Source organism: Sphaerodactylus townsendi, linkage group LG05 (assembly GCF_021028975.2).
Source record: "Sphaerodactylus townsendi isolate TG3544 linkage group LG05, MPM_Stown_v2.3, whole genome shotgun sequence".
Lineage (NCBI taxonomy): Eukaryota > Metazoa > Chordata > Lepidosauria > Squamata > Sphaerodactylidae > Sphaerodactylus > Sphaerodactylus townsendi.
Genome location: NC_059429.1, coordinates 80,393,514 through 80,513,188, shown reverse-complemented (window position 1 = coordinate 80,513,188; position 119,675 = coordinate 80,393,514). Strand labels below are relative to the sequence as shown.

At 40.8% G+C, this 119,675-nt stretch overlaps 4 protein-coding genes and 1 long non-coding RNA gene across 8 annotated transcripts; 2 read left to right on the top strand and 3 right to left on the bottom strand.

Moving 5' to 3' along the window:
* Positions 1-6,877: 6,877 nt before the first annotated feature.
* ETV7 (ETS variant transcription factor 7) lies at positions 6,878-21,513 on the bottom strand. Its single transcript, XM_048498113.1, has 8 exons — positions 21,352-21,513; positions 19,015-19,144; positions 17,392-17,556; positions 14,863-14,982; positions 11,908-12,150; positions 9,810-9,952; positions 9,006-9,106; positions 6,878-7,445 (listed from the first exon to the last, which is right to left on the bottom strand). The coding sequence occupies exons 1-8, from the start codon at positions 21,355-21,357 to the stop codon at positions 7,328-7,330; spliced, it is 1,026 nt and encodes a 341-aa protein (XP_048354070.1). The 5' UTR covers positions 21,358-21,513; the 3' UTR covers positions 6,878-7,327.
* Positions 21,514-28,538: 7,025 nt separating this feature from the next.
* On the top strand, positions 28,539-46,483 carry KCTD20 (potassium channel tetramerization domain containing 20). Of its 3 annotated transcripts, none has more exons than XM_048497538.1 (9): positions 28,545-28,697; positions 29,420-29,524; positions 32,194-32,385; positions 34,365-34,539; positions 36,735-36,837; positions 37,287-37,407; positions 39,183-39,380; positions 42,052-42,162; positions 43,202-46,483. In XM_048497538.1, exons 3-9 carry the CDS (start codon positions 32,253-32,255, stop codon positions 43,486-43,488), a joined length of 1,128 nt encoding a protein of 375 aa, XP_048353495.1. In that variant the 5' UTR covers positions 28,545-28,697; positions 29,420-29,524; positions 32,194-32,252; the 3' UTR covers positions 43,489-46,483. The 3 variants fall into 3 exon arrangements, with proteins under 3 accessions (XP_048353496.1, XP_048353495.1, XP_048353494.1); XM_048497537.1 differs by having other exon boundaries at positions 34,362-34,539; XM_048497539.1 differs by lacking the exon at positions 29,420-29,524 and having other exon boundaries at positions 28,539-28,697; positions 34,362-34,539.
* A 6,731-nt stretch (positions 46,484-53,214) lies between these two features.
* STK38 (serine/threonine kinase 38) lies at positions 53,215-84,398 on the bottom strand. 2 transcript variants are annotated; one of them, XM_048497381.1, is made up of 14 exons: positions 84,214-84,398; positions 82,549-82,684; positions 77,695-77,746; positions 76,819-76,941; positions 75,895-75,978; positions 72,944-73,067; positions 65,553-65,707; positions 64,017-64,119; positions 62,464-62,525; positions 59,113-59,230; positions 58,760-58,883; positions 57,486-57,581; positions 57,147-57,241; positions 53,215-56,673 (listed from the first exon to the last, which is right to left on the bottom strand). In XM_048497381.1, exons 2-14 carry the CDS (start codon positions 82,677-82,679, stop codon positions 56,543-56,545), a joined length of 1,398 nt encoding a protein of 465 aa, XP_048353338.1. In that variant the 5' UTR covers positions 82,680-82,684; positions 84,214-84,398; the 3' UTR covers positions 53,215-56,542. The 2 variants fall into 2 exon arrangements, with proteins under 2 accessions (XP_048353338.1, XP_048353337.1); XM_048497380.1 differs by having other exon boundaries at positions 84,210-84,397.
* Positions 84,399-88,296: 3,898 nt separating this feature from the next.
* On the bottom strand, positions 88,297-90,475 carry LOC125433063. The gene is made up of 3 exons (XR_007244589.1): positions 90,390-90,475; positions 89,901-89,993; positions 88,297-88,413 (listed from the first exon to the last, which is right to left on the bottom strand). It is a non-coding gene; the product is annotated as an uncharacterized LOC125433063 (long non-coding RNA).
* Positions 90,476-101,332: 10,857 nt separating this feature from the next.
* Positions 101,333-107,286, top strand: SRSF3 (serine and arginine rich splicing factor 3). Its single transcript, XM_048497382.1, has 6 exons — positions 101,333-101,509; positions 102,206-102,413; positions 103,085-103,219; positions 105,139-105,177; positions 105,647-105,733; positions 105,952-107,286. Exons 2-6 carry the CDS (start codon positions 102,208-102,210, stop codon positions 105,977-105,979), a joined length of 495 nt encoding a protein of 164 aa, XP_048353339.1. The 5' UTR covers positions 101,333-101,509; positions 102,206-102,207; the 3' UTR covers positions 105,980-107,286.
* Positions 107,287-119,675: the final 12,389 nt, after the last annotated feature.

Below are 119,675 nucleotides of genomic sequence, written 5' to 3'. Positions count from 1 at the left end.
CAAATTGGAATGGAGATCTAAGTCCTTATATCCCAGTCAAACCATTGGAATGGTCTGGCTGTTTTGTTGCTACTGTGTCTTCCCTCCTATTATTGGGGAACAAGATTCCTCACAGCTGATTGTCTGAGATGTGTCAATTTCAGATCTAAGAAGCTAAACAGAGTCGGTGCTTGGATGGGTGACAACCAAGGAAGTCATTGCCAGGAAGGAGCTGGCAAACTACTACTGCTTCTCATCTGCCTTGAAAGTTCCTTGCTGGGTCACCATATGTAGGGTGCGACTTGATAGCACTTTATGCACAAATGCTTCAGTTAATTTTTTTAATCGCCTGAATCGCCTTAACCAAACCTTACATATTTTTGAGAACGGAACCCTAAGCTTGACATTTGTGTTTTTTAAAAATGCCAAAACTCTCACTTGTAGTTAATGTAATTAAACATAATTAGAATTTTTCTTGGAACCTGCTAAAATATTTTTAAATTTAAAAGCCAACAGGAACAACTCAAAATTCCACAAAACCACTCTTCCAAAAAATACAACACAGAAAGATCTTTAAAACAACTAAAGAAAGAACTGTAAAACCAGAAGAATGCAAAAAGACAAACATTTTAAAACAAGTTGAAAAATTGACCCAAGCACAAATCCTTTCAAAATTAGAACCTTTTAGAAACATAAAATGCAAAGCAGTTAAAAACTCCGCTTCTGCTCTGCTGAGCACAAGCTAAGTGATCCACAAATAGGCATGTGAGATTTTTGCATGCAGCTGTAGGCAAAGAACCTGCTGGCACATGAGAGGATTGTATTGCCATCCCCACATTAAAATTAGAATATGAATAAATAGTACCTTTGTGTAGGGTATATTGGCCTCTTTCTGAGTTCCCTTCCTTCTAAATTAGTGTGCAATGACAGATAAGGAGAATGCAGCGAGTCCCTCAAATCCAAGATGGTCCAGTGAGCATTCTCTGTCAAGGGCATTTTACCCAACCTGGCCTTAGCTGATAAAGGTTTCACTTGCCCCAGGAATAGTACCCCTGCCCAGAGTTGCATCCCTCTCCATGTGTCTTGTGACCTTTAAGGAAGTCCACTCCATAATTCAAGATCCAGTGCAAATAAATAAAATTCTAGGTCTTCATAGATCAGCTCTTGGATCCAAAGACAGTAGATCCACAAGCAGAAACAAAGTTATTATGTGTAATTCAGATGTGCACTCACTTCAGTTTATCAGTGAACAAGCTAGGTAAATCATTTGATGCATCCTCAAAGATCACCAGTCATCACTTGAGATCACCAGGCATGCAATTAGATGCAGATCTCTGGCCAATGATAGAAGTCAGAATGCTCTTGAAATGAAACCAACACATGTGACACCCTATACATGATAGTGACAAACCAAATCAAAATAAACAGGTAAGGAAAACAATTACAAGAAAAAGACTGAGGATTTCCCCTCATAGTTATGTGGCAGCATGACCTACTCAATTCCTGCTTACATCATCTTAAAATATCTGGAACCCAGTAATGCAAGTTTGTGTGTTGTTTTTGTATGACTGGGACAAGAAAAGCTTTGTTCTCCATTGAGCGAGGGAACATCTGGGTATTTGCTAATCCACCAATCAGGGAGGCAGGAATTTGCATAAATTTTTCCCAGGATTCCCTCTGTGCCTTGCTTCTCCTCCTCTCCTCAGTTTTGTTTCCTGCCTTAGGGAGTGCAGTCGCAGTGGCTTCACTGCCACTGATATTCTTCGATAACTGTTATTTAGCTTGCCAGCCATTGCTGGCGTTTAGAGGCGAGGGGCGCGTTTTTCAAAAGGCGCGCAAACGGCAACCGCCGGGCTCTCGCAAGCGGCTTTTCGCTCTGCCCGGCAATCCTCTCTTGCAGGCAAGCAGCGAGCGGCGGGAAAAAGAGCCGCCATGCCGCGAAAACGGGACACGGTTCTCTCCTCAGAGGAGGAGAGCGACGGAACCGTCTCCAGCCGCCGACCACCCGAGGAAACAGCCGGGGAAGGCGACAGCAGCCCTGAGAGGGGCCGCCTCCGCTTTCTCGACGGAGAATCGCGTACTGGCGAGCCGAAAAGAACGCTACTAAAAAGGAAGAGGCGCGTAAAATGGCCGCCGTTAGGCGCGACGGAGCAGGAGAAGCTCCAAACAGCCCATTGTGCCTTGGTGTCCCAGGCCAGGGCTCAGATGCTGCCTTAATATTACCAGAGGACCAGTCACAATCGCTGGCAGAGTCGCAGGCAGAGGGTAAGCTTTCCCTGAAGGATTTAAAATCCGAAATTTTTAGTTACGTTAAAGGGGCATTCCAACAAGAGAAAGCCACTATGAGGGAGGAAATGCTAGCCATGTACAGGGAGCAGCTTTGCCGTGAACCCTCGAGTCCTCCGCATAGTTCCAGGGCTTCCCCTCCACGCCACACCATCAGGGAAAATAAGAGAATGAACCCTGTTTGGCAGACAAAGGCAGCTCTCAAGAAGCCCAGGCTGAGCCCAGCCATTGGAGCAGATGATTCCTCCGATTCAGACTCACACAGCAGAGAGGAGGGGGAAGTCTTATCAGATACAGAGGATCTTGAGGAGATCCAGGTCACTGAACAGTCCTCTCGTTTTTTCAAAATTGAGGACTACCAATACCTATTATCCAAAGCGGTTTCTGCCCTACATTTAGGTGAAGCCAAGAGTGGTGAGGATGCATCCAAAAGAAAGCCGACCTCACTACACAAAGGGGATGGCCAATATTTTCCTTCCAACGCCCATTCAAAAAAGGTTTTCCCCTTTCCTGAATACTTTGAGACCCAGGTCACTAATGAATGGGATAAGCCAGCCGCAAATAGGCGATGCCCAAATTTCCTACGAAAGCTTTATGCACTACCATCCTATGCCAATGCCATTTTGCAAGTACCTATTATAGATGGCCCGGTGGCGGCTCTCCAGTCCACAGGGCCGGTTTCCAAAGATGGTAGGGGACAAATTAAGGATCTGCAAGATAGACGCGCAGACCAATTATGCCGAAGGTCTCATGAAGCGATGGCCATGGTAATCAGAGCGTCAGCCACAGCATCCATTGTGTGCAGAGCATCCATTGCATGGGGAAGAAAAGTATTAGAATTACTCCCAGAAAGTGAGACCAGATCCATAGAGGGGGTAAATAGGATGCTAAAGTCAGTGTGTTTTGCTTCAGACGCCACAATAGACTCAGTGACCTTTGCGGCACGAGCCATGGCATCTTCAGTTGCTGCACGCAGGCTCCTTTGGTTAAGAGCATGGCAAACAGATTGGAAATCCAAGGCTTTGGTATCTGAGTGCGCTTTTCAAGGGCATAAGCTCTTCGGAGATGAACTTAAGGAGTTCCTAATAGACCCCAAAGAAAAACCTAAACTTTTGCCTAAGTCCTTTCGCAGGTTCGACAAGAAATCAGGCTCCGGCAACAATTTTCGTCCCTACCAGGGACAGACATTTCAGCAGAGTTTCAGCCAGGCCAAAAGAGACTTCAGGCGCCCGTACTGGAACCAAGGCCGCCAGCAATTCAAGAAGGGCTTCATGCCCAGAAAGCAACAAGGAAATGACCGGTCCTTCCAAGACTCACGTAATAGCAAAGCCTGACGCCAACAGCGTAGCAGTGGGGGGCAGACTTCTAAGGTACCAACAGATTTGGAAGACATCCAAGGTAGATGCCTGGTCCCTAGAAATTGTTTCCTCAGGCTATGTAATAGAGTTTGCAGCCCTTCCCCCCAGTCGTTTCCTGCTGTCCCCTCTCTCCTTAAATCCGGAAAAAAGACTAAGAAAATTAGAAGCCATCTCTCACCTGCTACTAATCGAAGCAGTGGAACCTGTTCCACGGGAACAAAGGGAAAAAGGGGTGTACTCCATTCTATTCACAGTCCCCAAGAAAAACGGGGAATGGCGGCCCATTCTAGATTTAAAATACGTCAACCAATTTGTAAAATTAAAACACTTCAGAATGGAGACACTGAGATCCATAGCGGATTCCCTTCACCCCCAGGAGTTCCTCACGTCGGTAGACCTTTCAGAGGCATACCTTCATATCCCGATCTTCGAGGGGCATCGCAGATTCCTAAGATTCGGGATAGGGGAGGATCACTTCCAATTCAGGGCCCTCCCCTTCGGACTTTGTACCGCCCCCCGAGTGTTTTCAAAAGAAATTTATTGGCATAAGCTAGATGTTAGGAGGTCCTTGAAGGCCTTCCTCATTAGAACTCAGACTTTTAGACGATCAGAGTCTTTATTTGTTTCCATTGCCAATCACAACAAGGGGCAAAAGTTGTCTTCTCAAGCTATCAGTAAATGTCTCAGAGAGTGCATAGAAGAGGCATACAAAACCCAAAAGTTGCCGATTCCTGTAGGGATCACGGCGCATTCCGTACGTAATGCCTCCACGAATGCAGCCTTTAATAATAATGTCCCAGTCACAGAGATCTGTAGAGCGGCAACGTGGTCTTCTCTTTCAACATTTGTAAGACATTACAAGCTTAATATTTTCAGTGCGGCAGATGCAGACTATGGCCGCAGAGTGTTACAACATATTATTGGAGAGGATTTTGACCCCACCCTGTAAAAGATTGTGACACTGCTAGGGGAGGTCACCCAGATGTTCCCTCGCTCAATGGAGAACAGACATTGGTCTTACCTGTGAAGGTGATTTCTCCATTGAGCGATTGGGAACATCTGCCCCCCAAAAAATTGGTCAGACATCCTCTCATCAATTCTTTACAAGACTAGTTTCTTTTCCCAGTGTTTTTTATAATGTTGGTCACCTCTGGATTGACCCGCTGTTTTTCCTCTTCATTGGATTTTTCCTCATGATATATTATTGACATTGTGTTTGTTCAAGTTATTACAGTTAACTGTTCTGAATTTTCTGGAGTTTTTTATGCCATTTATTCAAATGGAGAACATGACCTCTACACTGTCATCACGTCTGTCACTACTGATGGGAGAATCCAAAACTGAGGAGAGGAGGAGAAGCAAGGCACAGAGGGAATCCTGGGAAAAATTTATGCAAATTCCTGCCTCCCTGATTGGTGGATTAGCAAATACCCAGATGTTCCCAATCGCTCAATGGAGAAATCACCTTCACAGGTAAGACCAATGTCTGTTTTCATTTGCAGGGCTGCTAAATCAATACCTTTCTTTTCCCTCACTCAACTTCCATTTCCCTTTAGTAAAAACTGAAGTAATCTTCCTGGCAAAAGCATTTAAGAAACATGAGAACCATTATCTTGATTTAGATCTGCATCAGCAGTTTACTATGAAAGTGCTGAAGTGGATTAAAAACAGCTTCTAAAGTCTACTTTAAGCTAATCTGAATATTGATATCGACACACTGGAAAGTTATTATTATTATTATTATTTATTCAATTTCTATACCGCCCGATCCCCAAAGGGTTTGTACAACATAGGCTGCAGCACTTTTGAGAGGTGACTCTTCTACTAAAAGATAACAAAATGGGAGGAAACTGACATCCTAATTAACTCACATAGGCCGCTCTCGCGACGTCTATAAACGATCGCCTGGGCGGTAAAAAACGCCAGCCCAGTTTAATGCCGCACGCGCTTTCACTGCTGCAACGCAGCAGCGGGCGACCTGAATGCGCTTCCCCAGGGCGCTGTCAGCTTCTAAACAACAAACAAACCCCTGGGTTGTTGTTAGAGGAAGCGCCTTCCCGGAGGTGCGGTGCGAACCAAGGCCACAAGATAATGCTGCTAGCCTTCCGTTCTATTATGATATCGCCAGTTGGATTCTCGCCTTCACACTGTCCTCCCACCTCCAGGGGTTGGAGGGCAGCGTGGGCGGGGCTCCGACGGCCAGCAGGCGACGACGAGGACATCGTGAGTAGAACGGAGGAGGGCGAAGAGGCGGCTCCGTGTGGAGCCGCCTCTCCTGCGGCGGCCTCCGCTTGGCCTGCTCGCGACGCTTGCGTCGCGAAGAGCTTCCACGCCAGCACTCTTGGCGGCGTGGGGGCGCAAGGAGGCCGTGCGGAAACGGCCATAGGTAGCTTTTGCAATTGTTTATATTGGATATCCTGTGCCTTTTCATTCTATCCTCCTTTTGCTCGTTTTAACTGGGCACAAAAGGTGTAGATGTATGTGGTGGTGGTTGCATAACTGCACAACTTGCTGTGACTGAAAAAATTTCTTAATCAAAACTGATCTCTCAGATGTGTAAACTCCTCAGTCACAAGGTGTGAGTGGGGAGCTGATTCATGAGACTGTCTTCTTGGACCAGAATGCCCCACATACATGTAATTTTTACACGGTCAAAATATCCCGGGGTGAGCATGGAAAATATCCCTGTGCAGCAGGGAATTCCGCACGGCTCCTGAAACTGCACAGGGTCTGCCTCAGTGTGCCCCCCCCCTCCCCGCAATATTTACCTTAGCCTGGGATTTTCAAAAATCACCAGTCTGGAGGTTCTTTTTAAAAATCCCAGTGTGATGCTGCTTGTGCCTGTGCCGTGCAAAAACCAACCAGGAACAGGACCGGTTTATTTTTCCTGCCCAGCCGGCTAATCTCCCTGCCTAAAGTTCATTCAAGCTGCCACTCAAAAACAGCAGCCAATCAGAACGCAGAATATTGGGGAAGCTCACAGGTAATTCCAGCTGCCACTCAAAAACAACAGCCAATCAGAAAAATCACTTGGTCTATTTTCCTCAGTACAAGCTTTATTTTAAATCAATTAGCAGACCTGTTCACTAGTTTTCTCCCTCTGATAGCAAAATCTTATTTTAAACCATTAAAAACACAGAACAATTTCTTCCATTCCCACAGCACATACACAAAAACACCAATCAAGGGCAGACCAAGTGTATTGTTCCTGCCCAGCCGGCTGATCTCCCACCCTCCCAGACCCAAGTGTATTGTTCCTGCTCAGTCGGCTGACGTCCGTTCAAGCTGCCAATCAAAAGCAACAGCCAATTGGAACACGGGACACTGGGCATGCTCAGAAATGCTTCCGAAGCAAATACAGAAATTCAGGTCATGTGGAGCAAACTGGAGCATTACCAACTCTGCTCCTGGGCAGAAGCAGGGAACCGCGCGTATAGAGAAACCAGGATAAAATAGCCCAGGTATATATGATCCCATCTCAACCCGGTGTAATTGTGCCGTGCAAAAAACGGCCATGAACTCACAAAGGAGCATTTTCAAAGCAGATGATCAGCGAGGAAGGAGACAGAAACCCTCTACTATCCATCTGAGCTATGGATACACTACAGCAGAGAGAAGCCCCGAGACATCTCTTTACTTCACTTTGTCATTTCAAGCCTTTGCACAACACAACTTCTTGGTGCCAACTATACCTAGAAAGGCTTCTAGGGTGAAATTTCTAAACCCTCTTCTTTCCAGTCCTCCCCTTCCTCTTCTTCATTGTCCAGCTGATCAAATTTACTGGACTTGTCAGATTTCACCTCTCCGGGAATTCTCAAATATCTGGAATTTAAAAAAGGCACAATGAGCCATTTGTGATCCAATGCTTGAATAGTCTGAAATAATGTGTCACTGGTGGGAAGAAGACATATATCTATACAAACTTAATAATTCTGCAATGCAGAGTACTGAATGAGAACAGCTAAATGACCAGTTACATTAAAAAATCCCAATGCTAAACTGGGACCAAACTGGTAAAATATATTCTGTATTTATTTTATTTATTCATATTTAAACTAAATTCAATTCTCAGTCTCTGGTTTGGCCGATATCATCTGAAAGCACTAAAAAGAAAATCAGAAAGGACCAAACGAGACTTATCACAATATTGAAGATTTGGGAACATCTAAAAAATTAATCTTGTCATTTTTTGCAGAACAAATAGTTCCATATGCTCAGTAAAACTCTCTCTCGGTGCTTATCTGAACATGGATGCCAAATTCAACCTTAGGATAAGACACTGGTTCTCTCTCAACTGTACATATTTGACATATTTCAGACCCAGTATCTTCACTTAACTCAGGTACATGAATATAAACACAAATTGAAACAGTTTATTTCAGCCCAGTTGCTCTGAAAAGAATTTTACACTGCTTCTGGACTTCTGAAAAACAGAAAGCACATCTGAAGCTTTTGATAATGCAGAGTTGGATGCCTGCGTACAACAAGGGATTATTTGTTTGTTTGTTTATTATTAGTTTTGCTATACCGCCCACCCCCGAAGGTGTACAACCAAAGATAAAACATATTAAACCCTAATAAGTAACAGTTTTAAAACAAACCAATCCAAAATTACAAGACACATAGATGGCAAACCACGGAACGTCAATTCTCCTGAGAGGAAGATCAGGCATTGTGTCAGTCAGTCAGGTGTTATAATATAAAGGATAGCTTGGCAGTGGCTGGCCCACACAAAAGCCCGGTGGAACAGCTCCTGGATCAGTATAGTAAATCCAAACATTATTAAATCAGATGATTTATTTACTTTATTTGTAGTTCACTTTCCTTGCTGAAATTCAAGGCAAATCACAATGTTATTAGACTGTATGATTTGTTTGGTTCATATGCTAGAGGAATCTTCCCTTCTGGATTCCTGATTGCTCCAAAAGAGTAATCCGTATTCTCTATTTGACTCCCAAGTCACTGGGGTCTAGAGAGGCCTCATACTTTTAATCCAAGTCATAACTTCAGGTTTTAGGAGGTTCACATATCCACTAAAGGTTCACATCTGACATGCTAAGGGAGAAGAAGGTTCAAATCCCCTCAAACCACCAGACTGGCTGTCTCTGATATCAGTTCCTGATTGCTATTCCTTGTCTTTTCCACCAAGGAAGGACCTCTGATTCAACCAACTAGATTTCAAAAAATCCCACCTTGCATTTGTTGTGTTTTTAGAACAGGTATGGGACTGGTATGTATCTGTTCCTGGAACTTCTCTCTGCTGCAGGTGAGCATGTGTCCACAGCTGAGACTCTTCTTCCATCCCTGTCTAAGAGTTCCCATTTGCTCTGCCAGCATGATCTTCCCTACCAATATTTCCCTGATCTCATCTTTTTTCCTCACCTGAATAAAAGTTTCTGTCCTGGTTCCTTTTTGATTATGTTGAGTTTATAGTAATGTCTCAGAGCTCTTGACATCTTCTCATATGTCATGTTCATGCGGTTCTGTTAAAGAACAAAATACACTGGAAATTTCCTCATGAATTTTTGAAATGGATTAGAATTCTCAATACATCTCCTAGATCCAGCATGATGACTAGTGAAATATTCCCCACACCATTCCCTCTTGGAGGGGTAGACAAGATTATCTTCTTCCTCCTGTCTGGAACCGTTGGTTTGTGCCATCAGACAAAATTACAATATCCATGGCTTTTTATATAACTTTTTGGAATTGAAAATTATTATTTGTGCAAATGGCCCTTTTATTGATTATTTCGGAACCTCAGTCTTTTATTCCTGCATTAATAAATATAATTAATACCTTTGGAGAGTTGTCTGGGTATTCAATTAATTGGACAAAATCTGAGTTGATACCATTGGGAGACAATATATCATGGAGTGTGTTTGCTCATGGACATTTACAGAGGTAACCAGATGTCAAATCCTGAAACACTGATTCCTAGAGATTATTTATTGATTTCTTAAATTTGTATCCCACCCTTCCCAACAGGGCTTAGGGCGGCAAACATCAGTATAAAAACAATTAAAACAGTACCATATGAAACCGGTGTGTACAACAACCACACCATTAAAAACTTGAAGCAACAAGACAGTAGAAGATGGCGATAAAAACCTAGAATAGGCACCCATGGAAGGTCACAATGTACCATTTTTACATAGGTTCAAGTGATCAGCTTTTTTTTGGTACCTTGTGATTTCCCCAGAGTCTGGCTAGTCCATGGGGGTCAACCACCCGAAATATCTTGGCTTCTTTATCTTCCCATTTGATATATGATTCATATCGGCTATCACAGAGGAGCTGGTAGACATAATCCCAGAGAAACCTGCAGTCTGAGATAGGAAAAGACATAGTGAGCACACCTGAGGAATGCATATACTGTGCAGTGACTGACGAAAGCAGGAACTGGCTCACATGATTCACATACACCCACAGAGTATAGAGCAGCCCTCATTACCATGCAGCACATGAGAAGCAACACATTCAACCTCATGGATTGGGGGCGGGGAAGGGAATTTGATGACATGACCATATGATTCCACATTTGCAGAGGTACCATGAATGTGAGAGCAATGCATTTACAGTAGAGAAAGTAATAGGAAAAATGCTTAACACTTTCTGCTTGCTGAGTACCCCCTCCTGCCTACCGATCCCCTCTACATTTTCCTTAAATGGCTCCCATGCTGGCTGGGGCTGATGGGATTTGTAGTCCATGAACATCTGGAGAGCCGCAGGTTACAGACCCCTGAACTAGAACCACTGAATCCTCCTGCTAAGACAAGAATGTTCCTCCAGAACATCAAGGCTTCTTCTATCAGAAAAGGATCATTGAATTCATCCTCCTTTCCATATTACCATATAGTTCCACTTTAATTATACTGACAATAACAGACAATAACTTTAAAAGGGGCTTGGACAGATTTATGGAGGAGAAGTCGATTTATGGATACCAATCTTGATCTTCTTTGATCTGAGATTGCAAATGCCTTAACAGTCCAGGTGCTCGGGAGCAACAGCCGCAGAAGGCCATTGCTTTCACATCCTGCATGTGAGCTCCCAATGGCACCTGGTGGGCCACTGCGAGTAGCAGAGCTGGACTAGATGGACTCTGGTCTGATCCAGCTGGCTTGTTCTTAGGTTCTTAGGTTCTTATGTTCTTACGTGGTACATGTTTCCACAAGGGACCTTTTACAAACTTCTGTGGGGAAAATAACCTTAGAATGGAATTCATGACTGAGTTTTTTTCCTGATCTAAAAATCAGTATGTGTGCTTTTGTACTTAGAAGACTAGAATACTGACATTTTCTGTGGACGTAAGTTCTGGATTCAGATAAGATCCAGGCAGCAGATGTGAGCTAATAACTTGCATTACACTCTCCAAACCATTTAGGAGAGAGTTGGTAAAGGGACAGCTTTATTGCTTGGTTACTCTATTTCATTTTAATAGGTATTTTTTATTTCATAGGTATATTATCTCACTGAGAAAGGTGGCCTTTGAATGAAGTAAATAAAATTCGGCTGCCTCAAGAGTTGGGCAGTCTCTTATGCTGTTCCAGCAAAGTACGAAGGTGGCAGCCACAGAGACGTGGAAGAGCCTCCTCCCACCTTTGCCTCCAGATTGGGCTCCAGAGGTAGAAGACTTAGAACCAGGGAAATGGAGGAAGGCGGGGCAAAAGGGGCTATTGTGATTATATCAAAAGCTTTTCAAAATGTAAAGCCTTAATCTCTGTCCTGCTCCCAGCAGCCATTCTTGGCCTCTTTCTTCCCCTCCTTACCCTAGCAATAATCAGAGGGAGACATATGTTCTGGAAGTATTGTCACACCCCAAACAATCAGGATGGGGGAGTGCTTCCTCAGGGTACTCGAAATCCTTTCTGATTGCAACTTGAGGGAGGGAGGGATGGACGGACGGACGGACAGACGGATGGATGGCCAGAAGGGCAAGGAAAGGATGAGGCAGTTGTACCACACCACCACTTTGTCATCCCAGTGCACCCAGCAACTGCTTGTACCATGAACTGACCCTAAGTGGGTAGAGTATCTGAGCTTAAGTCCATTATTCAAGTCTCTGCGCAGCCTTCAGCAGGCCATTCTCTCCCAGCCCCAGCCTTTTAACTGCTATTCGTGGAACAGCCCACTTCACAAAGCTGTTGCAAAGATTACTGCAAAACATCTGAACACTTATGAACAGCACCATATAAATGCCAAATACAATGTATTCACCATTCTTGTCAAACAGTCACATGTAACATAGATTATTATAGGGTCATCAGGAGACCATACTTACCTGCAATTTTACCACTGACTGGAACTGGTGATGACACAGGAAGAGGGTAGGCAACGTTTGTGCTGTCACTGACCTCTGTACTGCGATCTTGGTGTAAGAGATTAATTGCCCCAGGAGCATAGAATTTGCTGGTAGGTGATATGGATTGTTCTGCATTGCCTGGACGACTGGTTGTGACCAGCAAACATTCCATAGGCAGTGGATGGCCACTTCCTGCACAACTGTCTAACTTGCCCTTCAAGCCTGTGAGGAGACCAGTGCATCTAATATATTATCAATCAACTGAATGCCATGGAACAAATTACAAACAAGTAAACCTAGGATTCAAACCAACCACAGACTCATGTGGTGCAAACCAGCATAATTACCATGAGTTACATCCAGTAGATTAATTCCTGTAACGGCAGCATAAGGACCTTCCACTGAGGTAAGTGGGAAAAGAGAGAGATGTGGGGTAGACTTTTGTTGCTGTTGAAATGCCTTACTTTTCCATAGAAAATGTTTCATTTCCATAGATGTATTGTGTCATAAAATTAATGCCATTCCCCACACACTATTAGGCAAGCTTGGCAATTCCAGAGTTGCAATTAATATTATTTACCTAAGTTAGTGAAAAAGTATATCTATGGGTTTATAAACTGAGGGACAGAGAAAAAAATAAAACCACAAGTACATACAATAATCTGTATGAAAAATAAAGGTATAAATTCACTTGATTGTGCAGGTCAAATCAAAACTAGAGCTAAATTTCTTATTTATGCATTTCCTGTCATGAGGTGGAAGGGGTATTGTAATCATCAAGTTCACTATGGAACTAACATGGAACTAAGGGATGAGGTGCTCCAGTGACCTTCACAGATGAAAGTTAAATTATATTGAAAGAGATGAGTGGACAAGCATATCCACAGCACATTGAGCCCTTCGGGGATAGGCGGCCTATAAGTTTAATAAAATAAAATAAATAAATAAAATCATGCTATGAGTGAGTGCTGACATTAGGGTATCAATTATTTTCAGTGCCTTCAGGGGGAACTGGTTCTTAAAAAGGAGAAAGGTAAGAGAAATTTTGAGAAATGTAATTTTTTAGAAATATTATTCCAGTAAAATAATTTTCACATAAAGTATTCATTTATTAAAACATTTATACCCAATCTTGCCTGTTGGTTCAAGGAGGCTTACAGTAACTGTTGAAAACATTTTTAGTTAATACCAAAAATAAAATAGCTATTCCCCAGAGGCGTAGCTGGGGGAAATGGAGCCCAGGGCGGACTCTGAGTTTTCCACCCCCCCATGGGCCCCCACACCATGCCCCTGTGCCATGCCCCCCTACACACCACACACCTCCACTTACCTCCTGGGCCCAGCGTGCTGCCTTCCCTCTTCCTGTATTTTTATTTTCAAACAGTTGGTTTGGGGGAAAAAAGCCCCTAGCTGCCTCCCTCCCCACTCAGGGACTGACTGGGGAGCTACTGGGGGCAGGGCCACAGCCCAACTGGACTCCCGGGAAAGCCCCTGACTGCCTCCCTTGCTGACCCAGGGACCGGCTGGGGAGCTGCTGGGGGTGGAGCCACAGCCCAGCAGGACTCCCAGGGCTGGGGGAAAGCAATCTAACTCAGCAGCTTCATTATATTAAACTAGAGGGCCTGGCCACACGTTGTTGTGGCAATTGTCCTTCTCCTCACAGTCTGCAACCCACACAGATGTCCATGCAGGTCCAATGACCCCCAGAATAGCCTTTTGGGGTGGTCAAATGGAATCCCTCTTTCCCTTTTCAATGCACATCGTTATATGGTGCTGTCTTGTTTTTTTAGTATAAGGTAACCCTTCCCATTCCACAACGGAACTGTCCAGAGTGTGAATCCCGCTGTCCATGAGGCTGGTTGACACGCACAGTCCTGGCTTGGGTGAGGCAGAACTGGGGCAAGCAGGCTATCCCAGTCAGGCAGCAGAGGCAAGGTGGTGAGGCGCTCAGATCAAGGCCAGCTCCCTGGGTTCTTAAAGGGCCACGTGCAAAAGAAGCAGAGCCGGTAGTGTTGGTTCGCACCGACCCCGCGGATTTTCTTAGAAGAAAAAGGCAAACTTCAGCCCGCTTTTAGTGAAAGAGAGCTGTGGTGAATATGGGTGAGGAAGTGGGTAAGTGGTGGTTGGATGTGAGGGAGGGCAGAGTGAGGTGTGTGAGGATGAGATGGATGTATATTGTGTGGTAGCAGTGGGTGAGGCACAGAGAGTGAAAGCAACCTGCATGTGAGGGGGGGGGGGGCACCTGATGTCTCACACGGCAAAGTGTGTATGTGTTTCACTTCCACTCATATTACCTAACAGTATTACCTATTTACTGTTTTCACTGCTCATCTCTGCCCATCTGCACGAACATTCTAAGGGCATACCAACCCCTCAGGCCACAGACATGCTGCACGAACATTCTAAGGGTGACAGTTAAACACAGCCAGCTTCATGGCCTGGTGCGCCAGGAAAAAGATGTTTTACCTGGCTCAGGTATGGACTTTCGGTGATGTGAAGGTCCGATTACCTGCCCGCAACAGGGAGGGACGTCCTGTGAACATTTGGGGGCGATCCATCCAGCAGCTTCTGAGGGAGACCATCAGGGACAAACACACTGTTAGATTTTTATATAGATAGATAGCATGAGTGAGAGAATATAGCCCTGTGATACTCCACAAGACAAATTCTACCCAGTGGTCTAAAATACTGTATTTAAAAATAATGTTTAAACCATGATTGATTTTTTTTCTAACCAAATATTTCAGTTCAAGTATCTGTTGTTATTGAATCATAACATTAACATGGGGCTCTTCTTAAATTACATTTACTAAATATAAGTAAAAATAAAGATGCTCAATCAAATCATATTCTATTTAGGTCATCAGAGAATTTCCATATTAATTCTTTTCTCCAGAAAGGCCACACCACTGGAGCCAAGGCCATAGCACTCACCTTCTGAGGCACTCTGGGTCTGTGCATGGTCTGCGTCCCTTAAAGGAGAGTTAAAGAAAGGGCTGCAAACTAGTGTTCTCTGGGTCTTAATATATTGGAGTAACTCATACAAAACATCTCCTGTAGGGAAAGAAACAAAAAGACCAATTCCAAGTAACAGATATTTTAAAAAAAATTAGTATTAACTGTCTGCAACCTCTAACAAATGTGTGGACCACTGACACGCCTTTTGTGATGTTATTTCATTTTGAAATAAATTCTCGTCAACTTTTTCATCCAGTATGAGCAGCAGTGGCGTAGTGGCTAAGAGCAGGTGCACGCTGATCTGGAGGAACCGGGTTTGATTCCCAGCTCTGCCGCTCGAGTTGTGGAGGCTTATCTGGGGAATTCAGATTAGCCTGCGCACTCCCACACATGCCAGCTGGGTGACCTTGGGCTAGTCACAGCTTTCCGGAGCTCTCTCAGCCCCACTCACCTCACAGGGTGTTTGTTGTGAGGGGGGAAGGGAAAGGAGATTGTCAGCCCCTCCTACAGGAGAGAAAGGGGGGATATAAATCCAAACTCTTCTTCTTCTTCTTCTCTTCAGTAGGACTGAATTCAATGAGGAAATTCCAGCTGGTGCATACCCCCTATTCAGAATATCCATTTCTGCTCTCAAGTAAAAGGGAAACTGAAACCCCAGCCCTTATGCCCCTGGATATATTCAGGGTGGATTTAGTCATGCCCATGATGTTTTCATTTATGCACCCATCTAAGAATCACCAGAAAATGTACTAAAAAGGAGACTGTCACATTGTTCCCCTCCTCCAGAGAATCTGTTAGAATAGGTAATGATCCTACAACCTGCTTGGCATGGTTCAACCCATATGGAATCATCTATGGAAAGCAGTTTAGAAGAATAATTTATTTCTTGGCAGATGGGGAATTATAAGTACTGAAGGACCCATGATCTTTGAAATGCTCACTAGATGTTTCAGTGATTATGAGATTCCTAATGCATTCATTTTTCAGCCTTCCTCAGACATTTCAGAGCATTTCAACTGGAAATAACTTTTCAGTTTGGCCAGCTGGTGATGGTCCCTAAAAACCATAAGCAACCAATCACTCCTGGTTTAATGGCCACTGCCATTCAGAAATCCTATTCAAGGTATTCCAGTAGACATTCAGAAGAATCTAGTGTGTTCCAATGGCTAGCCAGTGTCATTGTTTTTAGAATGCCTCTACCTTCAACTAAATTTGTAGTGCTTTCTTCCCACAACCATGTGGGAAATGATTTGTCCAGACAAGTTCACTTTCCTCCCAACCCCAGGAAATACAAGTCCAAAATCCAATACCAAGTGCAGGGACTAGGGCACCTCCTGAGAATAAGCACAACACAGACCACATAAAGCACATTAGTGGTAATCTACTAACTTTCAGTACTATAGAACTCCTTTACAGCTTTTTGTCTCCTCAGTTTGCCTCAGATTATTTATTTCATTTAAGCACAGATTATCTATTTAATTTAGTGGTTTTTCTTTAAAATTTGCCTTTGGGAGCTAGGAAATGTTATCTGAGGATAGAAATGTAATATAATGTGCCACTGAAAGAAAAAATTATTTCAAAACATACTTTCACTGGTCCAAAATATAATGGCCAGGCAACTGTCAGTGGTTGGTTATGGGGATTACATTACCCCTGCAGCATACTGAAAGATTTTCATTGGTTACCCATCTGTTCTCAAGAACAATTCAAAGTGCTGGCTCTTACATTTAAGCCCCTAAATGACTAGGGGCCAAAGTACCTGAAGGACTATCTCCTTCCATGCTGTCCAACCCATTAGCTAAGAGCAAACTCAGCCTTCAGAGGTAAGACAGACAGGGACTACAGACAGTGAATTTTCAGTGGCAGCAACTCACTTTTGGAATGCCCTCCCCCTTGATGTTGACCCGGTGCCTACTTTACTTTCTTTTAGGAGCCAGGCTAAAATACATAATTTTAACAGGCCTGACTCATATAATCCAATGGTATGGATGCTTGGTGGGAGGAAAGTGCTGTCAAATCACAGTCAGTTTACAGTGACTCTGTAGGGCAGTGATGGCGAACCTTTTCAAGACCGAGTGCCCAAATTGCAACCCAAAACCCACTTATTTATCGCAAAGTGCCAACATGGCAATGTAACCTGAATACTGAGGTTTTAGTTTAGGAAAAAACGGTTGACTCCGAGGAGTGCGTTACTTAGGAGTAAGCTTGGTGGTAGTCAGTGGCTTTGTTTTGAAGCAACTATGCAACTCTTCCAACGGGTGGCAGGACAGTGGTGGTTGGTGGATGGAAGGGGGGAGGTCACAATAGACAACCGTTGCTGCCTCAGCTGCATGCCTGGTGGAACAGCTCTGTTTTGTGGGCCCTGAAGAACTATGCCATCACAATTTAACCTCACAATTAGTGCTTAGAGAAGCAAATGAAAGAACAGTTTTAAGTCGACACACTCTGACTGTCAGAATGAAATCCAGACTTGGAAATGCACATTTTAGTCGCAGCGCCTGTAACCTGAATTAGGAGCCCGGATTCTGAAATCTTCTTTGGTGAGAATACAAAGGGCTTTTCCATTCATTTCAAATTTACTTTCATCAGTTTTCTTGAGTGAATATTCCTTTTCTGCCCATCTTAACCAGTGAATCACATCATCCTTGCTCCACAGAGAGGGCTGGATTCCTGAAACCAAGCATGTGATATTTAAATTAAAATAAGAAGACAGTCTCTTCAATGCTGGAAAAGCACTGAAAGCAAAATATATGCCAGAAAGAAAGGAGGTAATTTCCATGAGCCCAGGTATTGATGTTTGTATTTCATATTTTACCGATAAACACCCAGGCTCAATTACATCCATCCCTGTCTGGAAGACAGTTCCCAGCTGCACTGCAAGATGTGCTGCTGACTTTTCTTTTATTACCTGTTTACCACCTACTTGATTATGAAGGCAACATATATCAAGCCTCTGCCCAACTGAAAAAGGCAAAAAAAGAAAGAAACTTGAATGCATTTCACCGCATTCCGTTTACAGAAAGTGGATCGGGGACTGAAGTCTCACTCCGGCCACTAGAAATTTTGCTCATCCCATCCAGCCTCCCCGCCCATGCCCTTGTTTCTAAAAATTTTACCAGACAGTGCCTGCCTGCTATACTTTTCCAAAGCTATTCATAAGAGCTAAAGCTATTCATAAGAACATGCATTCATAAGAGCTAAAAGAACAAATGTATACTTTAAAATGAAAGGTGAGAGTATTTATATGTTGACCCACCTTTTGATCAGTCTCCTGGGCGTTTTATAATATATTAGATGAGTACAAGAACTGAGGCTTCAGACAAAACACTCTTGGCTCCTTTCTCATGATGGAAAAGCTAAGAGATAAAGAGGACTGAGGGAGGAGGCTAGCATTAAAGCCTCTCCCTGGCCTTCTAGAGTTCCTGCTGCTGCTTTCCCTCCAAGGCCTGCAATCCACCTGTTATAAAGCATACTGTTATAAAGCATACTGCTAAAAGTTATTGACAGCTATTGTAGTGTAGAGCTTAGAGTGTCAGGCTAGGACCTGGGAGACCAAGGTTTGAATCCCCACTCAGCCATGGAAGCTCACTTGGCGACTAAACTCTAAACCTAGCCTATCTCCAAGGGGATTGTGAGGATAAAATGGAGAAGGGGAAATTATAGTATACCACTTTGGGTCCCCACCAAAGGAAAAAAATGGGGTGTAAACTATGTATTAATTGATTGTTTTAGTGATTGCGAGGATAAAATGGAAAAAGGGGAAATATTCCAAGACACTTTAGGTTCACAATAATGAAAAAAGTGGGATATGAATTATTTATTAATTGATTATTTTATTTACTTAATTTATGCTCCACCTATTTCCCCCAGTGAGGAATCGAAGTGGCTTACAATGATCTCCTCTCCTCCATTTTATCCTCACAACAATCCTGTAACATAGGATGACAGTATGTGACTGGCCTAAGGACTTGTATGTCTTGTTTTTTTATGGTTTATTATACATTTTCTACACAAATAAATATATACAATCAATTGATGCATAGTATTGTATAAACAGTTAAGCACTGATATTGAGGTACTAATTTATACCGATTTGTGCCCCCCTCAGATGATGCCTCTTGTACTCACTGAGATGGCCTGGTAATGTGCAGATTTGTCCCTCATAGAGTGGCTGTAATGATGTCACAGATGTGAGCTGCAGATGTTGGGGCAAAGTAGAAACTGTCACAGGACTTGAAGAACTGGCTACCACTTTGCCCTTCAGAAAAAAGAAAATAATACAGGACAGAATAATCTGGCTTTCCAAGGTGCAAGAATTAGATACTTTTAGGCACCATGGAGCCAATCAAAGGGGCGCGTGTGTGTATTTATATCTAAAACCGCACTAAAATTACCTAAAATCCTATGCCTGTTTATTCAGAAGTAAATCTCATTATTTTAGTCTCCAGTATGACTATTAAACTCCCGTAATGCTAATATAAGGTCCACCATGTTTTATCTCTCTATTCTCTTTCTTGCATGGGACATGAGTGTTTTGTTGGTGATATGCAGGGGTCTTTACTCAGAGGATTAATTAATAATAGCTTACACACTAAGGCCAAGGTGCCTGAAACTACCTCTGCCCTGGGCCTGAAGTCTACAGGACATTCTAAACCAGCACAGACAAAGGTCCTCAAGGTCATGGTCTGAAACATCTCCCCACCTCCAGCCCAACATCCAGCTTGATGAAGAATTTTGGAGAACTCACAAGTTCACACACTGTTTGAGCTTAATAAAAGTTATTACATAGCTTTTGAATTTATTTTGGGACAAACATGCCTATTTGGGACCCCCATTTGACTTACACTTCCTGCTTCAAAGTAAGCACTGCTCCTAGGAAATGTACTCTTAATGTTCTTCATTTAGGCCTGGGATTCCTAAGTGGTACTGCCCCCCTGGGGGCACTGGAAACATTAAGGGGCATAGTGAGAAATTTTGGACAATAGGGGGGCAGCTGGCAAAGGGATTCCTGGGCTAGCAAGCAGTTGAAAGGTTTGCATGTGTGTCCTCAAGGACCACTGGTTCCATGACCACTGGAACCAGGACCACTGGTTCCATGAATGATAAGATCAACGTACACAATTCATATATGCTCTATTTCTGATCTCACAATCTGAGCATAAATCCACCATGACTCAAAAGAGGTTGGACATAACTGTGTGGGCATATTTACAGTACACACATGACTTCATAAGGTTGGTGCAGTCTGACATTCCTGCTGGAGTGTTATGGAACTGCTTTGCTGTTATGGATACCACAGGAAACAAGCTTGTGCAGCACAAGGCCTGTGTTTACTCCAAGCATGAAACTCCAGGCTGTCAGCAGAAGGAATAGTCAAAGTCTCTTACCAAACTGATCTTCTGTCTCCCTTGGACAGAACATCTGTGCTGCAGCCTCCCCCTACTGTAGACAGCAGGCAGTTGCAGACAAGAATATACTGACAATTTATGGAGCCACTTCTGAATTGTTATCTAACAAGGAAAGCGTTCTTGGGATGCAAGGAGTGTGGACTAGAAATAAAATGTACCATGATAAGTATGGTCCAGTGCTAGCCCGATCTCATCAGATCTTGAAAACGAAGCAGGTCTGCTTTGACTAGTACTTGGATGGGATGGGAGACCATCAAAGAAGTCCAGGGTTGTTACACAGAGTCAGGCAATGGCAAACCATCTCAGTCTGCCTCTTGCCTTGAAAACACCATGAAGGGTCACCACAAGAAGGTTGTCACTTGATGGCACTTTACACATATACACACCCCAAGTAAGAAGACATGTCTGAGTAGCCTGGAAGATTAGCAGTGTTGTACTTAGGTCCGTTCAGTGCTCTATGAACAATGCTCCATTATTGGTCCAAGAGGATGGTAAGGAAGCATCCATGCCCCCTAGTTTTTCCTTGCACAAGGTAGGGTAGATTGTTAAACTTGCGAAAGCCTTTAAAGAATATTTTCGCAGGACATGGAAGAATGTCTTTTGTGAGGAGTTCAAAGTATCTATGGAGTTTTTATATCCCCCCTCCCTGAAATATTTTTTGTTGTTCAAAACACAACTCATTGAAGTACATTAGCAGCTGCATGGTATCTTTCTTCCTTGCTAAATGACTCTGGGGAATGCCAGATTGCGCACATTCTGGCAGAGGTTAGAGTCCGCCAGGCAGACCACGGTGACAGTATCTGGCAAAAAGGAGAAGTCGATCTGGGGTCACGAAGGAAGCAGCAGGGATTCGAACCCACGTATGGGTTGGGGATGCGGTGAGCCAGAGATAAAAAGGAAGAGCGCGAGTCTAGCGGGACGGTGTGTCTGAGTGAAGGGCGGTGTTTCCATATGAAACTGGACTGGACGGTTGGGCTGAAGTCTGAAGAGGATAAAAAAAACGCACAGGCGCGGGGGGGGGGTGCTAACTGTTCCAGGTGCTCCGCTCAGTTCTTACCTGCATGAAAGGTGGAGGTGGAGCCTCTGCTTCAGGGGGCTGGGAATTTCTGGATGCCACGCTCTCCTCCTCCGCACAAAGTTATCCTCTGGATCTGCTAGAAGGCAACTGCCGAGCAGCGTGGGCTCCGAGTCTGGCCTTCCAGGAAACGAAAATAAAAATGAAACTAGCCGGATCTGAGCGCGGCGGAGTTTGGACCGAAAAACAGCTGCAACCGCAAGGAGATCGCAGAGCCTCTTTTGCGAGGCGAGGCGAGGCGAGGCTGCCAAAGGGCAGCAGGAGTCGATCTCGACAGTGCGTTAATCTGGGTTACTGTAATTTGCAGGATCCTCCGACAAAAAGTCCATGTGACCGAAACAGTCTGAGCCGGATGAGCAAACCTTTGGGAGCTGTAATAAGCCGGCTATCTAAGTATGGGAAGATTGACCAACCCTTCATTCTCAACTGGGCTACCACAGTGCCCACTGCCCATGCACTTAGTAGAAAACCTGGGCACTATGAGCTAAGTCAGGGGTCCCCAAACTTTTTAAACAGGGGGCCAGCTCACTGTCCCTCAGACTGTTGGAGGGCCGGACTAAAAAAAACTATGAACAAATTCCTATGCACAAATGATTGTAAAATGTTTGATTTCACCTTTCAGCCTTTCTGTCATGGTCTATTTTTAGAACAGTGACCAAAGTATGTCAAGTACAGGGTGGGCTCCAAATATTGTTGGGGAGGCTGTGGAATACCTTCCCTTGTAAAAAAAAAAAAAAAGCAGCACTTTCCCAATGAAACATTCCATCTAACCCAGGATCAGGTATCTTCCTGGGTTCTTTCCTCCCTAGCAGCCAGCGAGCGATTCGCCAGCCTGGCTGATGCCAATGGGAGTGAGGCGGAACAGAAAGCCTGAGAGCAACACATGGAGTAGCTGAGAGGGAAGGGCGGAGCAGGCATTGCCACATGTAAGGTTTCCAACTCTGGGTCAGAAAATTCATGGAGATTTGGGGGTGCCATCATGTAACTGCAATCAACAGCCGTTGAGGCCGGTTCCTCCTCTCCCTCGAGCCCCCATTGCACATGAATGGAGCCATCACCGCCATGCCTGGCGGGCCGGATAAATGCCTTCAGGGGGCCACATTTGGCCCTCGGGCCGTAGTTTGGGGACCCCTGAGCTAAGTCAAAGGGGAGAGATGTGCACTGGAAAACACCATCCTTATGTTGAACTAGCACTGTCTGAGATGTCCCTCATAGATGAATACATTTAAAAAACATTTTAAATCCAAGACAACAAACCACATTTATTTTTAAGAATCCAAAAACCACTGATAACATGAGCATTTTGAACTTGGTGATGTGCAAAACCTTGTTTAATCTGTGAAGGTCAGGGACTGGTCTAGCAGTTTTTTTTTTCACTCATGTACCCTTGGCTACCCATTTCCATAAAATTGTACCTCCATATTAGTTAACATTACATAATTTTTGGCATACTCCTAAATACTCTGGCGCATACACCGGGGGGGAGGGGGGGTATGCACCCCCTGTTGGGAAACACTGGTCTAGACCCTCCATCCTCCTTGCCTACTAGGAAGAACCTAGAATAGAAGCTTCATAATTGGGAATCTGCATGTACAGGCACAGCACTGGTTCCCAACCTTCCTAGTGCCGCGACCCTTTAATACAGTTCCTCATGTTGTGGTGATCCCCAACCCTCATGTTGTGGTGACCCCAACCCTAACATTATCCATTTTACAGATGGAGAACATTATCCATTTTACAGATGGAGAACTGATGCAGAGAGTCTTAGGCGACCCCTGTGAAAAGGTCGTTCGACCCCCAAAGGGGTCCTGACCCCCAGGTTGAGAACCACTGCTCTACAGTATTCTTCACCAACAGCCATTTTCCTGCAAACCTAACTTAAGAAAGGTGTCGTACACTACATGCAAGGGAAGCTCACATGATGGCAGTGACTTAAATTCTAACTTATAACCATTTTGAACTTTGGATAGAACCCAGGAGTCCAAAGAAATGTTTTTGCCATGCTGATAGAAGGGCACAAGTCTCTTCCTAAAATTCAGGGTGCCCCAGGCAGGATACATAAGTAGGGAGAATTTTTGAGAGGGCTCTTTGGAAAAATTAGGTTGAGACCCTGACCTGGACAAACGTCTCTTCTTGTGGAATGATGCCGGCTGCTACTGTTCAGACAAAGGCTGCTGCATCTGGGTCCACCTCGGTGTCAAGGCTGACTCACTTTAATCCAGGAGATTTCTCCAAACTGGGACCCTGGAGCAAGCTTCTCTACAGTATTGTAACCAAGCTTAATCTAGGTTTGATCTGATAACTCACAGCAATATACCTTTATTTATTTATTTATTTTTATTTATTTTTTCGATTTATTATACCGCCCCATCCCCGTAGGGCTCTGGCTACGGGGGGCTCCAGCTAATAAAACTGGCTATCTAGGTACCTTTACTTCCCCGTAGGGCTCCAGCTAATAAAACTGGCTATCTAGGTACCTTTACTTAAGTGTAACTCTTAACTCATGAGGATTCTAGCAAAATTCCCAAAGCAGGCAGCAAAACTCCATGCAGCTACAGCTTAAGGAAAAGGGGAATTAGAAAGGGGAATTAGAAAGGAATGGATTGAAAACCTTATAGAAACATGGACCACAGACCTTCAGACCTTCTCTAACCAAGCATTGCGCTGACTCTGAGAAAGATTCTGGAAGCAAAGCAAATTTCTCCCTCTCCCTACCCCCAACTGAATCTGGTGAGCTAGTTAGTAGGCCTGAAGAAAGGGCATGTTAACTGATATTTGCTACTAACAAACTAGAGCAAAAAAAAGGATGAATTTTTACAGTGGAAATTTCCTCAAAAGATGACTTCTCTCTTGACACTCAGACTCATATAACAGAAGGATGAGTAGCTCTGCTGTTGGGTGTGCAGAACGTATAAACCCCAGTGATTTGGCTATCTGTTGTTGTTCTTAGTTGAGAGGAAGTAATCAATGGAGTTGGAAAACAGTGTTTGTCCTTCAAACAACAAATCCTCCACTTTTACAGTGGATATTCAAAGGCAGGGCTATAATCTAGAAACAGGAGAGGTCATGCAAAACTTTGCAGAGGCTACAGATCTTGCAGAAGAATCTGATGCATGCCTGCCAGCATTGATTTCTGGTTTGGACAGGTGAATAGCTTCAGGTTGGATCAGTTTTGCAAGGGCTCACTTATCCTCAGGCAGGGCATCCAAATACTGAGACAGTGAGCATGAATTGTACCTTATGTACCTAGGTAAGGGTCAAAATGTCTCGACCTGTAAAATGTGCCAGCAGTTTGCCCCTGAGGCAGACAGTAATAGGGCCTTGAGACTGAATATTTCTCTTTAGGAGAGGGCACATATTGCCAAAAGTCCCTAAGACCACCTTTGGTTTTGACCCCCATTATAGGCTGACTTCAGGCACCTTGGGTCTGTGATTTTGATGAACTCCTTTTTTTATGGCTTTGAATAGCTCTATTGATATTCCATGTACTCCTGGTGATTTGTTTCTCCCAATTGCTCCAAGTACAGTTTTCATTTTCTAAAACTGTAGGTTCTTCTTCAAAAGTTTCTTCTTTGAATGAATCTGTCATCCTTTCACCCCCTCTGCAACATTCTTTAGTGTATTATTCTCATCTTTTTTTTTACTTTTTCCTGTTCAGTTAATCTATTTCTGTGTTGATCTTTCAGCATGACTAACTGCTTTCAATTTCCTTTTGATTTCTTGGATCTTATTCTTCCTGTTTTGCTGTTCTATTTCCTTACACTGATTATTAGAATAGTATCTATGTGCCTGTTTCTGCAATGCTGTATTCTGATTCTATGTCTGTCACTTTTAACTTTTGCTTCTCGTCTTTCTTTAGCAATTTTAAGCGTTTCATAAGTAGAGGCTCATTTCTTTTGGCTGCAGGAGTAGTCTTTGTGCATTCTTCCTTGACACTATCTTTGGTTTCAACCCATAGTTCTACTAGTTCCCATTCTTAATAATGCAAGTATACAGTGTTGCACTTACCTATGTAACTGTAGTTCATTGAGTGGGTTTCTGTGCAGACACACATTGGGACTGGGCTTGTGCAGTTCTGCCATGGAAAGATTAACAAGCTTTCCATCTGCTCTGCAGATCTGAGAAACACTCACTCCCACTCCCCTTGGGAGGAAACACCCCCACTCAAATGGTTATGTGATGGGAGGAGAAGTGCTATTCCTTCCATTCTTCTACCACTGCCACAGCTAGACAAGGAAGATCTGAAAAGCCAGTTGCAGTGCAGCAAAAAGTAGTAGCCCATGGCAGCGTAAGAGGGAGGGATGTGTGTCTGCACAGAAACCCACCTGATGAACTACAGTTTTATGGATAAGTACAATACTGTATTTAATCTTTATAAGTATTCTGTGCAGCCCCATACTGGGAGACTAGCAAGTTCAAGTAACCTGGTGGTGGCTGTCTATTTGACTAATGCCTGCAGAACTGCTTTGCCCACTGCAGTCTCCCTGCAAGAGTCAATTTCCACCAAATAGCGTCAAAAGGAAGTCATCAGTGAGGAACATGTGGTCACCCTGCAAATGTCTTAAATGTGTACATTTGATACCCAGGCAACTGACACTGCTTGTATTCTGGTGGAGTGAGTGTGAACGTCCAATGGACACCACCTGGAAAGGGTTTGCGTACCTACAGCTTGCCTTTATGTGGTCCCCTAAAACAAATGAAAAAAAATTATTGTCCTTCCTCATGTCTGCAATATGATGCAGATAGAAAAGCAATGCCCTGTGTAGTTCTATCAGGGCTACCAGGGACTGCTCCACTGGAGAAGACAGTTTGGGGAAGAACACCAGCAACACAATGTCCTAACCCATGTGGAATGCTGAAACCACCTTAGGCAAATGCTCCAGGCTGAAACGGAACGCCATCTTTTCTTGCTGGAATTTATTAAAAGCTGGATCGCACTTGAGAGCCCTCAGGTCTCTCCCAATACTAGCAGAAATGATGGCAATGAGGAAGGCGGTCTTATAGAACAGGAGTGATAAGTCACTGCAGGTCATAAATTCAAAGGGGAGTCCCATTAACCCAGTGAGAACCAGAGTCAAACTCCACTGTGGCATAGGTCTCTTAACAGGTGGGGATGCATATTTTGCAAACCTTTGAGACAATACTTGCAGAGTGGATGAGAAAAGAGGGGAAAGAATCCAAACTAAGATGAAAGTTCCAAATATTGTTTTTCACAAATTCCTGGAAAAATGGGAGGGGGGCTTGCTTTGGGAATAAAGGGAACTGTGAATTCAAACTTCAGCAGAACTATCTTTGCTTGTGTGGTACTTCAATGCCTGCTCAATGAACGCTACTGATCAATACTTCAGAGTCCATTTGTTGGCTTAAGGGTCTGAGACCTAACACCTGGGCTGCTTCAGAGCCCCCTCAAAAGAAGGGTCATAAGAAGAAGAATTGTGAAGAAAGGAGGTGTCCCCATGGGATATGAGGGCCAGGGGAAACCTAGTTGTCTACAGGTGGAGTGTGTGAAGCCATCAAGCAAAGATCAAGGGAAGAATGTGCAGATGACAGTGGTTACATATAGCAGGCTGGTTACATATACCTCAATTGCAGCAGCGATGTGTTATTTTAAGCCAGCACATGGTTCTGGGAATGCCTCTCAATCAACTAGATAGCATCCCCCTGACACCAGGTCAGAAAAAATCTCAAAGGTTTTGCGAGGAGGGACAGAAACAGAGGCTGGGGAACAAGCCCTCTTCTCCCCTTGCTCTATAGCGCTCGAAGGAGACAGAGATTTTTTTTATATAGGGCTGCCTTTAGGTCCTATCCTGCATGGTCTTTGGTGAGAGACAAGGCAAAGGCCTTGCCAAAGAAGTTGAAGATAGAATCACTGGAGGCACTCCTTATGACTATCAGTGTTAGCCATTTTCGAAGTGCAAGTTACATACTTCTTGAAAAGGTCAGAGCCCTTCTTAACTTACTGTGTCATTAAGGTTGTCTTGTCTTGTCCTTCTTAACTTCCATGATGGGAGAGGTGAAGAATCAGCAGAGCTGAAGCAAGAAGTTCTTGAAAAGCATTATTCTAATTATCAATATAGTAGTTCATGGTCTGTACCATAACTGTTGATACAGGAATTCATTGTCTGTACCATAATCAGCTTTGGTCTTGTTTTAGCAGAGAGAATAAGCTTCTCCTTCTTCTGCTTCCAATGATATAAATATTTTATTGGCCATTTGATAATGTTAATGAATATAATTGTCTGGCTATCTGAAACATGTTCACAATAAATAAATATCTACCGCTTCATTTTGTACTTTTACTCCAAATCTTCCAACAATATTTAATTCTACTTTGAGTCCTACTTTTGCATTCTAGCCATCTATGATTATAAATACATTTTGTTTAGGTGTGTGATCAATTTCTTCCTGGACTCTTGCGTAAAAGTTTTCATTTTCTTCTTTGTCAACATTTGTAGTTGGAGAATAACTTGAATGATAATTGTATTGATCAGCTTTCTGGGAAGTCTGATTGATATTATTTGGTCAGATTTTGCATTATAGTCCCTGACTGCTTTTGCTACATCTTGCCTCACTGTTAGAACAACTCCCGTTCTTCTGTTTGTAATTTCCAAAGTAAAACACTTTATAATTTTCTGACTGAAAATGTCCCTTGGTTTAGATTCTCTCATCCATGTTACAAGGATAGGCTACAGACTATCCTTTCCCACCATGCTCTGAAAGTATTGCTTTGCTCCCCATGCCTCCTTTTTTTCGGTACTGAACATCTGGCCTCATGAAGAATCATGGAGAAGTGAAAAGGTAGTAAACAGCTTTGTGATATTTTAATTGGTCTGTTTGATGTTCTTACACACCAGTCCGATAGGGGTTCCCTTTAAAATCTAGCCTCTTGGAATTGGGTTCATATTGGCAAGATGGTGTCGCTACTCGCTACATAAATGTATAAAACTTGACCATGTTGAATCAGGAAGGAGTTGTGTAGTCTTAGGTTCTGGAACAGGAGTGAAAAGTGGAGCTCTTCTGAGGGATATTTTTAAGACATCCCACGTGAATTCATATTATTGTCGTTTCAACAAAACCTTAGCACTGAGTGTTGGCAAGTGCTGTCTCTCTTGTGTATGAGCTGGCAGGGGACTCTTAATTTGAAATATTTACATGCATCACTACCGGGGTTTTAAGACAGGGGGAGGAGAGTTTGATCGCTGCAATTTTAACTCTCGGCTGCTCTGGTCTGCTGTGTAGGTTCGTGCCCGTAACCCGTTCTTACAATGACAGATTTCAAGATTTCTGTGCGATTTTGTCAGCGGCGACCATTTGTGCATTCAGCATAGGTAAGTGGAGTATATTTAATTTGCTCTACAAAAGAATCTTTGTGGGAGAACTGCGTTCCGGAAATAGGATTTGAAATAGTTTGGAGCCGTGTTTCCGATGGTCCCAAGTTCTCTATGGATATGTTTGGTTAAGGCCTGGAACGGAAAGCCAAGCAGCTTTTAGAAACTCCGGAGATTTCTGGCACTTGAAATGCAGATTACATAATGAAGACGTGTCGGGGAAAGGACAAGTTTAAAGTCGCAAATATTAGAATGCTAAAGAACTGGGACAGTTCAGTGGATGAAGTTACAAATGCAGGTAGTTTGGAAGCACAGTCTTTGCTTTGGCGGATAAACACCCTGCATGGTTTCCTGTTGGAAAGGCTCCCGTCCATGTTTACTGTAGGCCTTCCGATAGCTTTGCCTAGTAGAGCACTGCAAGACGGCCAGGAAACAAGGGCTGGGGGCAGACGCTGCTAAATCCTTTGTTAAGCGATTATGAGAAGCCAGCGTGAGTCTGTCCGGTACAAACCGTGACATGGCTCGCAGGATTTGTCACAATCTGAAGCTCTCATGCCAGTATTTTGTATCTCAGATCAAGCTGTTTTATGGTTAAAAAGAGAAGATTATTAGCAGTGCTATGTCTGTAACAATAAGGACAAAAATAGGGGGCTGTGCTTCTAAAAACCTAGTTTTGATTTTCCCTAGTTACACCTATTTGTCCCACTTTCTCTTTCTATTAGGCAAGATGATACTTGTGAACTGATAAAGTCATTTTGAGTCTGAGACACTGACTTGTTTTCAAAGGGTTCTTTTTGGTATCTGCTGTCTGCAAACACCTTTGACAGGTAAGATTACTGTAGTATGCAAGACCAACTGATCAGGTTACCTTTTAGAGATGTAAACAATCTGTGGTCACTCAGAGCAGTTCTTACCAAAACCTTGAAAATGTGGCTTTTGTGCGTTTCTTGTCCTCAGAACAGTACAAATGTCTTTGATAATGTCGTACCAAGTAAATAGAAAGCTACCTATCTCTAATAAGTCAATATTGTATAACTAAATACATTGTCTTCATTAGCTATAGTATCTGCCATGTTTATCAAAATGATATCCAAGTGACTATTAATTGTGTAGAATTAAAGTGTGTCAAAGTACGGCCTGTAAAGTTGTTCACCTTTTCATTACCAGATATTGATAGTCTTTTCAAAATGCTTTCAGTTGCAGGGTTGCCGACAGGCCTTTTCTTTCAGTAGAAGCTTAATTTGTAGAAAAGGTCACTTGAAACTTTTCATGGCATAGAGAGAAATAACATCACATTAAATCTGTATTAAAGTAACAGGCATTTTTCTCCAGATCTTGGCAAGCCTATTAGCATGTCCACGATAGAAATAACCATCATATAACGTTTTTTACATATTATACCTGGCTAGGTCTTATGAAAAGCAAGAAACATAAAAACCCTCCTTTTTAAATTAGCAATTTGGATTTTTTTAATATCACATTCTTCCATAACAGGTGTAGATAACACAACAGAAGCATTCTGCATTGCCCTTGGTAACAAATGATTTAATTTTTCTTAGTACAGTTGGCTGACAATGGTTATAAATAGTCAGTCCTGATCAGAAACCAACTCTTAATGGGATAGCCAAATTCTGAATAGCTCAAGAACTGAAGGACCAGTAATATTGACTGTACCTGCTGATATATTCCCCTGAAAGACACGGGCAAAGCACTCTTAAACTCACTCCTTCTCAGTGATTTGTGACAAAGGCTTTGGCTGAAACACAGTTCAGATGCTTACTTTTGGGGCTGGTGGTTAAACAGACCTTTGCCTGTACTGTGGAGCAGCAAAAAGGGCCTGAAATGTATAAAAGGTTAGGCCTTTAGAATCAGATACCACAAAGTCTAAGGGGACAAGCTGCCAGTTGCGATAAGGCAGAATATCCAAGATTCAAAGGGCCTTGTGTTTGCTCAAGCCCTGGAAGTAGGACAAGAATGACAAAATTCACTATTGATGTAGGTAAACATTTTCTTCTTGAACTACATATGAACATATCACAAAAGAAAATTGCTATGCAAATACAGGGTTGTTCATGTGCACTCTTAGTCAATTATGTTGTTTCCACTGGGAGATCTCCGTCTGGCTCCAGCAGGACAACTTCTTGTGCTTATTGAATGTGATCACCTCATACAACTGCCTGCTAAGAAGTCACTGGCCAAGGACAGTGCAGGATCATGGCTAATGATTCTGACTCTGATGCTATAGTTATCAAATACAGATGAAGGAAATAACTATAAGGTTGTGAAAAGAAAGACTAAAAAGACAAATAGAAGATGAACTATTACAGGCCACCTGTAGTAAATTTCACTTTGCTTGAAGAAATAATTGCTGACTCTGACATGGTAGTATCTCATTTTTTTGTCCTGTGTGCTAAACTGCATTATATGTACAGAAACAAGACTCTACCTCAAACGTAAGTGAATAGTGCTCTCTGCAGCTAGGCATTTAATCCAATAACAAAATAATTCTAGATACCGGGAAGTGAGCAGATGGCTGGATGGTATTTTATTTTATTTTATTTTATTTTATTTTATTTTATTTTAAGGAATAATATTCTAAGCAAGCCTTTATTGGCATAGACAACAGTACAACAATAGTAAAAAACTGATTAAAAAAACATATATAGTACAGGAAATAAATGTTGTGGGCGGAAATCTACTGGCATTTAGTAATTTCCAGGAGAAAGTCTGCCACTATCATACAGAGAGAAAGATCAGGATTGTCCAGCAAGTAGTGTAATCTAAATAAATCGGGGAGATCGGGTAAATGTAGAGGAGTAAAATTCACATTTTTGGATCTGATTTCCTTGAATCTGAAACAGTGTAGTAATTGGTGGAAGGAATAATATTTAGTACTTATATAGCGCTTTGAGATCAAAGTAGTTCCTGCTTGTGCTATGGAAGCTTGCTGGGTGACCTTAGGCCAGCAAGCTTCCACTTAGCCTAACTTACCTCACAGGATTGTTGTGAGGATAAAATGGAGAGGAGAATGATGTAAACAGCTTCAGGTTTCTACTGGAAAGTTGGGGTATAAATGCATAATTTTAATCAACCTTACAACAGCAGCCTGTAAGGCAGGTCAGTATTACCTCCATATTGCAACAAAGATTAAGAGGTGGTTGCTTGCCTAAAGCTACCTTGCGGAGTCCAGGCAGAAGCAATATTTGAACAGGGGACTTCTTAGTTCACAGCATAGCTACAAAGTGATACTAGCTTGCCGTGTGTTTTGATGAGTTAGGAAAGGTGAAAAATAATTCTTGTTCAGTTCCACCATCCTGGCCAGTAAACTATTACTGGTACTAAGTGGAAAGAAAATCCTTTCTACAGATAGGCTGTCACTTTGGAATTCCAATCACCCACCTGATGAAGGGAGCGTTGGCTTCTGTAAGCATATGCCCTGGACCTTTTGTTGGCCTTTTGTTTGCTACTGGACTCAGATTTTTTTCTTTTACTGCAGGTCAACACACAACCCACCTGGAACAAACACCTCAAACGAGCACTAACTGTTCAACTGGAATGGAGAGGATGAACAATCAGGAATCTTTTCAGCTCAAAGAAAATGTCACTGCTACAACCCACGACCCAGGAGAAAGTAATGTGAAACAGGGCAGTCAAGCCAGTAACATTTCCCCACTTGGCAGAAATAATGGTAAGAACAAGTAAGGCACTGGCTTTACAAGAAGTGGGCCAGTACTGTTTAGGTGTTTGAGTTATCATGATGCAGCCTGTGGTCGTTTCTTCTGCCATGGCACAGGATGGTTCAGCCATTACTTGCTTTCCAGGCAACCTGACATCACGCAAAAAATGGCTGGCACACATTTGCACTGGCCTTATGGCTTGTGTGGGGGTGATGGCTCATGGCTCCTCTAAGTGCAAGTGGCATGCCATGAAGGGAAATCAGTTGCCATCTCAGCAGTAGTTCATGGCTGCAGAATTTGAGTTACCAATGATGTGGTTGTGGTTGAGTTTCTACTTTTGCATCCCTGTTTGCTCTAGCGCTCTGCTGTGCTTGTACAGCAACATAAAGGGAGTTTTGCTTTCAGAGGATGTTCACCTCTCAGCACATGAATTTCCTAGAAGTTTAAAAACAGTTACCCAGCAAAGTAGTAAACATGTGCATGACCTGATTTTTTAATTACTGTAAATCTTTACATAACAATCAAAACTAATAACATTCAACAAAATATTTAATATTGAAAATAAAGCCATAATATAATCATATTTGTACTGTACTTGTTTCCATATTCTGAATCGCACATTTCCAGATTTAAGTTAATTTTGGCACATCAGTAAACTTTTGAAAAGGTGTGAGCCTGACTAAATTTGTATAAATCTTCAATTCTCTCTAAACAATAGTTCTTATATGAAAATGCCTTTTGTTTCCAAAAGTTTTCAAATACTAGTTTTGCTGTGGTTAGAACATTTAGTGCTATTACTTCTCTTCTCCTTACAGCCAGTGTGGTGTAGTGGTTTAGAGTGGTGGACTCTTATCTGGAGAACCAGATTTGATTCTCCATGCCTCCACGTGAGCAGCAGACTTGTATCTGATGAACTGAATTTGTTTCCCTGCTCCTACACTTGAAACCTGCTGGGTAACCTTGAGCTAGTCAAAGTTCATTCAGAACTCTCTCAGCCCCACCTACCTCACCTCCCTGTCTGTTGCGGGGAGAGGAAGGGAAAGGAGTTTGTAAGCCTCCTTGAGTCTCCTTACAGGAGAGAAAGGCAGGATATCCATCCAAATTTTTCTTCTTCTTCTAGAATTAACAATGCAATCCCAAGTGGGCCGACTCAGGTATGATCTGTTGGATTTAATGCAAGGATAATGGTCTCAGGAGTACATTGACAAACTCTGAAGTTCAGGGAACATCTGTAAGAAACCCTGATGACTGTTCATGAAACCATTTTTAAAAATCTTTGAACCAGGACATGTGTCCCTTACATATGAAGGGAATAACAGAATCAGCAGTTTCTTTCCAAATTATTATAAATTCTACCAAGTCTGCAAGGAGAAAGATGAATGGTTGATGTACCATCGTTTTCATTGTATTTTTCCATTGCAAAAGGCTGACAGAGAAAGTGGTAGCACACTCACACCATCTGATTGATGGCACTTTGAGTTAGCCCTGTATAAACTTAAGAACAGAAGGAGAACTTTGCTGGATCAGGCCAGTGGTCCATTTAGAGACTACTCCTAAGTAAGTCCATTCAGAATTCTGATCTATTTAGTGGGGCTTATTCCTAATAACCATTTCTTTGAATTGCACTGCTAGACTGGCATGCTGTTTCACACAGTAGCCAGCCAGTTGTCTTGGAGGTCCAACAAAAAAGACACAGAGACGAAAGCCTTCTCCTGATGTTGCCCTTAGCACTGATATTCTGAGGTATCCTGCCTCTGGATGTGAAGGTTCCCTATCAATGCCTAATAGCCATGAGGTGTGGTGATTCAGTAAATCTGAATTACCTTAAAACTCTGAAAAAAGCCATATCAGCTTGAAATAACCATGCCAGTCACTCAACTGTTGCTTGGTCTGCTGTGTTTAGATGCAGAGTTCAGATATGCAACTCACCTAACAAGTTCTCGGTGTTCTAATGTTTTTAAAGATGCCACATGCATTTTCTTCCCAGCAGGAAGTAAAAGAAGTCTAGACTACTACTCCTCACAAGATCATGGAAGCAGCTGTGCCAGCTTGAACAACAGTGCACAAGTCCAAGCACAAGAGAAAGTGACTTTGGTTGTAGATGGCACTAGATTTGTTGTAAATCCTCAGATATTTACAGCTCATCCTGATACTATGTTAGGACGGTAAGTAGTTTCATTATCTTTTAAAACTAACAGAATCCTTCTAAAAGGGAAATAGATTTCCACTGTTGATACTAAGACCTTAGATATTACTAAACAGCATATATATGGGTGGGAAAATGTATAATTTGGGGAGATATTTATGTATCATTGAGAGCTGCAATCCTAAATGCTTTGGTCTTGGGTTAACAAAGGTTCAGCCTTTCGAAGTGCTTAACTGAAACTGGATTGTGCCTATTTGGAAGTAGATCTCTGTGAAAGAAAGAGTAGACCTTCACAATCTCATTGAAAGATCAGCATGAATTTAAGGTTGAAAATATTGGAATGGGGGATCTTTAGTTTCATGAGAACAAGCTGAGAGTGAAAACCACAATCTTAGACAATGTAGAGAGGTGTATGTTTTGAAGAAAAGTAGTTCGGGACATATTCACATATTAAGTGGTTTTTTACTTTCCTAAACCAACACTGATCAGAATATTCAGTTGAATATCTCACCTTTCCGTTCTATCTAATTTTGTATTAATTTTTTAAGAATTTGTTTTTATGTAGTGTATTAAAATTCTTTTTTGTAAGCTGCCATCAATATTTAATTTAAATAGAAAGTACAAATATAGACATATTCTAAATGTATTAACCAGAGTCTGCATAAAACACAAGATGGGGGGGGGGGTGTTTAACCTGGGTCTTAAACTTGGAGTGTAAAAATGGGCCTTCAGACTCTACACTAAAGCAATGTGACTTTATATGTGAGAGTTCTTGGGTGGTGGTGGTGGTGGAGTGTGTATGTGGAAATTTAAAGAGGGTTTGCTGAATCTGCACCCACTCAAGTTTCCCTTTGCCTATAACCATTTCTCCACAGCCCAAGGATAAGGCTGGTCTTTGAGTCCTACTGAGATTTAAAATGTTTGAAGAAAAATGATTTCTCCTCTGAGGGAGGGTCGGGCTCAGCATCCGTCCCCTGCCCTTATTTTTAATCTCCCCTCTTCCCGTATTGTTTTACAACCTGATTCTGATATGCCAGTCTGCTGCCATTACATCACACTGAGTGGATTTGAGCTGCATGTTCCATCCTGTGTAGGCCCAACCCTCAGCAGGAGGTCCCTCACACTTTGTACTAAATGGCCCAGCAGCACACATACCATAGAAACGCAGATCTGGACCATTGACCTCAATGGTCATCTAGTCCAATCCCCTGCATAATGCAGGAAATTCAAAACTACTCCCCCCCACCCCGTCCCCACAATGACCCCTGCTCTGTCCAGAGAGAGGCAAAAAACCTCCAGGATCCCTGGCCAATCTGGCCTGGAGAACAATTCCTTCTGGATCCCACAGCGGCAATTAACATTACTCCGGGCATGTTAGAGAGGGCCTTGAGATCGAAGCACTGATTCATCTCTTCCTGCCCTCTCTCTCATGATCTACCTAAGTTCACAGAATCAGCCATGTTGTCAGATGGCCATCTCTGGTTAGAACCTGTGAAGAAGGAGTTCCTACCAACCCCCACGGAAGCCAGTTCCACTGAGGAACCACAGGAAGTTCTTCCTAATATTTAGCCAAAAACTCGTTTAATTTCATTTCAACCTTTGGTTCTGGTCCAACCTTCTAGGGCAGTGGTTCTCTACCTTCCTAATGCCTCAACCCTTTAATACAGTTCCTCAAGTTGTGGTGACCCCCAACCATAGAGGAGTGGTGTCTCGGTTCCTAAGACCATAGGAAATATGTGTTTTCTGATGGTCTTAGGCGACCCCTGTGAAAGGGTCGTTGACCCCCAAAGGGGTCACAACCCACAGGTTGAGAACCACTGGTCTAGGGCAATGAAAAACAACTATACTCCATCCTCTGACTGACACCTTCAAATACATAATCAGGCCCCATATGCGGAGCTTGCCTCTATGGCAAACTCATCACCTGTGGCAACTTCTAAGTAGGTGAAGGAAATGTGTGTGAAGAGTATGACATTACAAATACCAGACAGCTGGATTATGCAACAGATGTTCTGTTGTCAAGCTCAGAGTGTGAAAACTGCATAAAGTGCTATCTGAAGAGCCCTGCAGTTCTTGCATTCTCAAGTAATAAGTAGTTCACATTTGTATGATTCTTTCTTTGAATGGGTTTGGCTTAGTCAACTTACTTCAGAATACCTGGTGTTTGGGAATTAGCAATGGCAACAGGTTCACAGATACCTTGCTACCTTTCAGAATGTTTGGACCTGGACGAGAATATAACTTCACTCGGCCAAATGAGAAGGGTGAATATGAAATTGCAGACGGAATTGGCTCCACTGTGTTCCGGACAGTTCTGGTAAGGAAACTCCTGAAGCTGAGGAAACAGAATTGTCTGTCCCTTTTTTGTCTTCAAGTTCAGAGAAGCTTTCAGTTTCTCCACAAGTATTTCAAATGGTGATATATCTTGGGATTTTTCTTATTTCATCCCTATTTTCTGTCTGTTTGAGCATTTTGTACTTGTCAGTTTATGAGTAACAAAGTTTTTCCTCTTTTTCCTTTTGAATGTTTTTCATTCCTAGCTGTGGTAAAATATGAAACTAACAAAAAAGGCCAGGTTTTAAAAATAAAACAGAATGGTCTGAGGCCATATAAAAAACAGTGGACACTGTTCAAACTAACCAGGTGCCCCGTCTGGATTAAACTCCTTGAAGGCTCTTTATGGGCCTCTCCAAAGGAAGAACAATTACAAATTAAAGATATTAATAATCCAACTAGATCTGCTTTATCATATTTATATCATTTCAGGATTATTACAAAACTGGAATGATTCACTGTCCTGATGGGATTTCTATTCCTGATCTTAGAGATACCTGCGATTATCTTTGCATCAACTTTGACTTCAACACAATCAGGTGTCAAGATTTGAGTAAGTGTATTTCATATTTCCCTTGTTAAAATTTGGCAGCCATTTATTATTTATTGGAATAAAATCAAGCCAGATGAAAATGAGGGAAGAAATCCTGAAATGTATTTAAATTGATTAGAAATTGTATGGAATTGTATTTATAATCAAGATAAAGTTATGTTGTATTTTGTATTAGGTATATTAGTATTTTATATTATATAGGCTAATTGACTACTCTGTGTTCTTTAAAATGTGGAATTCAATTTAAAAACAGATTTGAGAAAGTGCTGTGAAACTTAAAGGGGTGTCATGTACATACTGCATGCATTGGGGCCATTCTTGGTCAGGCCTTGCTTTGGTTATTGAACTTTAATCTTCTGTATGATCAAAAAAGAGAACGCAGCTGATTGGGTTGGAACCTAACCAAGTTTTCTGTGGTATTGTTCAGCTAGTTTCTGGAGCATGCATAAATGTTCTAAACAGGTAAATAATTTCCACTCCATAGAAGATTATCACTACTTCTCCCATCTACTACAGACCTGTGCTTAATCTATCGACCTCCATTTTATGTGCCATTGCTATAGCTACCGTGGTAATAAGAGTCTTTTAAATGTCACAGCCATTACATGGAGTGCTGATTTAGGCAGAAAGTGCTGGCTCCATAATGTTAACATTCAGTCCAGTATATTAGGGTGTTTTATTTCTTGTTCTCTTGGAAATTTGAGAATCTTTGTGTGTAAAATGGTCAAGTAGCTTTTTAGCAAGGTTGTGACAAAACACACAGGGACTTTGGAAAAGCATATATTGCAGACAATATTAGAGTGGATTGTTTGAAGGCACATGATGCAACAACTTGCTGAAATTCATCATGAAGATAGGAAGACTGCCTGGGCACTGGGCGTATTTCACCTTGAGCTGCATAGAAGACGGGTGGGAGACAAGTATAATGGATAAAATGCAGTAAGTGAAACAGCCACTGTCTTTACCTGTGTGCCACTATACAAACAGTGTAACATATGTGGATCAGTGTAAAAAACAGTGTTTTGTGGTCAGGGATGGTTGACATCCTGGCTGAGGATAGTTTAGAGCCAAGCACTCCAAACATTAATGTAAGAGTACATCTGTGTATTTGTTTCGGATGGGACTTCTTTATTTACTTCATTTATATCCTTCCTTTTCCCCCTTCTCCCCAATGGGGGCACTAAGCGACTTGCATAATCCATATCGCTTCTATTTTATTTTCACAACAACCCTGTGAGGTAGGTTGGCTGAGAATACATGACTAGCCCAAGCAAGTTCATCCACCCAGTATCCATAGCAGACTGGGGCTTTGAACCCAGGTCTCCCAGATCCTGGTCCAACACTTTAATCACTTCACTACACTGACTCTTTTATGGCAAACAGCACAGCTGACTGATTCTGTGTCACTTGTCAATTGGAGAGTGTTCTTCCTGTATTAAAATAAACCAAGCCTCGGGTCATACAGCTGTGGCTGAAGTGTCAGAAAGGAAGTCAGCTATCTAACACAAACGTGTGCATTTGGTAGCCATAGCCTAAAGTGGCAAGATACAGCTGGCAGGGAGGAGACTAGGCTTCAGCTGGGCCCCTGAGCTAGCCATGATTTCTTTATTTAATATATTTATATCCTGCTTTTTCTCCCAATCAGCAGGACTCCCAATCAGCAGGCTTAACGGTGCTAAGGATGGCACAAATACTAGAGAAGAATGGCATTCTAGAATATTAGAGTGAAGTTTGTCATTCTCCAACAGACTTATGTGTGTCTGATTCCTTATTAGGTGCTTTATTGCATGAGCTGTCTAATGATGGTGCTCACAAGCAGTTTGATGGTTACCTGGAAGAGCTGATTTTGCCTATAATGGTGGGCAGTGCCAAGAAAGGAGAACGTGAGTGTCACATTGTGGTTTTAACGGAGGAAGATGTAGTGGACTGGGATGAAGACTACCCACCTCCCATGGGAGAGGAATATTCACAAAGTAAGTTCATGCTCTTTACTTAAAAAAACAACATAGTCCTAAGGCTGGTTTTTTTTTTTCTCACTGTGTCATTTAGAGAATCTTCTACAGGAAGGCATTACTCCACATTGCAATTTATAAACTCCACCCAGCGCCCCCTTCTCCTACTTGCTCAAATTAGCTACCACTAATCTCGAAGCTGTCTAAAAGTATTTGTCTAACCAAATATGAAGTACTGGGTGCTTATGAGAATCATTGTACAACTAGGGGATGCTTGAGATCAATTAACTGTGCTCCTGTTTCTTATCCTTTTATCAAAGAGAGAAATGTCTTAGAGGGAATGTGGGGAAGTTTGCAGCCCCCAAATTCCTAGTATAGCCCAAAATAGAGGGCATTTCTTCACATCCACTTTTTCAAGATTCTCATCTGATTGCTTTTGATGGAGCCACTTTGAATAGTTTTAAACTGCTAATTTTAAATACTTTGGTTGAAGGGTGATGATTCTGCCACTGCTCACTGGCTTAGGGAAATGGCCCAGGCTATTGGCACAATCTGCCCTAAGTGCCTTTTCCCCCTTACAGAACCAGTCTCCCTGGTCCCCTGAGCAACTAATGGCAATGAAACAGAAGGGACAACTGCTAGGCCACTACTGGCAGAAAACTTGGAAGGAGACTTGTCAAACATAATATAGAGCCTGTATTAAAACCTATTGTTTCATTGGCAGCAAAAAACAGAGTTTCTCTGCTACTTTTGTGTTTGCATGTAATCATCCAGTTTAGCTGTTTGGTGTGGTTCAGGGACTTCTGCATCATAGCTTCAAGGAACAAGACTCTGACTGCATGACAACTTTCTGCGGTCAATTTGCTACTTACTTTGCAGACAAAATTGCCTAGATGCACTCTGGGTTAGATGCCAGCATGGATTCATGCTGAGATGATGTACCTTTAGCATCTGCTTGTCCGATTTATATGGATACTTTTCAGCTTGTAGATCCTAAGGATATATATAAGATCTTTAGAGAGATGAGACCTACCATCTGTGTTCTTGACCCGTCCTTTCTGGCTAATAAACGTCACCAGAGGGGGACTGGCCGAGTGTGTCAGAGGAGTGGTAAATGATTCCTTGAGAATGGGAGTTATGCTTCTGGTGCTAAGGAGGCAATGATTAGACCTGTTATTTTTGAAAATCCGTTAGAGCCGTACTGGGTTAAAGAACATCTGGCCAGTCTCTCTTATCTTCCATTTGGGGGCAAGGAGCTAGAGTGGGTGGATTCTTCTCAGTTCCAGGGGGTCTTGGAAGAGGCTGATTTTTCTGGACCATTTCAATGTGGCTTCAGACTAGGATTTGGGACAGATTTCTTTGGTTGCCTTGGTTGATTACCTCTATGGAGAACTAGATAGGGGAAGGGAAACCCATCTAGTTCTGCTGGATCTATTCTCAGTCTTTGATGTTATTGACCATGATATCCTCTGAGCTGTTTCTGAGTGCTGTTTCTCAGTGCTGTATTATGCTGGTTTGAGTCCTATCTGGGGGGTGGCTATCAAAAGGTTCTCTTGGGGGATTCTTGCTCAGCCCCATGGCTAGTGGCTTGTGGTGTTCTGCAGAGACCAGTCTTATCCCCCATGCTATTTAATATTTGTATGAAGCCCCTGGGAGAGGTCATCTGGAGGGCTGTAAAGTTACCAACATGTAGATCTAGCTCCACCTTTCTTTCCCAACTAATTCCAAGGATGCTGTATGTTCTGAACCAGTACTTGGAGTCAGTAACGGACTGAATGAAAGTGAACAAGTGAACATTTAACCCTGACCTGACCAGGTTCCCTGGGTTAATAGAAGGCAGCCTGGGGATGAGATTTCTCCTGTCTTGGATCAGGTTATGCTCTCTTGAAAAGCCAGGTTTGCAGGTTGATGCAGTAGCTTGGACTTCTTTTGCCCAACTGCATGCATTCCTGGTTCAGTCAGATTTATCCATAATGATCCATGCCTTAGTTACACCCAGACTGAACTGTTTGCAATATGCTCTTTTTGGCATTACCATTGAAGAGTGTTCCAAAGCTGCAGCTAGCATAGAATGCTGTGGCTAGTCTGCTGCTTGGGGCAGCTACTGGGAGCATGTGACCTTGATACCACAGCATTTACACTGGCTTACAGTCTGCTCCTGAGCCTAATTCAAAGCGTTGGTTTTGTCCTTTAAAGTCCTTCATGCTTGGGACCAGAGTAGTTGAAGGACTGCCTCCTCCCATACATTCCTGCTTGACAGTTAGGATCACAAGGAAAGGCCTTCCTGTCTTATCAAAGAGCTCAACTGGTGGTCACACAAGACAGGATTTTTTCAGTGACAGCCCCATTCTTATAGAACAGCCTCACCAAGGAGATGGGTTTGGCCTGATCACTTTCTGTCTTCAGGAGGCAGCTGAAGACAGTTTCATTTAGGACTGCATTTGACTAATTTAGTTTTTATTTATTGGCAGTCATAATTAGAGATTTTAAATTGTGTTCTTTTTTATTGTTTTATTTATATTTTAAGCTGTCTTAAAGCTCCACAATGTAGAAAAGTGGCAAATAATGTTTTAAATAAATAATTTTAAATAAATAGGTTACCAAGTAGGTATACTAATTACTGCTTTATTGTAAATATTAAGAGCAAATTTATTTTATACCAGTGCTAATTGTGGCTTCCTTCCTCCTCTAGTCCTGTATAGTTCAAAGCTCTACCGATTCTTCAAGTACATAGAAAATCGAGATGTTGCAAAAACAGTCTTGAAAGAACGAGGCCTGAAAAATATTCGAATTGGCATTGAAGGTAAACATAGTACTTTTTAAAAATGAACCAGTAATCCCTTTTTTTAAAAAAAAACCCTACCGTTTACTTGTTCTCCCATGGCTGAATTTTGCCACTGTTACATGTTGGACTTTATGTCTTTGAAACAGTAGGGTCTGGGATTCTTAATTTGTCTTGCAACTGTAGCTTGCAGGAAGGAAGAGCTCATGAAATCTCATGCTAAAATGGCCCTGGTGGGGAGTTAGTTGCATAATTTTGGATTGAGGCTCGCCACCAGGGCTATTTCAACTGAAAGAACTATGTGTGTGTGCCCAATATTGCAACCCCAAACTGAATCAGGCCCCTGCAGGCTTTAAAAAAAGCGTTCCCTACAGCTGCTGTATGGTTGTGAGGAACCCAGAGCCTGCTCATAAAGCCTATTCCTGTTGTTTGGTCCTTTGTCCTACATTTTGTATTGCACCAGTTCCCCACTTCCTTTGACTTCATGAATGTCCCTTAAGCACAATGACGAAGTCCATAGGGGCAACTGCTGCAGCCAACACCACAAAGAGTCTTGTAAGATGCTAAAGCCTATCATGTTAATTGATGGAGCAGTGGAATTAATTGTATTTTCACTGTTGCATTAAGGCAAAGATTGATGTCAGATCACAATATTCATTAGGCACAGACTATGTTTATGGAAGTGGGTTTGCCATTGCCTTTCCCAGTCGTCTGCACTTTGCCCACAGCAAGCTGGACACACATGCTTTTTAAAACATCAAAAATCCTTCTTGTTCTCCACATAACACCAACTGCCTTCATGGTTATTCCTGCAGATTTTGAAACAAAACATCATTCATTTGGGAAGAAGGGTTTTAGAACTTTAAAAAATCCAACTGCTCTTATTAACTTTCACTTTTATGTTGTGAAAATGACTTGTTCATAAAATGGCAACATCATAGCCACTTTTCTGCCTCAACATGTCGGGAGTATACAACTTGTTATTTTATCAAGTGTTAGAGCTACCCACTTGAGCCAACGTCGGCCTGAAAGAATAACTTTGCTGAAATAATTGTTTCAGGTTACCCAACATGCAAAGAGAAAGTGAAGAGGAGGCCTGGAGGGCGCTCAGAAGTGATATATAATTATGTGCAACGGCCATTCATTCAGATGTCTTGGGAAAAGGAAGAAGGGAAGAGCCGCCATGTCGACTTCCAGTGTGTTAGAAGCAAATCTCTAACAAACCTTATGGTGGACGAAGATGTAGCAGAAGACCAAGAGGTTATGCCTTACCCTCCCCAGGTGGATGAACTTGACAGATTAAATGCACCACTTCCTCAAATGGATCCTAGTGATCTACCAGATTAAAATGGAAAGTATAGTTTTCACTAATGGATTTGGTGATCTGCCCAATTAAAGCTTTACGGCTGAGTGTAGCCTATCATCAGTCTTCCAACAACTGAATCTCTTAACAAGTTCTTTTATACTCTCAGTTGCTGTGCTAGCTAAACGTAGTCTCTCCTCAAGCAAAGCCCTGGCATTCTTAAATCCAAAACTGAAAGCTCTCAAGTTTTCATCTAACCTTGTCAAAGAATGGAAGTAAATATCCTTATTCATTGCACTGGAAGACACCCAGTGTACATGCGTATGAAGTTCTGTGTTCGTATTCAATGTATGGTGGCTGTTACTTCAGGGGCACCAATTACAAGGTCAAGCACGGCAAGAAAAGGGACTCTAATATTACAGTTGTAAGATGTTTATGGAAAAAAATGACTCATGGTTTCAATCCAGGTAATATAAAGGGCACACAAGCAGTAGCATGAGCGGTGTTTGTCAGTTTCCTTTTCAGTACCTCTTGTGCCAACTTCAAGTATTGCTTTTTAATCTCAGACGAAAAGGAAACAAAGCTAAACTCTCGTACATGCATAGATGTGATATGCACACATCACCTCTGAGACATAGCCTTTGTAGAAGAGGATTTGAGTACCAAGAAGTGGAGACAGCTTATATACAAAACTCTTATTAAATCTACAGTGCTGTATCTTAAATAGCAGGTAACTTTCAAGCAGCCAAATGCTCCATAGCTGTGTGTTCAACTCCAGGTAAAATTAGTTTTAAATCTTGGTACATGTTAGACATGAATCCCAAGAAGTGGGAAGTTCTTGATGTGTCATCATGCAACCTCTAAAGTCTTTCTTTGCATGGTGTACTAATGATTTTCCCTCTCTTATGAAGGCTATAGGGATTTCTGAATTCTAGCTTTAGGTGTGAGACATTTCTCATCTATCGCCCCCCCCCTCCCCTCGCAAGTGAGTAATCCATGAAGATCAGTGTAACAAATGAGTTACCTAATTTTGCCAATTTGGAGATAATTCTCCAAAGTCTCAGAAACATGAATATCTTTTGGCAAGCAAAAAATACCAAAGTATATTATTTCAAAGTAAATAGCTCTGTTAGACCTCCAATAGCTGATGTTGGCTTTATTGCCAAAATTGATTGCTGATTTACACCATTCTGCTGTAAGCAAACACCAGCCTCCTGTTTCATAAATGCATTTCACAGAAGAGGAACACAGGCGAAGTATGATGACGTTCAGATGAAATTTGTTCTAACAGTAAAACATTTGCCATGTTTATGTCTCTGGTCATTCTTTCACAAACTGCAAGTTTTTCAAAAACATATGAAAGGAATATACCGTTATACTAAGTGCAAGGGTAAGCCAGAATTATTACCCTGATGTTCCCAGTAGTAAGCATGTAAAGGAAATATGGGACAGAGTCCACAATTCCTTTTGGAAAAAAATCCTGCTGAACATGTCACAGAAGATGTGTTAAGTACTTAGAGGTTAATTGCCCACTGCAGGATGATTTCCTACCCTCGCCCCACTTTGGCGCAAAAAGTTGTGCTAGAAGTGCTCTCTCTTTCCCCGTAGAAAGTGAGAAGCATGCACAGGGCAAGAGGAATCACATCGGGACATGATTTTTTTGCCCCAACATGGCTCCTCTCAGAGCACCGCAAAGAAGCAGCATACTGGAACAAGATTTCTTGACCCAATGCGTTTGCAGTCCCATCATGTGCCTGTAGGTAATCAGTCACAAGCAACCATTAATATTGAAAGCAGTATGAGAAATTATTACACGTGGATTTGGTCACTGTTGGATTCAAAGATGGAAATGATTGATCAAGAGATTAGCTGGCAGCTATCTGTAATAGAGTTGAATTCTGTGGATCTGTTCAACTAATGGTGGATTTCTACTTATGTTGAAGGAGGGCTGCACCATTAGGAAAACAGATTCACGAGGTTTAACTTATAGCACCTGTTCTCAAATCATTTAAATATTCTCTCCCCCCCAAAAAAAAGTATGCAATTTTGAGGGTGTCAGACTTTGAAGATGACCAACTAACGCAAATCTAGTGTTTTTGAAGTTTGCCATGAGAATTACCAGTGTTGCTTAGGGGCACATGTTTTACAAAGCTGTTACGTAAGCCAGAGTTATCCAGTGGTTTCCATCAGTAAACAGGTAAAGCACAGAAGGGCAGACTGGCATTCTCAGGGGTTCATTACAGCCAGTTTGTGGCAACTCCTCCAGACATGCTCACTGAATCTTCAGGAATGTACACTCGCCTTTTACCCTTATCATTGTGAACACTAGCAGCCAAAAATGAATAACAGCTCTACTGCAAGGTCTAAGAACAAAGATTTAAATTCATATGACAATCCAATAAATTAACAAGTACCCATTTTTAATAGAACTGTACAGCTAGTCTTTGCAGATGGGAGATCAAGGGCAGCTTTGCAGGGCTGCTCCTTTTCTGTTTTACCAATAGCTGGCTGTTCATATCAAGAGGAGATGCTGACGGCTAGGAAGTTATTCATGTATATGTCACAATGCTGTGTCAGAACCCGTTTACTTCACTATTGTTATCTACCAGCTGTCCCCAGAAAGCCATAAGCATGGCAAGTAGCCATAATCCTTCCACTAAGGAGCCTCACAGCCATAGGTACTCAGAGGCACAGTGCCTGTGAACATGGATGCTCCTGTTAACCATCCAGCCAATAGAAGTTGATTACACAAATTCATGAAAGGCAAACCATGTCGCTTCATCAAAACAGTATGATTTATTTACCCAAAGTTACTTGATAGGTTTGATTATAGAGTGAAGTGCACTGGACTTCTGTGTAAAGTGAACAGTTCCCATCCTGGTGTGAAAGTCCTTTTCCTTTGTTCCCTCTTTCATTACCTGCAACTCAGGTGCAAAGATGACATGTTTGTTTACAAGATCCTACGTTATATATAGTTTCTGCATATGTTATTTATATACTGCTGCATACCCTTTATTAAAGTATTATTTGTTCAATTAAGCAATTGTGCTTTTCTTTTCTTTTTATAAGTTTATTAGTTATTTAAAATATAATACATTAATAGATATCATGCATTATACATTAAAAAAATTGCTGTATATAAAGTTGTACATACTTTCTTGTTTCAATCTTGCAATGTTCTTTGTAAATTTTCTTGTCTAACTCTCCCATCATAGGGAGTGTGTTTACCAAATAATTAGATAAGGCTTCTCTTCCTTGTTTACAAATTAACCTACTATCAAAATACGGGAAGTATAACTGTTAGAGCTTCACTTATATGAATTTTACACTAATAGCTTTACAAACAATAAAGGTTGAATTCTGTCTTTCTTTGTAAAAAAAAGGTTTTCAGGTGTGTCCATATATTTTCTCTTTTCTTTGTGTCTTCTTCCTGTAAAGATAATGCAATGCAATCCATATCCATAATCATGTAAATTTTTTCCAACCATTCATCTAAAGATGGAACCTTCCTTACTTTCCAGTTGGCTGCAATTAGTAGCCTTGCTGCCGCCGTAAGGTAGGTTATGAGCTTAGAATGTGGTTGGAGTTCTTTTATACTGTATAACCCTAACAAATATAACCCTGGTTCCATCTCATATTGTACATTAAGAATTTTTTGCATTTGAGTGTGTATTTTACACCAAAATCTCTTCAACTTTTTGCAATACCACCAGGAATGAATGAAGGTACCCACATCTCTCTCGCATTTCCAACAACATATTGGATAAGTGTTGTTCATTTTCGCTATGGCTACTGGGGTTAAGTACCACCTATGTATCATCTTGTATGCATTTTCTTTTATATCCATACTTAAAATGGACGTGTTAGCTCTCTTCCAGACTGTTTCCCATTCATTTAAGTCAATATTTCTTCCTAAGTCCTTGGCCCATTGTAGCATAGTGTCTTTTACTAATTCTTCTTCTGTTTCTAGGTCTATTAAGTACATATAGATCCTACTTATTAGTTTTTTGTTACCTTTAGTTAAAATTTCATCGAATTTAGTGGATTTATAATGGAAGCCAGTATATTTTTGATCTTTTTTGAAACAGTCGGTGAGCTGCAAATAGGTGTACCAATTACATTCTTTCCCTTCTATTTGGATATCAGTTCTTTCTTTTAATTTAGGTTTTCCTCTATCAAATTCTAATGTTTCTCTATAAGTTGGCCATCGGGTGTCTCTTGGCCAACCTTTCATATTTATTGCTTCTAGTCTTGATAGCCATAAGGGGGTAGTTCTATATAGAAGTAATCTATATCTATCCCACACTTTGATTAGTGACTTTCTTACATAATGTTGGTTAAACGATCTATATTTTTTGTTCTCGTCTGTTAACCAAAGTCTTTCGTGCCAACCATAGTTTAAGTCATAATTTTCTAAATTTAGGATGTGTATATTAGATAACTCAATCCAATCCTTTATCCAGATTAGGGCGTTCGCCACATAGTATAGATGTATGTCTGGCAATGACATACCTCCCCTTTCCTTCCTAGAAATCATTATTTTATATTTGACTCGAGGCTTTCTCCCACCCCAAATAAATTTGTTAATATCTTTTTTCCATTCTTTGAAGGGTTTCAAGTTATCTATAAATGGAATAACTTGTAGTAGGTACATCAATTTAGGTAATATTGCCATTTTAACTAGTGCAACTTTCCCTAGAATGGATAAGTTGATGTTCGTCCATTTGTTTAGATCTTGTTTCAATTTTTCCATAGTCGTACATAGTTATTCTTATAGATGTCCTGATTATTTTTTGATAAGTTGATTCCTAAATATTTGACTTCCTGGACTATTTTGCAGCCTGATATTTCTGCCAATTGAGTTTCTTCTTTTTTGTTTAAGTTAAATGCTAGAATCTTTGTTTTGTTTTATTAATTGTGAACCCTGCCAGGTTGCTTAAATTCTTCTATTATCTGCCAGAGATGTTTGATTTTATTTATTGGGTCAGTTTAAGATAATCAACGTGTCATCTGCAAATGCCTGTATTTTATAATTTAATCCTCCAATTTTTTTTTAATCCTTCTAGTTTTTTTATCTTGCCTAATGTTTTGTAATAACAGTTCTAGAACCCATATGAATAGTTGGGGAGAAAGTGGGCAACCCTGTCTTGTTCCTCTATATATATTAAATTCATCTTGAGCTTCACCGTTTATTTTTAATGTGGCCTTCTGGGCTCTATATATTAATTTAATTATATCCAAGAAATTCCCGTTTAATCCTATTTTTTCAAATAATTTTAGCATAAATAACCAATTAATTTTGTCAAAGGCCTTTTCGGCGTCTAGGAAGATAAGGGCAAGTTTTTTGCTTGGTTTAGTTTTTAGAATCTCAATAATATCAATAATTGTTCTGAGGTTATTTTTACTATGCCTATTCGGTAAAAAGCCTCTCTGTTCTTCTTTTATCCATTTTATGGATTTTTTTAAAATCTCTCTGACATAACTGATGTCAGAATTTTATAATCAATGTTTAATAAGCTAATTGGCCTAAATTTGTCTACTTCAGGAATTTCGTCTGTTGTTTTAGGAATTAATATAATATGATTTCTTTTCCAAGTATCTGGGATGTCTCTAGACCGGGTTAAGTTATTAAAGAGTTCAGTAAGTATATTCACATTTTCTTCTTTGTATGTTTTGTAAAATAGTGATGTAAAGCCATCTGGCCCTGGCAACTTATTTAATTTTATTTTATTGATTGCGTGTTCGATTTCTATTTCGGTAAATGGAGAATTTAACCCCTCGAGGTCTTCTTGGGGTATATTTATATATTTATGATTGTCTAAGTAACTGTCTATCTTCTCCTCTGGTACATCAATTTTTTTATATAACTTAGAATAATATTCATTCAGTTCCTTAGCTATTGTTTTGGGGTCTGTTATATTTATACCATCTTTTTTTATTACATTAATAATCTTACTCTCATTTATCTCTCTTATTTTTGAAGAGAGCCATTTTCCCGATTTATTTGCCTGGGCATAATTAAGATATTTAATTCTTTTTAAATTTTGCATTAGAGCCCTTCTATTTCTTTCTTCCAATTGTTCTCTTATCAATTTTATGTTCTTTTGCAATTTTTTATTTAGGGGTTTTTTTTGGGATTCTAATTCAAGATTTTTGAGTTTTGACCATAAATTTTGCTCTGTTGATCTCCAGATTTTTTTCTGTTTTATTTCTTGACTTATATATGAACCTCTCATGGTAGCTTTAAATGCATCCCAGGACATATTTAAATTATCTATGGAATTTTTATTTAACTCCCAAAACTCTTTAATTGTTGTTTTAGTTTTATTGTGGTGATTCTCCATTTTGACTAGCCAATTTTTTAATTTCCATAGTCTAGATTTTTTCCTTATGCCAATTTCTAGTTCGATCGCGTTATGATCTGACAAGAATTTTGGCAGGATCTTAATATCTGTAATTTGTTGGTGGATCTTTCCTGTTGCCCATACCATGTCCAATCTCGAGTGTATTTTATGTCTGTAAGAGTAAAAGATATAGTCCCTAGAATTTCCATTTTTGAGTCTCCATACATCCTTCACTTTTAGTCTATCCACTAGTTGGAAGAAAGCTTTCGGAAGGACATTATGTCTCTTTTTTAGTCTGTTTTTTTTACTTTGTCTTGTTTCTTTCCTATCTATTTCAGGATTTATTAAACCGTTAAAATCTCCCATTATTACTAGATTGTCTTCTGTAAATTCTAATAGTTTGTTTAATAAGGTAGAATAATAGTTGTTTTTCTTATTTGTCTCTGTTGGGGCATAAATACCAACCAATATAATTTTTTCACCCCCTATTAAAATTTCTATTATTAGAGTTCTTCCGTCATCTGAAAAGAGTAGTTTTGGATTCAGATGTTCTTTTACATAGAATACGACTCCCCGTTTTTTTTTCTTGCTGGTAGCATAGAAGACTTTCCCCAAGTTATTGTTCTTAAGTAATCTTACATCCTCCTCCTTAATATGCGATTCTTGGATACATATTATATCATAGTTTCTTTTTTTAAAATATTGGAACAATTCTTTTCTTTTCCTAGGATTGTTAAGGCCATTTACATTATCGGAATATAGTTTGAAATTCATGATTACCTTCAGTTGTAACCAGTAACACGTTAACAATAGCTGTATACTCACTAATACCCGTTAGAAAATTTCTTAAATTCTACTATTACAATCCGCCTGTTAACTAATTGTACAAATAATAAATTAATAAATTAATAAAGCTTACCCGGGTCTGTGACCTTAATTACATGATAGGCTAAGTTTGTGAGTTTTCAAAAAAGTCTGCGCTTTTTCCACCGAATTTATGAGGGTTCGTGCCTCCTGAAAAGTAAAAGATAGACCCTCCAGGAGCTCCCATCTAAACACAATTTGGTTTTTCCTCAGTACCTCAACCAAAAACTGATAGTCCTTCCTTTTTCGTAAAATGTAATTTGGGACCTCTTTTAAGACTGTTAAGTTTTGCCCCTCAAGTCTTAATTGGTTTTTTGAGTGGAAATGGAGTATTTCGTCCCTCATGGACTTTCTTACACAATTTATAATCACGTCTCTAGGTAATTTATTATTGCTGGCATATCTTGAGTTAATTCTGTACAGACGATCATATTCTTTGTATGTTTCTTTTTCCTCCATTTCCCAGATTTCAGCTAATATGGGCGCCAATTTGAGTGGTAGATCTTCTCCCTTTTCTTCTTTGATTCCTCTTATGCGCAACATTTTTTCTTTCTGTTTTAAGTCCATCAGTGCAATGGTATTTTGGTAACCTTCTACTTGCTTCTGGAGGATCTCATATTTGTTGTTCATCACCTCTAATTGGTCTTGATTATTTTTTAGAGTCTCTTCGATTTGGCCTATGGAGCTCTCCATTTGTTTGATTTGGTTGATCTCTGTTTTCATGTCTTGGAGTTCCATGTCTATTTTGTTAAATCTGTCCTTGGTGTCTTTATCCAATTTGTTAAATCTTTTTTGCGCATCGTTGTCAAGTTTGTCTAATTTTTCTTTAGTGTCTTTTTGAAAAGTTGTTATCAAATCTATAAGTTGTTCCATTTTTGGGTCTGTCTTCTCTGGAGTTCTTATTTCTATGGCAGCTAATCCATTGCCATTGGCTTTCGCCTTTCTTGTGGCCATCAAAGAAAAATAAATTGTTTCACATAAAAAATATCTTTCTTATTAAAATAGAGTAACGAAGTTCGCCACAAGTTCTACCATATGTGATTACTCTTTCAATAACTCCCACTAGCTAAATTCAAAGTCTAGCAGTCCGTTTTGAAACTTGTCCGTTTACGCAAGGAAAAAAAAGGAGAAAAAAAAACCTGTATCTCCAACAGGCCAATCCTTTGTCTACAGCGAAATAATAAAAGGTGCACTTCTTAAATCAATTACTTTTATGAAGTTATTAACTCACTTGTCTAGACTTTCCACACAGACCCGCTCCGTTATATGTTTTCACACTCTCATCTTGCACTTCCTGACTATCTAGGAGTTGTTCTTTCTATCAGTCTTCTTCCTCTCCACAGCCGGAAGTGGTTGGAATTTCGCTAGTTTTAAAGCGGTAGGGTCTATTTCTTAGTTTACAAACTTAACAATAGGGGTATAACAGTTTCTACAGCCCGACTACCCCCTCAAATCTTTGGGAAATATTTGGTGTTTTTTTTTTTCTTTTTCCCAAGCAGGGCGCGAAAAGCGGACCTTGCCGTCGGTGGTCCCTTTCTGCCTGCGCTCCAAGCTCTTCGCCCTGTCTTCTGATCTTCTTGTGAAGTCTCTCTTTTGGTAAATATCAAACTTAAATAAGTGTAGGTTTCTTCCCGTTGATATGGAAGATGCCTTCCGTCACTGACCTCTTAGTCTCTCTTGTAGACGTTTTCTTAAGTCTCCAAGGTCAGTAGAGTGAAAGGCGCAGCGGAGGGGAGGGTTTCTTCTCCCTTGCTACCTCCCAATGATGGCCGCGATGGAAGTCGGTTCTCACCCCCTTCACAGGTCGTTCAGGAGGGTAGTCACGTCTCCCCTTCTACGGTCTTTTGTCGCTGGTTAAACCCCCCTTCGGAAGAAGGTATATTCCGTGGGTTTATGCCAGCAAAAGATAGAGAATAGCAAGGACTTGCAGCGCCTGGAATAGACGTGTATTTCCCCGTTCGCTCTCCACCGGAAGCGTCAGCAATTGTGCTTTTCTTTATATAACTTCCTCATAGGTGAGGAGACATCCAGAGATCAGCATTAGATTCATATTTCCTTGAATTGTGAGGCAGAAATATGCCTTTTGGGGACAACCTATGTACACACTGCAAGCCAGATTGTCACCAGCATCCTACCAACCTGTACACTAATTCTATAAAATGTAGAGTCTTGGAATATTGCATATTTTTGGGTAAAACATGTTTACAAATGGCATGGCTGTGGAGAGTAACACAATATTGCTCCCTTGTTCTCATGCTTAATACAAAGGGTTTCAATTGCCCTTTCAAATGAGAAATACATAGCCATGCTTCTCAGTCTCTCCATTATCACCTCCATTATCACCTACTTTATTCTTTGCCCAATATTGCTTGCTATGCAAAACCGAGTAGTGTGTAAACCCCCGAATTCCACAACTGGCAGAGGTAAACTCGTGCATTATTTATTCGGCTTTCCTTTAATCAAGACAACATATCTATTTTAACGTACTCTTAAATTTTACTTCATCCAGTTGGCAAGAAACCAACAACGTGCCTTTCAATTAACAAAAATAATCCTCAAACATTAGCAAAACTACATTTATTGAAAAGGAATTTTTTTAAACAACTCAGAATGCAAAGATTGTTCCATGAAAACTTGGCCCTTACACAAAATACCAGAACCACATACAAAGTATACCAATTTTTTAGCAATTAGTAACAGCAATCTGTAGATACAAAACCAATTCTCATTATGCCAAAATATGGCAGAACCCAGGCACATTGGTTAAACAGTACCTAAGTGCAACACTGTGCTAGGAACCACACACAACTGGCAGCATTGCTTATATTCACCTTCACCAGGAAGCTGGATTTTCTCCTGCACTCACACATGCCTATGTGTAATTTTGCAGCTATCAGGGTATGACGGAGAGACCTCGCCATGACTAAATATTCACCTCCGTACACCAGAAAACAGGAAAATAAGCAAGCTGATATAAATAGCAACAAGTGTAAAATCACTTTCCAAAGAATTAAATGTGCCAGCCTAGAAAGAATGATCTTTCAGAATGTATTACAGTTGGTGCAGACACAACCAGGAATGGTGGCAGGAGAATTACAAGACTGGGAGCCAACCATGGGGACTAAACCAGGCTGCATACCGTTTATTAATTTGGCAGTGACAAAACGAGTCAGCCACAGCAGGGAGTGGGGGATGACACCAGTACTCCAATTACATGATCTGGGGGGTTAGGGGGTGTCCCACTTGCCCAAGTTACTTTTAGAAGGCTATAAAAATATGAATTGCCCTCCTGATATCTATTCAAGGATACAGGTCTGGGGGGGTTCACATCACTCCTGTCATAATGTTTCACTGTGTTTAAGTCTGGAAAATGTAATACTCTCCAGTGATGGGAGGAGGGATTGAAAGGAAGCTCATGACACCACGCCCCACTCCTACTACCAGGCAGGACAGTCAACACGACATCTGCATTGGGATGGTCTGCTCAGTGAATACCCGTTTTAGTGTTGGTTCCGTTTACGTAAAAGAATCCAGAACTTAATGCTTCCATATCAGTAAAATGGCCTTTTTTTGTCCTTCTTAAAACAATGATGTGCCACAGACAGATGTTCCAGATGAATAAGTCTCAATTCCATCAACCCTTGTGGAAACATCCTTCTTCTTTCAACAGTACAGTGGTATCGCTGAAAGGTACAATAGGTGACCAATTCCAATCCTGGCAGCCACGGAGTTGGGAGGACTCTGAGAATTATGTTCTTACTTGCAACAATAAACATTCATTCTCACAAAGTAATAGTTTCATAAAAAATGGCAAAAGACTAAAAAAAATTACACCTAGTGTACATACAATGCTCACACTTAGCTATCACTCTGTAGCACAGAAATGCTTCATGAAATGGTTATATGAACAGGCAAACACACAACCTTGTTTTTCCCCCTTTTGTGAAAACTATTGGCTCTCTAGGCAATTGGGTTCCCCCAAGGCTTCTACAGCTGTTAAAGAAAAGGCTTTATATGCACCAGTTATGTATGCTACATATTTTCAAAATTCAGCAAGCACCAGAAACGTAACTATACCACATTTATCTATCCAGCAAGCAGAATTCTAGCCCCACCTTCTGTAGAGCACGTCACTGGAACACACCGATTACAACACAGGGACAGGAAAGAGTTACTTGGCTGCAGTCTCTCTGCAGTCTAAAATGCAAAATATTTCATTAGCATCATTCACTAAGGTCATTTTTTTTTAAACTGAAGCTCTGGGTAGTTCCATATCTATAAAGCAATTGCATGGTAGAACCACTCAGGCCTGTGAAGAGTACCAAAAAAGATCCTGCAGACTTTTACAGTGCACATAAGGGATGCATTCTATAAAAGTACATACAATTGCTTCCACATAGGAAAATAATGGGACATCGTAGTTCTCTTTCCCATCTGATGACACAGTGCGCCCGATCAGCCTCACTTATATCTGAGGAAAATAACTGATTCATCTGTGTAACACTGTGGCAGGAACCATCAGCTTTTCTAAAAAGCCAACTATATTGGTGCCTGGCAGGCAAAACTGTTTATACTTGTATTCAATTGATGAAACTGCAGGAGGCTAAATCAAATGTTCATATTTCACCAAGCTGTCCAATGTAGATCCCGGTGTACATGAAAATCCAACTCCATTCCCTTTTTCTGTCTCTTAGGGGCTTGTCACTAATAATTGGAACACACCCTCCTGTGTATTTCGAAGAACTGCATGCCCAGGGCAGCAGGTGGCAATGGTGAATGACATGGAGACACTAAATAATAGCAGTCTAGTGCATTATATGGAGATGGGTGTGTGTGAGAGAGTTCAATAACTAACAGTTTAAAGAGTGTTAATGCCATCCAACAGCACAAGCAGAGTTTGACGTGTGGAACTACACATGAATGTTAAACAAACAAGTCAGATTATGGAAATCCCTCTAACCTAAGTGTTTTAACTAGCATTCTTCATAGGAAGCATTCTGAAGGCACTTTAGGGCTCTTGGTATTCCAGCTGCAAAGAATTAAGTTCTCCAGAACAATGTAATGCTGAATCCTTACACATTACCATTCTCATCTGGCAATGACTGGCATGAAGAAAAGGCATCTTTACGCACATCCTGCAGATGTGCAGCAACATGGCTCCTTGCCAAATTAGTTACCATGTGCTAATGTTATTTACAGTAATTTGCTTTTTACCAGGTTAGCTACGAACAATAAATCTAATTAGTTACCATGCTTGTTTCTTGGTACTGCTCACAAAAACCAACATGATCTACAAGATGGAAATTTATTAAAAAGTTTACAACTGGAGGGTCAGTATTTTAGTACCAAGGGTAAAGTGCAGTAGGTTTTGAGGCTATTGTTGAGTTGGAATAAAAATTGCTATTCAGAAAGCTTTTGACCAAAGTATACAGTACTCTAGTGACTTTAAGGCAATACTGGTTTTGCCCTCCTATGGGATAACTTACCGAGAATTTTCTCTTATAAGCGTTATTGCTCTGTTTCTTTACATTTTAGCCCTTAGAACAATGCTTAGTACAGCACTAGTAAAATAGAACACGCAAAACAAAAAACTCAAATTACACTATGCATTGTAATGTTTCCTCTTTCCTCTTGGTTGATGAAACAGTCTTCAAAATTTAACTAAAGCCAGAAGAAGAATCTACATCCACACCAAGTCCTCCAAATGCAGGCCACAAATGCCATTTGTATAAATATTCCCATGATAAATCCATCTATATGTAAACGGTGCACGAGGATGTTATCCTGCACTCTATGAATTCACAGTCTGTGGGTAAAGCTTGGAAGGCGAGAAAAGAAATTGTGCTGCCAGGCAAGAACCAAGACTCAGAAATAGTTCTGTTGCAAGTCACTACTTCCCTGCTTTCATGTAGGATGGTATCGCCCCTCGAGCTGTCAACCCCTCAAAACGCTTGTACGTGTAATTGATAAAGACCCAGTCTTTATTCTTGTAGTCTGTCTCTGGATGGTTACTTGTGGCCACTGAAGAAAGCAAACATATAGAAGTTATTTTAGTATTAAACTGTACTGCGGGACACAAGTGTTTTCTTAAGAACACACTACAACAAACTGATGCCTGGTTAAGAAATGCAAAGAGAAGGGGAAAAAATATATATCAGGAAATTTCCCTCGCCTTCCAGGATAAAGTATAAGGGCTTTAGCAAGCCAATTTTTTCTCCCTTTGTTACTTTTCTTTAAACTGCAAATAACATTTTGATGGCAATAATTATACTTGTTATTCTGACAGCCCCCCCCCCCCAACACATACTTACAAAGTCATTTTCTACATTTGAGGGAAAGCTCAACAAAAATGCAGAAACCCCTAACTTTTCAGTGAGACCTTATTGATAAGAACCTGACTCAGAAGTCTGATATTAGAATAAGAAAGAGGTCTGGTTGGGATTAGAAATCTACATTATAGTAAAAGAAGTAAAAACAGAAACAGAAATATTTACCGGCTGGTTTAAGAATATCAGATTCTGGAAATTCATCGAAGTTTGAAGTATCATCAATACTTTTAATTTCTATGGATATTGCAGCCGGTCTCTCCCTGATAAGAATGAGTCAGAATTAGATTTTGTGATCAGAATGAGAATCACTGATCACTTAGATTTGGGATTGGATTAATGCGTGTGAAACTCAAACAAGTTAATATAAAGGATGGAAGTTTCATCTTATGGACACTCACTGTACAGGTCCCCCATCCTATTACTAAGTTATTACTGAATGAGAACTCTAAACAAGGTTTAGTTTCCTAGAAAGGCATGGATATAAGAAATCTGACCATGTTGTACCTGATATGCTCCCAGTCAACTCCTTCAAAAAAAGGGTTTGTTTTGATTTCTTCAACACCTGGAGCACCAATTCGGTGTTCCCATTCACAGCAAAATCTGTGGGGGGAAATGCAGCATGAGTGTTTGAAAATAAGTTAAATATAGGCTACTGAATGACCAAAAATTAAATGCAGACTACTGAATGTACAAATAAATTTCTCTAGTCTTCCCCCATTCCACTCCTCACTGCAGCCGTGAGGCATTTATCTGCATAGCACTTGCTAACCCTATTATAGGACAAGATTCTATGTTGTTAAGTACCATTCCTTTCAATGGAATTTGTTTTAAGGCAGGCTTTCATTCATTAAAAAACTGGAAGTCAGTGTTTTTGTGTTATAGCTGGACTTTATTGTTTAAACTACTAAAACTTTGCATAGGGATGGGACAATATCTTTTGAATTATTAGGATTCCCAGGAAATCAGGAGCATCACGAGAGTTAGATTTGCACAGATCTTCCCTGAAAATCATGTAGTACCATACTTTATACTTCCTAGACACCCTCCTCCTCAAGTTTTTTGCCAGTCACAGAGAAAAGAGGGCGGTAATTTTTCAGTAGAACTAGACTTCTGGAATGACTGAGACCAGCACAAATTTATCTTGCTCTGTGTTGATCTTCATAGTAGTTCAGATCAGGGAGAGGACCGTTCTCCTAATATCCTCTGAAAAGTAAAGAGGGCATTCCCCACTAATTACCTGGGTAAGTTGAAAGCAAGATGCACTCACCCAAAAAAGTTATCAGGGCAGTCTGAAACTCAATGAATTTTGAGAACTAAAAGTTCTTTTCCAGAGTAACATTTGTGAGAAAATGTATCCAAAATTTAGACTTCTGTTCGAAATAATGCGGGAAGTCAGGGACTTGTATATAGTCTGTAGTTTTGTCCAAGACAGAAATTCTGGGGCATAATTATATCATAAACTGAAATAAGTCACTGGATACTTAATCTCTAAAGAACCATTTATAATACTTTTAGATTATGAGCGCTTCCACTCTTGAGCAATAATCAGCTTTGACAGAGTATTTTAAATATGTAAAGGCAAAATATTTACATTCACAAAAATGGCAGTCTATCATCAAAATAATACTGACTGAATACTGCAAAATTTGTGGTTGGAATGACACAAGTGTAGGCTATGCAATGTCCCTAAATTTTTTTTAACAGAAGTCATTACTGAGCTGGTACATTTTAGGTTTGTCATAAGTCAGAAGTGACTTGACAGCCCTTAACACACTCACCTTAGAATAAGATCTTTAGCTCTTTCAGAGATTGGAACTTCTGGAGGGAATATCAGAGTCTCTTTCCAATTCATTACTTTCTTATACGTTTCTTGAGGAGTCTCTGAGCAAAAAGGAGGATAACCTAAGAAAGGAATAATTGAAACAGTGAGTAACAAAAACTATGCACCTAGCCACCCACTCCTTAAACTATGCATTAGGTCAAAAACCACGGCAAATAAAACAAAATGGAAGCAACCAGAGTTGAGTGTGATACAGTATAGAAATGAAAGGAGGGACAAGTGTGTGAGAGAGATCATGGAAATTCCATAAACCAAGTTACTATAAATATCTGGGAATACTAAGTCCCATACCAATTAGCATTTCGTACATAATGACCCCAAGTGACCACCAGTCACACAGTTTATTGTAGCCAGTCTGCATGAAGACCTCTGGAGCAATATAATCTGGAGTTCCCACAGTAGAGAAGGCCTGAAAAACAACCAACATCTGTTACACTTTTTCAGAGATACACAACACACACAGCACTCCCAAGAATAACTGTCCGCCACAAACGGATTCACTGATCATTATCCATTAACAAGCTCATAGACAAATCACTGTATGTTTGTACATAAGGAAGATGGCATTATTACAAATTATGATCCAGTTATCAAGTTAACACAATGCCCCTCTTTGCCTTATGTGAAACTATTCACTGAATTACCTTGGGTTCTTTGTACAAAACCCACTTCATCAAGGCAGTGACAAATTAAGTATGGAGACATCTTCTAAGATCAGTTGAGATGGAAAACCCTTCCAACCCTCAGGAAAACCCTAGCAACACTCAGTACTTTAACCTCATGTCTCACACATCAAGCCTAAAACAGTAAAGGTAAGAAAACTCCTCTTAGAATGCTTTCCAAATTACAAAGTACTTCTAAAAATAGTGCTTTAAAATACTGCAACCAAAGTGCATGTTGCTGTAACTCTTATACTCTAAGGTAGCTTATTAATGCTGTGGCACTGCTAGAACTAGCAATATTCTTTAGGACTTGATCTTGAAAAGTACTTTCAAGCACTTCAGGTATTTAGTACCACAGCACAACCTGAAAATCTCCCAAACAAACTACTCCTGCAATACAAGACACTGCCACTCTGAAACAGGCTCTGACATCCAGTGTTTCTCTTCCCTCAAGATCCTTTCATATTTTGTATCACACAAAAAACTGGTTCAAAAATACATATTAAGGGGACATGCTAAAAGGCCAGGCAATAAGTTTCTGAAGTTCACAAAGCTCAAAATGAACGCTAAGATTCAGAAGAAGCTATGCATGTTTTGGATGCAGATTAGAGAAAAAAATCTTAATTATGATGGTATTTTCAGCATTATATTTATTGGGATAAGCAGGATATAAATAAAATAAACATAGCTTCAGGATAGCTATTTGTTTATAGTTCTAATGCCTGTTTAGTCAGAAACAAGTCACACAGAGATCAACAAATCCCTTAGGGCAGTGGTGGCGAACCTAAGGCACGGGTGCCAGAGGTGGCACTCAGAGCCCTCTCTAAGGGCACTCACACACAGAGTTCTTCATGTGGAAGGGGGGTGGAAAATCACCCCCCTCCGCACACACACATCTAGGCTGGCCTGGGCATGATCCTTTACCTGGGAGTAAGCTCAGTTGCTGGCAATGGGGCTTGCTTCTGAGTAAACCCTCCTAGGATCATGATTCACCCATTTGAAGCGTTGCACGGTTGCTTCACCAAGCTTACTCCTGAGTAACGCACGCCTTGGAGCCAACCGTTTTTTCTAAACTAAAACCTCAGTATTCAGGTTAAATTGCCATGTTGGCACTTTGCAATAAATAAGGGGGTTTGGGGTTGCAATTTGGGCACTCGGTCTCGAAAAGGTTCGCCATCACTGCCTTAGGGGATGGGGCAGTATATAAAATCCAAGAAATAAATAAACAGGACTGTATTCTTAATGTGAAGGAGGACAGTGATACATTGAGCTTTTATTATTTCTATAGATAGATTTTAGTGAATCCTACAGACTATGCCTGGCATTAGAAGAAAGTATAACAAACATATTAAGTTGACTGCTACTGCTTAATTACATTAAACAAATGTATATTTTTGAACAAACTCACAAAACAAATGTGATAAGTGTGCTTTTTACTGGTCAACAGTCTAATGATGTTTTCAGTCCAACTAATAAAGCCTCTCATGTATTATAAGGGCTGCAGATCTCTACTTTCAACATCCCCTCACAACACACATCATTTTGGGTAAGGGCAAAACCTAATCTATTCTTCAGCACCTTGCAGCTATGCAGCCCTAGACATGTATGCAATTACTATATCGATAAAGCAAGTACATTTACCCATTTAAACTTCATAAACATCCCAAGCAGTACAATTATAGGTTCTAAGCTCAGCTCAAGTCATTTCACGGTATTTATAATGCAATCCTAAACACCTTTCTAATCCATAGACATCAACAGCCTTACATGGGTGTAGCTCTGCTAAGGATGGGATTTAGTTACATTTTAAAATTGTGTAAAAGAATATTACACATATTTTTATTTCCCCCTGCCAAAATGTAACCTTTCAAACAAAAAAATCCCTATGGTTTGAAAGTGACTACCTCTTGAAGCACTGGCAGAACTAGGTTGAGTCAGACGGTGCAGACGACCCAGGGACCATTTGGGCTCCCTCACCCCGTCTGTGCCCAGCCCTCGGCCAAACTCCCCTCCACCACTGAACTTCCCCCACCACCACCCTGCATAAAAGGCACCCTCCCTGACCTTAACCCCACCGCCAGTGTGTTGCTGGCCAGCACCGCTCAAAAGAGGAACAGGTTTGGGGGGGGGGATGTTTGTGGGAGTGGCAGTGAGGTGGCAGCAAGTGAAGGGAATCTGGCAGTGGCAACGAGCGAGGGGAGTTCAGCAGCAGGGGGCAGCACCTGGGGCAAGCCCTGGGCACTGTTCTATAGTAGTACATCAGTGTCTAGAAGTCAATCTCAGTTACATGCAAAGTGAAAAAGTAGCCAGTTCTAAACTATGTACAATGATCACTTACTAAAAACAAACAACTACCTCAAATAACCATGTAAAATGCTAATCTGGTTATAAGCAACAGCAAGCTATAACCACAAAAAATGGTTAAGGATGAAAATAAATACTCTCTAAACTATAGAAATTAAGTAATATGTTACTTATGATCTACTAATTGGTCCAAAACAAATGCAACACATAGTCTCTTTTCTTATTATACGTTGGCTTGATTCAGACCTAACAGCAAGCCATTAAGAGAACAAAGGGAGTTTATGTGTCATAAGCTTGATTCCCTGGGCCCTTAAAGTGTAGCAGAATCAGTCAAAAAGGACCAGAACCTCCACAGCAACATGGCATGCTACCTATCTGAGTCAGCTGTTCCATAAGAACAGCACAGCACAATAATGAAAGTCCCCGAGAGGTCCAGGAGAAACAGGTGAAGATTATCACTCAAGTGGTCAAGGCAGTCTCCATGCCAAAACTAGGCTGAAATCAAAATGAAATAGGTCCACATAATGATTGCAATAGTCCATAATGTACAAAGCACCATTTGTACATTTTTAGAGCCTAACTGCCTGTTTAGGCAAAGCATGGCTTTACAAACATCTCTTGGACTCTGCTGTATTGTGGCGCATGAGCAGTAATTTCAAGACAGAGTGGTACTTACCAACTGCCGTCTGTTTCTTTTCCAAGTCTCTGCTTTTCTTTTGGAGTTCATATTCTGAAAAGCTGGAGAGAAATTCACAGACAGATATTATGTTAACTATTTTAATTTGCGATATTTGAGATTTTGCTGGTATTCTGAAGAGGTAAAAATATGGCCAATAGTTAACATTTTTGAATATATTTCCCTACTCCTTGAACTTAGGAAAAACCTCAGAAGTGAAGGAAGGTTTGTTTGTGTTGCAACACACAAATATAGCTTAAATTAGCCATGTTGGATTCCAATGCTAGGGTTTCTAACAGTGGCCATATTGGAAATTTAAAATAATTTTGCATTACGTTTTTAATCCTACCCTTTATTTAGGAAGAACTGTAGGTTTTTATACACTTTTCTCTACCTTAAGAAGTCTAAAAACTGTTTACAATCTCATTCCTTTCCTTTCCTCACAACAGACACCTTCTAAAGGGGGGCGGGGGGCTGAGAGTGTTCTGAGAGAACCATGATTGTCCTAGGTCACCCAGCAGACTTCATGTGGAGGTGTGGAGAATCAAACCCAGTTATCTAAATTAGAGTCTGTTTCTCTTAACCATTTCACCACATTGGGTCTAAAGAGTTTAGAGTTGCATATAGTGTTCTTCACTCTTCCATTTTATCTTTACAACCATGTGAAGTAAGTTAGGCTGAAATACTCATTGGCTCAAGGTCCAACAATTACATCACACTGGCTCTATTCTCATACTAGTTCATATCTTCTACAGTCTATATGAAGAGGGTTTCAGACATATCAAACAGTAAAAAAGGCGGCAAAAAAGTAAACATCCTGAAGAATTGTTACATTTTTGCAATTAAATAAAAGCCAACCACTGTCCCCAATTGGCTTCCCAAACACTAAGCCTAAATCCTGATCGGAAGGGACAAGATCTCAAAAAGTAGAGTGTCCATGTCTAAATTTCAACAGGGAGGTTGAAGTCCCTGTCAGCAAATGTAACAACTCTATGACTACCAATCTTGATCCTCCTTGATCTCAGATTGCAAATGCCTTAGCAGACCAGGTGCTCAGGAGCAGCAGCAGCAGCAGGCCATTGCTTTCACATCCTGCATGTGAGCTCCCAAAGGCACCTGGTGGGCCACTGCGAGTAGCAGAGTGCTGGACTAGATGGACTCTGGTCTGATCCAGCAGGCTAGTTCTTATGTTCTTATTATGACAACATACATTCAATTTCACATTGGGAAATAGGAAGACATATGCCCATGCTCAGAAGCCACCACAGAGATTTTCATATGACTTGCTTCGTTCCATATTTTCCCCCACCCACCCCACACAATGGCCTGGCCCTTGGAAGTTTGTACCCTACTCCCACTCAGCATTCTTGCCTGCATTATAAATCTCTGATAGTTCACTTATCCAGTGAAGCTCAATAATGAATAAGGCTAGATAAAACACAAATCTTCTCTTGAGAGACTCATCTGCATTTGGGCCAATTTTGAGAAGTGGTATTTTTCTTAGTTTATGCCGAGACAGAAAGCTCCCAGAAGTATGTTCTGGCCTGACTTACTGAAGTCGCTGGGAAGACTGTGGCTCAAATTTCTATAGAATTCAGTTCTGTGAGCTTTCTTCAGTCCAGTGCAGAGACCGAAGTCTGACAGCTTCACATGCCCCTACAGATGAAGAAGAGAAACAAAACGAACAGGGGAGAAGACCATGGTGCATATACTCTTCAGACACTGGAAGTGTTTAACCATATAGATTATATATCACAATTATAGATTAACTGAATTGTGCTATTCTCGCAAGCCAAATGACAGAGAGGGAAAGCCTTTCATTTTCCAGCATACTTCCTAAAACAGCATGAGTAAACAGCTGTGCATTTCAAGGATAATAACAGGAGATGCTGAATATCCTCAGCAATCATCAGTTGAAATTACCCGATCTCTTCAAATAAAAAAGCATAATCCTATAAAACTGAGGAAGCCACTCAAACCAGTACTCCTTTGCAGCTATATTTCCATGATTCATTCTCAAGATGGTTATGACCAACCAGTTCACACAGGCAAAACTTGAAATCCACATTCATTTGTTTTTAAAGTGGCAATAAATTAGCAATGGGCAAATAAAATATCTTGCAGAATGCAATGCAGAACCTTTATAGTACATTTATGATTCTATCAAAACAATTTACTGTTTAACTCAAGACCACATTAGCACACTAAACACAAAGCAATATTTTTTCATGAAATTTGCAAACTATTAAATCACAGTCAGTTTGAATTGATAGAGCATGCTTGACCTTACATAAAGGTCTTGATCCCATGATTTGCAGGTGCAAGGCATGAAGGATCTTTCCTGCCCTCTCCTCACCCCAAAGCTACCTCTGACCTCTGGAAAATGTATTCCTAAATTGAGGGACTTACATATGTGTCAGTCAAGCAGCTCACACAAGAGTTAAAAATGGGAATGTCGCCCCCTTGTTCACCTCATTATAGCTGCCCAATTGGTACAGCTATTAGCACATGGAAGAACCTCAACCATGAGAATCAACATTCTCAGGGCTGGTGATTACTCCATAGATAAGGGAGAGTGGAGAAGATTCCAGACCATCAGTGTTTTTGCTTGGTTGTTCATGAGATCCAAGTCATGGTATACAAGTGTGACCATTACTTTGATATTTTGAAAATACAATCAAGAACAACATCAGAACATCTAACAAGCAACCAAAACAGAATTCAACTGTATGATGGATCTTTCAATGCTGAAAACAGGACCCAAATTCATACACTTAAACTTCCCCATTCAGTGTGACCCTACCATGAAGCTTCACCCCGCAATTTCTTCCCGAGGGCAAGGGCGGGGGGGACGGGGACGGGGACAGTCAGGCGCAATTTCCACCACACATTATTTTATCACAAACTGCAGGATACATGTATGAACTGGGCTTAATCAGTGTAAGTTCCCTTCATCAAGTTACTCTAAGACATTATTCCATGCCCTTGGAGTTTACAAACCAAATAATAATGGCACATAACACATGAAGCTTTTGCATTTTGACTAGGAAATATTTGAAAGCACTACCAAGCAAATGCCCCACACTTACTTTACTGTCCAAAAGAAGGTTATCTGGCTTGATATCACGATGAATAAAACCCAGCTGATGAATTGAATCAATAGCTAACACAGTCTCTGCAATATAAAACTGAGTCTCCTCTTCTGTTAGGGTATCTTTTTTCATCAATAGTGTCATCATATCTCCTGCATGTACAGATACCAGAAAGCATGAGAAAACTGGATTCAGCTTCTTCATAGGTGTTCACTGTAATTCAATGTCAATTCTACGAAAGATTTAATTTGCAATCTGTTTTGAATCAAATGCAGCCTTTTATTTGCCCCAGAATATCACGATTCACTTCTTAAGCAGATTCTTAGCTTCAAGAAGTACACTTCTCTAGCACAGTTGAAGAAACAGACAAAACCTTGCAGCTGTTCACACAGTTTACTGTATGTCAGAATGCCTTGGGCAGGTTTGCACTCTGGGGCAAGGTGGACTAGGGGAAGAGAACAGACCTATAAATGACAGATAGGACTAGGGATGTGCATTTGGCAAAGTCAACCCAAAAAACTAAGCAGAAACTGACAGTAGTTGGCAATCCTGATCTGGAAAAGCCATAAAAAACTTCAGGTGTTTTTTTCTGGAGAGGGACTGCTGGCTACAACTTGTAAAAAGGAAAGAAACCCTCCTTCTAACTGGCACAGTGTGCCTGAGTTCTGTGGGGCTTCTGCACATCACAATGAATTTTGCAGGGCTTTGCAAGATTCCCCTCCCCCCCCTTCAGTTTGTTCTGCAGAGACCCTCCATCATTACAATGGTTCCCTTGGGCTTGATCCTGGCTCTGCAGGGGCCCCATTTTGCTTTCCATTTGGGGGTCATCAAAATTGGACCTCATGACCCAATTTTTACCAGGGGTTCTTGTAAGGAGAATCACCAGCAGCTATGTTGCAAAGTTGGTGACTATCTAAAAAAACACCTGTTCCGCATAAGCCTTGGAAAGATTCCAAAGAGTATAACTGAGCTGAAAATGTCATCATTTTTCAGGAATGCTGAAAATTTTCAGGTCTAACATACCCAAATCCAAAAAACACTGCATGTTTTGTATGTGCACATCCCTAGCTAGAACACCTGACTCATTCCAAAGTACAAACAAAGTACAAACATCCAAAGTACAAACATTAACAGATGACTTTTTGACTATGCCCTTAATTTCACCAATGACATTAAACAGTAAAAATATCTGAATAGCACAATTTAGCTTCAACATATGTAAACAAATATGGGTATTTGCAAGTCACAGCCAAAATTGATTTTTCGGGAGGTTAGTGTTCTACTACTGCTATCTCTATTGCATGTCAATTTCATCTAACTAGCTCCAACACATTAACAAAATCTTTTTTTGTTATTGCTGCCTACAAGCACTAAACGAGAGGTGACTAGTACAGGGTCTTTTGATCTGATTGATTACTGCCTGCTTGTATCTGTACCATGGGCCAGTTGATGAAATGGCTAGAGCAGGGGTTGGCAATCCGTGGCTCTTTCAGCCTTATACTGCGGCTCAACGGGGTCTGGTGGTCGGAGGGTAGCATGGGCATGTCCCTCCAGAGCAGCGCTGGAAGGAAAGGTGAGTGGAGGGACCGGAGCAGAGGCGGCTCTGTGCGGAGCTGCCTCTCCAGCTCGGTAGATCTTCGGGGCTGTAGAAAACAGGTCCAAATGGCTCTTTGGGTGGCAAAGGTTGCCGACCCCTGGGCTAGAAGATGCATGAGTTTGCTTTGGGCCCCAGCCACAACAGCAAAGCACAGTTGATGCAAAGCAGCTGGAATAAAGATTGTCATTCTCAGCAACCTTTCACCTTCCTCCCCATTGGCCTGGTGGACAATGGCAGTGGCTAAGGCAGATTGGAAGAACTTTCTTTCCTTTTCCTTTTATTTTCTATTTTTTTGTATGGCTATAATTTCTCTCTAGCAGCAGCAAGCCTTTATTGGCATAGACAACAGTATAACAATAGCAAAAAAGTACAAAAATAGCAAAAAACTGATTAAAAACATATACAGTACAGGAAATAAATGTTAAGTGGAAGGAAATCTCCTGGCATTAAGTAATTTCCAGAAGAAAGTCTGCCACTATCATACAGAGAGAAGGAGTGTAATCTAAATAAATCGGGGAGATCGGGTAAATGTAAAGGAGTAAGATTCAGATACTTGGATCTGATTTCTTTGAATCTGAAACAGTGTAGTAATTGGTGGGCCAGAGATTCAACTGAGCCAACATTACACAGCCACAATCTATTAGCCTTTTCTTGCTTGTTAAATCTGCCATGTAACAAGGCAGAAGGCATAACATTAAACCTGGCGAGCATTGTGGCTCTCCTTTGAGCAGGGTTTATTAAGCAATACAGGTAGTGTGCCAAGTGGCCCTGTTCAAACAGGAGAGAAAAATACAGTGGGGAGCACGTTTTCTTGGCTGCGGTGATTAGGGTAGAGAACTCTCTATCCAATAGTTGACCTTTTAATTTTCTATAAGCTTCTGAGTAGGACAAAGGGCAAAGTGAATCCACTGACAGTCCAATAGAAGTCATTTTTCCTTCGATTATGAAAAACCAGGGGTTGGAATGGATGTCAGAGAGCAGACGGTGGACCAGGGAATTACAGTCCGAGAGAAAATGGATTTGCAGCCAGAATCTAAAAGCCCTCAGCCAAGCGGCTGATTCCAAGGAGTTTTGACCTAACTCCAGACAAAGGGCTGCATAGGGCACGCAATTTGGGAGTCCAGTTATCTTATGAAAAAATTTGGATTGAAGGGAATTCAAGGAGTGGTTAATAGCTTGAATCCAAATTGGGACTCCGTAAAGCAATCTCGAGGCGATTTTGGCATTGAAAAATTTGAGGGCAGGAGGGATAAAGGAATGGCCACAGCTGGAAAAGAAATGTAATAATGCTGACATACTGTTAGATGTAGCAAGGAGAGCAGCCTTCCTATGGGTTGCCCATGAAAGGTTATAGGAGAATGAAAGGCCAAGGTACTTACAGCACTTAACCTGTTCAATTTGGGTGCTATTCATTGCCCATGAGAGCTTCTTAAAGCACCTAGAGAAGACCAAAAGCTTGGTTTTTTCATTGGATTCACAGTAATCCACACAGCACTTTATTAAGCGTTTGAGGCCAACTCTGAATCGAGAGAGAAGGGCAGCAGCATCTGCATAGAGCAGAATTGATACATGGGATGTACCCAGTTTTGGGGCATGGCTGTTCACTGCTGAGAGAGCAGAGGGGAGGCCACTTATGAAAAGATTGAAAAGCATGGGGGCCAGGATGTAGCCCTGTTTGACCCCTTTGGAAATTGAAATACTGTCAGTCAAAAGGCCTTCGTGGGAACACTTGATCCGGCAGCTGGTATTTGTGTGCAGTTGCCTAATTAAGAACAGGAGTCCGGCATCAATGTTGAGGGCAGCCAGTTTTGCCCAGAGAAGTACTCTCGGCACAGAGTCAAAGGCAGCCTTCGAATCGATAAAGGCAGCGTAGAGTTTGTTATCTGCATTGATTGAGTATTTACTGGCTAGGTGTAATAGCACCAAGGCGTGGTCCAGAGGAGATTTCCCCTTACGAAAGCCTATTTGTTCAGCCCCCACTGCACCAGAGTGGGAAAGCCACAGCTTTCTTCAGTAACAAGTTTCTTCAGTAACAATTTAGCATAAATCTTCCCTATCACTGAGAGGAGGCTGATGGGGCAGAAGTTGGCAGGCTCTGAATGACTTCCTTTTTTATGAATGGGAAACACAGTCGCAGACAGCCAAGTCTTGGGTAGCATACCTGAGCTGTTTACTCGGGTAAAAAGAGTGGCCAGGATAGGACCAATCAGTATGAAATTTCAGAATCTCTGGGATTATATAATCAGGGCCAGGGGCTTTCCTTCCTTTGAGGTCCTCTAACAGCTCAACTACTTCTCGAGATGAGACAGGAGACCAACTTGGCAAATCTAAAGGGATAGGTGAAGGAGATCCACTGATTAAAACATATTCATTAAAAAGTTTGCTAAAATAGTCATGCCAAATATCAGGGGTAATGCAGGTAGGGGTAGGAGGCTTGCTTCGGTTAAAAATTATTCAGGACAGCCCAGAGTAGCTTGGAATTGTTAGAAGTTACTGCAGAGTGGAGATGTTCCCATTGAGTGATGACATGTTCCATTTGGTTCTTCCTAATTAACTGGCGAAAGTTGTTCCTACAATTTATTAGTAGGACGAGGAGGTCTTGGTCTCCTGAAGCCCTAAAGTTCCGATATAAGGAGCGAATTTGACTATTGTGCTCCATGCACTCTTTATCAAACCAAGGTGTTCTCTTTCTGTTTTTGCTGGGTTTCCCCACATTGGACTTCGAAAGACCAGCCACAATTTGTTTAAGAAGATCCTCGAACCTGGTAATAGTCTCCTGGGGGGAATCTGCAGTGAGGACAGAGGATTTAAGGCTGGCTAGGCTAGGGGAAATGAGTAAGTTTTGAGTGGCTAAGGCCAGCTCGGGTGTCCAAACTAGTCTGGGGGGTGGTTCATTAGGTGGTGAGGAAGCTGCATGTCTGGCCTCTTGATGTGATAAAACAAGTCTAAGGGGAAGATGATCACCCAGCAGAAGATCTCCAATCTGGAAGGATAAAACAGATGATCTCAACTTTGGGGAAATGAGGAGATAGTCAATGACACTGCAGCCATGAGGAAAAACAAAGGTATAATCTTGAGCGTGGGCCATTTAAGCCGTTAAGCCAAAGTTTGTTGTGCTTGATGGCCAAGTGAATGAGTTTCCTACCAGCAGCATTGGAGTGAGTATCCTTGGAGTCACGAAGGGCAGGAAGTAAGAGTGAGAGGTAGGGTTCATCATCAAAATCTTCCTGCTCAAGAAGGGAAGCTAAATTTGCGCCTACTCTTGCATTAAAGTCCCCCATTAGAACAATCTCAGAGGAGGGATGACTACATTCAAGCTCCTCAATATAAATTGATAGGTTATCCCAAATTTCACACAAGGTAGCTTTCTGAAGACCAGGAGGAACATAAACATTAACAAGGACTAGAGAGAGATCCTCCCAAAGAATTTGAACAGCCTGAGCTGTCTGAGTAAAGGAGGGAAAGGCCTGTGCCTGGATTGACTGTGAAACTAGAATGCAAAGGCCACTGGAATAGCAACCAGACCTAGACAATTTGGTTGCTGGAAGGCAGAAGCAAATATGGTAATTGGCCCATGTTGGCCCAAATATGGTAATTGGCTCATAAAGCAAATATGGTAATTGGCCCATGTTTCCTGAAGAAGAATCACATCAGCCTCTCTAAGGTAGTCACAGAAGAGAGGGTTTCTGAGTTTGTTCCCCCATCCTGAAATATTCCATGATAGGATGGAAAGGCCAGCTGGAGGTTGGCATCATTTGGTGTGCTCTAAGTCCGTGATTCCAGGAATGTCAGAGAGGATGCAGCGATTTCTGGAGGGTAAGGCTGTTCTTGTGATTGGGGGTGGTGCCAAGGGTCTCGACTTCGGAATACAGTTCTCGACCAAGATGATCTTTGGAGGGCACGAAGTAGAAGGACTTATTGGTGCAACAGGACGCTCAGACACAGAGCAGAAAGCTGAGGCCTAACCCTCTAGAGCCGAGGACGAAGACTGCACTAGCTGATTGAGTTTGGAGGTAGTAGAGCCTATATTAGCAATGACAGCTTTTTGTTCTGAACTTGGGAGGTCCTGAAACCCTGTAAGGACCTCCTCTTCCAAGAATTTGGACATATATTGGGGAGAAACATCATGATTCTCCTCACAGGCCAAAGGAGCCCCAAGGGATCTAGGTGAAACAATATGTCGAATGGGAGCTATAGAAGAGAGCTGGGAAGATTCTATTTCCTCAAGCTCCTTAGCCCAGGATTTGCCTGGAGGGTAAGGTAAGTTCTGATTGGAAGAACTGAGACAGGGGAGCTGATATATTTTCACTCTATTCCAGCAGCAGTACAAATTAAGGCAGTGGTGGTGAACCTTTGGCACTCCAGATGTTATGGACTACAATTCTGGACTGGGAAAAGAAGCCCAGTCCAGTAAAGAAGACACAAATGTGTGGTGGGGGAGAACAGTATGTACAACAAAGTTGGCCAATCCACAGAAACCTACCCAACCAATGACCTCTCCTGACATGACCATATGAAATAGCGGTAGCTGAGATTTCCCCCATTTATCCCCCGATATCGGCCCCTAACATCCGGGCCGCAAATCCATCACTGTGACTCACCATGCCTCCCTTTATCGTAGGGAGGGAGGGATTTTATTTGATCGAGACGCTAGACGCCAACTAACTAATTTATATCTTGAATTTTAATTTAATTTTGACTTAGGTCTGTATTTGATAAATGTACTAGGAGATTTTATTGCTGTTTTTATATGTTATTTTAATTGTTATTCAACTGTATTGCCTACATGTTGTACACCGCCCAGAGCCCTCCGGGGATGGGGCGGTCTAAAAATCTAATAAAATAATAAAATAATAAATAATAATTTACCCCTTTCTGCAGCCAGTGCTGCTGCGTGAAGAGGAAGAGCTGAGGTATTTTCAAAGGACCTTTCTCATTCAAATTACTTTACACATATGACATACAGAGTGGATATTGAACAGACATTTTACCCAGCTTTTGGGTACCTGCATTTCAAAAGAGTAGTGAATTGTTAAGGAGCTGGTGGACAAATATGAAAGAAAAATTCTTGAAGGTGGGGATCACCTAGCACATTTCAGATATGAAATCTGTCAGTTTATACGAGAACAGAGTATACTGCAATTGTGCTGGACGCTAAACCAATCATAATTCAGTTACTGGGTAAAAACAGAAAACAACAACAACAGACAATTACCAGTTACTGGGTAGAGACGGACAACAGACAAGAGAAAAATCAATTTCTTGGAAGCAACATTGTCAAGATCCCGAACAATGAACAGAGTGACAATACCAAAGAATAGACAATTGTGGGAATACCATTCAAGCAGGTTCCACTACTCAAATATTTTGACGGCTACCCAAGTAAAAGGTTAGGAACCGAAGTCTGATTATGATTCCGAAAGACAGAGTTTGTAACACTTGTAAGATATCTAGAACAAATAGGTCAAGCTTCAGCTCCTTTCATTCCGTCAAAGACTCACATATCAATACCACAGGTGCAGAAGTAAAATCTCATTACCTGTGTAGTGATTCTAGTTATGGGAAGTTCAGTGTAGTCCAAAACTGCTTTTATGAAGACCTTTGATCAACTGATGCCTTCCTTTTACAAGGCATTAGACATCTATTAGCATGCACAGCAACAGCTTAGTAACTCAGCACCAGAGCCTATGCTCCCGCAGACTGGAGTGAAGCATTCACATGTCCGATAGTATCAAAAGAAGGATTATAAGACAGTCATAGAACACAACAGCTTTTTATCTTAAATAATTACCTCCAGGCAGGAACTCCATTATTAGGTAGAGGTTTAGCTTATCCTGAAAGCTATAGAACATTTTTACAACCCATAAACTGTCAGCCTCCACTAGAATGTCACGCTCTGCCCGAATATGGCCAACCTGAAAGATAGAAATATGCGTATTATTACAGACTTGCATTAAAAAGGGAAATAGTTTCAGTTGCACAGGATTTGCAAATGGTATTGTGGACCTGGTAACCCTGAACCAGCAACTAATTTTAATAGATTCTTTTTTAAATTAATTTTTTAAAAAATTAATGTTTTGAGTTGAGCAGGAGTTGCTAAGCCAGCATCATTGACTTATCCATCAATTGGCACTGAAGGGAGTCAAAGAGCACAAAAGGATCTTCACTCCAGCCTCTACATAAGCAGAGAAAGATAACTTTAGTAGAGCTCTCCCTTCATTATGCATGGCCAATGAATAAGCTAAACAAAGAAGAAAAACAGTGTGGAAGCTAAATGTTACCAATTATAAACCCCTAGGAACTCAAGTAAACTGTTATAATACAATAAAGTATCAAAATACCAAACTAGTTGTGAGATTCCCTTTTGTTATATTGTTTGTAATTCAAAACCCATAATCATGATTACCACAAGGTCCTAATCATAAAATAGTCTAACTTAGAATCTTAGCACTATGAATACACCAACAAATAGCATCCTCCCTCTCTCCCTCTCTCTCTCTATATGGAAATAATTTTGTGATGTTAGAAGCCTTAGAAGGACTGACTTTTTATTCTTACTTTAATTTTTGCTTTATAATTTGCTTTATAATTAGTAACATTTAGCTTCCACATGCTTTTTCTTTCTTGTTTAGTTTCTAAACAATAGTGGTTTGCACTTTGTGCAATTTTGGTGACTTCTTGTTTGAATCAATAAGCCAGTCAGTTTAACCCAAGATGGTAGCCATACAAAAGATACCAAACAACATTTACCTGCACAACAGTTCCATGTACCCAGCATAGATTTCAAGCGTAGTGAGATGGACAGCAACATTCTAAAGAGCTGACCCAGTCACAGAACCACCATGACTGATAAACAGTCCGAACAGAATTCTGAGAGTGCCAGTTAGAAAACAGACAGTTATGAACTGACAGTTGACTGAGTAGTTAACACAGGGGTAGGGAACCTGCGGCTCGAGAGCCACATGCGGCTCTTCTGCCCTTGCACTGCGGCTCCACGAGCTGAGTCACTGACCCCATCCTTGCCCACGCTGCAGGCAGCAGGGCGGACGCACCAACTGCCCGCAGCTGGCTGGGCTGCGCTGCGGGCTTCCCCTCTCGCCTGCCCCGTTGGAGCGGGGCAGGCACTTTCCCAGCGGCCGGCGAGGCCGAGCCGCTGGCCCCATCCTTGCCCGCCCTGCAGGCAGCAGGGCGGACGCATCCATGCGGTTCTCAGAATGAGCGGAGTAAAAGGTAAAAAAACCCAATATATACAGTGTTATCTTTATTTTAAATGTCAAAAATTATTTGCGGCTCCAAGTGTTTTCTTTTCCCATGGAAAACGGGTCCAAATGGCTCTTTGAGTGTTAAAGGTTCCCTACCCCTGAGTTAACAGATAAGAATGGAAATAGCTGTGTGAGCTGCAAGCTGTCTGGTGGAGGATTCTCCTCAGGAGTGAAAAGGAACACATTTTGGGTTTTAGGATTAAGACACGATTTCTAACCCAGTTATCAAGGGAAAACAGTTCTAAGGTTTACAGTGTGATTCCTAAGAGTTCAATGGGAAACAGTCCTTGCTAAACAACTAATCCCACACCAGTTTGAGGCAGAAACTGGAGAAGTGTGCTAACGATCTTAACTGTTACAACCACTGGGTAAAAGAAGCTTAAGATTAAGAAACAAACCAGTGTCTGCCAAAAGAAATAACTCTCAGTACAAAATAAAAATTTTAACACTTGTATGTGAACTACCTTGATATTATTGGAAGTATAACACATCACTCAAACTTAACTAACCCAAACCTGTTACAATCTACTGTATGAAGATTTATCAGCCTGACTTTTAAATCCCACACAAAGCAAATAATTATTTTAAGTTGTATTTCAAAAGCCACCCAAGTGCTGAATATTTCACACTATTTCAAAATAAGTCTCTCCATCATATACACCAAATGGTATACCTGCACACTAGTATGTTGTCACCAAAAGCACAGTGTTGGCATGCTAATGGGATAGTAAACAGGCAAAGGTGTTTTACGTAGCTACATGGAACGCCTAAATGAGTACGCACTTTCAGGTAGTTTTATGTCCTTTCTATTTTAAAGTCAGTTCCGGTTCACAAGCTGGCTCATGCAGTATCACATCTACAGACAGGCTTTAAAATAATGTTTCCTTTATTCAGTTCAGCTGCTCATTTCTACTCCTGCATGAGCCTACATTCCCAGTAACCAACAGCTAGGGTGACCAATGGAAGAATTCCAAACTTTGTTTTCCCTGTACAGCTCCACATAGACAAGTTATGAAAACACATTCAGTCTATGGCTTTTTAGTATTTATTAGCTGTTTCTCCAAAAAGATGTCCAAAGCATTCTATAACATGTACAGAAAATTCACAACTAGAAACAGACATATGCATACCTCAATAAAATCAGTGGATAATCAGAAGCATCAAACCATGTTAAAATAATTACAATATAGAAAAAATATCACCCACAAACATGCATCTCTGGCTTTTGATTTTAAGCAACTGTTTTGTGGGGAAACCACGTTGATGTTTATGGAACATAATCTATAAATATTGTGAATAATTTAATTTGATCACTTCTAGATTATCAAGGTTTTTCCCCCAAAAAAGTTTCTGCAACACTAACAGGAATTCCAATTTTACTCAGCATGCAATAAAACAGTAATATTTTTTGTAAAAATCACATTTTAGTTAAACATTAAACATCAATATGCTAGCACTGCCACATGATATCAGTATTTACCTGTTCTTTTTCAAGCATATCTGCTTTGCGTAAGATTTTCATTGCATATACATGCCCTGTGTCTTTTTTCTGAACAAGCCGTACCTAGAAGTTGTACAAAATAAGAGAACACATTAGAATCCCTTTTCAGGCATTTGTATTTGTTAAGGCTCAAAGCAACATAAATGCGAAGCAAAGCACTCTGTGATACTACAGAATGATATAGAAACTTTGGTTTCTACCAGTTTAGCGAAGATACTGTTGACTGCCACTAAACCTTTAGATTCACACTGAATTAATTATTACTTTTTCTTCTTTTGTTAAAATGTATAACAATGCTCATAATCAGTTATAGCAAGAGATTCTGGAAGTACATTACCCCCAGCTCATTCATGGCTGGGGCTGCATCCAAAAATATCTGGACAGATGAGAACAGACACAAAAGCAATCTTCATGTATCAAGACTAAGCAGCATGAGGCTACTTATGGACCCAAAGCAAATAAGAAAAACTAAACATTTGTGATAATACATTGTATACTATCAGTTTCTGATTTTCAAATAAGCCAGTTTGAAACATCAGTTGGCAAAAAACTCTGAATTTGGGAAGCAACTGCATATAGCTTAAGAAATTATCAGAAATGCAACAGAACTCAGCATGAAGATTTACTTCATCTGACAGACAGTGCACAATGTTTATTAATAAAGCTAATAATGCTATTATACCCGTTTTCAATTAAAATGAGCTAGTTGCAAAATTACCAAGATGTGATTAAGTCTGACATTATGTTAGCTGGTACTTATGTACTACAGGTCCTAAAAAACTTAACAGGACGACAAACACAGCCTTTTGCTCTAGTTGGACTGATAATATGGGAGAGGTAGTATTCGGTTATCTATGCTGCTTTTGTTTTCAAGATGATGGCTTTAGTCCCTAGGACTCTTACCTCTCCAAATGCTCCTCTGCCTATTACTTTTAACGACTCAAAATCTTCCAATCCAAGTCTTGTCCTTTTTAAGCGCAGAAACTCTGTTTCTTTTCGGGCATGTGCTGATCTCCTGATTCTTTTCTATTTAAAAAACGTTTAAATGGGATTTTGAAATACAGTCAACTTGTGGAGCCTAGCATTGGTCCCTGGGGCCTGCCCCCACCCCTCCAGCCCATCCGCCATAGCCCAAGGGCCTTTCACTTGGTCTCAACGAAAGGCACAATCCTGGCTTGGACTTCATATGCTGCATGCTTCTGGCATGCAGGCTTTCACCTGCCAACTAACCCTCTCCTCCCCAGCCAACCAAACCCATAAGCCTTATATCTCCTCCACCCAGCCAGCCCCCACATGAAAGCCATAAATTCCTCCTCTGTGTCTGGCCATCCTTCCCTCCTTTGGGGCCACACCAAAGCAGTCACTTGGAGCCGCTGCTCATCAGGCCAGTTCTCTTGTTGCATGCAGCTGGGCCAGTGGTGAGGACAAGGCCCACCTGGCCTGCATAGTGGCCATGATCAGGGCCCACCCAGTCAGACAGCTGCAGTCCCAGCAGGCTCTATTCTCTGCCATGCCCTTCCTTCTCCCTCCCCAGATGAGAGTAGGCAATCTGTCTGTGGCAGCCATGTCCTTGGCTAAGGAAGCTACACTACTGCCTGATTGGCTCTTCCTTCCAGGATTGCCCCTCCCGAAAGTGTTCCTTCCAACCAGGAGGTCATTTCATGGGGGGAGGGTGGGTGTGGGTGTCTGGGAGAGGCATCCTAGCATTCAGCAGCTGAACTTCATAAGCAACAGATTTCTTGAAAGCATGTTTGTTGGAAGCCTTAGAACATGCAATACCTCTTCATCTTTTAAGCCTTCTTCTTCCATCACTTTTTCTAATTTCTTTTGTCTGAAAAATTAAGAAAGTGTGAATAAGATTCATGGGAAGTACAACTGGATAATAAAAGATTATCTGGACATAAAAGATTATCAGAATATTGCCATTGCTTCCATTTACATTTCTGTTAATAAAAGAAGGCATTATATGTGCTGTCTATGGCTAGTATGAATATTAGACAGGTTTCCATATTCTACATTCTATTCCAACTGTATTTCAAGTCATTTTCGAGTTCAGACCTGTATATATTATGTTGCAATAGTCAAGTATTTCCAAATTAGTAGTCTCCAAATAAAGGGAGAACTTTTAGGTGAAATTCAGCTGAAAAAATGCCCTATTAGACATCACTGTCACCTGTTTCCCCCAATAATGAACTGTGTTCTAAGAAGATCTCCAAGCTCTTAACATGGATCCTCACCTAAGTAGCACAACCCTCTAACAAAAGGCACAAAGCAGATGAAAGCTGCCTGGGTATTCACAAGAAAAACTGTGTAATCTGGTAAACATCTTACAACAGATCCAGAGATATATTCTACAGCACAATTGATGCTTTGGCCAGATCTGCTGGACCTCACAATGCCAACAAGCACTTTACCACAGAAGACTTGCAGCAAATGTTCACTTTAATTATCAGCAAGGCTTTTCTGCATCCCAAAAACAGCTGCCCCTAGTCACTTCTCCTATTTTCCTTTCCCAGCTTATCCCTGCTTAGCCAGAAAAGAATGGCAGAAAGAAGCAGTAAGTACAATATTTTAAAAATAACCTATTTTGCACCTGCTTTTAGATATCTACCATGGTGTTCTTTTTTAAAATTACATCATATTTGCTACCAGTTTCTACTACAGAGCTTTCCCCAAACCCAGGTAGGAGGTTTTTAAGATGTTTATTCTGGATATTTATTCTAGTTACATCTCACTGGTCTTAATGGCACTTGGTCTCAATCCAGCGCACACAGGATTGCAACACAGAACATACAAAACTATATTATACAAAGTCAAAACACTGACGCGCCCAGCCTGGCGTTGTCTACTGAATGTTAGTGAATTTCAGGGTCTGAGGTAGCATTCCTGCCATGTTACCAGAGGTTGTTTTATTTAGACAAGCCTGCGTCTAAACTTGGGAGACTTGAACCCAGAGCATGTGCTCAAGATTAAGCTATGGCTCTTCAACCTAAAAGAGTGAACTCTACATAAACAGAAATTCTGTATTTGAAAAGCACACTCTATGAAAACATATTCTGCAGGCAAGAGTTCAAAGTGCCACATGCTTCTGTGCTTTTGCAAAAAGTGTCAGTTAGGGATGTGCATCGAAAACATGGTGACTTTAAGTAAACGGTGGCAGCCATTTTGTGGCTATGCCAACTATGCTGTGTCAAAATCCCAAAGGCTACATGTTACATCTACCACATAATTGCCAAGGGGACTTGCAGTAGGACAAAAGTTGTGTGTTCTCCATAGAAACTCAATTTAGAAGCATCACAGTCTCAAATTGAATGAGGCTCTTACAAGGGCTTCCAAGTTATGTTCTGCGCAAGGAACTTGCACTTGGTGTCCCACTGCAAGTCTCCATAGCAATCACATGGTAGATGCAACACGGTAATTTGTGACTGTTAAAGTGCCAGGTTTTATAAAGTTTCTCTACCTGGATTCAGCACTTCATTCACCATAAGCAAGTAGCAATTTACAAAAGCATGTAAGAATTATTAGAGCATTATTTTCTCATGCAGAATTCTACAGCCAGCATGGTGTAGTAGTAGTAAAGAGCAGGTGGATTCTAATCTGGAGAACCTGGTTTCATTCCCCACTCCTCCACCTGAGTGGTAGAGTGGCCAGATTTGTTTCCACACTTCTACATTCCTGCTGGGTGACCTTGGGTTTGTCACAGTTCTTCGGAACTCTCTCAGCCTCACCTACCTCACAAGGTGTCTGTTGTGGGGAGAGGAAGGGAAAAAAGCTTGTAAGCCACCTTGAGTCTCCTTACAAGAGAGAAAGGTATGTTATAGCTGTTCTACCAGGACAGCAAGAGTTAAAGTGCCAATCTATGACTGGCCATGAGCTGGGTAGGGCACCCACCTTCTCTGCAGCCACACAGTAACACAGCAGCCGCATGAACTCATCCAAGTGCTACAGGGCCTAGTTTGGATCAGAACTACAGTGCCAGAGGAAGAGAAGCTCCAGTCTTCCCTTCTTCCAGATTTCCCTGAGGTGAATAAGTGCCAAGGGGAGGGCACTTTTTGCTCTGTTGCTGAGTTCTATGTGTTGAACACAACTCATGACAAGACATATCACTAGTTTAGCAATACTTTGTGTTCAAGCAGAAGGAGAAACAAGACTTTCAAAGCTACAAGAGCTACAATTGAAGATCCTTTTGTCAGAAAGCAGAACCATTTAAAATCATTTTTGTATCAGAGAAAAAAGTTTTGAGAAAGGGGGAGAAAGGAGAAGAGGGAAAGTTTCATACTCCATCAAATCAGAACTGAATTAGATGGACCAATAACAATTATGGAACACTCTCTTTTGAGAAGACTGTTTCCTTCCCTGAACTCTCTTCAGAAAAAGGCATAATTATTCAATGAAGCATTTAGACATTAAGACTGTTACGCCTAACATGATTTTAACGAGCTTTATTTTGCATTATGTCCACAAGCATCTATGCTAAAAGGCAGTTTTACCCACTTTTGTTATACAATTAAAAATATATATTTCAAGAGTATATCCTCTGCTTCTTAGGATGAAAAATCTTAGCTGTTATCAGCCTGAAAACCACCCACTATACACTTTTGAACTTCTCCAAGCCATTTCTTGGATGTGTAGAAAGATAAACTTATGCAAGTCATTCTATGCAAGATCGTCTTCCGGATGTTCTTACCAATGCCAGAGTCACACATTAATAAATTCTCCATTGTATGCTGCTATTATTTTTCCCCCACTACTGACTAAAAACAGTAAGATCTTGTTAAACTGCTGAAATTTGCAGTAGCAATATGGAATAGCCCCTTGAGGAAGCTCACCATAAGGTACCAAGTACCCTGTCAACCCCAACTAGGGCACTGACACACAAGTCTATGTGTCAAACAAAACGTAATAAATGAAATAAAAATGATGGGCTCAACTTTGAAATTCCAGTATATGTGTGAACTTCCTAATTCTCACTGGAAAAAACTAAAAACGACAGTCTGTCCTTTGACAAAGGATATCCCACATCTCCAAAAGGCTCAAGAATTGGACAGTTTTTAATTCTAATTTGAAACTGTTTTGAACCCATGAAGCTGCCTTATACTGCATCAGACCCTTGGCCCATCAAAGCCGCTATTGTCAACTTAGACTAGCAGCAGTTTCACGGAGTCTCATGCAGGGGTCTTTAAAATTACCTACTGCCTGGTTCTGGAGTTGCCAGAGATTGGCATGCTAAGAGGGTGCTCTACCATGGAAACACAGACATTTTCTTTTTCAAAAACTGAGCTAGACATGATGCAAAAAGCACTCAAAAATCTAAAGCATATGGAACATTACATAATTAGAAGCTCCAGAATCGGCATTATATATTCACAAGCATACTGTGGAGGATAGACCATGTTATCGGATACAGACTGAAGAAAGCAACCATAACTTTGAACACAAGCAACATTTGATACAAATCTTTAAAAGACAGACAATAAAGTGTCTTTATTAATAATAATAAATAGTCTCCCCAACATCAGTACAATTTTCTGTGGTCCCAATCTCATCATGTTTTTTTCCATTATACATTTCTTCCTCAATTTTATGAAGAAAACACATACACACAATATTTTACATTGTGTCCAAAGCTGATGTTGAGTGTCTGTGCAAAGTGGAACATAATAGGTAAGCTAATGAAACAGAGCTTTGCTCAATTTGCATAAGATATTCCCAATGAACAGTCTCAGAGTCTTTCACAAATACACAGTTCTAAAAGTCAACACTTTATCTACAGCTTAACACATTGGTTTCTCATGGACCATGAATTATTATTCACCTTTTAGAAATAGATTCTACAATAATTCATGATATTTCTGATACAGATATAGCATTTTCTCAAGTTCCTAACCATGGTTAGTCCACTCGTGAAGTATACTCCGATTATAAGAAATTGTAGTGAATAGTAACCAAAATTAGTGCTAAACAAGCATAATGCTTCATCGTTCTTAAAGCAGGGGCAGAAGAGATATATCAGAAAAAAGAAGAGTGCATGCAGTGTTGCTTCCAGCCTTATTGTTAGATGGCTGACAATTTTACAACTGAACCAATAGATTTGTTTTTGTGAGGACTCTCTATAGTGAAAAGGCAGCTAATAAACTGTATGTACAACTACAAACACTCAAAAGGGATTGAGGAAAAAAGTAATAAAATATGCTTGGAGAAGATGGCTTTCATTGTAATACTCCATGAAGACAATACAACACACCGGTTTTATGCCTAATAAAGGTTTTGGATTGGATTGGAAGACAATACAGGTCTATTTCACAATACAGATTGTGTTTACACTGGATATACTGAAATCAAAAGAAAATATTGTGCTACACAGAGAAAGATTCCAGGAAAATACTTTTTAGTTTTCTTCAAACAGCTGCAGGACAACAGTTTTTACTAAAATGCACAAGAATGGAAAAACAGGTTAAAAGTATTACAGAACCATTAAAATATATTTGAAAATTACTGTAAAGTTATTTTCTATCAGAAAAGGAGAAAATCAACATAAAGACAACTTGGGCCTCTATTATTTTTATTCTCAAGCTTATGAAGAAGTTTATGCAGAAGTTTATCCTCCCACAACACCCCAACTCAAAATTTTACCTCATTTCCCGTTCTTCATGCTGTGCAATCAAATTGCTGTAGAAATTTTCTAGAGTCACTTTTGTCATTGTAACTCGTTCCTTGGTATGATTGCTCATAGATGAACAAGGTGCTGGACCAGTCATTGCCATGATTACTGGGGGGCGGGGGAGAGAAAAGGAGGAAAGTAGAAAATATATTAAACCAGGTCATGATATAGACCTTACATATGACTGCTAAGTTACTTTAATATTTAAGTGGAGTGTTGACTGTCAGTTTCAACAGAGCTGTAAAAATTTTTAATATGACCATCATATTTTAGTTATTCAGACCAGTAGCTACAAAACACAGAAAAAAAGCAGGGCAAAATGTTACAAAACAGTAAGAGTTCCTGTTTCTATATAGATACAAACAATGAGGACATGCTGCATCCGCAGAAGACATTTTCATATTTCACGATGCACATTGAGGCTCTCAAATTCCTATTCGTTACCATTAAGAACTGCAGAAATCATGTCAGAAGATTATTTGGAAAAATTATTTGGATTTACCCGTTCCATTTATTTTGTTGAAATTTCCAATTAACAATCATAGCCTTACATGTAGATCCTATGCACATTTCATTAGAACTAAGTCCCACTGACTTTATTTGGATTTACCCCACGCAAATATGCAAACAGATTGAAGCTTTAGTCTTAAGAACCATTCTTCCTTGATTTAATAACACAAATAATGTTTCTTTGCCAGCCCCACATTGCAACTGTCCAAGAGAAGAAGCGAATACTTTTAAGAGTTAAGGAAAACTAGTGAATAGAAACATACTTCCCCATTTAGAAAGGTACAGTATTTCACTAAACTTAGCATAACACAGCTTAAAGAGTTACTTATTTGTGCCCTTTAAAAGCATTTAACTTCCACAATACTTTGAAAACTCACTCATAAACTGAAACGAGAGTTTCAGCATGGCATTATTTTCCTGGGCAACACTGGGTAATTGAAAATCTTTTTTTTTTGCAGTTGAGGTTTTCTACTTGAAAAACCAACAATAGCAGTGTCACTGAGAGGTTTTTTCCCTCGGGCAACACGCTGCACAACAACTGACCATAGCCAAAAGAGACTATTACTACAGCTAATTTAAGCAGAAACTCAGTAGAACCATAAAACAATGTATTACAGCGTTACTCACAAAAGTACTCTCTATTGCCGTTTTTAAAGTGATACTGGGGCTTTGTTTTAATTTCACTACAACAGTCGTACCATCGAAGTCCAAATACGTAAGATCGGGTTGCACGCCCCATCCTCCACCCCATGGAAACTTATAAAAAGAAACACCAACAAATAAATAGGTGACGGCATTAGCCTAGGACTCACAGAGGCCCCTTCCGCACATGCAGAATAATGCACTTTCAATCCACTTTCACCATTGTTTGAAAGTGGATTGTTCTGCACGTGCGGAAGGGGCCAGAGCGTGAGTGAGGGGACGAAGGAGTGCAACAGACCAAGCGACTTTGAAGAGGACTCCCAGGTACAACGCTCTGTCCCCGCACAGACTCCCAAACGCAGAGGAAGGGATGGGGGAGCGGAGCCCTAGGGTGTTGTGGCCCAGAGGGAAGGGGTCGCCGCTTAAGGTCAGCGCAAGCAAAAGGGGGAGGACGCGAGGGTCATTTCGAGCTGAAACTCACTTATCTGATCCCCTCGCCCCGCGGAGGATCCACTAAGCGTTTCCCCTCCAAATTTCTTCCGAGGTGCGCGAACACCGGAGATAAAACAGTTCCCGGAGGCCTCTGGCTCCGCCCCTTCTCCTCATCCCCTCGCCCAAAGAAAGGCTCGGATCCTCTGACCAGACAACCACCCACTGGAGACGGTGGCAAAACACGCATGCGCGCGGAGTCTTTTTTCTGTTTAGGCTCCACCCTTCCAAAGGGCGAGTCTCTGGCGGGAAATGGCGCGCGTCTCGACTGGGAACCTCATCTCCGTCTGTGAACCGAAAAGATGCGGCTGTTTTACGTTACCCATTAGACCGCGCATGCGCAAGTGAAAGCGACTTCTGATCGATTCTTCCGTTGATGAGGAGCTAGAGATAATAGCGTCGGCGTGTTTGCAAGGAAGCAAATGTTTCAGTGTTCAGTGAGGCTGTGCGCGTAAGGTTGTAGTTGTGGCAAGTTTACTCTGGAGTCGATTTCACTTGGACTTATTCTGCTCCCTTTGCAAGACTGTGGTCCTAAATACTGAATGCTATAGGTTTTCCAGGCTGTGTGGCCGTGGTTTGGTAGTTTTTGCTCCTAATGTTTCGCCCACATTTGTGGCTGGCATCTTCAAAAGCATGTCACGGTGACATGTGTTTCTCTCCGTAGCATACCCTTCATTTGCTTAGGATTGGGGTGTAGTGTATTTGGGATAGCAGCTGAGTAGGACGATGCTCTATTGGGAAAGTGCGACGTATTGCAGCCATAAATAAGCTGGTTTTGGAAAACAAGAGAGAGAGTAAACTGTCGTGCACCCTCCGTAGCAATATGTGCTCGTAAGGTTGCCAACTCTGGGTTGGGAAATTCTTGGAGATTCAGATTTAGGGATAGGATCTGAAGGTAGGATTTGAGGTAGGATCAGCGTGTAATGCCGTAGAATCCATTCTCCAAAGCAACCATTTTCTCTAGTGGGATGGACCTCTATTGCCTGGTGATAAATTGTAACACTTGCAGGTTGGCAACCCTATTTTAATTTGGGCCTAGCAAATGTATCTTGAAAACTCTTTATTGTGGCATAAGCTTTTGAAGCCTAGAGTCCGGATACTCAGTTGGGGCAAGCTGCAATTCATAAGTGCATGTGCTGTAATAAAAATGGCACCTTTGATGCTTTTTGTTGTATTTTGCCTACAAGGCTTACTCTCCCCTGCCTATATGTATATATCTGCAAGCTAACAACTTATTTTATGCATTGATGAAGTAGGTTCCTTGAGCAAGTCTGTTAATGATAGGATTTTGAGATAATTAATTCATATGGTCACCATAAATTGGCAGCTACTTCCTTGAAACCTGATCTCTTTGCCATTGTGAACTGCCATCCTTCATAGATACTTGAGCAAAGGACTGCATGAACTATGAAAATACTTGTCCAACCAACAAGAGGTTTGGTATAGCCCTCTAGAGTCCAGACCTGAAATATTAATCCTTACAGGAATCTGTAAATAATTAATGTATATGAGTTAGGGGAAGGAAAATTAAAATCTCCAGGTTCAAACTTTGTTTCTCTGGATGGCTGTTTCACATACTGCAAAATTAGTGGGGCCACTTCTACATACCATATATGCATTGCATAATATGTAAGAGGTAAGTGTAGTGCATGTCTTTTCAGAGGACTGAACTATTAATTGGATTCATATGTTGTGTTATTTTTATTTTATTTATGTGTAACTTAAACTTGCAGGATTTGAAACAGCTAATTTGGTTTGATTAAAACAATCATTTCATTTGCTCTTTATATGTTACTGTGAGACTACATTGTTGCTAACATTTATAACTCAACATGGCATTTAGATGAATACCCAGTTCTAAATCCACTTATATTCTGATATTACAGTTGAGGAACCAGTGATAGCAAACCCAATATGCCATACGGCCAAGATATCCAGCATTGTTTTACTTCCGATATACTTGAACAATAACTTTGGCTCTGCTTTCTTTTAAAAAGTGTAGTTATTAATGAAATATAATCTTGCTTTATTTTTATTTAGATTTATACAGTAAACCAAGTACAACATTTTGATATATTTCATGCAATATATATATGTGTGTGTGTTGATATATTACATGATCTCAGGAGTAGAGTTTGTTTAAAAGTAGATCACTGTAAATTCAGTTATCTGCATCCAGTTATTATCAAAAGATTTTTTAGGACAACTGAGCCTGGATGATACACTTGTCATAACTGAAACATCAACATACAATACTGGCTTTTTCTCTGAAAGCTTATCTGTTTACCACTTCCAGGTGTTCATTTATTCAGACAAAGTAGTCAGATTATTATTAAATATAAGGATGTTTGTGCCATCTGGTATGTATGAAGACAGTATGAAGGTGGAATTTCTTCTCAAAATAAAACATCACTAATAGGATTCAAAATTTCTTTTTTGATTTTCTCAAAGTACTTTAGATCAAAAATGGATTTCAAATGCAGAGATGGAAAGTGAAACATTACTGTTCTTCTCTAACTGATAAGAACCAGTGTTGGATCCTACCTCCATCTTCAGAGATTCGCCAATATATAGTAGATATATTTTATAATACTGGAGGAAGGAGAAAAAAATTGTCTCATATCAACTAATAAAGATTAGAGAGCACAACAATAACTCGGCAGGATTTTTTAAAAAATGTAAGCAGACACTATAATCTGCTCCCTGCCCAACATAGTGTATACCAGATATATGCAGTGTTCAGCTAAGTTGTATGATCCATATCATGGGAAGGGCAAGATGATACTTGTGATAATAGTATTCATTATAACAATTAGCATTACATTGTTCTTCCGTCACACTGTTCTATGTTTACTCCTTCATGGGAAATTATTCTCACGTTTCCCAATAGTACAGCAAGTAAAACAAATGTCTACATCATGGGACTAGTCCCATCAGAGTCAGGCTCCTTTAATCTTTGCAGTTTCATCCCTGTGCAAAATTGCAACGCAACCTATACATTTTCTGCCATTGTTTAAATGTGTGCTCAATTGGTCATTACACTTTTGTGATTTACTCACTAAGCTGTGGCATTGATTTGGAATACTTGATGACCCTGGAAAATCCTGTTGGAGCAGAATTTGCAGCGTTTTATCTAAACTATGTTCAGAAGTTAAATCCTATAGGGGTGAATGGGGCTTATTCTCATGTAAGAATTGAAAGGATTGCAATTCTGTTCAGAAACATACTGTCTGTACTTAGATACAGCACGAGCAAATGCAAGAAAGCATGACATACATTGGGGAATTGGATGTCTCCTGTGATTATTTTCATTAGGTTAAGATATTACATGCTTTAATTTCAGTATGGTATACACTGCTCGAGGTATATAAGAGAAAAGAGGTACAGTAGTTTCCTTGTACACTGTGGAAAAGCAGAACGAAAAGGGATAATTTCTTTCCATCATCCCTGACAGAATCTTTATGTGTAGTCTGCGAGTTAGAATATACAAATCTAGCAATGATGTTATTCAATAAATGTGAGGTGGAAATAACTAGTTATAGCTGCTGTGAAGCTCTGGTAATATCGCAGGGTATTTTGAAAAGCTGAAGAGGGAAATTTTGAGTTCTGTAACATCTCACATATCCTTTTTAAGCAGAGTGGGGGGGGGGGATATTCTGAGCCACTTTTTGACACAGCCATTCCAAAACACCAAGGAGTGGCAAATAGTAAAAACAAGTACAAACACTTTTTTTCTTTGCAGTTCACCATTACTTGTGCACTCCCGCAAGTCAATACTGCGTATATCTTCAGTAACAAAAAAATGATAATACAGTCAGTCTAGAGATATATTGCCACCTTGGTCTGCAACTTGAGATAAGTCAGAAATATCTCGCAAGTCCTGACTACCTTTTACATTCTTTAGATACTGCAACATATTTGTCTTCTTTAATACAGCAAAAGGCGACTCCTTCTCCAGCAGTCCCAGCAACGGTTGCTTCATGATTTCTGGCACTTCTTCCCTGCCTGTGCTATCATAGAGGTCAGAGATGTCTTGGCTCTTTGGTGAGGTCCACATAAAGTGTGCCTGGGAGATGTCTCTGCCAGTGGCGGTATGCACTCCACCCACGGCATTGTGGAGCCACATTAGCCGCTTTAGACCCTGAAGTGCCCTCCCTCTATCATGCAGGAGCTGATGTTCTGTCACCGCTCTTTTACTGAAATGTTAAAAGTCAATATTGAATATTGTTGAGAAGCAGAAGTACAGTCACACCTGAGGTAGAAAATAGAGTTGCTTGTTTTCTAAGCAAACAAATCCACAGAACAATCCATTGAATCCCAACCCACACCAGTCATGGTTTCACTGCTTGATTTTTCACATTTGACAACAAATTCATTTTTTAAAAGGCTGTGATTCTGTGCATACTTTTTTGGGAATATGTTCCACTGAATACAGTGGGAATTGCATTCAAGTGAATATGTACATATCACACAGACATATAATTGTTTTCTCTCTTGAATTAGAAAGAAATCTCCAATTTCTGTATTTGCAGTTCCATCCTTCCACAGCACAACATGGCGTAAGTTAGATGTGTCAAAATAAGAAATTTAAGGGCCACACCTCTGATGTACAACTGAGCTACAACAGCAGGTGGGGTGATGTGGATCTGGGCCACAATCCTTGATAAAGTGGGGGGGGGGGGAGTGTCACTTGCTCCCATTCTATGGTTTTGATCTTGTGGGACATCACTGATGGGAAAGATTCTATCAGCAGAGCTGGACTCCTTCACCTGCCTCCTCTCCTCCATCTATGGAAATCTTCTGTGGGATCCATCCCTATTTTTCTATTTTGCCTGAGTGTATGTAAAAGTAGGGAGTATGTGTACAGTTTTGACAGTGTTGTCAAAAATCTGGGTTCCGCAACATGTATTTTAGTTCTACAGAGTACCTTTTCTCACAAAGTAAAATTAAGTTGGTATAATTAGCTGCAAACTTTAAATGAACTTTGCATTCCAACTTTTAGAATTCCTGTTGTCCTAACAAATTTCTGAGAGCCAGTCAAGATATAAAGATAACCTTGTTTGTTTATTCATATGTTTGACACTAAACCTAAAGTCACTAAGCTGGACTGCCTTGAGCTATGGAACATGGGGAAGTACAGCAGGAGAAGGGGGTTCGGTTTCCTTTTCCCACACATGTATGTCATGTTATAATAAAATCTCCAACTTTATATGTAAATGAAACAGACAGTCTCACCATCAAGGTCTGCTTTTACTCTGCATGTGTGTTTGGGAATGTTAAAGTTTCGTTTTCTCTGTCTTGCTTTCTGTGAACATCTCTTCTTGGCTTTTCAAAGCTTTACTAAAGAATAAGCTGAGATGCACCACATGGGGGAAAATTTAAAGAAAAACATCTTAATGCAAATCTCAGATTCAGTTAGTTATAGCTGTCTAAGGCCATTAAAGACAATGGGCTTATACATCTGTAGCTCTTCTTAGGACTGCACCACTTGTAGCTTAACACTGGATAAAACTGTATTTAAAAGCATCTGCTTCTATAGTTTATTAAAAATAATAATAAATAGCTTTAAATCCCTGTTTATATTGTTTAAAGGAAAAGGCATTATTAATTTTGCATCCAAAAAATGAAAATGTAGAAAATGCATCCCAGTAAACTAATACATATTAATAAAAATTATTCTTACTTTTCAGCTTCTTGGCTTGTTGCAAAGCAAACCAGAAAAACAATGGGTAAAAATGTCACCATTTGGAACAAGAGCATCTTCTGGTCTTGTAGTCTATTCAACAAGATTATATAAAATAGTCTAAGGATTAATTTCATCAGTACTTTCATGCCATGTTAACTTGAATTAATACAGTAGAAAAACATGAGTACGTTTGTATAACATAGCTATTACACAATCATATTCTTCTCAAACATAGGAAAGGAATATAAGTTATCAGAATTGTGACAGATTTTTAGGAAATATGTGCAAAGAAATAACATTTGGTGAAGGATATAAGGTTTTATTAATAGTGTTATTATTTTTTAAAGTACTGCATTTAACAATTTATTGGCAGATGTCATATGTGCACATAACTTCATATTTATCTACAAATAAGCAACAACAAATATTAGTTGAAAGAAAGTCTTGGAAAGACCAAACAAGATTATTCTCATGCAGAGTACTTACTATTTGTCTTACTATTGGTGTAGTATACAGCAAAGTCAAAGTGCCTTTCTTGTCTCACTCGTTGCTCGTAGATCACCACCAAAACCCCAACTGCAATGACAACCTGCATCAGAGCATCTTTTATAGTTGCTCTGTAATCACACGAACAATAGATAGAAACTGCACATCACCATCAGTGACTAATAACTTTTTTCTCTTGTATAAATGAAATATGTACTTCTGACGACAATAAACCACGGGTGATGAAGTCTGCTGTCTGGCTGGTGATTAAGGCACTGAGACCACCCCTCTTTGTCATATGCCCTATTGCACTGATTCTATTTTAACAGGTTCATAAAATCATGCACTGAGAGTTTGGATCAGTCCATTGTAAGGGAGAAGAATTAATGTTTTTGATCACTGCAGGGACACCACCCAGCCCAGTGTAAGCACTTCTTAATTCCATTTATTTCTGTTAACCTTTCTTCCCTTTTCCACATCCCAACGCAAGATTCTGATGCACCTGAACAATAAGCAGAGCATTCTGTGCCTATGAGGAAAGTGCTACAGTGCCGTACTTCAGAGGCCTTGTGTCATCCTGTTTGACAATAATTCATATGCATCTCTAGATCAGTGCCAATGAGTGCAGTGTTCTTATACATTCAAGTTCAAGCCAAGTTTTTCTAGTAGCCAGCTGGCAAGACACTAAGCAAGAGGGAAGCAGAGACTTCAGCACTACTGAAAGAAGTTATTCCTCTTCTTCCCTTGCCATGTTCTGATCAAATGTTTGCCTATTTTTGATGCCATGGCCCAACCTAGAAATATGATGGAATATTTGTTAATGATTTCTTTATGGTTTTTTAAGCATTTCTAACCTGCTTTCCTCCCCACTGGAGAAGCGAAGAAACTCAAAAATATAATTTGACAAGTAGGAAAATATGCAGCACATCTCCAACATGCTTGGTCCTCAAGCAACTGGCCAGTGACCCTTTGACTCTTGCCTTTGGCTCAAAGCTTTATACCGCAGGTCACTCCAAAGCTAAAACGCTTGAAACTAAGGACGGAACAGAACCTCAGCTCGCATCTCACTCAGCTGGCAGAGGTACTCCCAAGAGTCCTTCCTCTGCTATTTTACACTGATTTTCATATTTGAAGGAGTGCCGTGGTATGAAGACACAAAAGTATGAATTAAATTGGTAGGAAGACATAAGACAGATGTGCGAGTCACTGAAAGCCTGCCTTACCTTACCACAGTTAGGGCATGCTTTGTTCTGAGAGCCCTCACCACTATCATGGATTTTGAACTGAATCAACATTCTGTGTTGTGTGTTGGATCTACCGGTAGTAGAGCCATCCAAGGCAGGAGCACAATTCTTTATTTTGTGTTCCTTCCCTCTACATTTCATTCTAACCCAGCTAAAGCTAATTCTCAGACTCATAGAACCAGCAATGTGACTTGATGGTTCCAGTGAGGAGGGGAAAGGAGTACAATCATCCTTCCTTCCTTTTCCATCAGCATACTTTTTCTTATGAAAGGTGACTTTTGCTAAAAACCTCTGTGCAGTTCCCTGACCTGCAGTTATTAGCTCTTTGAAGGCAAGTGACACCCAGAGGCCAACTGTCATTACTTTCCTCTTCACACCCTTCCTTTGTGGTATCCCATTCAAGTATTGACCCCGCTTAGTTTCCAAGATATGATGAGATGGGCTGTACCATGCTGCCATCCCTCCCCTTCAGTGCCTCCAAAGGTGTTCAGTACTTCATTTTCCAACCAAATAACGACAACAGTAAAGCAAGGGGGAAAACACTGAACCAATAGTTATTTAACATTTTATTAGAAAGCTTTCAAGGCACACATTCTCCATGAGGCACAAGGGTTAAAAACAGACATAAAGTGCTGAATGATTGGATGTAGTCATATGTCTGTTTTGATGGTTTGCTGGCTAAATCTCCTGCTCTTCAGACCTAAGGAGAAAAAGGTTTCAGCCAACCACAATAAGTCACAAATAATAAGGTGTTAATCAAAGAATGACTGCTAAACTGAATTTGCACAAGGCTCTCCAAAGATGTCTGTGAACATTGGAAAGTAAGGACACACTTCACATCGACCTCCCCAAAGGCAGGGTTGATAAGTTTTCATTGTCGGCTGGACTGTACTCTAGGGCTTGAACACATGGGCTTCTTCAGCAACAAAAAACAGAAGTCAGGATGGTGATGTGGCAGACTCAACGCTGCTGAACAAACATAATGTGACAACATCTTGCAAGCTTAACCAGGATTTTCCTCTTGTACAACAGGATGCGATCTTATGGCTACACAAGCAGCATTTCCCCAGGCACATCACATGAGTTTTGTGCACACTGATGTTTCAAGCAACAAAAATTGTGCAGAAGGGGCATGGAAAGAATACACAGGAGCTGGATAGTGGATTGGTTACTTCCATTTCATCTCAGTATCATTTCACTCACTACTGAGCCATCTCTAATCATTCAGTACTGGAGATGGGGTTGCAGGTGACTGTATATGTGCCCCACTGGCCTTGGCAGAGAAACACAGTATTGCTATTGCCTTAATGGCATATTTATTCTGTGCTTCATTGTGTTCACACCTGTTAGTCATGGAAGGCAAATATCAATACACATATATACCTAATTCTTAGTTGTAGCAGCCTGGTATTTATATATTTCTTGCTTGAGACAAGCAAGAGACAAGCATTTTGGAGGTAGGAGAGAAGGTCAGGAAAATGACTACCTCACACAGAGACTGTGGTCTTAATCAGAATTTGCACTGTATCTCATACCCCAGCAGCTGCTGTTAAGCCTGAAACAAACAAACTTGAGACATCCATTCATATGTCTTCTGATGTCATGTCTAGTTTGGCTCTTGGAGTGCTTAATTTTGAGTCGTCATGTTTCTCAAACTAAAGGCTTGCAGCTTTGTTACCTGGTGCAAAAAACACCACAAAGGTCAAAACCTATAACCAATTAAATGTTAAAATAAAGGTTGCAAAATTGGCAGCCTTGTGAACTCTTTCGTTTCCAGGGTACCCAAGAAGTTAATGTAAATTATCTCTCTGTGAAAGCAGAACTTCCTCCTTACACATTTCCAGACTAATAAGCACTAGCTGAAGTCAAGTCTAAAACATCTAGTCTAATTCACTGCTCACCTTTATCACCTCCTCCTTTTAAATAGTCATTAATTGAAGGCCAACTACCATTATAATAAGAACTACAGTTGCATTCAACTGACCAAATTAAAGTCAGTCAGAGAAGTCAAAGCATGCTCCATGAATGGCCACTTAAAGAATTCTGTCATACACAAAGTGCACTGCCATGGCTACTGAGTTCCATAGAGCTTGAGAAGTAGTACTTAAGGGAATATGTCAGGCAGTTCAGGTGATGCAACCAACATTTCCTATCAATGCAGTACAAAAATAACTGTCCTGCATTCATATTGGACCGCACAGCTGCCAGACAACCGTAACAGACCAAAGCTTGGCAATGCCAGCTTCCTGCCCCAAGCGAGGGGTGTCTCTAAACAAAAAAATAGCTCTTGAACTCCTGGTTGTACATTATAATTGCCCAGCTAGAAGTGTAGGATGTTGCATGTGAATGACCTTTAATATTAAAGACCTAATACAATGGAACTTTTGTAGTTGATTTTTAAAAATCAGTTGCCTTTGCTGTCATGACTAATGCCACCTATGCTCTGTGTGTCTGAGCTAGGGAAGCAATATGGAGTATGAAACCACTACAACACCCCCTCTGTATCACATATGCAAACAGCAACATCAGCAAAGGGTAGCGTTGCCAGCTCTGGGTTGGGAGACACCTGGAGATTTGGGAGGTGGAGCCTAATGAGGGCAGGGTTTGGGAATGGGATGTACTTCAATGGGATATAATGCCACCTTCTATTTTTTCCAGATGAACTGATCTCTGTCACCAGAGGATCAGTTATAATAGCAGCCACCACATGGAGCTTGGCAACCCTATGCTGAGGATATGGGCAGGAGGCAGGTACACATCGAGGTGCTACTTATAGACCTGTTTGTAGTTATCTGTGGACCCCCCTCCTGCTCTGCTGACAGGAGTGGGTGGGTTTACCCAGTAGACCTCTGGGACTGACATCAATGCTGTGGTTGTGGTGCTGGCATGCATCCTTGCCACTAACTGTGGCTGGCACGGTGTTCCCTTTGTTCTCCCAGTGCCATTTCCCTGGGGGTCAGTTTCATTTCTTGGCATAGTGCGTACTTCTGGGTGGACCTGGTTGCGTTTGTAGGGAGTGATGGGGGCCCCTTTCTCGCTTTTTATCATTACCTTTGTGCAGTTTTGCAGGGGTCTTGCGCCTTTGGGGGAAGGGGTGTGTGCCATGAACATGTCCCAGTGCTGCATGGCCCCATCTCTCAGGTAATGTGTCCCTGAGGCTGGGTCCCCATGGCTTCCACTCCATAATTGGTTTGTTCTCCCTGTCCATCATGGCCATGTCAAACTGCCATGAGACATATTCTGGGTACAACAGCACAGCTGTTGGGGCTGCTGAGGAAATTGTGGCCCATGTGCCCCTGCTTTGGAGGTGTTTGCCCAGCTCCTGGTCTGTACTGATTGCCTTTAGGGAAATGAACCAGTGTCACCACTGTTGCACCAGTGCTCGTACATATAGGTTATAAGTGTGAGACCTGCAAGACTCCTATGGGAGGGAAGGAATCCCAGGCCCTTTCCCCTTTGTTTGCTTGCTGGACCAAGGCCAGTCACTTGCCTTCCCACTTGCAACACCACCCCTTCTGCCTGTGTGCCTCACACAGCAACCTTGTTCTCCATCAGTGTAGGGTTGCCCTTTCAGTGCATATCTCCAGAGATGAAGTACCTGAGCAGAGATGTGTTCTGAGCAGAGATGTGTCAGAAAAACTACAACCTTTTCTCTCTCCCTCAAAAGTTTATGCTAAATATTTTCTCCATGGAAATGTCTGGGCAGTTCCCACCACTGAACTGCAGTACTAGGTCTAAGTGTGCACAGCAGCCCTGAAAAAACCTGCTCCATGCTGCATGACCTAGCATTTGAATGTGGGTGTCCTTATTGGGGTTTTCTAGTGTGTATGGTGGGGGGAGGGGTGGGTCCAGCTTCTATTTTGGAGTATTATTGGCTGCAGCTGCAATTGCCATGCTGATCTATGCTGGACTTATGGGAAGGCAAAGGCTGCAAGGGATGCATGAGATTTCCTATTGGCATGGATAGCTGTGGGCTACTATGCCATGATTTTTGCTGCTATAACTTTATGCTGATTTTAGGGATGTTTCTGGGGCTGGAATGGCTTAGAAAGCCAACTACATCCAGCTCTGCCCACAGCATGCCCATGGTGCTACCTGTTTCTAAGTTGGAATGGCAGGTATGATGGCATATCACCCCCCTCCCCTCCCCCGGTTACAGAGCTGCTACCACCCATTGTAATTAGGCATAAGGAAACCAAATGTCTTTTTGACTGTTTTAAAACAACACATTAACCACTAAACCACAACAGCGCCTAGTGACCAAATGCTCTCTTGAAAGTTTCTCTTATACTTTACCCCAATAAACAGTCAATGTATTGTCGAAGGCTTTTACGGCCACACAGCCCAGAAAACCCACCAGAACCAGTCAATGTATTAATTAAAACTGTTATTTAAAAATTAATCTGGTACAAAACTCTATTGCACTGGAATACCCTATAGGAATCAATTCTATAAAAACATAAAGGTAATTCTTAGTAAATCTGACTTTTAGAAATAAGATTAAATTTCAAAGCATCTTACCCAGAGCTTTGCCTTCAGGGGAAGGCAGGTTTCACTGAATTCTAAATTTGAGAGACTCAGAGGCAATGGGGTGTTGCCAGTTTATATAGAAGCTATTATATAAGCTAACACATGACTTTACTAGACTTTCTGATTCATACTAAATGTATGATGTAAAAGATCTCTGAGCATCCCAAAAAATAATTGTTGCAAACTCTGTTCCACTTGTTCTGTGATTTATTCTGGGCATAAAGCCATTTATTCATAAGTTATTTATCAAGGCTGAACACTGCAAGTTAGCTAGAACAGTTAAAATGCATGTTTGCAGCATTTACACAAGAACTACCTTACACAAGCTATACACAAGAACTACGAGAAAATAAATGCAAACTACTGTGTCAAAACATCCTGAACAATGATTTAAAATTAAAATCCACGACACTCCGCTGTGGCAGCTGGACATTTGGGATATATCTGTCAAAGACGAGTTGCCAGAAAGGGTACAAATGATACATCATTATAAGTGCCGTGCTAGTGTACAAACAGGTGGAGATACACCTGCTATAGCTGCATTATGCTTAGTTGACTTTCTAAGCACTTCTGGCTCTGGTCTTTAGATGCAGCTATAAGTGTTCAATGGAAACTGTTTCAACTGCAAGTGTGGGAAAGCATTATTATCAGCATGGCCAGATCTGTGAATACTTAAATCCAGAAATGTAACCATGAACCGACAAGACAATTCTTTCTACAAACCTGAGAAAAGCTCCAGGTTTGCAATCTAAAAAAACCAAAAACAAAAAATTGGGGAGTTGCCAGGAGGAGTGAAAGAGAAAATAGCATGAGAAAGGTGATATGGGGAAACTGAGATACTCTCACCCACAAGTCCTTTAATGTTCCCACTATTCAACTGGCCCTGGCTCTAAATCCAGAACTGCACAACTTGAATAGACCTTTTCCTTGGAAAACCAAATCGGGTATTGGGGGGGGGGGGATAAATATAGATTGACTGGTGGGTGAGAAGACAGGGAGAAGGAATAAAAAGCGGAAAGGAGAGATTTCAGGGAAATGATAGTGGGGAGGTAGGGATGCACTTTGCAAGTCCTTGCAGGTTCCCCATTAGTTTTTTAATGACGTTATACATTTTTATTTACATATAATAGTAATGCTATTGTAGAACTAAAACTCCAAGCTATCCAACTATAAAGAGCATTCTTCTCTTGACAGGTTAAAAAGTGTTGTGTCATCAGTGAAACATGGGGACAATTTCAGAATGTAGTATTGATAAAACTTTTTACTTTACTCAAGAAGCAAACATCTGACATGCAACCAACTGTGTGATCCCAGTGAAAGTCTGATAACCCCTGTGATCTTCTGGGGTTTTCTCTAGTCTCCCTCTAGCATCCCCCTGCAACAATCCTACTGTGGACTTGTCCTACTGTGGACTGACACAAATAGGCTTCAAGTAGTTAAATAAATGGGGCTATGTAAATAAAACAGAAAGGAAACTGGCTTGTCTCCAGAAAGGCAATCAGCTCTCCTTGCTGGCCACTAGGTGGCAGGGTCCTGCAAGGCTACATGCTGGTGCGATTTGTCAAGGAAAGAAGGCTGGGAGCAGCTGCAATACCAAAGCAAAACAAAGGCAAAGAAACAAATGACATAAAGGGAAACAAATTCTTTAATAATTTTCACAACTATTTCCATCTGTGCCATTTGAGGTTTGCTCATACCAAAAGAAGGGGTGAATCAGCTGCTTGCCACAAAAAGTTAGGATCTGTGGTGTAAAAAATAAAGTCAGGGTGAAGTCAGCAGCATTTAGGTATCTAAATCTGAGTGAATGATATCTTCATGGAAATGAAGTTTTGTTAAAAGTAATCTAACCAGTTTTTAATGTAATCAACCAATTTTCCAGGGGTCTTTTTTGTGAAGCTTAATTAAGGTTCCCTCCTTCTCACTCAGTATACCACTGAGCTAGAACCCATTCTCATGTCCAGTGAAAACATTTATTAATTTCGTTGTGACCTAATTGGGAGTGTGAATGAGTGGGGAAGAAGCTATTCCCACAGTCCAAGGGTGCCTACACTACAGTTGCTGTGAATGTAGCTCTATAGTGTTGCTGGGGGTAAGAGGCATTTCTGTTCTGGGGCAACTTAAGGAGCTGATTCATACCTGCTCTGTTACTGCCCCCTCCTCCGCATCAGCATAGCAATTTGCGCCTACTGTGCTCTGCCAGCAGTCAGCAATGGTGAAGTGGTGCTAGAATGCTCCTCTGGTGTAGCTTCAGGTGGTAAAAGGATATCTTGGGAATATAATTGAGAGCCAGCGTGGTGCAGTAGCTAAGAGCAGGTGGACTCTAATCTGCAGAACTAGGTTTGATTCCTCACTCCTCCACATGAGCAGTGGACTCTTATCTGGTGAATGAGATTTGTTTCCCCACTCCTGCATTCCTGCTGGGTGACCTTGTGCTAGTCACAGTTCTTCAGAACTCTCTCAGCCCCACCCACCTCACAAGGTGTCTGTTGTGGGGAGAAGAAAGGAAAAGGATCTTGTAAGCCACCTTGTATCTTTATAGGAGAGAAAGGTGGGGTATACATCCAAACTTCTTCACAATTCCACAGCAGCTGTTCAGCCCCCTCAGCAGTTTCATCCCCACCCCTACCCAAGACTGAAGTGTTGGTGTGGCATGGTACAGTCCTTTTTACCACTTTATTCACCTGTAGGCATAAATCATGCCTCAGAGGTGGAAACTATGAAGACAACACAACATTAAAAATATACAGGGATAAATATTGTTTTATTTGTTGTTACACTAAACATCAAGTGATTAAGGGGAATCTATGATTGAAGTCTATAAAATTATGCATGGGGTAGAAAATGTCGACAGAGAGAAATTTTTCTCTCTTTCTCACAATACTAGAACCAGGGGGCATACATTGAAAATGCTGGGGGGAAGAATTAGGACTAATAAAAGGAAACATTTCTTCATGCAACGCGTGATTGGTGTTTGGAATATGATGCCGCAGGAAGTGGTGATGGCCACTAACCTTGATAGCTTTAAAAAGGGCTTGGACAGATTTATGGAGGAGAAGTTGATCTATGGCTATCAATCTCGATCTGAGATTGCAAATGCCTTAGCAGACCAGGTGCTTGGGAGCAGCAGCCGCCGAAGGCCATTGCTTTCACATCCTGCATGTGAGCTCCCAAAGGCACCTGGTGGGCCACTGCGGGTAGCAGAATGCTGGACTAGATGGACTCTGGTCTGTTCCAGCAGGCTCTTTCTTGTGTTCTTAAGTAGACTCTCTAAAAATTTGTTGTCCTTGCTTGTTTTTGAGCTTAACTTTTAAAAATATCAGTTTAGTCAGCTGCAAATGAACAAAATACTGTTATTCAAATCATGGCATTAAAACAGATTTACTCCCTTTCACAGTGCTATTCCAAACTATAGCTAGCAGAATTATATTTTACTGAATTACATGCTAAAGAGAGAAAACTCAGTCAAACACTCCAAACCTATAATGCTAATACATGATTCAGAGAAGACATATGACAATTCTGTGGCTGAAGCTAAATAAGAAATACAGTGAACAGTCAGGATGAAAGAGCACTTAATCAAGGCATCCTCCAGACAACCTTACTGTTCTAGTTTCATGTCCCTTTGTTACCATTTTTTACCACTGCATGGCATGGGCCATTGAACTAGGTGGGCCTGGCCTGGGTTGCCTCCTATACACAGTGCTAGCTTTGGTTGTAGGAGCCAGCATTGTTGCGGTAGTGCCCAAGCTCTTGGGGGAGGACTCCCTAACCAGGACAGCTGGATTTCCACCCCTGCTCACTGCCAGTATGTAATTGCCCCTTCAGGTTGAGCCTCTGAAGATGGGGCAGTTGTTATGTTTTTGAAATGGGACACGTTAGTTACAAGGCATGGAATTTGCTCTCCTCCTTGGGTGTTAGTACTATGTTGTCCCTCAGTGATCTGAAGTATGCTCTGTTTCACCTCACCCACTGAAGTGCAATGCTGTGCACTCTAATTCTGCACATCAGAGACCTCTAAGACAGAGTCTCATGCTATATGCCTTATCCCTGAACTATGGGGTATCCTGATTGGGGTTTATGTCATGTGTGGGGTGGCTGTGATTGGGTACAGAGAAGGGAGGTAATTGGTTGCAGCTGTAGTCAGCATCCCGTGTGCCTCTGGGGCTTTGGTGGGGGGCTGTCCCTGGGGGAGCACTTGGCCTTTTCTGTTGTATGGAACCTATGGCCCATACTGTGGTTTTTGACTGTGTAATTTTTTGCCAGTTGGGGAGGGCCAGGGGCTGCAGGCTGAGATGGATGGCTTTAGGAGCTGACTAACCCCTGCCACTTCTCTGGCTCCACCTCTATCCCTGCCAGTGCAGCTGGCTGTGCTGGGGTTGCTAGGCTGATGCCTGGATAGGGCACAGAACTGCCAGAACACTCTGCTGGTGCGGCATCAGCTTCCTGTGCACTTGTGCCCTCCCCCCCCCCCCCCAATTGTGGAGTAAGTATGGCTGGGAGGCTGTTTCTCTAGCATGGGGATATGGGGTGGGAAAACCTTTATCTGCTCAGTAAAAGGCTCAGGAGCACAGGGCGAGCAAAAAAGGTGCCTGACCTAAAAAAAGTCTATGTAGGATTTACTGTGGTGATACCATCTCAAGTATTTATAACAACTCTAAGCATTTTTTGCTATACAATCTATCACAGTCTATTCCAGATAGATTGATGAGTTTGTGGCAGTCAGCACAAAGAGACTCAAATGGGATAAGTACAATCCTGTATCATACAATAATTTAAGCAAAAGGAGGCTGCTTGGTAGATGTCGCAGGCATTGAGATCCAGCTGTTTAGAAATCACTATTTTACAGAAGAAACTTAGTGGGTGGGCGAACCCTTTTTAGTGAATGCTGAATCTGTCAGAAAAGATAGCAGAGACTGCCGATTCTGACTTAACTCTATGAGAAACTTTCCAGCCTGCCAAGTCTTCTTTGACCTCCCAGCGGGGTTACCATAGTGACCGCGACCCAGCCCGCGGGGCAGTAAGCGTGAAAAAAAGCGGCTCTTGAGTCAGGGCGTCTTTGGAAGATGCGCGCGCAGTCCTGGAATGTCTATCAAAGCACAGATGAGAAATCATTGGTGGATATTCTACTTACGTCGCAAAGAGGGGCAGGACGTTTATAAATTCAGGGCGTGTAGCGGCTGTCCGCCATTTTGTCCAGTGTGGAGAAGCGGGAGTCGCGGAGAAGACGTGTCTTGGCGGGAAAGCGAACAGGATTATTCGACCCGAGTAGCCGCGAGGAGTAAAGGAGCGGCACCAAAGTAGCTGCAATAGCAGCAATTTAGGATAGCTCTCTTAGCCCGGAAGCCGGTGAGAGAGGGTGGGGTGGTTAGGCCGCGCGGTTGCGACAGCAGACAAAGAGCCGCCGCCATTTTGTGTAGTCGGAATGCCGTCGCCAGGCAGTTAGTTCTGTGGAATGGGCGAAGGGAGAGAGGATATCAGTTGATCAGGCACGGGGGACGCTGCTGCTGCTTCCTTAGAATCACGGCGAATGGAGGGGGGATTGGGAAAGCAGCTCGGGAAATTCGTCTCCAGTTAATAGTTATCACAGGTTTCCTTAATTTTGTGGAAAAGCGAATCGCGGTTTACCACAGCACCGACACACAATCGAAATATAGAACTGGCCAGCTCCTCAAGGAGGCGTGGCAGTAAGCCCGTTTCTGGATCGGGAGCTGTGTGCAGTTGCAAGAGATTGGCTTGGGAAAATGGTCTGAATTTGGGGACTTATCCCCTAAAAGGGCGCCCTTCTACTTTGCACCCAGGTCTTAAGGTGGTCTGGGTATTATAAGCGGTGAAATGTTGTTGGAAGGATTGGGCTTTTATAAGTTATCCTCGTTTCGTGCGGCCCTGTTGAGTGTGTCTTCCATATCTGTCTCTGGATATGAGAGTTGTAACGATTGCGTGTGTGCAACAGCTTTTCGGTGATGCTATAATAAAGCAGTGCTGGGTTCTGCTCATAAAGAGAATTGAGTCATTCTCTTCCCCCCCCCCCCCCATGTCTTTCAGAGATGCATCGTGATTCGTGTCCACTGGACTGCAAGGTGTATGTAGGTAACCTTGGGAACAATGGCAACAAGACTGAATTGGAACGTGCTTTTGGCTACTATGGACCACTGCGTAGTGTGTGGGTGGCTCGGAATCCCCCTGGTTTTGCCTTTGTTGAATTTGAAGACCCACGTGATGCCGCTGATGCAGTGCGAGAACTAGATGGGAGGTAAAGTCATGCTTTCACTTTTGTGGGGAGGGTGTTCTTGTGTTCTCTGGGCAATCAGTAACAGCATATTTTGGTTGTGGTATTATTACTTGAGAAGTGTGTTGAAAGTGAACTGGCTGTGAAAAATTTAGCAGTCAGGCTTCCTTACAATGTTCCTGACAGATAAATAACATGGTGTACTTGTGTGAAAGGCATATTTTTCTCTAGGGGAAATAAACCCAAAGCTTACAGAAGCTTGTAAGTGTTACTAATCCTTTGCTTGGGTTGGAGTTTCTTACAAATGCCCCTTAAATGCAAAGCATTATCATTGTGTAGTTTCCCAAGCTCTGCAGTGCTGTTCAGGCTGCTATACAAGTTTTTAATATATTTGAAAGCAGGTTCTTTGGAGAGGTTTACTAGCTTAAGAAATAGCTTGCATAAAAAAGGCTTCAGATATGTGTAGTGTAGACAGGAAACAGAATTCTACATATCTGGCATGTTAATGTTTTAACTTTACTTTTATGAAGCTAAGCAGGAAATTAAAATACAGACTGCAGTAAAAATGTTTGCTGATGACCAAAGTGAGTAACGGGAGCCTTGCAGGTTGTCTAAATTCATTCATTTAGAAAAATCCACAGGCAGAGGGTGTTAGTTCAGTTTGGTTATTATTGATGATGACCTTTCCCCTTCAGAACACTTTGTGGATGCCGTGTCAGGGTGGAACTGTCCAATGGTGAAAAGCGTAGTCGAAACCGTGGTCCACCTCCTTCATGGGGTAGACGTCCTCGGGATGATTACCGTAGAAGAAGTCCTCCACCTCGCCGCAGGTACCCATGATAATCACAGAACTTATATAGATCTTAATATTATTATAATTTGACATAATAGATTTTTTGAAAAGTATATTGATTGTGAATATCAAATTCTCAAATTTTAAATTGTTAAATGTGTTAGGGGAAGACTGACTAAGCATACATTGTCAAACACTGACTTTTGTCTTCAGGTATCTATACCAGTTGATAGTGCCCTCTAACATCGATTATCTTCTTTCCTTCTGGAGTCTATTCATTCTCTAGTTATTTCCTTTTTCTTCCCAGTCCTCAAACTTAGTTTTTTTGCTTTTCTTTCTCCATTGTGGTAAACGCTACAACAGGTTGACTTTTTCACTGAGATTTTTTCCATCTTAGCCCAAGTATATGCCCAGCAGGCAACTGCTTAAAAAGTAAATTAACAGTTACTTAGCTACATTTTTCACTTGTAAAATCGTTGACTCTGCTGTCATTTGAGTTCTACAACACTAAATTTTTACTTGGAATGGGTGCTAGCTGTTCACTTCAGTACTTGGCTTCTACAAGAACTTATAATCACCTGCAACAGGCTAAGGACAAGATAAGAGTGAAACACAGTAGGAGTATTTGTTAGCTAATAGATGGTTGTACTGATGGCTTGTTTTTCATTTTTTTATGCTTTTTGGTCCATCTATTAATAAAAATGAACCCGTTACAGAGTCACCATCATGTCTCTTCTCACCACCCTCTGAGTCTGCATTAGCCAGTCAACTAGCCCTTTCAGCGTCATGTGACCAGCGCGCCCCATTCAGCTTGGCTGGTGTCGTTTCACATGACCCAGGCATGGCCAGTCGTCAGGTTGCACCGCCCTTTGGTTCCCGAGCATGCTGTTTTCTCTCAGCCTTCTCTCCAACCTTAACCAAATCGGCAGCAGCCACCTCGACCGCCCACACATTCCCGGCCAATCAGCTCAGCTGTTTATTTACCAAATGTCTTCACAACAACTGCAGCAGCAGCCTTCGGCTAACAAAAAAGCAGGAAAAATCCACAACACCCCCTTCGCCAACCAACTAAATACAACGCAACATCTGGCAAAACCTTTTCAGCAAATTCTTCTTGGCAGTCAGTCCGGCAGCCTCACCTCACCATTTCTAGCTTGTTGAAACCAAAAAACTAGTAAGTTTTTCCTGCTTATACAGTTTACTGCTGGTTAAAATAAGGAGTAAGCGGCTTATAAGTAATTATTTTTCTCAATCAAAGGCTGGCTGTGCATAATTTAGTGGTAACATACATATGTTGCTTGAATAAAACTTTTAAGGGTGTTATGGAAGCTTAATATAAGTAACTAAACTGCAGTATTATTTGCATGCGAGATGGCAAACTACATTTAATTGCTAACATTTATTCCTTGCAAAAATCTGCCAACTCCTTTCACCTTTAAATGGTTTTACTAACAGTTTCAGAACTTAAAACAATTATTTTTGGGATGAACTGGGCAGACTAAGGTTCTGTAGTCTAAACACAAAATTTACATTCACAAATATGCAGTTCTACTTTAGCATTTAATGGCATTGTCACTGCATTGGTCTTTCACTTGGTACCATGTGTCCTCTGTGGACTCTTACCCTGCATGGGTTCCAAAATAGTGGTTTATACCAATTTTGGAACGACTTGTGCATCTTTGGATAGTGTTGTAGGCAGAGGAGTTAGTTGAGATGGAAGTGCTGCATTGGACAGGTGTGCTGTGAGGTTTTTTTAGTTAAAGCAAACTCATGGTTGGAAACATCCTGATCACGCTGAGTTTTGTTTTACTGCCTTAATCTTTTCATTTGGCTGGTCGATGGGTGCCATTTATGATACACTCACTGGGCCCAACAGTGACTTGACAAGTTGGGAATTGCCTCACCCCAGTAGTGCTGAATTGATGAAAATACTCATTTTTCTTTTTCTGATTTTAGATCTCCACGAAGGAGAAGTTTCTCTCGTAGCCGCAGCAGGTAAATTGTTGGCATTGTTTATAGAATGGTGAAGGATTGTAAGTGACTGAACTGATAGTGTTGTGGCCCGGAGAAAAATTTTCTATGGGAAATAGTGATTATTTGTAAATATTTGGTTTTAATGTTATCCAGTGGACAAAAATATATAGCTTATTTGCCTTTATTTTTTCAATGTTTGATGTGATGTCATTACACTGTTATACAACCTATATGCAGAAAATGTCAGGTTATTGTAACGTGTAATCTGAATTCACATTTGAAATAACAAATATATCTAATAAAGCAAATGATTTCAGAACTGAAAAGACGTTTAATAAAATAGCGTATACTAAGATCAATTTCTAAAATGTGATATTCAAGAGATTAGAGGGTTTATGTGGTAAAATGCTACTGTATTGGTCTATTTTCTATGAGGGTCATTAAGAGTTCATAAATATATGTAATGTAATTCTGAATGTTCTTGCTACAGATCCCTTTCTAGAGATAGAAGGAGAGAGAGATCACTGTCAAGGGAAAGGAATCATAAGCCTTCTCGTTCATTTTCCAGATCTCGTAGGTAAGAATGCTGTTTTGTTGCACTATGTTCAGTACAGTTAATTTACTAGAAGAATTTGAATTTAGCTCTATTACATTTTGGCTTGGTATGATATTCTAGGAGGAATTCTAATTTCATGTTTAAGTTGGGTGTTTTTGACATAATTTGGGTAGTAAAATATATTGAATTTAATTTGTCAAGCAATGCAACTTAATATTTGATCTATTTATTCCATTTAGCCGCTCCAGGTCAAATGACAGGAAATAGAACTTGAGGAAGAGCAATGTACAGGAAGTCACATTAGAGCTGAGGAAAGGAGTATGTAAAGAACATTGTTTTCTTTAAGACTTCATAAGCTTGGTGCATTTTTAAAATGTTTTAGCTGTCAATTTTTTTTCTTGTCTCTTGTAACAGGTGACAAATGTAACAGTTGTTGAATCTGTATATGGTTCTGAGCAGATCATACGAAGTGTAATAAACTTCACAATGTACCCTTAAGCATGAGTTGAATTTACATCAATGTTAACTAGTACCTTGTATAACTTTACCAAATAAACCAGAAGAGCCATGCAGTGGCAGATGTGTCTAGTCTAAGTTGTATAACGTGCATGGATTATAAAATTATCAAGATTTGCTACAATCACAGATCTATTCAGGGTTAGCTCTTGAAACTTGGCCAGAATAGCGATCAGAATAAAAACAAAGGCCAGGAAAGGGAATATAAAAACCTTGTAGGTAGATTTTTAAAAAACTGTTTGCAGGTTACAGTTTGTAGTAGCTCAAACTTAGAACTACATTCTGTTGTGTAAAATACAGATGTAATTTTGTATTTTTGGAAATGGAATGTTGCTTAGACAATGAACTGCCAGATACTGAAGCAAATGATTTGTATGCATAAGGGTACATTGCGGGTGATAACATTTTCTTACTGTGCAGAAGTTGTCATGTCACTGTAAACACTTTGGAGATTTTGGGATTAAAGTTTTGGTTACAAATCGTTGTAAGCATTTAACTTTTATATCTTGACGTACTTTCGAGCAAAATATAACCTCCAGATGGACTTGTGTACAGTTTAATTTGAACTGTTACTATTTGTGGAGCCATATTCAAATTTCACTGTGCTTAATGCTTGGATAATCCACTGTTCAAAGAGAATGTTCATACATAAAGGAACTACTCCCACAGAGCCCCTTGTTAAAATATCTCCTGTTCTGATGGTGGTTCCCTTGATCATGAGCCCGCATTATAGATAAGATGGCTACTACATGACATGCAGACAAGTTTTAGTAACGTATGGCTTAGCATGCTGCACTCAGATGAGTTGAAGTAATGAGGCACTCAAATTAATCACTTGAGCTTGCTATTAAGGGATTCAAAATTATGCATCAAACTTAGCTTTGTAGATGTGACAAAGCTAAAACTGCATTGCTTTAAAGTGAAGTGTTGCATGCAATGTTTATCTGCAATAGAAACTGCTTATGACACATGTAATTAGAACACCAGTATGTACATTGATGTTGTATGCTAGAAAGTGATTGCTCTTGCATTTAGATTAAATCCATACTACTTGAAAATACCTTGTTGAATTTCTTATCCAGCTTTGAAAAGGGAACACTACTGCAGCATATAATTTGTCAAAATAACCATCCAAAGTGTCTTACTATCTTGAGCAAAGAGCAAGCACAGCCTGTATCTTTAGTTTGAGGAAATTATTTTCCAGCAACTAAGCTACAAAAATCAGTGACAATCCAGCATTCTTGGGTCAAGTCAATAAAAGTTTTGCTTAGCTGATTTTGATCTGCTGCACCAAAAGGAAAAACTCAAACACAGACCTTCAGAAAACACCTTTGAGTGTGATTTCAAGTATTCTGCCTAGTTTACATAGTGGCATGGTAAAGCTTTCAGCAGTGGTGTAACATACTATGGGTTGGAAAATGGATGGCTAGTGTTACATTTAAGTTTAGTAATTTTTGTTTCTAGCAGTTTATATTACTAGTCTTTTCAAGCTTGGGTAAAGGGAATATGTTCCGCAAAGTATTTTCTTGCAATTGTGTTATCATTGTCTCCTTAAGGGAAGTGACTAAGGAGTTGTTTGGATTGATTTTGACTGGGAATCAGCAATTTTCCTAGATTCTACCCCCACCTTGCCAGAGGAGATTATGGATTGAAGATGCCCGGGATACCACTGCAGTGTGATCCATGCAAAATTTAATCTTTTAGTGAGAATGTCAACTATTAACTGGGGAGCATTAAAGAGGCTTAATCCATTAACCTCATTTGCTGCCCAAAAATCCTTTAGAATGTGCAGCTGCAAGGAGAAATGCAGTAGGTTCCACATATTTGATATAGTTACAATTAAAACCTTTCCCCAGAGGTGCAAGGATATCCTTGTCAGCAGAGGTTTTGTTTCATCTTATAGTTTTCCTTTTCCAGCATGATTTGGTTTTGCTTTGGGCCAATGCTGGTTCATTCACTTTCATGGCACTTGTGGTACAATTGTGAGCAATGTAGTACTTCAGATGCTAAATTCCCCAGCTGCTAATTTTCAGTTGATTCATTAAAGCCTAAAGGGGGTAAGTTAGAAATTGAGCTATTTTGAAGTGAAGTATGACAGCTTTAAATGGTAACATAGGACCAACATTACAGAGAAAAATTGGGTATAACTACTGTTATCTTTCAAAAGCCACCAACAGTTCCTACTCTTATTTATATTTGACATGTCAGCAGTAATTTTAAGAATACTTACAGACTATGATGATAAATGCTGCACCTGTGCTACTAGCCAATTTCTAATGTTTGTTTTCATCATTATTATTATTAATTCAATTTGGTATACCGCCCCATCCCCGGAGGACTCTGGGTGGTGTACAACATCAACATAAAATACAATAACAAGAGGGGTGAGTAAATAACAACAAATAATATCTAACATGAAAAACTCAGCCCCATAAACTCTAAAATATTAATTTAATTTCAAACAGTGATTGCTATACCTGATTAATGTAGATGCTAGCGTGCTCATTATGGTTGTTGGTGTATACTGAACTTCCTATCCAAAATGATACAAACTGGTGCAAAGCAGGCATAAGAACTTCTTTGATTACACTGTGTGGAAGTGTCCTGTCATATTGGTGAAGTTTTATCACATTAAAACTACCAGGTTGTACAAGCGACAGGGCTCATTTTACTAAATAACTGGCATGAGCAATTTCTCTTGTAGTAAAAAGATTACCGTATATACTCGTGTATAAGTCGACCTGCATATAAGTCGAGGCACCTAATTTTACAACAAAAAACGTATTGACTCGCATATAAGTCAAGGGTGGGAAATGCAGCAGCTACTGGTAAATTTAAAAAATGTAAATAGATACCAATAAAATTACATTAATTGAGGCATCAGTAGGTTAAATGTTTTTGAATATTTCAAAGAAAAACAGTAAACTAGCTCTGTAAGTGGAAAAGAGGGTCAACAAAAACAATATGATCGCAACAATAACTTTAAAAGTACAAAAACCTTAGCTCAGTCAGCAACCAAGCCAAAACACAAGAGTTAAAATCCTTCAAAACAGGATTTTGGGTCAGAGGAGGAATGTTTATGTCAGCAGTACCAACATTTCAGAGTATCTTTAGGAGACCCTCCTGATGATTCACATGTGTATGTGAAAGGGTATTGTGGAATAAAAACCTGAGAAGGATGGTGTGTTTAATAGTGGACTCATAATCTGGAGAACAAGGTTTGATTCCCTAGTCCTCCACATAATTGGTGGACTCTTGCCTGGGAAACTGGGTTTGTTTCCCTGTTCCTGTACATGAAGCCTGTAGGGCTGTGGTGGCGAACGTTTGGCACTCCATATGTTATGGACTACAATTCCTGCCAGCATGGCCAATTGGCCATGCTGGCAGGGGCTGATGGGAATTGTAGTATATAACATCTGGAGTTCCAAAGGTTCGCCACCACTGCTGTAGGGTAACCTTGGGCTAATCACAGTTCTCTGAGAACTCTTAGTCCCACCTACTTCACATGGTGTATGTTGTCAGGAGAGAAAGGAACGGAAGGGGTTTGTAAGTTGCTTCGAGACTCCTTATTGGAGAGAAAGGCAGGGTATTCCCCCCCATTCACATATGAGTTACAGTTACATCCAGTAAAATTGTTTTGGATGTAGCATTGAGGCGAGGGGTCATCTTCTGTTCATGGTCTTTTCAAGTAAATAGGGGTAAAGCCTGCTATGCCAATTGTAATTAATGATGCAGGCTGCCATTGGACCCATCTGCTTTGGACATATTTTACAGCTTAAGTGCTTTGATGTGATTTTTACCTTTGTTCTTCAAAAGTATACCTCTGTTGACTAATCAATCTTTCTGAAAACTCATAGTTTTAAGTAGTTTGACATGTAGTTTTTGGCTGCTGATACAAAAAAAGTGAGATACTCTACCTGTTGAGCCATAGCTCTTTCCCTTTAAAGGATTAAAAACCATAAGAATTGTAGGAGTTGTATGCAAGGGATAGTCCTGTCAGCTGTGGTGTCATTACAGCATTGTGACGTGGGACCCTTTTTAGGAAATGGGTTGGAGATACCACATATTTTATATGGTAATTTGAACCACTCACCTAATTATTTGTGCTTTTAAACACACATTTATGTCCTCTTACCTGCAGTGGATACCAAAATGGAGCACTACTTTGATTAGACCAGCTTTTGTGAATGTGTGCATGTGCATGCATGTGCGAGCTTTTCAGATTTGCTGTTTTATCATGCAACAATAAATTCTCAGGTACCATTGAGACTTAACCCAGACCATGAGACAATCTACAGCTTTGAAGAAGAACAATACAAAGGGCTGTGAAGTGTCCACAAGATTCAAACCTGTACAAATAAAAGCATAGCATCAAATGTTTTGTGTACTGAGTCTTAAAATTATCACTTAATAAGACTTGGTTTGGGGGGGAAACTACAGATGCAATCAAGAGTTTTTACTTCTAAGATAAAACTCCCATTCACTGATCTTTATCTCCCCCCCCCCCATTCGCTATGACTATTATATGTATTTTACAAAATTCATACTCTTACCTTTCAGTCCTCCAAGGTAGCTAGCAAAAACATACATTAAAAAAAACCATTAAAACAACAAGGAGCACATTAAAACAAAAATCCATACAAATGCAAAAGAACAATTAAAACATTGTATGGGAAGAGGGATCACTGAGGGAATTCCAAACTCACTGGTGAAAGATTGCAACTGAAGTGGATTGGTGAGTCCTCTTGTGGGAGAGTGTGTGATCTGGAGTTTTGGTGCCACAATGGAGACCTCAGGTTGCCAACCACCTTATTTCAGAAGCCCCCCCCCCTTTTGCAGATAATTATAGTGATAGGGTAGATTAATAAAAAGTAGGTGGTTTTTGAGGTATGGGGCTTTCTAGTAAAATCAGCCCATAGATAGATTAAACATAATATGGTCTGTAAGATTTATGCCCATCAACATTCCAAAGTTTCTGAACAGTTTATAAGGCAGTCCCACTTAAGAGTGTACTTCAATAATCTAATTTTGAGGTAGCCAGGACATGCACTACAGTAGCCAGATCTGCCCAGGAAAGCCTGCAGTTGGCTAACCAGCTGAAACAAATAAAAGGGACTCCTGTCCATAACTGCCACCTGCTTATTGGAATGGGGAAGCCTCAATTACAGATTTCCTATGGCTCACTTAATAAAATTAAGCCTACTTACTCCAGCTTTTCCACCAAGGCTAAAGGGTTTTTAAATAATATTGTCCAGAGCCCTTGGAGGGTCCAGAGCCCTTGGGGGGTGGATGGCATAACAAGGTGAATTAATAAGTCCATCCTAATGTATTGTCAAAGGCTTTCACGGCCGGAATCACTGGAGTGCTGTGTGGTTTTCAGGATGTATGGCCGTGTTCTAGTAGCATTCTCTCCTGACGTTTCGCCTGCATCTGTGCTGGCTTCTTCAGAGGATCTGATGATCCTCTGAAGATGTCACCCACAGATGCAGGCGAAACGTCAGGAGAGAATGCTGCTAGAACACGGTCATACAGCCCAAAAACCACACAGCACTCCAGTCCATTCTAAGATATACGAATAGTTTATTTAATATGTTTCATATGATTGATTGGCCTTTGATATCTAGCATTTCCCTTACTAGAAACAAAAATACAACTAGCTGTAAAAAATACTAAGTGTATTTAAAGTTCGGCAGAGGGAAAATGGAGGTCTTGACAAGGATGGCATCAAGTGAATCTAAAGGAGGAAAATTCACAATAGGGCCAATACCATAGGGCAGTGATGGCGAACCTTTTTGAGACCGAGTGCCAAATTGCAACCCAAAACCCACTTATTTATCGCAAAGTGCAAACACAGCCTTTTAACCTGAATACTGAGGTTCTAGTTTAGAAAAAATGGTTTCCTCTGAGCCACACATTACTTGGGAGTAAGCAACCGTGCAATGCTTCGAACGGGTGAATCATGATCCTAGGAGGGTTTACTCAGAAGCAAGGCCAGCCTAGATGTGTGTTTGTGTGGGTGATTTTCCGCTCCCCCCACATGACAAACTCTGCGCGCATGCCCACAGAGAGGGCTTTGAGTGCCACCTCTGGCATGCGTGCCATAGGTTCGCCACCACTGCCATAGGGAAAAACAGTCCAATCAAAAATCCGGATAAGGTAAGTACCAGTAGGTTTAGAAAATCTGTCATTCAGAACTGGATAGAGTTGAATTTCTGTCACATACTATGCTTGCTCAATAAGGGGAAATTCACCTCTGTCTGATAGACTAATAGGGTCTAAGGAAACAAGACATACAGTTCAGGAAATGTTTTTGACAGTCCTGTAGTTGCCACTATCAGCCTAAACAGCATATAAATGGTAGGACAGACCACCTTTCCATGTATTCTGTCTATTCTCAGGAAGCAGTGATTTCAGTTAGACCGAGCAATGATAACAGATGGTACTCTGGGAGTATTCTATATTTTCACTGTATCCAGCGGCATCTAAACTGCACAAAGTGATTCTGCAAAGCAATGAAGTTACAGCAGGCTCTAAGACTTCCACTTGTTCATTTTGGGGTATAAATTGAAGCAGAAAAGCTTCACTGGACAGACTTGCATAGATGCAGTTATGTCAGAGATTCTCCCGGTTACTGCGGCTACCGGCTTCTGGTAACTACCAAACTCCTCCAAAAGATTATCAAAAAGATAAAGGCATGAATGAAGACTTGGAAGACATCTTGCAGATTCCCCCAACTACAGAACACACATTGGATTACTAGTAGGTTTGAGTTATTTATTATTCTTTGTTAATAAGAAGCAAAATGTTTCTAGCTCAGTACCTAGAGACTATATGGTTATAGTTTATTTAGCTACAAGTCCATAGCAAGGTGTAGCAGTAACCAGAGTAGAAATTTGGCCCAGTGGGGAAATCAGGGAGCAGCTTTCCCACTTTCCAGGTTGAAACCAATTAAGGAAGGCATAGGCTACTTTCTTACAGAGACATTTGATATGTGACCTTGTCCTATGGCACAATATGATCCAGCAAGATTGAACAACAGGGTCAAGTTCAGACTTGTCCTAACTGGACAATATGCAGTTATGATTTGCCAGTATTTGGGATGATCAAGACAAGAATTACTGATAGGTGTTCTGGTCCATAAGGAGGGGAGGGGGATCAAAAGCAACAGTAATGTAATACCTTTTTTTTAGGATGAACTTACAGCATCACAAGTAGAGAAATCTTTCAGATCTCCAGAACTCTAAATTTTCAATAAACAGCAAAAAATAAAGGGGGGGGGATGGGAAAGATCTTTCAAGATATGATGCAACACTCCCCCCCCCAAAAGTCTGAAGTCTGTAGACTTTCTGTTGCAGACTTAACTTAGATAGTGCTACTTTCTCATACACAACTATGTGCAATTATGAAAATAAAGTAAGGGCCCATGCACTATTATTAACACAGAAAAAAGCTTATAAAGAGATAATACTAAAGAAGAAAAAGCAATACATTAAGAAATCTTGGCAAGAACTTATATTTGCAACTACTCAAAGGAATTCTAGCCAGTTTTGGAAGATGATTGCAGCCTGTAAACAAGGAACCCCATCAGTTTGGGACACCTGTATTCCCCCTGACAAATGGGTATCTTTTTTTCAGGGGCTTTATGAAGGTGATAAACAGGAGACCTTCAAACCAGAATTAGCCTCTCTAAATCAATGGCCACCGGTTACAACACAAGAAATAAAATCTTGCATAAACCGCCTTAAATTTAGGAAAGCCCCAGGATTAGATGGAATCCTACCAGAAGTACTGAAAGAGAATATAGACTGGTGGGCTCCTCTTTTCTGGCAACCTTATTTACATATATAGACAAAACAGGTTGCATACCCAAGTCGTGCGGAACACAGCAGTTGTTGTCCCTATCTATAAAAAAAGGGAGTAAAATGAACTGGGAATTATAGACCCATCAGTCTTCTGAATGTCATAAGCAAATTGTATGCAAGACATCTAACAGAAAAGTTTGAACAATGGCTAAGGGATCTTAAGACACGACGCCGGTAGCAGGCAGGTTTTAGGAAGGTAGATCAATAGATGAACATAATGCTATCACTACAACATCTAATTGAAAAAATATACAACTGGCAAGGTAACATCATTATATATTGCCTTTATTGATCTTAATCTGCCTTGACTCAATTTCTAGGGGAAAACTATGGCAGAAACTAGAAGAGACTAACATAGATAGAAGATTGTACTCCTAACTGCTCTTCTATATGAACAATCTGCCTTTGAGAGTTCAAGCAACACAAGGATACCTTACTGACCAACATGGACCTATAGAGGAGTCAGACAGGGAAGTATATTATCTCCAGCTTCTTTATTTAATTTCTATATAAAATGGTGTAATAGACATATGAAAAACTGTAGACCTCAACATCCGGCTTCTAAATTAAATTACACTCGATCCCTCCCTAATTCTATTATAATGCAGATGATGCTAAGAAAGTTCTAGTATCGGTGAACTCCAGTTGGGATGCGGAGGGCATTAGCTGCATTCTCTCAACTTCTATTGTGAAAAAGGAAGAACTGATAATTAACATAAATAAAACAAAAAGTGATGGCATGTGGAAAGCGCCTCCCAAAAGATCTTGGTCAATAAATCGGAAACAGACTAGAAATCAAGCTGGACAAATTTAAGTATTTAGGTGTCGTGGTTCAAGCTTCAGGGAGCCATGTTACTCACTGTAATATGATAACTGGAAAGCCGGGTAGAAAAGACAATATATATGCAGTGTTGGAAGTTCTTCTCCACTACCAAGGGGGGCTTCTAACCGCATTCAGCAGCAATCTGTAAAATTATACCCAAGCTAAAAAATATTGACTAATAACTTCTATACGGTGTCTATTTGGGGATTGCACAATCCTAGTATGACACAGCTAGAAAGGCTACAGTCCAAATTCTTAAGAGCAATCCTTCAGCTCTCCCTCCAGGAGTCCCAAATACATTTATTAGGCTTGGAAACAGTGAGTAATGAGCCTGAAGGACAAGCATAATAACAACAGCATATAAATGGATAAAGTTACACACTGATTCAAATGGTCTCTGGCCCTTTCTAGCAAAAAAGATCCTTATAAACCTAGGGTGGGCTCAAGAGATGGAGAAGTGCCTTAATAAATGTGGCCTTCCATTATAACATCCATATGATCAAAAAAATTGGGATCAATTCTAAAAGTGAACTTCATTCCAAAGAATCAAAGATGTATCACTTGATAAAGTCTGATCTGGCAAGATATTCAGGATTTTCCCATACTATACACAGAAACATATCACCGCCCCTGCCCTTATTTAACTTATCTGGATAACAAAGCATTCAAGGAGAGCTTTTACTCTTGCAAGAAGTGCATTTACCCTCTGCTGTCTTAGAAGGGAAGATCAAAAGATACCTTTACGCTGCAAGGTTATGTTCTTGCTCTCTGAAGCCTGGTAGAAACTATAGAGCATATGTTATCGCTAAAGTAACCCTTTATGAGGGAGGCAAGGAAAAAAAATGCCTCGTCACATCTACCAATAACACAAAATGACATATTGTTCTTCGATACAAGTTTGTTGTCAAAAAAACTATTACAAGATAAGCAAGGAGAATATTACTAAATGGGCAGCAAAAAATCTGTCTATTCATTATGAAAAAAAGAAAAAAATGATCTGGAATATGAAACTTCCTTAGGATATTTTTTTTATTTTGTTTCTTTAGCATTCTTATGCTGTTTGGTGTGCTTCTTACTAAGTATAATGATATATAGAGGGATAGTGCTGGAATACGGGAGAGAGATCTGTATTCTTGTTTTGTTTGTTTGTAGATATTTTGGAGTCTTTGTAATACATCTGGTCATTGACTGTAAATAAAGTCTTCTTCTTCTAGATAGTGCTGGTCTGTTTTAACGATGCTACATACTGCAGACTTTCATCATGCTGTGAAACATCCAGCCTAAAGAAGAGTTTTGGGGAATCTAAAAAAATGTTATAGTTTGCCCTTCTGTTGCTTTGGAATCATCAGGAAACAGCAGCCTGTAGACAACAATCACCACCTGCAACGTGGATGAAGCTCAAGCCAATGCAGACAGAGACATCTAAAACCAGCACTGAAGCTTTTTCCAAATCCAAATCCTTTATTAGGCATAAAACCAGTGCCAAGAATTTCAAATACAATAAAAAGATCATTATTGCTCAACTTGCAGTACACAGAGTAAAAATCTAGCAACAGCTTCTGAGATTTCAACATTAGAATTATTTAGAAGCTTAGCCATTTTTATTTTACCAGAAAGGAGTATAAATCCTGTTGGTAACACAGTTCTCAAATCGGTTCTGATGTTGTTGTATTTTGAACAATGAAGCAGAACATGAGAAAGTGTATCAGTTGTATCAGGACAAAATCGACAGCAATGCTCATTTTGTGGAATACCAGAGAAGCGACCTTGAAGATGTACTGACGGAAAAGAGTTACACCTTGCTCTAGTCATGACCCATCTGCAATTGTAATTAATAAGTTGTTGCAGGTATATAGCAGGGCTAGATTTCTGAGGGATAATCCCAAAGAATATTGGAGAGCAAGAGCTTTGCACTTTGCTCAGGAGAAATTGGTACTCTTGATCAAATAATCTAGTCTTTAAGCGATGGTAAATCTCCGGAGCGGTGAGCATTTGTAGGGCCTCCCAAGAGAAGCTGAAGGAAAAGATCTTTTTTTCAATATGTAGCCACCATTTTGAAAGCTGAAGCTCTCTCATTTCTAACTGGGACAAACTGTTAGGGTCAGTGCAGAAACAAAGACGCAGCCAAAACTTAAAAGTTACAACCCATGCCCTTGTTTCTAATAAATGTTGCCCTGATTCCAAACAAAGAACACCATAGGGGACACAATGCGGGGTGCCAAAGATCTTACTGAAGCTTTTTAAAGTACCCTATTTTAAAACTTCTGATTAGAAAGCCATGAGGTCGGATCTTATCAAGGAATTCTTGATGCAAATGTACCTTACATTTCCCTTGGTTGGAGGTTTTTCTGACCTGAAAGAAACATGCCCAGATGAGGGGTCACCTGTGAACAAGGAACCATGGAGTGGAAGTGGCCGCAATGAGAAGGGTGAAAGCCTACACACACACACACACCACTTTTTCTTCATGTGTGCTCCCTGATTCCTAGTATCAGTTTTTCTTGAATCAAAACGGGCTGGAGGGATAGGAGGGGAATGAGGTGTGCTTCAAATATGTTTGTACTGTCAAGTCGCAATCAACGTATGGCAATCCCAGCAAGGGGCCTTCGAGGCAAGTGAGAAGCAGAGGTGGTCTGCCATTGCCTTCCTCTGCAGAGTCTTCCTTGGAGATCTCCCTTTCCAAATCCTGACCCTGCTTAACTTAAAAGATCTGATAAGAACCAGCTGTGCCATACCATTCCACATCCCATTTGTGCTTCATAGGCTACAACAAGTAAAGTTTAAATTTTGCCAGTTTGAGGGAGAAACACAGTGGGAGTGAACGGATTACAATTTGCTACAGGTATGATTGTACTAACAAGAATTAGTGTGTTTCTATGTAAACTTATGCATGTTTTTCAAATAGATGTTGGCAAGATAAACAAATAACTGTGTAGGTAAAGGGGTCTCTCTAAGAATGGAATCATCTATGTTCCTGTATCCAGGGCTTTGTGTATCCAGTATAAGAACAGAAAAACTACAGAATTTTGTGATAGCTGTATCTGAAACACCTCTGTTTATTTTATTTTGGAAAAAGAAATCAATAAACCATTTGCAGCTTGTACAGTTTTAAAAACAGTACCATCAATATGGAGGATTCTTTACAGAGGACAAGATGCCTGGTTCCTGCCCAGAGGAGTTTATAATTCAAAACGTGACATTAGAGAGACAAAGGGAGGCGAAGGAGGTTGAGAGGGATAAACATTCCTGTTACACATGCTTAGGCTTAATTTCCATTGAGAAGGAGGCATAAGGAGTTAAGCCAAATGCTTTGCTTACCATATGGGTATTGAGGAGGGGGATACCTGCCAAAACAACTAAAGCCAGAAGGTAGGGCTAAATAGGATATCCTGTGCCTGAAAGTAAAGCTTCAGTTCTATTCTCGTGTAATAAATTATGCAAATAGATTAATATTGTGTTTCAATCAGGTTACAGGAGTCATCTTTATTTGGTGCAGAATTTATTATTTATTTTTGCACAGTGCAGAGGCACTCCTGCCTCTACCCTTTGATATTATAGCAAAAGGCCCCCGTTGTCCACAGCAATGGTTGTTTTTGCCATTGTCGCAGCTGACTTATGGCAACCCCGTAGGGTTTCAAGCAAGAGAAGTTCAGAGATGGTGGTTTGCCTTTGCCTGCCTCTGCATGGTCTGAGAGAGTTCTGAGAGACTTATGACTGACTCAAGGTCCCCCAGCAGGCTTAATGTGTGGAGGAGTGGGGAATCTAACCCTGTTTTCCAGATCTACTGTCTTTATTATTATACCTCGATAGCTCCTGTCCAGAGCATACTTGTTAGCAATGCTTAAAAACTCTTAAAACAACAATAAATTAAGATAGAATACTAAAACTAATTCACTATTCAGCATAATAATAATCTATTATGTAACACACGAGCAAAGGCTGCTCATGTGTTATATAATAGATTATACATAAGACATGGTTTTACAGGCCTGAAAGAAGGCTGCTAGGGAAGGTTTCAACCAGCATTTCAGCCATGGTGACAACATGAGATCTTGCTCACAAACCTAGTAGACAGAATCAATTTTATATTTTTTATTCTGTTCCTTAGATTAAAGATGAATACCAGTATTTTTTTTTTAAAGGAACAAATCCCACAGGTATTCCTCCTCACCAACAGAGCTCAGACCATAGTGTATATCCAAAAAGGAGCGAGTCTCAGAACTGGATTCTCCATCAGAGTGTCTCTATGTTCTTCCCCTTGGTTCTGACTCAACACAAGATGGATGTTTTCAGGATTCTATCCTGACATGAAAGGACAATATAAAATGGCAGCGGATGTCACTATCCCGTGACCCCATAAATAGCATTTCAGGGAACCAGGTAAATTGCTGTGAGGAGGGGGGGGAGGGTGAGAAAGTAATGTACTGTGGGTAGAATACTTTTGTCCACAGAAACACTTCGGTGGATCAAAGTCCTTGTGGGGAAAGATCTAATCTCACAGACTGCAAACTGTGCATGGCATTTTTAGAAGAAATGAAATGAATGTTAAGACTCCTGCAGCTTTAAATGTCCCTCTTTCTCAGCATCACCATCATACAGGGCCTCTTTAATTCCAATGAAAAATGTGTCAGGGGGCTGCTTCTTTTTCATCCAGCTCTTCATTGCTTTTTATTTTGTTGTTGCAGTCTGGGTTTTCTGAGCCCAGGCTCTTTACTGGCACCCAAGACTCCTTAGCTTCTCCTACTCGGACATGTCACATTGT

Coding starts and splice junctions, on each gene's coding strand:
- ETV7 (XM_048498113.1), bottom strand. Junction 9,107..9,809: donor GACTCTGGGGAAATCACAAG/GTACCAAAAAAA, acceptor GTTCTTTAACAG/AACCGCATGAACATGACATA. Junction 7,446..9,005: donor GGACAGAAACTTTTATTCAG/GTGAGGAAAAAA, acceptor TTTAAATTCCAG/ATATTTGAGAATTCCCGGAG.
- KCTD20 (XM_048497539.1), top strand. CDS start 32,253: ATGGAGAGGATGAACAATCAGGAATCTTTTCAGCTCAAAGAAAATGTC. Junction 34,540..36,734: donor CCTGATACTATGTTAGGACG/GTAAGTAGTTTC, acceptor GCTACCTTTCAG/AATGTTTGGACCTGGACGAG. Junction 37,408..39,182: donor AATCAGGTGTCAAGATTTGA/GTAAGTGTATTT, acceptor ATTCCTTATTAG/GTGCTTTATTGCATGAGCTG.
- STK38 (XM_048497381.1), bottom strand. CDS start 82,679: ATGGCAATGACTGGTCCAGCACCTTGTTCATCTATGAGCAATCATACC. Junction 62,526..64,016: donor CAGTCTTCCCAGCGACTTCA/GTAAGTCAGGCC, acceptor ATTTCTCTCCAG/CTTTTCAGAATATGAACTCC. Junction 59,231..62,463: donor AAAGAAACAGACGGCAGTTG/GTAAGTACCACT, acceptor GTTGTTTTTCAG/GCCTTCTCTACTGTGGGAAC.
- SRSF3 (XM_048497382.1), top strand. CDS start 102,208: ATGCATCGTGATTCGTGTCCACTGGACTGCAAGGTGTATGTAGGTAAC. Junction 102,414..103,084: donor GTGCGAGAACTAGATGGGAG/GTAAAGTCATGC, acceptor TTTCCCCTTCAG/AACACTTTGTGGATGCCGTG. Junction 103,220..105,138: donor AGTCCTCCACCTCGCCGCAG/GTACCCATGATA, acceptor TTCTGATTTTAG/ATCTCCACGAAGGAGAAGTT.